The following is a 129,912-nucleotide window of genomic DNA, read 5'->3' as shown; positions in this document are numbered from 1 at the left end:
CGTCAGTGGAGTGAACATGTACTGTAATGCACCTTTTCACATAATAAAAAAAAAAGTTATTTTTGTCCATCCGTGTACAGCTTATCCTTGCACAGTGTCTTAGGAAGCTGGCTCCCATTCCATCTCAAGTCTACAAAAAACATTTTGTCTGGCACTTTCCAGAAAAATGCATCTAATCGGGAGAAACGTCATCATGCAACAAGACAATGGCGTTGACGAAACACGCTGCCATCACGAAGGACTTCATCGTTGGTGTCCGTTCACCGGTCCTGAACCCACTAGAGCAGGGGTGTCAAACTCATATCAGCTCAAGGGCCGCATGGAGGAAAATATATTGCCAAGTGGGCCGGATCGGTAAAATAATGGTATATAACTTTTGCCGTCAATTATATGCGGATTTTTGCTATTTGTGGGCTAGCCCTAAATTACGGAGCTCAACTGTAATCATACTGTTCCAAAAAAAAATATACAAATGTAACACTTTGCCTGTATGTATTCTGGACGTGTAAAATCTACCTGTTTTGCATATATATTGTTCCCAGAATGCATTGTGTGGCGCAGTTAATGCATTCACTCGCCACCATTTTCACTTAAGAAACCCCCTTTGCTCCCGGCTGTTTTCCAGGATGTTGACTTATTTTGCAAGGCCCACAGAATATTGTGTTCTACTGCTATAAAAACATGGAACCTACCAAAAGAAAGATTAGTCTCTTCTTTCAACAGAAAAAAAAGTATGTTTCTGTTTCCGTTTTACAGCAATTAGCATTATAATATAGCTAAGTTTTATCATGATTCACAATTCTGTTTAAAACTGTGGGGGGAAACAGCTTGTTGCAACAGGGCCCTGGTTGATCTCTTATGCTCCGCTGCCACCTGGTCGTTTTTTGCTTCAACAGTTCTCTTCAGTTTAGAGGCTGGATCAAAGCCTTCTGTATGCTCTATCATAAAAAAAAACGTATAAATACGTCTTTGGAACACTTAATATTTCAAATAGAACATATTTATACGTTTTTGGGAGCAAATGAGTTATGTTAATCCTTGTCATATCTATTGTGTTACCAGTAATTAATTTGTGTTGTATTTAACGTTTATGTCGGTCTATGATTTAAAAAATAAATAATTACACAAACCGTAACTTTAAGTTGTGTGTACAATAATGACATCCAAGACGATTCCCCATATAAGTTGCATTGCTCATCTGAGGACTGCTTTTGAAATTATAAATTTATATGTTTTGATTGTGGCCAGGCGGCACGGTAGTCGAGTGGTTAGCATGTCCGCTTCCCAGTTCTGAGGTCTCCGGTTCGAGTCCAGGCTCGGACCTTCCTGGGTGGAGTTTGCATGTTCTCCCCGTGCCCGCGTGGGTCTTCTCCGGGTACTCCGGTCTCCTCCCACATTCCAAAGACATGCATGGCAGGTTGATTGGTCGCTCCAGATTGTCCCTAGGTGTGCTTGTGAGTGTGGATGGTTGTTCGTCTCTGTGTGCCCTGCGATTTGTTGGCAACCAGTCCAGGGTGTCCCCCGCCTACTGCCCAGGGCCAGCTGAGATAGGCGCCAGCAGCCCCCGCGACCCTTGTGAGGAATAAGCGGTCAAGAAAATGGATGGATGGATGGATGATTGTGGCCAGCTGATTAATTGGTCCGACATTACAAATTATTTTTTACAAAATCATCTCGCGGGCCGGGTTAAACCCCTTTGCGGGCCTGATCCGGCCCACGGGCTGTATGTTTGATACCACTGCACTAGAGGATGCATTTTATCTCCTGAAGAGGAGACCGAATCCCCCTGAAACAAACGAGAAGTGAAAGAGGCTGCATTAAAGCGTTTCTATTTCCAAGTCATTGGGTAGCAGGCTTGAGGCAGTATATTGAAAGTAAGGGTTATGTCAGCATGGTAAATGTTATTAAATGCACAATTATCCAAACACCACATTAAATTTGCATAACTCTGACAGTCACAACATGCACACATTAACTCAATCACTCCCAGCCATTTTGACTGAAGCAACATCCTTCGCTCCCAGTGTTTTACCGGATTTCGACTGATTTTGCAAGGCTCAAAGAATATTGTGTTCTATTGCTATAAAAAAAAATTAATAAAAACTAAAAACCTGAAACCTACCAAAAGAAAGATGAGTCTCTTCTTTCATCAGGAAAAAAAAGTGTATTTATATGTTTCCATTTTGCAGCAATTAGCATCAGAATATAGCCAAGTTTCATCATTATTCACAAATCTTTTGAAAATACTGACAAAAAGAGCATGTAGCAACGTGTCCCTGGCTTATCTCTTATACTCTACTGCCACCTGCTGGGTGTTTTTTGTAATAATTATCATTGCTTTAAGTGACCTCTTCAGGTCAGAAACTGCATCAAAGCCTTTTGTATGCTTTAGCATAAAAACAGTTATATGTTTTTGGGAGTGCAGGACAAAGTATTAAAAACGTATTTATACGTTTTTGGGATTGAATGAGTTAGACATATATTTACAAAAATGCTGTTTTGTTGTCATCTCACAGTGTGTTCAGACACTATTGCAGTCACTAAACATATTTGTAAAAAAAAAAAAAAAAAAACTTTTAAGGAATGGCGTGTGCTAGACTTTTTTGACTGATATTTTTATGTAAGGAGTAATTTAGATGACAAAAGATGTTGACAAACCCACAAACTTTTTTTTTTTTGTTTTTCAGGAATGAATTTTGATTTTCTTGCAAGATTAAAAAAAATGACTTGTCACATCAACTTTTTTTTAAATTATATTTTTATCCATTTTAGATTACGGAGATTTGATCTAGATGAATACTTCAGATCAATGTCTGACAAAGATTGATTCTGTGTTACATGCTTCTGAGGTTTATTAATAAATAGGGCCTTGACCCATGATGGTGAATTGTACTCTTGAGTGGGATGGCCTCCACTGGCTACCAGGAGGTTGGCTCACTTTATCTGCAAGGCCATTATTTATGGAATCACAATCCTGCCAATACTTGAAACCTCGTAATAAGGGTTTGGATCTCTGAAAACATTTTTGTATGGTGGAAAATTAGTTTTGAATTTCCAAAAATTTCTTTTGAATCTCCAAAATTTTTTTTGGAATGACTGAAAAATCTCTGAAAAAGCTTTAAAATAAAAATAAGTGATAAGACACATTTTTAAAAGTATGATTTGACAGTGTTTCACCCACAAATTTTCAGAGGTTAAAAACGGTCATAAACCAAGTTTCAAAAATGGCATTTTGGCATTGTTCTCCCTGGGCATTGATTTGGTTCCCATTTTTGAAACCTGTAAATGGTGATCATTTTTAAAACTTGTAACTTTAACTAAAAACATGTCAATGTCATGGCAATCTGTGGAGAATTTATTTTTACATTTCAGGACAACATTTGTAACTTACTGCTCACCCGCTGCCGAGAGGAAAAGTGACAGTGGATTATGTGTGATGTTTGAGGTGCAATTATTAACTCCATGATTTGGAATTTCAGCAGCCAACTCAGGGCCAACATTTACAAAAAAAATATTAAAACTGTTGACTATACTGACCATATTGTGATTTTCACCATTTTTGTCAGTGAAGTATTCAGGATATATTAAGTTTGAAAAACCTCGTCTAATTAAGCTATTCAGTACATCCCAAGTTGCTTTGATATTAGTTTTATTTTCATATAAAGCTTTTCTATAATATAATTGCTTGCTAGTTCTTATAATGTCAGTTAATTTATTTCTATAAGTCTTATATCTTTGTTCCGCTTCATATGTTTTTAGCTTAATAAACTGTTTGTAGAGATTATTTTTCTTTTTACAAGCATTAATTATTCCTTTTGTGAGCCAAGGTTTTCTGTTATATTCATTCTTAGTACTAATTTTTTGTACTGGGCAGTGTTCATTATACAGGGAAATGAAAATATGTAAAAATTTGCTATAAGCACCGTTCGTATCAAGATCACTATAAACTATACGGCAATCTTGCTGACCAAGACTATAGTTAAAATTTTTGGTTAATTGATTATTTCTTATTCTTTTATAAATCGTTTTCTTGGAAACATTTGAGCGCCTCAAATAACAATCAAACACAGTAAATACAGGTAAATGGTCAGAAATATCACATAAGAGCAAGCCACTAGTGGTTGAGTTACCCAGAACATTGGTAAAGATATTATCAATAATTGTTGCACTGTGTGATGTTATTCAGCTAGGTTTTGTTATTGTGGGATATAAAGATTTACTGTACATTGTATTCACAAAATCATCAATATTTTTGTCTTTTGTTGGATTCAACAAGTCAATGTTGAAATCACCACAAAGGAACAATGGTTTTTGGCTTACTGTGGAAAACAATTGGCGGCACGGTAGTCGAGTGGTTAGCACGTCCGCTTCCCAGTTCTGAGGTCTCCGGTTCGAGTCCAGGCTCGGACCTTCCTGGGTGGAGTTTGCATATTCTCCCCGTGCCCGCGTGGGTCTTCTCCGGGTACTCTGGTCTCCTCCCACATTCCGAAGACATGCATGGCAGGTTAATTGGGCACTCCGAATTGTCCATAGGTGTGCGTGTGAGTGTGGATGGTTGTTCGTCTCTGTGTGCCCTGCGATTGGTTGGCAACCAGTCCAGGGTGTACCCCGCCTACTGCCCAGAGCCAGCTGAGATAGGCGCCAGCAGCCCCCGCGACCCTTGTGAGGAATAAGCGGTCAAGAAAATGGATGGATGGATGGATGGAAAACAATTGAACCATCCAATCATTAAATACTGAAATGCTTGAACCAGGTGTCCTATATATACAGCTTACAGTCACATTCTTCTTATTAGCATTTTGTATCTCTATAGTCACACATCCCATTATTCCATCAATTGTCAACGTCATATTTGTTAATACATTAAATTTCAGTGTTTCGTGTATATATAATGCCACCCCACCCCCAATCTTTTCTCTATTTGAGTATCTTAACTCATATCCATCTAGACAGAAATCAATACCTTTACTGATGTTAAACCAGGTTTCTGTGATAGCTATAATACTGAAGGGATGGGAGAAATAGGTTAAATACTCCTGCGATTGGTTGGCAACCAGTCCAGGGTGTCCCCCGCCTACTGCCCAGAGCCAGCTGAGATAGGCACCAGCAGCCCCCGCGACCCTTGTGAGGAATAAGCGGACAAGAAAATGGATGGATGGAGGGTTAAATACTCAGAGATACAATCAAAATTTTTATACATACTTAGGCTATTAAAGTGTATTATCGTTAGTTTACCATCAGATTTTATACTATTTGCAAATTGTTTTTGGGTTAAATAATGACATTCATTTACCATGTTCGAAAGAAAGTTGTCAGGGTCAGTCTCTGTGATTAAATCAAATGTGTTATGTTCGCAATATTCATATGTTTCAAGGTCCTTTTGTTTGTGATGAAGGTTGTTCTGTAGCATGTTCAAGTCATTCATTGGTGGAGTCAGAATTTCAGATGAAATGTGATATTGAGAGTCGATGGGTACCTGTACCAAAGGGTGCACTGGTATCAGCTGTACTTATTAAGTTCTTCCATACTCTTCACCACCAATACTTTAGCATCCTCCAGAGATCCATTAAGTTTGATGAAAATCTTACAGTTTGTAACCCAAGTGTGTTGGATTTTTCCTTGCTTTTTAAGTTGTCTTACCTTTCCTGCGATTTCAGCATTCCTCGTCAAGTGTTCGTTTAAATAAATGTCTGTGCCTTTGAGTTTACGGCCTTGTTTCAGAAGTGCAACCTTGTTCTTTCTGTTCACAAATCTCATAATGACAGCTGGTGGTTTCAGCCTCCTCACGGGCAGCGAGTGACATGCCTCAATGATCAGGATCCATCTCAATCCCCTTGCTTCGGAGGAAGGATGTTACCTGTTGCTCTACCGAGCGCGTCTCCAACTCAGTGGGCTCCCCGATGTCTGTGGTCACCGCGCGTGCATACGAGCGGGGCTTAATCTTTATGCCAGTAACGACCACATCATTCATCCGGGTATGTTGCTGTAAATCATCCACTTGCTGCTCCAATTCAGCGATGCGCCGATCTTTTTCAGTGTTTTGGAGGCGAAGTCAAGTAAGTCTCAAGTCCCAAGTCAAAACTAACAAGTCCTGAGTCAAGTAAGTCCTGAGTCAAAACTAACAAGTCTCAAGCGATTCACAAGTGATTGAAGTGATGCCTGATTGTACATCTGAGGTGAATCTGTCAAAATCTTCAAAATGAACATGTGCCCCATCAAATTACCGTAATTGCCGGTTACTGCAATCGAGCTGGCCGATAAAGAAGGAAACAGAGCACGTCAACTTGGCATAAATGAGTCAATGGTGAGACGCTGGAAACTGCAGCGGGAAGAATTGGAGCAATGTAAAAAGACGAGAAAAGCTTTCAGAGGTAATAAAAGAAGGTGGCCCGAACTGGAAAACATTCTTGAAGACTGGGTGAACACACAGAGAGCAGATGGCCGAGGTGTTTCTACTGTGCAGATCAGACTGAAAGCAAAAACAATCGCCACCGAAAAGACATTTGAGGATTTCAAAAGAGGAGTGTTGTGGTGTCTTAGATCTATGAAACAAAAAGGGCTGTCCATCAGGACACGGACAAGTCTGTGTCAGCAACTCCCTCCCGACTATGAGGAACAAGTCGCAAATTTTCACAAATTCATTCAAAGATAGCAGAGAATTCCATCTGACCCGACGACATCATAAATATGGATGAGGTGCCTCTGAAGTTTGATCTGCCTCTCACCAGGACCATCAAAAAGAAAGATGAAGCATCTGTCACACTGAAAACAACTGGCTGTGAGAGGATGCAGTTCACCTGTGTTTTGGGCTGCACTGCATCCGGACTGAAGCTTCCACCAATGGTCATTTTTAAGCGGATTACTATGCCAAAAGAAAACCTCCCGAAAGACATTGTCCTGAAAGTTAACATGAAAGAGTGGATGGTAGAGAGCCTAATGAAAGAATGGTTGACCGAGTGTTATGGCAAGCAACCAGGAGGATTTTTTTTTTTTTTTTTCATAGAAAAAAAGCATTCCTCGTTTTGGACAGCATGAGGGCCCACATTACAGATTCTGTGAAAGCAGCCATCAAGAGGACAAACTCCATTCCAGCTGTGATTCCTGGGGGCACAACAAAGTATTTGCAGCCACTTGACATTAGTATGAATCGTGCATTTGAAGAGGTCCTCCGAGTTGAATGGGAGGTTTGATTGACCAGCGGCGAGAAATCATTTACCAAAACTGGCCTGGCATGCGAAGAGCAACTTTTGCACAAGTCTGCCGGTGGAAACATTTCGAAAAGCCGGTCTACTGCGTGACGGAGAGGACAGCACAAGCTCAGGAGTGAATTTGCCTCAGGATGAGAGTGACACTGACAGCGACAACGAAAGAGAGACTGAGAAAGTGTGTGGCAAAAAATATCTGACGCTATTCCAATCCGACACTGAGGAGGAAGACTTCCAGGGTTTCAGTGCACAGGAGGAAGATGAAGACGGCTCTCATTGACGTTTACCGGTATGTTTGTTTAACCAGCCCTGTTCGTGCTGTATTACTACTTTTACTATTACTACTATTTGGAAAGAAATGCTAAGGTATATTATTAAACTTTTGAAAACTCTTTGTGTACCGTCTTTCTTTGTAAATATCTCATGTTTCAATGTGCGCAAATGCGGCTTATAGTCAGGTGGGGCTTAGGTATGTACAAAACACTTTTTTTTTTCTGTAGAAATGTACTGGGTGCGGCTTATAATCAGGTGCATCTTTTAGTCCGGAAATTACGGTAATAGTAGAATCATAATCCGGATGTTATAATAAACTAAATAGAGCAAGATATTTGAGTCCACAACGTTTGGTTGAGGTTTGAGAGCCATTAGGTTCCACCACCGGAACTTTTGGAGAACTTTTCAGGTTACCTAGGTAAAATTCAGTTTGCGCGTTTTTCCACCAACAAATAATAAATTCCTCAGGGGACATCCAAGTACTACCTCAGCAGCAGGGTGTTGCTGAGCCAGGCAGGAACTTTGAGGGGGCGTTGTTTTTACATTAGCTGGGCTCAATCAAACTCATTTGAATTAATTACCGAGAACTCTAAGACAGCTGGGAAGCACAACTCTAAATTCCCTGCTGAACTTTTACAACCAAGAACTCCCTTTACCCAGAACTCAAAGTTGCTGGGATTGTTGGTGGAAAAACACCTATTATTGTGAGCTTTTTATGCCTCCAAATGCGTTTTCAGCACCTGATTGTACATTTTAGGTGAATGCGTTACGATACACCGTCATACACCATCCCCATGTTGGACTGCATAAATCAAAACAAATTAAAGCGATACGATACTTATTTTTTTTCATGTTTTCATAATTCAGTAAAACAGTCTGGGCGTGACAGCAACAATACACAAAGCCTTTCCATATCTGGAACTGACAATTAAAATTTTGACTTTTGTGTAATTGTATAACCAAGGATAGCCACGTTTCAATTAAGACAAAAACAATCCAATGGGATTTAGACTGATCAAAATTACTTAAATAAACTGAAATAACTTAATGTATCTATAATTTACTAATGAACAACAATTCAATCTCTTCTCATTTTTTCATTTGAATTGAACTGTAGTAAAACAGGCTCCGCTGCGCTGTTTGTCAGTGATGAAAAACCTCCACCTCCCTGTCGTTGTGGTGCATGTTTCAAGTGTTGAGAGGCACAATGCCTTATGTAGCCCTCCGTTGCTGTAGCATCAAACTTCATGACGCCATCTGCACAAGTAGAAAAGACAATTCAAGTGAATGGCGGCAATCTGCAGTCATACACCATCCCCATGTTTGACTGCAAATATCAAAACAAATTCAAACTATATGTAGCACTTTTCATACATAAAATGCAACTCAAATATAGGTTGCCTAAATATTATAGTAAATGTTAAAGGTAGCTATGGTGCTTTCTTTTTTCAACATTAGTTGGCCTTACCTTGTATTGCTTTATAAACGTGAGTCTTCTCCAAAGGCTTCTTGCCCTTTTTCCCCTTCCCCTTCATATTAAATTTTGCCATCAGACCATTCGTGAAGAGCCTTAAAAAAATAAATGATACTTATAAATCAATGTCAGTGATATATTTAGAAACATTACACAGTTCATAAGCCGAGCTGGTCTATACAATTAGTCATAATAGATGAAAATTGTTGAAACAGTTCAGACATTATTTTATGCTACTACTAGAGAAGGATCAGAAACTCATAATGCAAATGTGTTTAATAAGTAGGGCTGCCACAAACGACTATTTTTTTTTCAGTTGACTAATCACCAGTAGTTGTGTATATATAGAAAAAACGTCAAATACATTTACATATAAATACATATAAACGACTCATCCCCTATACGTATTAATTTTCAACGGTTTTGATCGTCGACGTCGTCATGACTAATCGACTATTCTTGGCAGCCCCACTGAAAGGTAAAAACTACAAACGTACTTGTCAAGGATTTTGTTGACACAGTCCTTGGTATCTTTTCCCCCAATTCTTGCAAGTTGCAGCACCTGTTGGAAAACGTGCGTGACACTCTACAGAGTGGTGTAACGGTCTGAGAGCACTGCATTGTGTTATGACAAAGTCCATATATTTTTTTATTTCAAAAACCTACCAGGGCATCAAAGGCTTGCTTTTCACAGAGATGTTGCTCCTCTCTCTCAAAATCTTCCATGGTCTCCATGGTGTGAATGGCCGAAGGGGCAGGTTGTGTATGTTTAGACTCATTGCGAAGCTCACCCAGCAAATCTAAGACCTTCTTCTGATACACTGAAATAAATACACAAGTTGATGACAAAGGTTATCTTAGAATGGCAAGGTTATGGGCACCTTACAAAGGAGGAAACGTCACTCTCAATTCATTTCCTATGGAAGCAGGGCGACAAGGCGAGAATCGCCTCCCCCTGGCCGACGCGAGATTGTGCATGTGAAATTTAGCGCTCGTACACGTAGAGGTGGACGCCTGTGACGCGATTCTAGAAAGTTGAAAAATGTTCAACTTTTGTCGCTGTCGCCGGTGCCTGCAACCAATCAGCTAAAGTTTCGTTGATTAGCCAATTAACGAAGGGCACGCTACACAGTGGGCTATCCAGCAAAATGGAGGAGCTAATTTAATTTTAGCACTGTCCGACTATCAGTTTGTAAACATATTTTTGTAATCATTTTGAACCATACTTCACGTAATGGTTTCCGTCAACAAAAAGGCCGGTGCGTGGGAGTTTGTTGTTACAGGGTTAATTCACATGCGTCAAGATCCGGTCCTCGAGGGCCTGAGTCCTGCATTTTTTTCAGGGTTTCTTCTATTCCAACACACCTGATTCAATGATCACGATAATTATCAGCTTCCTGCAGAGCTTGCTGATGAGCTTAAATATGAATAAGCTGTGTTGAACATGGGAAACGTCTAAAACAGGGATGTCCAAACTTTTTCATTTGAGGGCCACATACAGAAAATCAGAAGGACGCAAGGGCCACATAATATTATGAAGAGAAGTTGTGTTTGGTCCTAAAAATTGTATAAAAAAAGTTATTTGTGCTTTTGCATATTTAGAAAAATGCTACAGTATATAAACCGATTTATTTTTAATATGGCAGTAGGGTTATTATAGTTTTGGAATTTTTCATTTTAGCTAGTTTTTATTAGTTTTCAGGGTGGTTCTGTTAGTTTTTATTTGTTTAGTTCTTTAAAAAAAAATGCTTAGTTTTAGTTTACCTTGTTAGTTTCAGTATTAGTATGTTTTGTTTTTGTTTTTTTGTTTTTAAAAAAATGTGTTTTACTTGTGCGCAATATTTAAAAAAGAAACACCATGGGAGCAACATCATCTGAAGGTGCTTTTCTATTGGCTGCTGCTCGAATACGTCACTTCTGTGTGACATACTTTTAAACATCATTATTCCGGTTAATACCAAAATAAATCTACTTAAAATCATATTTAAAATCATCCCCAAAGGCTAAGGCATTCAATTAATACCAAAGACTAAAACGATGGACATGTTTGCTATAATTATAGTTAGTTTTAGTTAGTTTTGTAAACCTAAAATGTAGTTTCAGATAGTTTTCGTTTTTTAAAAAGCCTTTTCGTTTTTATTTTATTTCAGTAACAATATTGTTTTTTGAATTTTATTTTTAGTTAACTAAAATAACCTTTAATGGCACCTGTTTTCGATACCCTCCATTCTTTCTTTGACCATCTCCAAACATATTTGTTTTGTTTATTTTATTTGAACCGAGTCAAATGCCGAGCCGCAAATGGCCCCCAGGCCGTTGTTTGGACACCACTGCTCTAAAACACGCATAACTCAGGCCCTCGAGGACCAGACTTTGACACCTCTGAGGTTAATTTGTCCGGGAAGTTTTCTTTACTGTTTTTGGAACAGTTAATGATAAGAATCCATCCATCCACCTTCTTAACCGCCAACTCCTCATAAGGGTCGCGGGGGTGCTGGAGCCTATCCCAGCCGACTTCAAGCAGTAGGAGGGGTACACTCTGAACTGGTTGCCTGGGAGGCGAACGTGCTAACCAGTCAGCCACCGTGCCGCCCAATAATAATAATAATAATAATAATAAAACTACATTCTGAAGTGACGCTTGTGAGGTTCAGGAAACGGACGGATGGATCTTCATACTGGAATTACATACTGTAGTGACAATAAATATGTTTAGATCTGTTGTAAACAAGAGAGCGACTTCTGTTGCTGCCGCTATCACGGCTGCTTATCACGTCCCGTGTGTTGTTTGACCTGAGAGGCGTTGAGTTACACGTACAGTATTTCGCTGTCATTTGTCGCCTCCCGTGTGTCGAGCCCATTAGATGGCTGGTTCACAATTATTGTAATCAGTGTCCGTGTTTGTCATCAATATGGTACATAGTGTTAAAGGTTAGTTATGACATAATAGAGCCCTTCACACCAGTAGCTACATTTAGATGAAACAAGAAAATCTGATCATAGTTTGATATCTAACCTAAGTTTATTATGATATCCATCCATGAGTCCATCCATCCATTTTCTTGACCGCTTATTCTTCACAAGGGTCGTGGGGGGTGCTGGAGCCTACCTCAGCTGGCTCTGGGTAGTAGGCGGGGTGCACCCTGGACCGGTTGCCAGCCAATTGCAGTATTATGATATCCAACATGTACAAATCAGAACAGCAATGCCAATAAATCAACACTTACCACCCCAAGGCAATGGGAATGTCCATTTTCCATCAGTTTCTGCATCTGTAACACGCAATGTTTGAGAAATTAAGAGAGGCCAAACTTTTCAAAAGAAAAGAAAAATAAAACAATCAGGAGTGCATCAGAAAAAAAAAAGTGAATTGCAAAGTGCTCTTAACCAAATAGCTTACCATGCTTTGGCCTGTGATACGGGGGGCTGGTCAGATCACTATGATGGGACCTGTCAGGCCTGGGTTGGCCAGTGTTCCTCAGAACATCACCATACTGTGACCTGGGCCTGCTGCTGCGCATTGAGCCCCCACTCTGCCTTGACCTGGACCTGGATCTGCCAGTGCGCCTTGAGCCCCCCCTCTGCTGTGACCTGGACCTGGATCTGCCAGTGCGCCTTGAGCCCTCACTCTGCCTTGACCTGGACCTGGATCTGCCAGTGCGCCTTGAGCCCCCACTCTGCCTTGACCTGGATCTGCCAGTGCGCCTTGAGCCCCCACTCTGCTGTGACCTGGACCTGGATCTGCCAGTGTGCCTTGAGCCCGCACTCTGCTGTGACCTGGACCTGGATCTGCCAGTGCACTTTGAGCCCCCCCTCTGCTGTGACCTGGACCTGGATCTGCCAGTGCGCCTAGAGTCCCCACTCTGCTGTGACCTGGACCTGGATCTGCCAGTGCGTCTTGAGGCCCCACTCTGCTTTGACCTGGATCTGCCAGTGTGCCTTGAGCCCCCCCTCTGGTGTGACCTGGACCTGGATCTGCCAGTGCGCCTTGAGCCCCCACTCTGCCGTGACCTGGATCTGTAAGTGGGCACATTGCTGTGTCTGAACCTGCTGGACCCAGGACTTAAAATACTGCGGCACAGTGCCGGATTTCTGGCATTTCATATTTCTGGATAAGACCCGTCCTATAGATCCTTCTAGTGTGACATCACGTTTTAGTAGGCGCCTTGCGGTGGAGGGCAGGGTGTCAATGGGAGTGAATTAGAAAACAATCAATGTGACCTAGAAAGTAGGTCAAACAGTTGATAAATCAGCGACCAATGCTATGGTGAACTTGTGCGTGGCCTACGATGCTCTAATGGCGCAAAGAGAGATGATATCATTATTTCGGCTGCCGGCAGTGATTCTAAACCAGGCGGAAGACTGAGGAGTGAAAGACGACCACAGTGGCTAGAGCGAAACTATGACACAACTAATTTGCACCCACAAAAAGTACGAGGATATGCTCGGATAATTTTATATCAGGTAGTTTTTCTCTTTTTCATATACAGTGGGTCATAACATTAATCTCTGTAAATTTCAGACAGACGTGATGAATGTGCCATGGTCTGTGTTTTGGTTTAGTTTATGGGTCATGTTTTTCTTGTGTGTCTCCTTTTGTCAATGTCTCGTCAAGTTTGTTCATGCCCTCCTTTACTTGTTGCCTAATCAGCTCCCCAAGCCACTTGTGTCTTGCCCAGGTGTCTCTTGTTGATTTGTTACCATGTGTATTTAGTTCCTTGCTTTCGTTTAGTCCTTGTCGAGTCTTTGTTGCTGTCACACCCATGCCATGCCCTGTTGTCCTCGTGTTGCTGTGTTTCTGGTTGCTTTAATTTGTTTTTGGACATTTGTTAATTTTGTTATTTTTGCCAAGTATCTTTTTTTTGCCTTTTTACTCACGTAAATCCACTTTTTGACTGCATCGCTGCCTTGCTGTTGCTGCTTCCTTCATTTGGGTCCTCCATCCTACACCCCAACCTGACAGAATGTGCCATATAGTATCTTTAGTTAAACAATCATTCATACTTGTTTTTGCATAAGTATTCAAGTAATTTTGAACAAAAAGTTAACGATTTAGCACGACTACCATAACACTTTAACTCAGGCTTGATCTCTGCTGAGGAATGTGTTTGAAACGTGCGGTCTGTTTGTTAGGAGCTAGCAAGCTAAGATAGCTTGGAGACTTCGATACACAGCAAGACTATTATATCCGGACACAAACGATTTCATGAATGATAATTTACACCATGAAAGTAGTGATCGACGTGCGGTCTGTTTGTTAGCAGCTAGCAAGCTAAGATAGCTTGGAGACTTCGATACACAGCAAGACTATTATATCCGGACACAAACGATTTAATGAATGATAATTTACACCATGAAAGTAGTGATCGACGTGCGGTCTGTTTGTTAGCAGCTAGCAAGCTAAGATAGCTTGGAGACTTCGATATACAGCAAGACTATTATATCCGGACACAAACGATTTAATGAATGACATTTACACCATGAAAGTAGTGATCGACTACTGTTTCAATCAAAAACATACCGTAGCTTCCACTTAGTTTGTCTTCCAACCAACTCCCCCTTTTTTCTTTTTTCTTTTTAAAAATATATAATATATATATTGAGTATAAAGCAGATGACAATGGTCACTGGCTGACTGCTGTGTTAAAAGTTGATAACGTATACATAATTCTAACGAATGTCTATGGCTATCATAATACCACCCAGAATAAGAGTTTCTTGCAGGAAATTGTTGCTTGTGTCTCAATACAGTTATACCACACAGATCTGATATTGTTTGGAGGAGATTTTAATATAGCACCTGACGATTACCTAGACAGATATCCAACAAAATTCACGGATACTCACTTTAATTCCACCTTGCTTGAATTTTGTAATTCGTTTTCATTGATTGACATCTGGAGGTCAAAAAGTCCTAATGTTAGACAGTACTCTTGGATAAAACCTAATGGAGCAATAAGATCAAGAATTTACTTATGGTTAGCTGCCCCAGAATTGGTCTCCCACACCTCAGAGGTAACTTTATCCACTGCACCCTTAACTGATCATTGTCTATTGTCTGTTAAACTAAAACCAAATATTACATCTAATAAGAGAAATGTTTATTGGAAATTAAATGCAGATTTGCTGAACAGCCAGGTCTATTGTGATGTGATTAAGGATTTAATTTTGGAAATTAAATATGATGTAACTATTGGTAGCTATTGTTGTAGATGGGAATTTTTTAAATTTAAGGTCAGGCAGGTCTCAATACAATTTGGAAAGGAGAGAAGTAGGGTCATAACCCAGATAGCAAAAGATGTTTATTCAACGTTGAATTAGGGTTAAAATGGATGATTTTTGGTTACGGTTGAAGATTGATTGGTCAATCAACATTGATTCAACAGCATTATGTTAACATTGAAGTTTGTGTTTAAAAGATAACATTGAATCAACGTTGTATTTTGGTTGAATTAAAACGTTTGAAAGGTCAATGTTTAATTAACGTTGAATCTATGTTTGCCCTTCTCGTTTTTTTTTTCCTTCAGCTGAGAAATTGACTAGGAGAGGGGGAGGGGAAGTATTCTGGGGACAGGTGTGTGGGTGGGGGGTGTTAGAGTCTTTAAACATTTATAATAAATATAAAACATAAAGCTAACTACTTTGCGGATTTCATTTATTGCGGGTATTTTTTGGTACCTAACCCCAGCGGAAAACGAGGGAACACTGTATTTGCAAAACTTGTAAATTATTTGAATGTACTCGAAACACCTGGCATTTCCACCAAATAAACTGTACACGTTAGAGTTTCTAGTTTGTGCATTTCAGCCCAGTCATCAAAAATATGTGCCCACATCCGGCATAAGTCCGGCACAGGTGGCATTCAGTCGACACTGGCATAAGGCATGTGGGCCGAACATGGCCCAGGAGCAGCAAAGGTGGCACTGGCTTGACTCTGGCAAACAGGATGTGGGCCAGTTGCTGTGTGACGCATCTGGCCCAGCTATCAATTTACAACTCTGGGCCACATATGTATAGCCAGTCTTGTCCCACTCTTAAATGCAGTTTCAGATTTATTTATTTTTTCTACACACATTTTTTTACACATACTTATTTGCATAACAGATGTTAAGAAGAATTTTAATACATCATCACACAGACATTTCAATATGTTTCTGGTCAAACAATCAAAGTTTGTGTGTGAATTCTGTGAACGAACTTTCATGAAGCTTCCAGAGAGAAGTTCTTCGAACGTGCGTTCACCATTTCTTTGTAGCGATTCAAGGGTAAGTATTTAATTTTCCTATGTTTTACATTTGATATTTTATGGCTTCATATTGACACAACTACTGAATTGACTTCACAGACATTGGTGTGTGCGTGCGTGCGTTTGTGGTTATCTAAATTTTCCCGTTAATAGTTTCAATGCCATAATATTTAGTTAGGTGCACTCACTGGCTGATCAGAGAAAATCTCATTTTATCTGACCAGTTTTGTTTCAACCTGCAACGCATAAACTTTAAGTCTAACAATTCTAAAATAAAAACAACTCTGAATATTCATATGAAAGAGATAATTATTTACATTTAGTGGAAATCTGATTCAGAGGTAAAGCTTTTAGGGGGCAATATTGTAATGAAGCTATTTTATTGAGACGCAACTCTGCGAGTATAATCATATAAAAAGGTACCAAATTATCACTAGCACCAAATATTACATTGTTCTGGGATAATATTCAGCTTGTATTGTAAAATATGCAGAGCTTGAATTATGTATTTTTTATAGTGCTGTGTGATATGTACATTGTGTGCATAATATTATATTAAAAAAATACAAAAGAGGAATGACTTATGCGTTACACACATTTCCCAGGTTATGTTTTAAAAATCTATTATATATCTCATACAATTTTAATTTCATCGAGTTGATTTAAATATCTACTGTACTTTCTAACGTTATTGGATCGCTGTTCCACAGTACGCCACTAGATGGCGGGACATGCTACTAACCAGACTGACACACACAGTCATACACAGCGTAGAAGAAGAAGAATTTCAAATTGCCGACAGTCGTGCTAAGAGCGGGAATCCAAACGTCGACGTTCTGTGTTTCAGGTCGGTAAAAGTTACATTAAATAAAACAAATATGTATCACCATGTCCATTGTCAGTTGGGTCGCTAAGCATATTTGGTCTTTAGAGGTGGTTTTAGTGAAGAAATTGTTTCGAATGATCCTAAACGTTGAAGCTAAGTTGCTAATTCCGACGGCCTCTTAACAATGAGTTACTACAAGCCTATCTGTGTGCTATGTTGCTGATATGCTAGTAAGCTAACGAACTGCACTGAAGCGCTACAGGAGCGTTTACATGAAGAATGTATCTTTTTTCAGTCGTTTTTAACAGGCTGGTTTAACAGTTGAAGATAGAACATTGAATAGCGTTTTCTTTTAGGTTTAGTTTTTAAAGTAAATTAAGTCCACTTGTATAGTAATGTAAGGTTTATCTGTAATTTGTTTAACTTCTGTATATAACTTAATTCATCACGAAATCTAGTCGAATCATGCTTCAGGATATTTATTTGTTGAGGGAAGTAAAAGTATTTTTTTAGTAATTACTAATTATTGAGCCTATAATGAACAAATTTTTTTCACACTGTAATAAAACAAAGGTGTAAATGTTGTACTTTGTTGCTTTTAATATCATTTGTTGTCTGTTGATGTACAGGTTACTTGTGCTGTTTTGACGAGTCACATGGCGTACAGGTGGTGCCAGCGTCTTCGAAACCAGATGGCTAATTAGTAATTTACTACTTATTCAAACTAAGAAGGCATGTTGTACCTTGGCCAGAGCTTGGTGAACCTCTTTGGTAAGTAAACAAGTGAACAAACACTCAAAATATTCATTTCTAAGAATCTGAAGAAAGCTTAGGTGAACTACCTTTCACCACATCCAAATGTTGAAATTAGTGACAGAGAATATAACTTGGCACAGGTTTAATGGGGAAGGAGAACATGCAGAGGTCTGTCTTACCTATAAGGAGGAAGAGGGCAAAGTGCAAATTTTTTTAAGGTAATGTTGGTATGTTTTCAGAATTCATAATATAAGATAACATAATAATTAATAGAATATCGGTTGTGCTCAGGTTTCAGGCTCTGAGTGTTTCTTCAAAATGTTCTGTCCACAAAATCCATTCTGAGGAGTAGCGCAAGACAGGTAAATGATTCTGCGCAGTGTACTACATGATTGTGATGATATTATTGCGGTAACACATTGCTGACTTGTACAGTAAGTTTGAAACTTACATGCTGTGTTGTTGATATTGTTTAGGTGCACAACTCACTTTTTCAAGACTACAAACACAATTACAGCTCTACAACAGGTACCTAGACCCATTGTTAATTTAACTTGTGAGTAATAATAACTACTATGATTATGAAAGAACACAATCACATTGTGAAAAAAAATGTTGAACAGGGTCTTCTGTTTGTTTCAGGCAACCCTTTTTGCGGTGCTTGGGGACCAACCGGAAGAAAGGGAAATACTGTATTCGTAGTTGGTAAGTTTTTCAAAGGTCACTGTTGTAGAACCAAATCATCATAAATCTTAGCACACTTTTTTTATTTTATTTTTATTTTTTTACCAATTTGTAAGGCATAATTATGGAGGACGAAAACTGCCAAAATTCAAAATAAATAAATGCCTAAATAAATAAATGACTAAATAAATAAGTAAATTACTAAAAGTGAAAGTAAAAACGGATGAAAAATATACAATTCAAAAATGAAATACAAATGTATTATTTTTATTTTCAGTTTTAGTCATTTAGTTATTTAGTTAGTCATCTGGGGGGTGGAGAGGGGGTGATGTATATGAATATTGCAAAATTTAGTAAAGGTTATGTAATTTACTTAAAATAATAAGTAAAATCTTCAGGCATCGGGAGAATTCTATCAACAAAAGTTGAGTGCAAAAATTAAATTAATAATAATAATAATGTCGTCTCTCATAGATTAATCACCTGGCCGTCGTTGAAGGCACCAATTCGGACAACCTAATCAGACGGATGATGGCAACTGTGATGACAAATGCCCTGGGCTGTTAAATGAATACAACTGGGCAGGGAAGCAAGACAAGTGTTGCATTGGCAAGAAGGCATTCAAGGAGACAGTGATGCAAGACTGTATGTTTGGTGAGTTATCGCCTATGTAAACTACTTATTACAACACAGAGTTGTTTTTGAGCAGAATGTTCTGAGCTGCTTTCTTTTGTTGTGTAAAATCACTCCACCTGGGGTATGGAGTCAGAATCCTTCCAATACCCGAAACCTCGTAATAAGGGTTTGACTCTCCGAAAACATTTTTGTATAACTGAAAAATTGTTTTGAATTGTCCAAAAATATTTTTGAATGACTGAAAATTCCCAGAAAAAGCTTTAAAAAAAACACTAAGAAAAGACACATTTTAAAAGTGCGGCTCCACATAGACATTATTTATCTATTAATTAGAGAATGGTCAATTCCGAAATCAATGAAAAAACAAACAAAAAAAAACATCATTGATACTTCACAAAAACAGCAATTAGTATATGTATCTTTGTCTTTTCATTAATATATTGCAGTCAAGATGGACTCCATCAGGCCAGGGCTCTACACTAACTTTTCCACTACTAGCACTGGTGCGAGTAACATTTTTGGTTGCTCGCACAGCACAGGATTTAGTCGCACCATTATTTGTGGAGGTGCAGCATGACCTGGCTTAGGCATACGCAACTCGATATATTTGCAAAATATTTTATTGGAACACGAGGTTTGCCTGCAACAGCAGTGGCTATCAAAACAAGTCAATCATTTCTAATAAATTATGTCAACATTATTTTCTTTAGCTCAGTAAAAATCAGTATTTTTTTTTTCTTCACCGCTACTCCCCTTACCTTTTCATCTTTATGCTGTCCTCGCTCCGAAGCTTCTAAATTTCACCAGCTAGACAGCGAGTTATCGACGTTCCAAATAACCAGACTTCATTTTCCTTTTGTGCTATTAATTTGAACAATGGCCTCTGACCATTACCCTCTTTAAGTCGTCGTAAAACTAGAAAATAAAATAAACAATGTACCTAACTATACACGACACACTTTCATGCTAGTAGCTAGTTACATTGCACATTCAACATTCTGTAATTGTCCTAATTAACTAAAATAAATCTACAGTGGTTTTTATATTGACATCGCATGTATTTACCAACATTGTCAAATTCAACAAAAAAGTGTTACTTAATACTTACTGATAGTTACTGTAACAACAGAACAGCTTTTTTTCTAAAACAATAAATTGTATTGGATACTAACTCTCTTCTCTTTTGTAATCTTGTCTTTCAGTTGCTGCTCGACAGCTTGACCGTACACTGACTCAGCAGGACTTTGGTGTTACTGTTAAGCATTGGCTGCGTTTTGCTCATGAGCGTAACGGTGGCATCCCAAGCAATGCTAGTGCCTTGGACGCAACTGCGAACGCAAGTCAAATTTAGTGTGTCTTTTTATGGACTGACGTACAGTCAAAGTGAAATGGTTACCGCTTTATACACTGATGTTCCTACAGTTCATTTCATGTTTATTTCATTCCTTTGTCAAGAAAAAGAATAATACAATAAAAACAAACATTATTTGAGGCAGAAACCAAACGGGTGTTATTTTCTTTGCCTCCATTCTCCCCAGAATTCAGTTACAAAGTACTGTGTTTTGATTTCTAATAAATGTTTGAATATTAAACATATTTTCTGTCCTAAGATTTTCATACATATGGGGAAGTATGGTTAGGGAAATCAACAAGCTAATAATACATCCAAGTAAGTTGTAAGACATCTGCAGAAACACTAGGTGAAAAACATACGGTAACTTTTTTTCTTCTAGTGGACTAGCCCAATATTTTTTGTTAGTTTAAAAAAGTAGTTCTATATTAATGTGCATGATAATAGTAATAATAATAATGTACATTTAGATGTAAATTCCAATGTAAATGATGATTAACTTAAAACATTTATTCCTCACATTAATTCACTATAAAAATGCATGTAGGTTCTGATTTAGATGATAGTTGAAACGACATTGATATTGTGTGATATATGGTTACAAAGCAAACGTTGACTCAACATTTTATCAACCTTGCACTTTCTGTATAATTTAAATGTTAGAATTCAATGTAAAATCAACCAAAGATACATGTAGATTCTGATTTAGATGATGGTTGAAACGACATTGATATTGTGTGATTTATGGTTGAAAAGCAAACGTTGACTCAACATTTTATCAACCCTGCGCTTTCTGTTTAATTTAAACGTTAGAATTCAATGTAAAATCAACCAAAGATGCATGTAGATTCTCATTTAGATTATGGTTGAAAGGACATTGATATTGAGTGATATATGGTTGGAAAGCAAACGTTGACTCAACATTTTATCAACCTTGCGCTTTCTGTATAATTTAAACGTTAGATCTCAACGTAGATTCAACACTTAAGCCGAACTATATTTCAACGTTGATTCAACCACATTTTGCTATCTGGGAAGGGAGCAAGAATGTAAATTAATTCAAGAATTGGATGACTATTGCAAGTAAACTATCATGTCGGATTCAGACAAGGCGTCCTTCATAAATCTGAAATCTAAATTGGATGAAGTAAGTTCTAGGAGAGCCAGGGGAGCCTTCATCAGATCACGAGCCAAATGGATTGAAGAAGGTGAACGTAACACGGCATACTTTTGTGATCTAGAAAAGAGGAGACAAGAAAGGAACCTTATCAACACTCTCGTGATCAACGATGTCGAATGCATGCACTCTAAAACTATTTCTGATGAGGTCTACTGGTTTTATAAGGAGCTTTATACACCAACATCTGGAGACAGAGACTTGTCTCTTTTGAACAGTATCAAGCATAATCTTCCAACCGTCAGCCTGGACTTTAAGAACATTTGTGACTCTGACATTGAATTGTTTGAGCTTGATACAGCTGTTAAACACCTCTCTTTAGGGAAATCTCCGGGACAGGATGGTCTATCGGCAGTTTTCTATAAACACTTTTGGATGATATAAAAGACCTTTTCTTTTTTGCCATACAAGAGTGTATTAGGAACAAATCTTTGATGACCACCATGAAACAAGGTCTTATTTCGTTGATCCCTAAAAGTGGCAAAGATAAAACATTCTTAAACAACTTAAGGCCAGTAACCTTACTCAATGTCGATTACAAATTGTTAGCTCATGTTGTGGCTAACAGGCTGAAAAACGGTCTCTCACAAATTATAAGTGAATCTCAATCGGGTTTTCTTGAGGGCGCTCTATACACAACAACATCAGATTAGTTTTAGACCTAATAGATTATCGAGAAAAAATTGAAGATAATGGTTTCATTTTCTTCTTGGATTTTTGTAAGGCATTTGATCGGGTTGAGCATTCTTTTATGCTGGACGTGTTACATTATTTTGGTTTTGGGTCTCCCTTCTGTCATTTAATTCAAATGATGTATAGTGACATTAATAGTTATGTCCTGCTTCCTTTTGGCACATGTAAACATTTCAATGTACAAAGAGGTATTCGTCAAGGGTGTCTGGTGTCACCCTTGCTGTTCATCATGGTGGCCGAAATTCTCAGCATTATGATTAAGAATTGTGAAGACATTAAATATGTTGGGCTACACACTAGCTATAAGTCAACTTGCAGATGATACCACCCTGTTCCTTAAAAACGAGACGCAAATTCCTATTGCTCTTCAGGTGATCAGCCGCTTCTCAAAAGCCTCTGGCATTCACTTAAATATTGATAAGTGGGAATTAATGCCTATTCATGACCACCCCCAAATTTCACTGTATGGTATACCTGTAAAAAAAAAAAAAAAAAAAAAGTCAAATATTTAGGAATTACTATTTCAAAAAATCCAGACGATCTAGTTAAATATAATTTTGATAATATGATAAAGAAGAGTACGTAAAGGTATTTTAAATATATGCAAAGGGACCTCTGCATATTTGGTAGGCTTTTGCTGTCTAAAATGGAGGGACTCTCAAGAATTATTTACCCTGCATACTCCCTTCAAGTTCCACAGAATGTTGTTAGAAAAGTCAGTCAAAATAATTTCTATTTCATTTGGAAAAATAGACATCATTACATAAGGAAAAATGATGTTGTCAGATCTTTGGAGTAAGGTGGTCTGAATGCTATTAATTTTGATCCAATGAACGGTGTTCTAAAATTAAAATGGTTACAAAATTTTATTGGTCATATGGATACAGTGTGGTTTAACCTCCCCTCCAAAATTTTCTCTGCAGTAGGTGGCATCCAATTCCTTTTAAAATGTGATATTGATTTATCCAAATTGCCCATAAAATTGTCCAAATTTCATGAACAAGTCCTACAATACTGGAAATTAATATACAATCAGAATTTTACACCCCATAATACTCCATTATGGAACAACAGATATATCCTCATAAAGATAAAATCATTCTATTTCAAAAAATGGGCCGATCATGGCATATGGTCAGTTCTACACTTAATGGATGACAGAGGGAATTTACTTAGCTTTGATGCTTTCCAGCATAAATACAATATAGCTTGCTCAGTCCAACTATTTTCTGATGTTATTAATGCAATTCCGCAAGCTCTAATATGTACTGTATTTTGAAAGGCTCGCTGATATACTCGCATACGGTTCCTTGTGTGCGCTCTTTACCTGTCCAAACTTGTCTCTTTGTGGACAAAAAATGTAATAACAAACTGCTTAGAGGAATATTAACTAATAAATGTTTCCCTTTATGGAAAAATTTACAAATTCTAATGTTAAATCAATTAGATGCCAATACATAAGTTTCCCCATTCCACCTAAAGCTAAAGAAGTACAATTTAAAAATATTAACAATATCTATCCCTGTAAGGAATTTTTGCATTCTAAATTTAACATTGAGGACAATAAATGTACCTTTTGTATCAGTAACACTGAAACAGACGAACATTTGTTTTTCACTTGTATCTTTACAAAGCTTTTTTGGGACAGCTTCTGTGTATGGGCTGTTACTAACAATTTGGGTATTGCGTCGTTAAATTACATCCATCCATCCATCTTCCTCCGCTTATCCGAGGTCGGGTCACGGGGGCAGCAGCTTTAGGAGGGAAACCCAGACTTCCCTCTCCCCAGCCACTTCAACCAGCTCCTCCGGCGGGATCCCAAGGCGTTCCCAGGCCAGCCGAGAGACATAGTCTCTCCAGCGTGTTCTGGGTCGTCCCCGGGGCCTCCCGCCGGTGGGACATGCCCGGAACACCTCCCCAGGGAGGCGTCCAGGAGGCATCCGAAGCAGATGCCCGAGCCACCTCAGCTGGCTCCTCTCAACGCGGAGGAGCAGCGGCTCTACTCTGAGTCCCTCCCGGATGACTGAGCTTCTCACCCTATCTCTAAGGGAGAGCCCGGACACCCTGCGGAGGAAACTCATTTCGGCCGCTTGTATCCGGGATCTCGTTCTTTCGGTCACGACCTACAGCTCGTGACCATAGGTGAGGGTTGGAACGTAGATCGACCGGTAAATCGAGAGCTTTGCCTTCTGGCTCAGCTCCTTCTTCACCACGACGGACCGAAACAGAGTCCGCATTACTGCAGACGCTGCACCGATCTGCCAGTGTCGATCTCTCGCTCGATCCTACCCTCACTCGTGAACAAGACCCCAAGATACTTGAACTCCTCTACTTGGGGCAGGACCTCATCCCGGAGAGGACACGCCACCCTTTTCCGACTGAGGACCATGGTCTCGGATTTGGAGTTGCTGATCTTCATCCCAACCGCTTCACACTCGGCTGCGAACCGCTCCAGTGAGAGTTGGAGATCCCGGCCTGATGCAGCCAATAGCACCGCATCATCTGCAAAAAGCAGAGATGCAATGCTGAGGTCACCAAACCGGAACCCCTCAACGCCTTGGCTGCGCCTAGAAATTCTGTCCATAAAAATTAGGAACAGAATCGGTGACAAAGGGCAGCCTTGGTGGAGTCCAACCCTCACTGGAAACGAATCCGACTTACTGCCGGCAATGCGGACCAGACTCTGGCAACGGTCGTACAGGGACCGAACAGCCCTTATCAGGGGGCCCGGTACCCCGTACTCCCAAAGCACCCCCCACAGGATTCCCCGAGGGACACGGTCGAACGCCTTCTCCAAATCCACAAAACACATGTGGACTGGTTGGGCGAACTCCCACGCACCCTCGAGGATCCTGCTGAGGGTGTAGAGCTGGTCCACTGTTCCACGGCCAGGACGAAAACCACACTGCTCCTCCTGAATCCGAGATTCGACTTCCCAACGGACCCTCCTCTCCAGCACCCCTGAATAGACCTTACCAGGGAGGCTGAGGAGTGTGATCCCTCTGTAGTTGGAACACACCCTCCGGTCCCCCTTCTTAAAAAGGGGGACCACCACCCCGGTCTGCCAATCCAGAGGCACTGTCCCCGATGTCCACGCGATGCTGTAGAGGCGTGTCAACCATGACAGCCCCACAACATCCAGAGCCTTTAGGAACTCCGGGCGGATCTCATCTACCCCCGGGGCCCTGCCACCGAGGAGCTTTCCAACCACCTCAGTGACTTCGACCCCAGAGATAGGAGAGCCCACCCCAGAGTCCCCAGACTCTACTTCCTCAAAGGAAGACGTGTCGGTGGAATTGAGGAGGTCTTCGAAGTATCCCCCCCACCGATTCACGACGTCCCGTGTTGAGGTCAGCAGCACCCCATCGCCACTATACACAGTGTTAATGGTGCACTGCTGCGCTGCGCTCTCCAGCACACCCTCCAAGGACTCCAAAAAGGGTGGGTACTCTGAACTGCTGTTTGGTGCATATGCACAAACAACAGTCAGGACCCGTCCCCCGTTAAATTACATGGATATTAAATTTGGAGTAATAATGGATAATAAGATGAAACAATTTACTTTGAATAACTTGACTGTTATGGCAAAGTTTTTCATTCATAAATGCAAATTTGGACATACTAAGCCAACTTTTGTTGTTTTTCTAAAGGAACTTCTTTCTTTTAAAGATTCGTTACAATGCTGTAATTCTAAAAAGGCTGTATCGCTTTATAATGACATGATGACTTTTTCTTTTGACCCCATTGTTCTATGATGTGTCTATGTTGTTGGTTTTTCACTTTTCTGTTTTTGAGATCGCTCAGATGTATATTTCAATATTTCTGAAAGCCTGTAAGCTTCATTTGTTTATAAATAAATGATTTAAGAAAAAAAAAAAAAATTACCGGATCAATTTGAATGGCGGAGATTAGTGGTGACAGTCTTTGCGTAACTGTACATTAAAGCTTGCAAGTCAACTTCCCCGATGTCAGTAAGCCACACGCTATGCATGTTAATAAAAAAAACAGCAACTTTCCAACGGTTGAAACGTTTCTATCAGAGCAGAGTCCATTGTATCCAATTAATTTCAATGACCGTTAGGTAGCCTACCCAAAATGCACCACGCCGCTACCCATAATGCACCTTGAATTAGAGACGCGCACTTCGTTTATTGCGCATGCGGGTCACCGATCACGCAGGGGTCACCGATCGCGTCTTGACAGCTTCAACCAGTGCATTCTTATGTATAACAACTCCAGCGCAGTAGGCGGCGGTAATGTACCTTGTTCGTCAGATGCCAATAAACAAAAGAAGACAACGAGGGAAACAGTTTCCACTGTGGCCGTCTCCAAACATCTACCTCAACAACGGTGACGTTGAATATTTTTGCAATGATAGGTTAGTGCTGTTTCTTAACAACACTCAATATCTTATTTATGCCGTTTATCAAGTTATTATGATCGCTATGGTAGATCGCTAAATCATATGTTTAAGATGTCTCTGAAAGACAGCTACGTACCCGCTCCCTGATATGGTAACGTCATGTTCTTCAATGTTGAAGTAATGCACCTCGTGAATAAATAGGACTAACGATGTATATGTGTGCTCTTGAATTTGTGAAAGTGCTGATTTATATCCCTTTGGCAGTTGGCCTCGCTACAGGGTTATAATGGTAGTAGTAATGAAAAATTGGATTTACATTTCAACATAAAATGTTGCTTTTGTCTTTAGCAGACATACTTAATTTACTTTTACAATGTAGGTATGTCCAAGTATCTGTACGGTATTTATTTAGCTCAGCAGACACTGCTGTAATTTGGACGATTTGTTAATTTGATGCTGCAACAGACAGATGTACACAATCAACTCTATGTACTGTGAACTATGGATTAATTTGTTGAATTCTGAATTCGTAGTCCGTACAATATCTCCATCCGTCCATTCATCCCTAGAAGCTGTGGCCATGAGCGCAACATGCCCGGGCCTGTACTGTGGCAGAATAATGTTCAATGGATCAGTGGAAAGAGACTGTGGTGTAAGTATACTATAATAAACCGACAAGAAAGCACACTTTTTAAGTGTAATTAATAGTGAAACGAGCTGTATTTAGGTAGCAATTTTAAACCTGTTAGGCATTCATACTGGGGCCTGACCTATATATGCATTTTTTGAGGCCGATGCCGATACAGATTTTTGGCAGAAAAAAAAATACAGATTACAGATGAATCTGCCGATTATTAAAAAATATATATATGTATATGTATGTATATATGTATATGTATGTATATATATATATATATATATATATATATATGTATATATATTAAGGGTGTCACGATTTCGATTTTTTATCGAAATCGATCGAAATTACGTCACGATTTCGAGCATCGAAATAGAAGAGAGGACACACGATTCGATGCCCCCCCCCCCCGCGCCCGCCGCCACCTCCCAGGAAAGCAAATGAGACGCAGCCATTCAGCTACTAGCTAACGGCACTTGTTAGCTGACTTCTCCTGCAGTCATGATGGCAAGCGCGGACAGACACAGCAATGGTGCTTCAAGCCGCTCCCGCTTCTCTCGTCACCAGTTTGGAAACATTTTGCGTTCCCGGTGAGTTATGTCGACAACGTTCACGTTGTCGATAAAAAGACCACAGTTGCAAGATATGCTATGTGCGCGTACTGTACTCGGCCACGGTGTTACGCCCGGCTCGTCAAGGGGAAGGGAAGTAACACAATAACAGAAAATATAGAGTAGATAAACACGGGTCGACTTTAACATCTGAGTAGTTTTAATTGAAATTTCAGGCAGGGGTTTGACAAGGGAGTGAAAGTGGAAGGTGAACAAATAATAACCGCATTTGACAGAACTGACAGAACGGAGGAGAAACAACAATAACCAATAGGGGTATAATACACGGATACACAATAGCGTCGCGCTGGCACAGTCGTCCAATCGGAGTGTCGCGCTGGCACAGTCGTCCAATCGGAGTGTCGCGCTGGCACAGTCCTCCAATCAGAGTGTCGCGCTGGCGCATTCAAACTGAAGTACCATTATACGGGCACCAGCCGACACAAACACACACATACATACTAGGGGAGCGGAGCCGGCGGCGGGCCCGAGCCGCCAGCCGTAACAACGGGAAACACGACAAACATGACGGGACATTTACGCAGGCATCACAAAGATTTAGATTTATCAAATTCAACTAGAAGTGGGAAAACAACGGTCCAACCAACTATTTCATCCTCATTTACAGTGAAACTTCCACACACTTCAGCTCGCGCGAAACGCCAGATCCATAGGTCTATTTATAGCAGCAGACCTGCAGCCTTGGAAAACGCTGGATTCAAACATTTAATTAGTGTACTTGAACCACGCTACAGTATGCCCAGCAACTGTAAATGTTGGGATATAGTTTGTTCAGGCTGTATTTGTTCCATGACTTTGGATACAATATATTTTTTGTTGTTGTTGCACATTGCACATTATTTTAAGAGGAACGCACAGCACACTGTTGTAACCAAAAACAGTCAATAGATGGCAGGCACCCACTGTGACTTTTTGTTTTTGTTTTTTTATTTTTTATTTTACACTTCAGTAAGAACAAGACGGTTAACTTTATATTGTAAATAAATTCTTTGAATTTGATCATTCCTGCCTAATGTCAATTATCATATATTACATAAATTTACACAAAAATAATATGGAAATTGCATCACCTATATGTAGCCGATCTTTTGAAATAAGATTTACTGTACAATGAATAGAACCAATGATCATAGACTAGCCTTAGCCTACAGAAGCATATGCCTCTGTGTTATAAAGTGGGGGAGCGGGAAAAAAAAAAAAAAAAAATCGAAAAAAAAATCGAATCGTGACCCCAAAATCGAAATTTAAATCGAATCGTGGAGTTGGCGAATCGTGACACCCCTAATATATATATATATTAGTGCTGTCAAATTTAAAGCGTTAACTAATTAATTAATCACAAAAAAAATCGCATTAATCATTGTATTACCACAGATTAATCACACTATTAATTTTGATCGCAGATGATCTTTTTTAGCCGACAGTGGATGGTTACATTAAAGGTAGCTGTTTGAGTTTGAGCAATAAACATAACTACATGCATTAAAGTAAAGCATTTAATAAATGTTTACATATGCCGTAGGTCATTTTTTTCCCATTTTAAATTATGCAAATAATTAATAGATTAAAAAAAGCAGGATGAGCGTGTGCAGTGGATATAAATTTTTGAAGACGTCCTCATAACATTAAATGTCGAAAAAAATTAACACATAACAGGTGCGCTTCAAATTTAGTGGGCAAAATATGTTGCGGAAAACAAGCTTTTTTTTTAGGTCAGTGATAATCGTTTGACAGCTCTAATATATATATATATATTAGGGGTGTGAATTGCCTAGTACCTGACGATTCGATTCGTATCACGATTCACAGGTCACGATTCGATTCGATACCGATTAATCCCGATACGAATGGTCACGATTCGATACCGATTAATCCCGATACGAATTTATAAGTCGATTGTTGCGATTTTTTTCCATTCAAATTTAGAAAATACTATCAGTAAATTTGTACATGTACACTGTAAGATTTGTATGAATATATTTATCTAAAACTTGAGGCTTATAACCGTGAGCCACTGTACACAAACAGTTTGCAATCTGTTTCACATTTGAACAGCATTAAAATAAAAATATTAAGGCTTAATGTGCCGTTCATATAACATTCTTCCATGCTCAAGGTGTGAATCCTAAAAAAAAAAAAAAAAAAAAAAAAATAGATTCTGCCGATTATTGAATCGATTCGAGAATCGCGCGATGTAGTATCGCGATATATCGCCGAATCGATTTTTTTTAACACCCCTAATATATATATATATAAATGCATAAAATAAACCCCTTCCCCAATTCCTTTTCAATGGGTGTCATTTACGCACAAACTTTCACAATTAAGATTTCTGCTTTGAATGACAAGTCAATATCAAAATATTTCATGAAGTATACAATGTTATTGTATATATTTATGTGTCAATAATAAAACCGTTAGTACTTGTTTACAACTGTTGTAAAGCGTTAACCTTTTCCTTTATATATTTTTATCTTGTGTTATTCTCACAAGTCTTACTGGGCTAATCTGGGACCTCGGGGATTGCATTTCGTGCCATATCATGTGGAAATGTGTGTTGAGACAAAAAAAAAAAAAAACTTGAATTTTGAGAGAAGAAAGTCTCTGAATCCTTCAAATATCAACTTTAGAATATAACTTGAAAGGACAATGACAAAAATAACAATAATAAAGTGAAATAATAATGGTATAAACTAAAATAATAGCAACTGAAAAAACCCCCCAGAACAAATACTGACTGTTCCTGTGCATTTTGGCCTCTTGGGGGCAGTGTGGTGCTGTGCATCTATGGTGTACACACTTAAAGTGAGTATAGAAGAAAGTTGCTATTTAATTCTATTAAAATAACTAGTCCTTCACACATTGGGAAGAATTTGTGCCTTTGTGTAGTGTTATCTCATCTGTGGGTATGTGTTCCCACAAGATTTGTGTGTGGATATTCGTTATTTGAAGCAAAAACACTTCCGAAGTCTATGCTAACTTCGTGTTAGCGATGTTTTAAAAACGAAGCATGTTTTGTATATAAATATACAGCGGATGTAATTCTTGACGTTGTGTATTTAGTTTTACAGTTAACTCCAACTACGGTGTCATTAAACACTTTAAAGCAGTGGTCCCCAACCACCGGGCCGTGGACGGGTACCTGGCCGTGGGCCACTTTTGACCGGGCCGCGGCAGGCAGCACATCCGGAAAAAATAGAACTCTTGCGGAAACCTTCCGCATCGCTGCATCCGTTCCTCACCGCACTGCAGCTGTTGTGAATTGACACGCAGATTTGAATGCGTTCTATTCTTGCGGAGTCCATACGGCCGCCGTACGGAAAAAGCACCGCATCCGTTCAGCAGTTAGTGTGAATTTGGCGTTATGTTGCCGCATAAGGAGGGCACTCCTGACGTAGTTACATAAAATGGTTGTAGTTCACATTATTGTTATATCTACAAAATACCCGAGTTTTTGTGTTTCTCGTATCATTCATAAGCATTACCATAGTAACATCACCATATTAAAGCATTGTTGTTACCCTTGTTACTAGGGGTGTGAATTACCTAGTACCTGACGATTCGATTCGTATCACGATTCATAGGTCACGATTCGATTCGACACCGATTAATCCCGATACGAATTTATAAGTCCATTGTTGTGATTTTTTTTTTTTTAATTTAAACTTGTACACTTGATACTTGTAAGTAAACTTGTACAGTGTAAGATTTGTATGAAAATGTATTATTTATTTATCTGAAACTTCAGTCTTATACAGGTTGTAATCTATTTCATGTTTGAACAGCATTAAAATAAAATATTAAGGCTTAGTGTTCCGTTAATATAACATTTTTCCATGCTTAAGGTGTGAACCCTAAAGGCCTCAGTATGCTTCTGCGAGAGGCTCGCGTCGAGGCGTCACGTTGGAGCTCCGCTCGTGCGTTTGCCTTCCGACTTGTGCGCAATACACATCGGTGTCTGCTGGAGTTTCACACCAAGTCCCGCTGTCGCTATGGCTGGGCCGCCACAGAGTGGCGATTCCTCTGCATTTTATGACGGATTCAGGAAGTTCAATTTAATTCGGAAACACGAAACAAAGCCGGGGGGAGAGTAAGTTCATCACCGTGGCAATTAATTATTGCCAATTTGCACCGGTGTCGGCCGTAAACTCGCCAAAACACAACAGCCGTGCGCTTAGCGAACACAGTTTTTTATTATTATTTTTATTTTTATTTTTTAATTGTTGTTTTCCGCCTCTCGTCCCAGGCACATATCCACATGCACAGCCGTGGTCTCCGAGCAGGGAAGTCGATTTGCGCCGCCAGTTGCCTTCACGGAAACTATCTGGGCGGGGGGCGGGGAGAGAGAGAGAGAAAAAAAAGAAAAAACGCCATCGAACGGACCAATCAGAAGCGAGCGACGCCCCGCCATCGACGTGCGTCCAAGGATTGGCGACGTGTGCACGTCGGCAGGCCACGAGCGACGCAGCACTTAAAATTCATGGCTCGCGTCGATCATGTGATCGACGGCGCTCATCGACGCGAGAGCAAACGTGGAGGCATAAATTAGGCTTAAGACGTTTTGGTAAATATTTTTCCATCAAAAATGGCTATTTCAAAATCGATTCGGCCACCTATTGAATCGATTCGAGAATTGCGCGTTGTAATATTGCGATATATTGCCGAATCGATTTTTTTTTAACACCCCTACTTGTTACGGTGTTTGTGCTACTAGTACAGGTAGCTACATAAAATACATTGTGGGTTTGTTTTTGTTGTTGTTGTTGAAGCCATTTATTAATCAGCCGCTGAACCGTCCACTCTGGATTGCCGGTCCGCGATTGTTGTGGAGTTGTATGAACCAGTCCGTGGTGGAAAAAAGGTTGGGGACCACTGCCTTAAAGGACGCTTTGGGACAACAGAATAACCAGAGTAACATATGCTACTTTTGCTACTATACGCTTGCTATTGCTACACAAGCAAAATGGTGCATTCAGGGTACTTTCAAAGCGTTGGAAATTTCAGTTTTCTTCAATAACGTTTTATGGGTAAAATAATCGGCAGTTTGGCTCAATTGGCAGATTGTTTTGGCTGATCTTTGAAGGCCAATAATCGGCTGATTATAATCGGGGTGGGTCCACACCTTATGACGTCAAAGAGTGCCAACAGCTCGTTTTCTCAGGTTGGGAGGGGCTGGTGTTTGTCGAGCAGAATGATCTAGAATTTCCCATAGGGGGCGAATGGAGGAAAACACTACTTCCATCATGTTTTTGGCGAGGAATTAGCATTTTAACACGGCTAAAAGCTTAAAAAAATGTTCATGTTGATGTCCCTTTTTGTCTTTTTTTTATTTTATTTTTTATGTTTTTATAATGTCTGCATTCAGTTTCATCCCAATATTTTTGTGGTGTTTATTTTATTAACATATGTATTATTTTTGATTAACTGCAGGTTTGCCCTCGTGGAGAGCGGGCTAACGTCCAGAAAGTGTGTGAACGGTGCACTGAGTCCCCTCAACTTTATGATTGGCTCTATCTCGGCTTTATGGCCATGCTACCTCTCGTGCTTCACTGGTTCTTCATTGAGTGGTATTCTGGTAAGAAGAGGTGAGAATTAATTTAAAAATACATAATTGCAGAAATGTAAAAGTTGCGACAAACTACGAGCGAACTAGCAACAGGAATGCTGTATGTGTATGTAGATTCTCAGTCATCCAGGTCACGGTAATCAGCTAAACTTAAATCATGGGTAACTGACATTTCACCATTCATCGCAAAGGTCAAAATAAGAGGGTTGACATTGCAGTTTGTGTGTCAAAATTTATAATTTGCAAATCTTTAATACACATTGACTTGCAAAACAGAGAATCAAACACTGAGACAAAAAAGTAGTGATGTGTCTGTCAGTCCCGAATGAAACTTAAAAAATTCCCGTACATGATTGTCAATTATTAATTGTGAAGTAGACTGTGACTGCACAGCGGTATTGCTGCTTGGCAGTTGCCACACAGAGGAAGAAAAGGGACAAAAACAGAGAAATGAGAGGCACAAATTATTCCTTTAGTTGCTGTATGTATACAACCAAATTTAAAGTACCAAAAACCTTAACTATTTACACAATGTGAATTTAAGAAACAAAAATTGTTGATTCGGACAGCCAGCTCACTACTTGTCCCTCGTCACATATTACGTGACCATCGTATCTGTCATGACGCAGCGGCGCATAAATCTTTGACTATTTATTGTGAATAAAAACGTTTTCAAACTGTATTTCCTTTGCTGTACATATTATCAAGTATATCAAATTAAATATTTCCATAGTAAATAGTTATTGTATGGCTTTGATTCTCCCACCATTTTTTTTTTTTTTTTTTTTAACAAATGTTGTTCACTACTTTTCAAAGTGCATTGTGGGTAATTTTGAGGGCACTCCATTTTTTCTTTTGGACATTTGGACACACCTAGAAAATGGCGAGACCCCATACTATTGCATATGTAGGGAGTAGTGGCAACGTTCGGACATAGTCTTGGTCTTTGTGGTACAGGGACTACTTGTACGTGTTTTTTTTGTTTTTTTTCCCCACATTTGAGGTTCAAGGTTATGGTTGGGGAACAAAGAACCTTTTTGAAAAATGGCCACTTTCATGTGGCAAAAGTTATGATTCTGCGACAATTTGCTCCCGGCCAAAATGGGCAAAAGGAAACGCGAGCAAAATGAACAAGCATCTCCAGCATCATTGCCCTGATGTACATTGATTTTTTGTATATTACGATGATTATCATTATTTTGTATACATATTTTATACTACGGCATAGTGTTAAAACTGTCATTGCACAATGCAATTTTTGCTGACAAGCAAAATAAAGAGAATTTGGGGGAAAATTCGGTAGGGATGTAATGATATCCAAACATCATAAAACGATAACACGATATGAAGGTCACGATACGATAATTATCACAATAATATGGGGAGGTTGACGATACAAAAAATGTCACAATATTGCAAAAAAAATAATAATAATAATAAAAAATAAACCTCATACAAAACACAATCTTGTGCTTTTGTACATTACAGCAACACATATAAACTACCACCAATCTCTAATAACATTTAATATTTACTATTGAGGCACTTACTTGCAAATGCACGCACATATTGAGTTCCTCCACATATTGACTCACTTCCCTTCATCTGACAGTGTGGATTTGAAACATGCCTTGTGAAAATTAAACTGCACTAAAAACTAGCCACCAGAGGGTACTAGAACTGCACAAATGGAAATCAACTTGACTTTTTTTTTTTTTTTTTTTTTTTTTTTTTAAAAGAAGTGCTGCTGTTAATATTGTGACGTGACGACGGCGATATATTGTGGCAATTTTAATATCGCGATATAATGATATTGTCGTTATCGTTACATCCCTAATATTCGGTCAATGCTTTATAACACGAAGTTTTGCAAAAAATACACGGATGAGGGGGACCATCTGTAGTACTCACCCCGATTGACGGACGTAAACTTGCTTCAGTTGGTGCTCGGTCCGTGTTTTTATTCATACTTTACACAAGTAATTATGTCAAGTCAGATTGGATAATATCACGTCACAATTGATCATCTTTCACTAATGTGCTGTGACAGTGTTTGGGAATCACTTATATAACATGTTGCAATTGATGTAAAACAATTCTGATTAGTCTTGAGTCTTTGCGACTATGTGAATGCATCACAAATACTTGAATAGCCCTGCCATACTGGGTTCTGTGTCAAAAGCGGAGGCAAATATTGCCAGAGTTCCACTGTATTGTTGTAATTGGGGATGCCAAACTATTAATAACTTCTTCCATTTCTGACTTCAGTTCCAGTGCATTGCTGCAGCACATCACAGCCTTGTTGGAGTGCAGTGTGTCTGCTGTGGTCACACTGTTGGTGACAGAGCCGATAGGGATGCTTAGCATCAAGTCCTGTCGAGTCCAGATGCTGTCAGACTGGTACACCATGCTGTATAATCCCAGTCCAGACTACATCAACACTTTACACTGCACCCAGGAGGCCGTGTATCCACTGTAAGTCTTGACCGCAAATCTTCCTTCTCAAATCCCCACATTTTCCCTGAAAACACGTACAGTCAAACCTCGGTTTTCGAACGCTTCTGTTCGCGACAAAATCGGTTTTCGACCAGAAAATTCGAGAATTTTATGTCTCAGAATTCGTCCAAAAAATCGGCTTCTAGACTAAACGGAAAAAAGCCGAGCGTACCACGCGACTCACTCGAGAAAAAGCCGAGCGTACCATGCGACTCACTCGGGAGCCGAGCTAACTCAAATGCCCAGGATGCTTCCTCCGTAGCACATTCGTGTTCAAAGTTCGTTCGGTTTTGCATCGTGTATTAGCCCCTAATCATGGGTCCAAAGAAAGCAAGTGCATTTAGTTTTTTTTCTTTTTTCTTTTCTTTTCTATTTTCTACCCTTTTCTCTTTATGGTAAAAAGTATACAGTGCAGTTTATGGTGTAAAATAGTAAAAAAAAAAAAAAAAAAAAAAAAAACTTGGAAAAAGTTTTTTTTAGACTTTACATTAATTATAATGGGAAAAATTGTTTCGGATTTCGAACAATTCACTTTTGGAACAGCCTTCTGGAACGGATTATGTTCAAAAACCGAGGTTTGACTGTATTTTTAAAACCAGAAAAAGCTGAATTTTAATACTATTCATACTACTAGTAATTAGTGGTACCTCTACTTACGAAATTAATTGGTTCTGGAAGAATATTATATATATATATATATATATATATATACATATATATACACATATATATATATACACATATATATATATACATATATATATATACATATAGCATATATATATATATATATATCTATATCCTCCTTTTTGACCTCATGAAAGTGGCCACCCTAGTTGGAAACCTGCTTGGGCAACTATTAGAAATGCAATATTGAATACTAATTTGGCTTCCTCTCAATTCTTCTCTCCCTCAGCTATACCATTGTGTTAATCTATTATGCCTTCTGCTTGGTGCTGATGATGCTGCTTCGCCCTTTGTTGGTTAAAAAGATAGCGTGCGGCCTCGGCAAATCTGATCGATTTAAGAGCATCTACGCTGCTCTGTACTTCTTCCCCATCCTGACTGTGCTTCAGGCTGTTGGGGGAGGTCTGCTCTGTGAGTATGATCCTCTGATTCTGCTCTTCCTTCAGTGATTTTTCACCATCACAAAAATCACAAAGTTATATTACATGAACGTTTGTTTGTTTCAGATTATGCGTTTCCCTATATAATACTCGTCCTGTCTCTCGTCACTCTGGCTGTGTACATGTCTGCCTCCGAGATACAGGTAAAGACTGTTTTGTTTATTTAAGAGAGAGATGTATAATGATTGTTTTCACAATTTCAAACACTTCCAAGTGTTTTATCTAGGGATGTAACGATAAGGGCAATATCGTGATATTCAAACTGCCACAATATCGTTGTTGTCATGTTCACAATATTTAAAAGGAACACATGTAAAAAAAAAAAAAAAAAAAAGTCAGGTTGATTTCCATTTATGCAGTTCTAGCCCCCTCTAGTGGCTAGGTTATTAGTGCAATTAAATTTTCATTAGGGATGTTTTGGCCCTCTGTTTAAAATCTATGCTAATCGTCAGATACAGGGGAACCTAATTTTCTTGTGAAGCGATCAATGTGTGCTTGCATTCGCAAGTAAGTGCCTCAATATTGTTATTAAAGTTTGTAGGTGGTTTATATGCATTCCTGTTATGTACAAAAGCACAATATTGTGCTTTTTTTTTTTTTTTTTTTTTTAGTATGAGCTCCCTTTTTTTTCTTTTTTTACACTATATTGTGACCTTTTAAATATCGCCAACCCCCACAATATCGTGATAGTTATTGTATCGTGACCTTCATATCGTGATAATTGGATATCGTTACATCCCTAGTTTTAACACAATAAAGCCTGAAGCATGAAATAATTGCCAGAAAAATTCTGATTATTTGAAAATTGCGTGTTTATTGGTCCTTTTGAACAAACCAAAAAAATAATTTTAAATCAACTTCCACATATGACTTTTGATTTGTATCTTATTTGATACATCCGTTTACAGTGCTTAAAATTTTTAATTTCATATCAAACTAAAACATAATACATAGACATATACAGTGGGGTAAAAAACGTATTTGGCCAAAATACAAAGTAAGTCTATGGGAAAGTGGACAAATACATTTTGTTCCACTGTAAAAGAAGTATTTACAAACATTAGAAGTGACTTTCCACAGTCACAACATAATGTTATGTTGATGTTGGTCGCAACTATGTAATGTCAATAAAAAGTACGATAATGAAATCCTAAATGTCTAAAAGGGAAGTCAAGCTAGCCATCACGCGGGCCAACGTGGGGCCAATTTCAGAGTAAAAGTCTACTAAGGCTTTTTGCATTGCCGTCAATGTATTATTTGCTCAACTTTATTTTACTATTTGTTCAGTTAGGTTCAACAGTACAAAAGTTTTACTTGTAGTTTACACAAAGTCAGCCAGAACCTTTCTGGGATTTTATGACAGCCAATTGTCATTGCACTTTGGCATTGCAAATATGAAGGATAAATGATTGCTTTGAATTCATTTGGAAACAGTGTTTACTGATAAAGGCTACTTTTGTCACTATCCCATGGAGCTCTCAGAGAAAGTGGGCGGGCATTTAGTCCGCAGAGGCGGTGCAGGGGTGTGTCCGCACCTTATGACATCAAAGAGTGCGAACAGCTCGTTTTCTCAGGTTGGGAGAGGCTGGTGCTTGGAGAGCAGAATCACCTACATTTTCTCAGAGAGGGTTGAATGGAGGAAAACACCACTTCGATCATGTGTTTAATGAGGAATTAGCATTTTAACATTGGTAAAAGCTCCAAAAAGTGTATTTTTTATGTTGCTGTCCCATTAAACTAAACCCACAACAAGGCTATAATTATCAGTGATGAACTGTGAGCTAGTTCATTTTTGGAACAATGAACTTAGTTTGAAAAATGTCACTTATGAACTATGAACCGAACTAGTTCATTTTAAAATTTGTGAGCTGAACTTTGAACCGACTTGCGTAGAAAATGAACTTTCCCAACACTGAAGGTTGCAAATATGTTTGCGAACAATTTACATCTGTGACCCGCTCCGGCAACAGGGTCCGCAACTCCGCATGTCGGCAGGTTCGATCTAGAGATATGGCCGATATTACACAGTTGGACTTTATTTGTCCATTTTGAGATTTCTCCACAAATAGCCTCCTTGAGGTCTCTAGTTTCATTTCCAAGCGGCACAAATGTCCAAATTGTAATAGAAGTGTATGAAAATAAGCAATTATTAGACAGTATGCCTCGTAACTAGGGGGCGTGTTTTTAGCCTAGCCGCTAGCTAGCGCTGCTTCTTGCTGAACTATTTAAAACCAACCCGAATTTCCGAGCCTCAACCATAATTCACAAATGATTCATATAAATATTGTGAGGATACGCGAACCTGCTAATGGATGGACGGATGGACATAACAACCAAAAAAAAAGTCGAAACACACCATTCAGCACGTAAGTGAACAGCTAGTCAACCTACCCTATGGAGCAGTGGCTATGTTGTCATCGGTCCGGTTACCGGCGAATTGTCATCCAAACAGACAAAGATATTCTCCAGGATCGTTTTCTTAAATGGGATGACATGAACATAAAAATTAGCTATGAAATATGAAACTTGAAGATGAAACATGATCACGATGGTCTTCCACACACAAGCCAGTCATCCCGACACCCCGCCCCAAAATACTGCACACAGACTATATTGACTTGTAAATACAATAGTGTGGTGTCCCTTGTGTATTACTTGTAGGGATGTAACGATATCCAAACATCACAATACGATATTATCATGATATGGTCATACGATAATTATTATGATATTGTGGGGGCGTTGGTGATATTTAAAAAAGATCACAATATTGTAAAAAAAAGAGCTCATACTAAAAAAACAACAACAATATTGTGCTTTTGTACAAAAAAAAGGGCTCGTACAAAAAAAAAAGCACAATATTGTGCTTTTGTACATAACAGCAATGCATATAAACCACCAACAATCGCTAATAACAATATTGAGGCACTTGCTTGCTAATGCAAGCACACATTGATCGCTTCACAAGCAAATTAGGTTCCCTTTGATCTGACAATTAGCATAGATTTTAAACATAGAAGGCCAAAACATCCCTAATGAAAATTAAATAGCACTAATAAACTAGCCACTAGAGGGTGCTTGAACTCCACAAATGGAAATCAACCTGACCTTTTTAACAAATGTATTCCATTTAAATATTGTGAACATGATGACGACGATATTGTGGCAGTTTTAATATCACGATATTGCCCTTATCGTGACATCCCTAATTACTTGGGGTGGGGCGGTGGGACAAAACAAACAAAAAAATGTTAAACCATCACATTTTCATGTTTTCATGAGACCAAAAGCATTTGAGACATCACGTCTCAATCATAAGTTATCAATAAAGCACTTATCACAGGCCACGTCAGATGGCAAATAATCTTTTCATGAAGACAAAATTATTGAATCAAATTTCCCACAGTGGTACTCTGACCTAATTTAAGCAAGAAAATACCACAAGAAGCAATAATAAAATAAGCAAACTTTGGCTGATGCCTCAGAAGATAAATTTTCAGCTGAATGTTATCTTCAAAGTTGGGGCTGATTTCATCTCTTGAGAGGTCAAACTTCCAAAACTTTTAAAGGGTTCAAATGTTGGACGATGACCTTTCCTGCTATTGGAATTGACTTTCCACTGATATTTGAACAGTTCCTGAAAATTTCAGATTCATATGTTTTTCCTAAGATAGTGTTTCCCAACCCTGGTCCTCGGAGCACACTATCCAGCCTGTTTTCCATGTCTCCCGATTCCAACGCAGGTGAGGATCATTATCAGGCTCCTCCAGAGCTTGCTAATGAGCTGTCATTGGAATCACCTGCGTTGCAAATAGAGAGACATGGAAAACAGGCTGGATAGTGTATCCTGAGAACCAGGGTTGAAAAACACTGTCCTAAGGTACTGGTTGCTATGGACATTTGAATGATGCAAGTACCAAAACTTTAAAGCCCCTTTTCACAAAACTGGGAATTTCAACCTTCCAACATTAAAACTGCTGTAACTCTGTCAATTTTTCAGCTACATCCATGTATGATATATCATTTTAAAGGGAATTAAGTGCAGAATTCATTTGGATTTTTTGGCACGAGGACCCTTTTGCCAGAGCCAGTCACATTTATTTAACTCCATAAAAGTTTGACTGTTTGTGCATTTCATGAGAGTCTAATTTCTTACTATTTCATATACAGCATAATGTGGCCATGTATTTTATTATACATTATTATTTATTATATTTATTAATTATTTATTATATATTATTATAAGGTCTTCTACAGTTAAATCCCCCAGCCCCAAGAATCCTGCTTTTTTTTGCCATTGTGACATGTAGCGTAACTGTTTGGCTTCATTGCATTCCCTAGCTATGCCAAATGGCTATTCAAGTGTTTTCAACTTTTTGACTTTCAATCGTTCTTGCGACGCTTAAAAAAAGAAGAGCAGCAAATCTATAGACCAGGGTTCACCAATTCCGGTCCTTGAAGTCTGGAGTCCTGCATGTTTGACATGTTTCCCCCTACCAACACACCTGATACTAAAGTTCAAGATCGTTATCAGGCATGCTGATGAGCTGATTAGGTGTGCTAGTGTGGTGGAAACATCTCAAACCTGCAGGACTCCGGACCTTGGGGACTGGAATTTGTGAACCCTGGTATAGGCTTTTAGTCGTTTTACTGGCAAATCTGATACACCCCTCAGAACAGGAGATAATAATGGAGATGGAGAATAAAAACTAAACTGAAGCTTTTTCGAGCAAATACAAAGAAAAAAATAACAAACCTGCTTGAAAAACTAATTCAAACTGAATATAATAAGTCAAAACGAAATAAAAACTATCCTAAACTATTTTAAACTTGACATACATATGTTTACTATTACATGATAATACTTGTTGATAGGGCTGGGACTAAAATATCGATATCGAATCGATATTCCTTTTCATAGCCCAATATCGAGTCATAAAACCATGAATCAATACTTTTAATAGTTTTTCACCCTGTAAATTAATGTGCCAAATAGGGCCTGACCGATTAATCAGCCAATTATTGGCCTTCAAACATCGGCCAAAACAATCTGACAATTGAGCTTAAGGCTGATTATTTTCCCCTTAAAACATTATCAAAGAAAGCCGAAGTTTCCCACACTATGAAAGTATCCTGAATTCACCATTTTGCTTGCATAGCATTAGCAACTAGCAAGTGTGTAGCGTATGTTAGTCTGTTGTCACGAGGCGTCCTTTAAGCTGTTTAATGACACCGCACTTGGAGTTAACTCTAAAACTAAATACACAATGTTAAGAATTACATCCACTCTATATTTAAATACAAAATATGTTTCGTTTTTAAACCATCGCTAGCCTAGCGCAAACAGGAAGTTAGCAAATGCTAACGGAAGTTAGCAACGACTTCGGGAGTTTTTTCCCTTCAAGAATCAAATCGGGCCCTTCTGAATCGAATCGAATCGAATTTGGAAATCTGAATCGATACCCAGCCCTACTTGTTGACTATCTTGGAATTACTTGCCACATTCTTATAATGTAAAACAACAATAGTGGTTCTCTGTTCTAACAGCTTCACTAATGTATTGTATAGTAAAACACAATTTATAAAATGTCATTAAACAGCAACTCATTGCTTGATTGGGAACATGCATGCTAGTAATTTAGCCTTTCTAAGCCAAAAGTCTGAAACAACAGCAGGGGGTCGCTAACGCCAGCCGGTTTCTTTTCTCCCTTTGTGTTGTGTCACTCTCCAAACAGTCCTTTAAGAACCTGGCTGCTAAGAAGAAGCGTTTGGTGGTCCTGGTCAGTCACTGGTTGCTCCATGCATACGGCATCATCTCCATCTCACGCCTGGACAAGCTGGAGCAGGACCTGCCGCTTTTGGCCCTGGTGCCCGGTCCCGCTTTGTTCTACATAGCTACAGCCAAGTTCACGGAGCCAAGCCGCATTCTGTCGGAGGGTGGGAATGGACACTGAAAGTCCAAGTTATATTTAGAGCAACCATATCAATGCCTAGACAGTGGTATTCTCATGTCAGTTGTTCAGCATGAGTATTTTTCTTTTTCTTTTTTTAAACGCATAATTTCGGTGACCAAAGCAGATGCTCATTGTCACGCATGTCTCGGCCAACGTCATTTACAGAACAGTCACTGTGTACAGGCAGTAACACTTTTAAAACCAGGGTTGGGAATCCAGGTCCAGAGAGAACAAACCCTCAAAAAGTTTGACTTTAGCCACAGGTGCTGCTATTGGCTTGTTTCCCTTCCAGTTAAGTAGAAGCATCTGTGGCTAAAGCCAACCTGTGGGAGGGTTTTTACTAACGGCGTTAGTCGATTAAAAATTTTAATCGTAATTAATCGCATGACTTCAATAATTAACTGACGATTAATTGCACATTAATCGCATGTTTTATACTTCAATTTATATCAAAATTTTCCAAAAAAATTACATGTTTTTCCTAATTTAAATATGGTTTATTTTTCACTCATTGATACAGTAATTTCATAACAATTGAAAAAAAATAAATACAATGTAAAATATCTACTGTATGGTAAAAAAAACAAAACAGAAAACAAGTGAGACTGATTTGTGTTGATCATTTTTCTTTCACTACAACATGGCATAATTGCATTTGTGAGACAATGTTGACATCTCAGTGCATTTTTCTTTTCATATTATTCTATTCATATTCTTCTGACTAATTTTTAACATGAAGTAACTTGTGAAATTTTGCACATTTTTTATACTGTAAAATACAACCTAGTCCCCAGAAATATATGCATTGTTATTTAAGTAGAAGCATCTGTGGCTAAAGCCAACCTGTGGGAGGGTTTTTACTAACGGCGTTAGTCGATTAAAATTTTTAATCGTAATTAATCGCATGACTTCAATAATTAACTGACGATTAATTGCACATTAATCGCATGTTTTATACTTCAATTTATATCAAAATTTTCAATAAAATGTACATGTTTTTTCCTAATTTAAATATGGTTTATTTTTCACTCATTGATACAGTGATTTCATAACAATTGAAAAAAAAATACAATGTAAAATAGCTACTGTATGGTAAAAAAACAAAACAGAAAACAAGTGAGACTGATTTGTGTTGATCATTTTTCTTTCACTACAACATGGCATAATTGCATTTGTAAGACAATGTTGACATCTCAGTGCATTTTTCTTTTCATATTATTCTATTCATATTCTTCTGACTAATTTTTAACATGAAGTAACTTGTGAAATTTTGCACATTTTTTATACTGTAAAATACAACCTAGTCCCCAGAAATATATGCATTGTTATTTAATTTATTTATGCGAAATTGTATTAGTGTATTCCTTTACGGAACGCTGAATGCTTTTATTTTGTTAAGTTTAATAGGATTTGCATTATAAAATAGCGTGTCTTTACTGCATACGAAACAGAAACGATCGATGTGTACTTTTCATATTAAGGGCTACTTAATTTTAAACAAGAAGTAGCTTGCGATCGTCTGGACATTTTGAAATTGTAAAATACAACTTGACACCGGTTTCTACAAATATATGCAGTATAATTTAATTTATTACTGCTAAATTGTGTTATAGTGACTCCTTTTCAAGACATTGGGCGCTTTTATTTTAAGTTCCCGGATGCGCCGTGATGCCCCTCTCAAGTGAACATGTCGCTAGTACTTTCACTTTCACAACCTGACGGTGCTTTACTGCAACGAAACAGAAGATGATGTTGGACTTTCTGGAGCTGCCGAATAAAATACACATCAAAAGATCAAGTGGCTTGGAGTCACTCCAAGTGACAAGATTCGGCGCTTGGCTCTCACATGGGGTTGAGAGAGCTGTAGCAACTATGCTGCTGTGCTAATCGCTAATACTGATGCTACCGAGTGCGGTCTGTCAAAACAGGGAACTGGTGGAAGTGCTACACCGTCCAAATGGCTCCTCCACTCGAGCATTGTGCCCCTTAAACATTGCGTATTGTAGCTCCAGTGCAGTACAGTGCATTTCTATTGGGTAATTTGACATGGACGTTTCTGCTGCTTTGTGACTGGAATTCTCTTTGAGGCTTTCCAAATAAGGAAGTGGTCGTTAATCGAGCGTTAAAAAATTTATTGTCGTTAAAGGCACTTGTAAGTTAATGAGATAATGACGCGATAATTTTGACATCCATAGTTACTTTCTGGACCTAGATTCCCCAACCCTGTTTAAAACCTGAATAATGGAAATATTAGGGTTTTGAAAGACCATTTAAACACGCAAAAACTTGAATGTGCTCTTTTGCGGGTTTTTAACTGTTTGACCGCAAAAAACGTTCAATAATAACGATTAGTCAAATCACAATGTATGCCGCCATGAATGTTAAATAACGTCAACTACGTTTTTTTTTTTTTTTAACTCAATGGGAAGTGCAACGTCTAACCCTGGGTTTACACCGGTTGCGTGTGCGGTGCGGCTGTGGTGCGGTGCGTCTTGACTGCGTGCTCCGGACGCGTCAATTTTTGGGCCAATCCACACCGGCTCCGCACAGCTGCGGTCCGGCAGCTCCGTCGCCGACCACTTCCCGCCGTGTCTCGCGTGACCGCGCGCAATCATGTGGCATTAAAAACAACGACAAACACACAGAAAGTCTGTGCTCAACAGAGAAGCAGAAAGAGAGGTGGACTTTTATTATTTTGTGGCTTTCTACCTCCAATATAAACCTCTCCTCGTCCATGTTCGCTGGTGTCTAAACCGTGAATGAGCACCTCGCACGTTAACTCCAGGCCCGTCTACGCCCACATCACGTTTTGCTAACATGCTTGCGAAATAGGAGCTGGCGAGCGTTTTATCTTGAAAGGTAACTGGAAATTTATTTTGAAACTGCGTCGGTCTTCCCGTCCCGCTCGATATGTTTTGTGCTAGCTTGCCATTTGCCGGAGGACAACCGCGGCGTCCGGCAAAAATAGAAAATAGGTCTATCCTTGCGGAAGGGCTGCGGCACGCCGCAGCTGAGACGCAGTCGACACGCAACGCACCCACAAGCGGTGTAAACTGCACCATTCGAATGAATGGAATCTAATTGCTTGCGTCGCCGGAACGCACCACAACCGCAACCGGTGTAAACCCGGGTAAGCGCAGCACTGCCTGGTCAGTGGGTTTTGGAATCAAAACCACCCACTAACTATGGCCAACAGATGGCAGCATTGTATCTCTTTTCAATGGGCTGCCGGTGTATAGAATTACAATGAAACATGACAGAATGTTATGAAATCTGATGAAATAGAACGTTTTCAAGGATGATGTGAATGATCCGTCCCAACATGGTGACGTGCATTAAAATTAATCAGGGGTATTATTTTGACGAACACCAGACTAGTCAAAAAAATGGGAACGCCATATATTTATCAAATGTTATAATATTGCTCCGTTTCCCCATCAATACCAAGAAATTGGGCGCCGAAGGTGCAGTTCAAGTGTATATAATGTAAATAGTCTTTACTTGGTCTTGACTATATGGGCACTGGCACGGATATCAGAAAACTTTGTCCTAAATATACCAAGGTTTTTAAACTTCAAGTGGCTTGAAGCCAACTAATCATGAAACGTCAATTCTCCATTATTGGACTGTAAATAAACGTTTCTTTGTTTGCTAAAGACAAAGTTTGGGATAGTTTCATTTAACATCTTGGCTAAGTTATTTCATCTAAATAGCTTCAAACAACGTGCAACTAGATGAAATAAAACTGCACCGCATGTACGCAGAGTGCAAATGTAAAGGAAGCTATTGTGTATTTTAAATGGAGATTTTGTTTTTGTACATACGTTTTATTTTGTTTTCTGTACAGCTGAAAACGCTACATACCTGTACTGTTGACTAAGATCCAAGTTTTTTTTCTTCATGTTTATTTTAAACTGTCTTGTGTGATAAAAATATATATTTAAATATATGTTCCAACACATACTGTCCTCCTTTTATTAATATGAACCACTTGCGTTGTTGTTTTGTTTTACTCCTCTAGATGGGGCTCTTAGTTTAAAGATGCAGTGTAAATTAATTCACTTGCATTAGCCTTTATCTAAAAAATATATATCGAAAGTGGTTCATAAAGCTTGTTTTTCCCAAATTAGAAGTAACATTCTTGTTTTAATAGCACTTGAATTTGTCTTGTCTTTTTTTTTTTTTTTCATTATACTAATCGAAATTTATTGGGAAAGGTAAAATATATGCTCCACAAAAGAAGCAAACCACACATGCAGGCATGGAAGTGAAGTAATTTGCAATAAATGGATAATTTTCAAAAAATATATACTGTACTTAGAGGCGGTTGGGCCGAGGCCACGTATCTGCTTTAGTTTTTGAGATCAATGATCCCTGGTGAAGGAATACCTGGATTGTTTTGATGTTTTTATTTCTGAATCAGATTTTGCTTGTTGGCACTCGTAATTATTGCACATTTTACCCAAATCAAGTTGTAAATGTCATTAAATGTGCAGGAAAACACTGTAAACTACTATGTCCGTTGAACCAATAGCGCGCAAAGCTACAAATCACGTGATGTTATTCAGCCAATCGCAGACGGCGATATGCATCAGCAGCTATTGGTTACAAAAAGTCAGCTGTTGGGGGCGACTCTACAATAGTGATGGGATTTTCGGCTCTTTTCAATGATCCGGTTCATTTGGATCGGCTCAGTGAAAAGAGCTGGCTCTTTTTGGCTCCAAATGGCTCTTTTAACTTTAGTTTTTCTCTTAAATATTTACGACAAATTTACCATACATTTTGATAAATGACTTGGTAAACTAAATATTACACTCTACTGACTGCAAATAGAAACAATTTGCAAGCAAAGAAAATGATTTTTTCCCCCCTCATTTTATTGAACATTAAAAAGGCGCCAAACAATAAACAAGCAACAATTAAAATTTCAACCAACAACAATCAAAATAACAAATAACAAAAATAGTGAGTAGTAATTTAACTACAACAGTAGCAGCGAACAAAACAAACATTAGCTACTCACCTGTTCCAGGATATAAAAAAAAACAACAACCTTGGCTTTATTTTAAATTTGCATTTAAAAAACCCCCAAAAAGGACGACATATCAACTTGGACGGGCTGATCCAGTTCCTTCTCTCATCTGACTTTAACCAATTAAAATGTCTCCAAATGTTATTGCATTTTTGGCTCATCTTGTACAAACCGTGTTTGTGTGTCGTCCTTTCCTCTCCTGTTTTCTCCTCCACCTGTCTTTCTCTGTCTGCAGCTGCGCAGATGCAGTTCGTGCAGCTCGTAAAAAAATGAAGCGGTCTATTGTTGATTATTTTCTAAAACAAAATGAGAATGAGGAGGAGAATGATAGTGGTAAAGGAGGACCAGCGGACGGCGCCAAATCAAACGATACAGATTATTCTGCCCATCAGAAGTTTTAGTTTGAATTTGTGCAGTCTTTAAGCGCCCTCCTGTGGTTGCTAGATTTAATGTTTTTGTTGAGTAAAAAAACAAATAGACAAAAAAAAAAAGACGCCACACCACTCCTATGTGGCAGCACGGAACACTGACACGTTCATTGTTACGCAGACTGTTGAATCTTATTTTTGTTGTTGCTTTGGACATGAATTGTCCGTAAGTACATGCGATGTCAGTTTAAAAACACGGTATATTTATTTTAGTGAATTAGGACAATTAGAGAATGTTGAATGTGCAATGTAACTAACTACTAGCATGAAAGTGTGTTGTGTATAGTTAGCTAATATTACATTGTTTATTATTTTATTTTCTAGTTTTACGACAACCTAAAGAGGGTAATGGTCAGAGGCCATTGTTCAAATTAACTGCACAAAAGGAAAACAAAGTCTGGTTATTTGGAACGTCGTTAACTTGCTGTCTAGCTGGTGAAATCGAGAAGCTTCGGACCGAGGACAGCCGAGGAGCAGGTGAAGGAAAAGAAAGTACTGACTTTTAATTAGTGTTGTTCCGATACCGTTTTTTTGGTCCCCGATACCGATACCCAGCTTTTCAGTTCGATACCATACCGAGACGTGAGGTTTTTTTCCTCAACATGAAAAAGCTCTCCTGCCATTGTTTCAGAGCATTCAAGGGCCAATAGGATATCTTAGATCGGCATGCAGTGAACATGTCACATATAAGTGAATGTCGTGCACGAGCAAGACACAAGATACTGCACCCAAAATGATACATTAGCGTTGAAATGAATGGTATCGGCATGTTACTTGTGAGTACTCACCGATACCGATACCACTGTTTTAGTGCAATATCGGCGCCTCTGCCGATACCAGTATCGGTATCGGAACAGCACTACTTTTAATGAGCTAAACAAAATAATGTTGACATGAGTTAAGTTATACGAAATTATTGACTTGTTTTGATAGCCACTGCTGTTGCAAGCAAACCTCGTGTTCCAATGAAATATTTTGCAAATATATCTAGTTGCGTATGCCTAAGGTCATGCTGCACCTCCACAAAAAATGGGGCGACCAAATCCTGTGCTGTGCGAGCAAATAAAAATGTTACTCACACCAGTGCTAGTAGTGGAAAAGTTAGTGTAGAGCCCTGTGATGCTATGTATATGTTGTACAAAGTTTGGCGATGTAAATGAGTAAATGCGTCAACTGTTAGCATGTATGTTAGCATATGTGTTTACAAGTCTTGCTCAAGCACTTGTGAAGCTCAAGACTTGAAGCTATAATTCTTTGTCACTGAATATTCATCTCAAATTACTATTACGTTATTCATCACATATGGTGTGGGAGGGAAAACCCAAATTGGTGGAAGTTATGTGGGTTTAAGTAGCAGCTGGCCATGCAGCTTCAGTCAGTGAAGGGCTTGATAAGCCACGCACTCACGGTGACAAGTTGATGTAACGGTTTAGTTTATTAAGGGTATTTTATTGATGTTTCAGAAATGTAAATGGACATAGAGGGAGAGATCAGGGAGGGAACGTAAATGAGGTATACAGGTTTGTACATGGACTTCTTCCAAGAACAGTGCACCAGCCCGAGTATTGCCTCTGGAGCTGGGGGGGGAGTGATCATCTTGTCCATTCATTCCACATCACAGCAGACCTGTCCTGGACTACAAACACTGCGGTGGTGGTGGAAAAAGGCCCAGCAGTGGCTCCACTTTAAGGCTTCTCAGGAGTGAGAACCTCAACACTCCTTCTACCGCTCCTGCATAGAGCATCTGCTGACCTTTACCATCAACAGTGTGGTGTACCCCAGCTGTACTGAGGAAGAGGCTGCAGAGTATAAAGGACTGCAGAGAAGCTCATCGGCTGCTCTCCTGCTCATCAACCACTCCCGCTGCCTATTGTTTTGCATCTTTTATTTATTAGTTTTGCACAGACAAGGTTTAATATATTTATACTGTTTATTTTTTCTATTTGTGAATTTAAGTTTTGCTACTTTTGATATTAGACAATCAGACAATTATTGACAAAAAGACAGTCAACGTGACGTGAATACTCTGCATTTGGCTCATTACGTGTGGGCTCATGCCCGCCGATTCGCGACCGGAATTGTCGGACGGCCCACCGGGAATTGTCCCGCCCCTCCAGATGGTCCAGTCCAGGTATGGATGGGACCAACCAATCATCACAAGCCAACAGGAACTTTCTGTGCTTTTCCATGAGCGACTTTATTGTTTCTCTTAGGAGAATGTAATCAGCAGTAGAGAACTTTACTGCCCAATGTACAAAAGCAAGGTCCAAAAGACAGTATCGCTTGAATACATTTGATGTGGAAGGGTGTGTCCTGACTGCAACCCTATCAAACCAAATAACCAACCAGAAAATATAACCTAGCCTTCCTTTCTTGACATGAAGAAATTATAACCTCACACTTGTTTTTTGTATTAATTTACAAAAATATATCCCACAGACTAAACATTTTAGACCTGGAACATTTTGCTCAATCATCTATCTGAAGTACATGTATCTTATAATGGGTTGTTTGCCATATTAGCCATGTTGATGTGTATTAAGAAAAAAAAAACATTATTTTGTAATGAGTGCTGAAGAACGTTTCAATCAGCTTTGTTTCTCCTCCAATTCAATCACCCCCACCAAATACAAAATCCAATACCAAATACAAAGCCCTCATTAGTCAGCATATAAAAGAACTGACATCCATCTATCAGTTGTGCAGTGTTGTCCAAACACAAAATGTCCAGAAGCATCCATAGTTACCAGGAGAGCGCTGACTTTCATTAGTCCTGAATGTAAATGATGATGATGCACAGAGTCCCCACGAGCCCCAGTGCCTGAATGCCGAGGAACCACAGCAGTAGCCAGAAGAAGACAATCACCACTGGCTCTACTATCTTGTCCCCGAAGTACATCTGGCTGAAACCCATCCCTCGCAGAGACTTATTGAACATCCCAAACAGTGTCCCCATCCGCACACAGTCATCCAGCGGAGGCTCCCTGGTGGGATTGTCCTCAGGTAGCCACCTCATGCTGGCATTAATTGGAGGTAGTGGTTGGGGCCTGCTCCCCTCATCCTGGAAATAAGCAAAGACATTAGTTAGCGCCGGATGTCGTGTCATTTAAGTATTCATTTGTTTACCCTAAATCATTTAACCAGCCGTATACAACAACTAAACAAAAAAATAAATTTTACTAAGATGAAATGACAACAACAAGCTAGTTGGTGGGGAAATAAATGTTGAGCAAGTCCAGATTATGGACAAAAAAACAAAACAAAAAGCAGTAATGGCCCCATAACACATAACTGTCTGTATCTGTACAGTATTTACATTTAAACTAGACAATGAAATTTATGGGTTCTGACATTCATCAGCCTGGTATGCCCACGTCAAGTTTCATAAAATTCAAAATGTACTTAAAAAAAAAAAATCGTTTTTAATTGTATACAGGACAAATATCATTGAAACACATATTAAAGTAATTATTATTGCTTATTACGACATCAATGCTTGTAAGACGAAAATGAAATTAAAATAAATTTGCGGTGAACGTCGTCGAGCACAGACTTCAAAATTTCACACACCAAGCAGGTCACAGCAGTTCACATTTTACCGACTAGGAGTTAGAAAAGTGATTTTGACTTTGTAGAGCGTATTGTTATTACATTTAGAGCGCAGTAGCACATTGAAATATTGGAAAATGAACTGTTAAGCTTTCTGTTTATATAAGGTAAACAAAACAGGACTGCCCACCGAAACGGGTAAGTTCAACTAACATAAACCGGCATTTAATTAAAAGCGCTTAGACCAACTTTCTGCCGGGACAGAGGGTTAAAAACAAAAAAACAAAATCGAACGGTTGTAAGATAGCATGTCGCCTCGTAACAAGGAAAGCTAGCTTCTTAGCAGGAGGCTTTACCCGGGTCGGCTGCTCCTGTGCTGCCGTCTGCCTTGTGCCATTGACAGGTTGAGGAAGAGAATGCCACCCTCTTTGGTTTTCCAACGACGTCTCTGTCAAGTCACGCCGATGAACAAAATAACGCTCATTTCGATTTGGTGGTGTCGCGGACATGTTCCCAGGCAGTATCTTCAGGAAACATTCGTCTGACGTGACGACAACTCTGTTCCGACCGTGGACCGCTTTGCGTGGTTTACCATGGCTGAGAAATTCCCAAGGCAGACTCGGTCGTTCTCAGCCTTATCATATCAAGCCTGTGCTACTTACAGGTCAAAATAGTAATCGCAGCTGCAGTGCGCGTGCGTGCGTGTGTTTGTTTCATTGGGGTCAAATTCTGCAATGGTAAATTTGATTTAACATTTTTGTGTCCAAAAAAAATGTCAAAAAAATGTCCTATTATTTGCCATGCTGTGACAAAATTTACTATATTTTATCATCATGGGTATTACATCTGAAATACATCCATCATTCAATTTTTTAACCACAAAATAAAATTATGACATTTTGATGGTTCGACACAGTTTGTTCCCCCCCTCAATGTAATACATAAGGAAGCGAGGAACACATCAGCACTGTATACAGTGCTTATGTGTACATTTGCGCAGGCGTGAAAATCAAGTTAAAATGTGTGGCTATTTGAATGGTTGACATTAGTGCTGAACGTGTATGCGTAACTGTACACCTTAAAGGTACACTCAGTATTATACAGTGGCATCTAGTGGTGAAATAAAAAGTCATTCATTAAAAAAAAACAAATGTTTGTGTTAGTAGTAAGTAAAAAGATATGTTGTATCGCATAAACATACTTTTTTAAAATATAACGGTAAGTATATAAATCACTAATTATTTTACATGACCGCGCCTCGCCTGCTAGTGTCCGCCATGTTTCGTCGCCATCTTTCTGCTACGGGTGCCGTCAACGACAAATTTCAGCGCTCCATTTCTTAACGCGTTTTTGGAACGCCTTTGCAGACGCACTTCCGGTTTGTATGGCGACCGCATGTACACGAAGAAGAAGAGTTTCCGGTCCCCGAAGAGAGCATTATCAAGCATCACAATTGCTTTGGGAATTTATTTTATTTCAGCGCGACAAAACAAGAGTTTATATTGTAGCCGCATTTGCCAGATGGAGAGAAATGAGGAACAGACTAGGTTTGGGACGTGCCGGTGCCTTCGACTGCTTTCTACTTGACCGGTAAGTAAGAGTACATTTGTGTTTACGTTTTGAGAGCGAGAGAAAAAGTATGCACCGTACTAATTAATACGATGTTCGTACCTTTGTTTTACGATCACTGTAGCTGTTGATTAGCAACTCCGCACCACTCGAACGATTTCGTTATGTAACTACTTGCTACTACTTGCTTGCTACTAGATTCCCGCTGGCACGTTATATTTAGAGTAAATGCGCAAGTTATTGTGTAATGTAATGTAACTGTGATTTCGGAGGTATATTTGCCCATAACTTCAATGGAGAATCTAAAGCATACTGTATTAGTGGAGGAGTTGAAAATTATTTTCGTTGTGGTTGGTGAAAATAGTGTTCTCGAAATTAATTTTCGGCAGGGAATAACTTTCTGGACTTAAATGCTGGCTGTACCGTAAGCACTGCTAGAGTCTGAACTCTCTCACTCAAGTGTGTACTGGTCCATCGTGTAATTGGGTGCACAACAATGTAAAGGCTGCTACGTTTTCCACGGAAACTCGACAAGCAAGCAGCCTTTGCATATTCTATGCAGTATGCAGTCAAGTTACTTTTATCTAGCTAATACAATGTTTTGGGCCCAAAAACTAAAGATCTTACCTCTATTTTGGGGGCTTTGTTGGAAAGTTGGTGACATATAGTAGTATCATCAATTATTTTATTTTATAATTTTGTTTTTGTTTGTGTCACACTAGATCAACAGCCAAACTTGAGGGGTTCCAGAACCATATTCTGATGTATACAAGCATTCATGCACCGTTTAAATACATCGCCGACCTGCAAGAAAAAAAAATATCAAGTGGAGAGTCAGCAGCCAAATTGGAATGCCCCGAATGAGGACACTTGAATGGAGGACCCCAGAAGGCTTCGGTGTTGTACCACCAGTATCTCCACCTACCATATCTGAGCTGCAACAAACTGAAGTCAGCCAACGTCTTGGTATGTCATTTACATATGGACGGCATTGCACACTACATTAACTTTTTGTGTGAAGCAATAGGGAATGGTCACATGTACAAGCACCACTTGTTTTACACAGGACCTGCTGACCAGGTGTCTGAAGCCATGGAGTGACTCCTCCCTCACTTTCCTCAGCAAGCCTTTGAAGAATATGATATCATCGTTGGTGGGAACATGCCCTCACTCCATAACATGTACTTGTGCAGTCAAGGAGCATGTAAAACTTAATAAAACCAGCAAACATTGAAGTGACTTCATTTTTACTGCAGTCTGTTCACACAATCAATGGACAAGCCTTCCTTAATTTTGCCCCAATAACATCATAGAGTAGGCGAAAAGTAGTGTTACAGATCATACTGTGTTCGGGAGAGTTTGAGGAATGTTGCAATGTTAATGGAGGACAATGTCAGCACACACACACACACACAAAAACATCATGGTATTGAGTTAATCAGATATTTTAGCTGTGTACAACACATACCTGCTCTGTAACACTACTTTTGGCCCAAACCTGTATGTCTATTTTCCATATTTTGAAATGCACAGCCTATTGGTAAATTTCTGGAACAACTGCAATTCATGTAGCTCATTATATTCTAACAGCATTTTTATTTATTTTTTTTAGTTAATATGTTCATTTCATGTAGACTTTTATTTTACTTTATTTTATTTATTCATTTTCATGTACTGTACCTTACATTCATTGGCCAATGAAGAATTCCTTGTCATTGCAAGCATTTATAATAATTCTCCCGGCTTTTGATGTTTTACATTTCTAGTCATGTAAAATAGTGTTAGGTTAGGTGTCGAATGAACACTGCATGTTGACGCCAAAGGAAATAGTATTTTTTAGTTATTCAAAATGTACAAATTAACACACAACAACAATATACAAGTTATACAAACTACAACAACAAGTGTCAGACATGGAGTAATTATATGCCAGGTAAAAAACCTTTGTATTGTCCTCGAGGATCTGGGAAAGTGTCACTTATTTGCCACAAGTCCACCAAGGTACTGCAGTCTGGGATCCAGGTACAGGAAAATCATGGTGGTGCTGATGTGCCAGCAATGTGTCAAAAAGTATTTCTTGGTGTCAGTCTATCAGCTGGACTTTGATATCTTCATGTTCCTCCAGGGTCATTTCCTGTACGAGTCTCTGCAAAAAGGTAACAATTGTATGTCAGATGAGGTACCAAACAATGAACTGAAAGTCACTGAGCCAATGAAGTACATTATTACATGAGCAAGACTATTCGCGAAAGCCATGTAAATTCCTGCACATCGAAGTACAAGGAAGCTGTTGTATCTTCAATCAAAACTAATTAAGTTGCTTAGTGATATTTATTAGGTAAAATTGTTCAACATGGTGACAAATCGATATCTGAGTAAAGGGTTTCAAATGTTTTTGTAAGCAGCACTTTTCTGAGTGGTTAGTAGCAACAAGACACGGGGGGAATTACGAGTCTGAGTTGCAGATGTGTAGTTCAGTTAACACTAGGGGTGTGAATTGCCTAGTACCTGACGATTCGATTCGTATCACGATTCACAGGTCACGATTCGATTCGATACCGATTAATCCCGATACGAATTTATAAGTCGATTGTTGCGATTTTTTTCATTCAAATTTAGAAAATACTAATCAGTAAGCTTGTAGAGTGTAAGATTTATATGAAAATGTATTATTTATTTATCTGAAATTTCAGTCTTATAGAGGTTGTAATCTGTTTCATGTTTGAACAGCATTAAAATAAAATATTAAGGCTTAATGTTCCGTTCATATAACATTCTTCCATGCTCAAGGTGTGAATCCTAAAAAAAAAAAAAAAAAAAAAAAAATCGATTCTGCCGATTATTAAATCGATTCGAGAATCGCGCGATGTAGTATCGCGATATATCGCCGAATCGTTTTTTTTTTAACACCCCTAGTTAACACCATTATTTTTGTACGATATACTAAACATATCAGCAAACGATGTAATCTAAATACCACATATTACAAGCAAAGGTATGTTTTGAGCCATTCACATGCATGCTCGAATGGAATTATTTTTCCATGATGACATAATTGTACGTTACGAGACACCGCGTTCTCTTCCTCGTCGTCTCCCTCGCCCCCTCCTCGCCCTCTTTGAGATGGTCCACATGTCTATAAAACATATAACATAACTGTGTGTTCTCTGTTGCATGGTTTAGTTGCACTAACAAATATGAACATAGAGAGCCATTATCATTAGCTGACGTACAGTATTTCCTAACAATGCCGACAAAAATATTAATTCTGAAATTAAATGACTAAATCACAAATATTAGGGATCTGTACAGTATGTCTAACAAATGCAATTCACTTACGTCATCACTCGAGGGAATACCAGAAGTTGTTTGCGTTCTGTTCCGGTGAAATTGGTGGTAGGCTGTTGAAGTAGGGTCTCTCTGGGACGCCGTAGTTCGTGTGCTTAAAATCATTGCATTATCTTGTTTGACCGATAGATGGCGGTCGTGAGCTACACACTGCGGCTTTAAAGCTTGCAGGCATTGTTTAAACAGTTTAAAGTCACAAAACAACAGGTGCACTTTGTGCCATTTTTTTTAAACTCCTGCATCCCTCTCCCTGTGCTGAATGATCCCCAAGATCCAAAAATCAGGGAGCAATTTGTCTCAAATCCTTACTCATTAGTCATGATCAAACTGAATTAAGTTTTTTGTGAATATAGAATTTTAATAATAAAAAAAATGAGAACACACATTGATTTTGCTTTTTATTAACAAACAACAAAGGTAACGGAGTAAAAAATGTAAACAGTCAAAATCTAAAACGGACACTTTTTTCCTGCTTTAGAAACAGTAAAAACAAAGTGCTGAACATATCAAATAAAAATAATAAAACAAATGTGCAACAAATGTCACCACCATATACCACAAATGTATCAAAACTAAATGAGAAATATTTTCAATTTAGCTTATATTAAACTTTTTTTTTGGAACAAAGAACATTCACTTGTGCAAAATACCGTAGCAAAGTGTTTTTCAAATGGAGTGCATTCCACCTTAAGTAGAATTTCAATCAGGAAAAAATATGTATTACTGTGACTTTTTTCTTCTTTTTTCCCCCCTTTTTAATTTTTTTAATTTTTTTTAATTTTTGCCTTTGGCACATCTCCCAAGAGAGTTTAGGTCTTCAAAAGATAAAAATACAGATTTAAAAATGTAACCATACATCACCAAATGGAACATAATTAATAAATAAAATGTATTGCTAATAATAATTTTACCTAGAAAAGACTCCAACAGGTCTTGGGTTCGACTTTGCTTGCACTTGGTGCGTCACAGGTTGTGCATGTTGCACTTCTTCCTTTTGTCAGCCATGACTTCACATAGGTGTGTGCATTAAAAACTGTTCCAGAGGGGGTCCATTGCATTTTTATGAACATCAAATTTGAAAGTCTTTTGATGTCCAGCAAGTTTCTTTTATAGGTCAGAGTGTCATGGAACTGAATGCTCGCTCACATTCACTGGTTGGGACTGCGATGGTATGGACAGCTTGCAGGATATGGAAGCCCAAAAGTGTAAAAATTCAATAAATAAAAAAGGCCATTTGAAATATATCCTTCTGATAAATAACAGACAATTTTGTAATATGGCCATTAAATTTTAAAATGAGGTGTTAGTATTATTATGAAGTGTTACACTATCCTTTAATATGTAACAAATATTTTATTTTGAATAAATATTTCATAATGATTATTTTAACATACTTTTTAAAAATAATGACATTTAAATTATTTTTCAAGGTTTTTTAAGATAACTTTTTTTTTTTTTTTAACAAAGTCATTTTTTATTTCATAACGTCCTTTTCCACAATGGTCTTCTTTTAATAATGGCGTTTTACAGCCGAATGACTTATCAAGTTGGTCTGCACCCAGGCTGTTGCCAGAGAATTTCAACCAATGCGTTAGTAACACGCAGTAGTTCTCCTAGCGTTAGTAGTTTTTGCATTTTGCCTTTCGTGACCATGAAGCCTTTTTAACCTGTTTTTCCCTGGATCTTTTTTGTTGTTGTTGTTGTTATAGTCTTCTTCATCAAGATTCTTCAGCCAGCCCACCCTCTCCCTACCTGATTGTCTGCCTCCTGAGTTTTTTGTTTAGGATTTTGCTTGACCTCAGCAAAATAAACTGTTACTCGTTTTCGACTACTCTGCATTCCGGGGTCCAACCTCAGATGATCCATAACATAAAACGTCATTATGTAATAGAAGACCATTGTGGAAAAGGACATTATGAAATAAAAACGGACTTTGTTTAAAAATAATAATAATAAATAAATAAATAAATATTTTATAAAACCTTGAAAAATAAATTAAATGTCATTTAAAAAAAAAAAAGTATGTTAAAATAATCATTATGAAATATTTAATCAAAATAAAATATTTATTACATGTTAAAGAATAGTATAACACTTTTCATAATAATACTAACACCTCATTTTACAATTTAATGGCCATATTACATAATTGTTATTTATCAAAAGGATAGTAATTTCAAAATGGCCTTTTTATTTATTGAATTTTGACACTTTTGGGCTTCCTTAGCAGGAGAGCCTCGAAGGATGCTGGTGTCTTGGCAGCTTTTAGGTCTAATTACTCCTTAAATCCTGTGACACTTTGTCTTTCTTCCACTCTAAGTCTGTGACATCATCGTCTGACCTCTGCATTCCCAAACTGAATATCAACATTTGGAGGCCAGGAGTCAGACTTGCAAGACCTTGATGTCTGTGAGGAGACTCAGTTTTTTCAGAAGAGGTTCTACTGACGTGTGATGAGGTAGTTGGCGTCATCCTGCTCTTTTTCATTTTCAGCCAGGCTTTGAAAAAAATTGGCCAGGATTGATTTTTGATACCTTCTGATTTTCATGCAGAGTAACATTTTTGAAGATGTCCTTACATGCTTCAACGGCAGTTTGTGTGAGTGGTCCTGGTGTGTTTATCACTGACTCAAACACCCGGATTTGACGAGCCAGCAGTTTATCTGCTTGATCGAGAGTCATGTCTCGTGTCTGGAGGGTTCTTGACAAATCACTTAGTTTTGTGAGAACATCATATGTGACGGCAAGGTTGACCACAAAAGAAAGAGAAGTGAGAATGTCATCCAGACCTTTGTATTTTGCTCTTTCTCTTTTGTCCCTGCTGGTGCTGCAGAGCCTGGTAGTTCTCCCACACTGCTTTTACTGTTCTTTCACTAGAAGATAACCCAACTCACTGATAATACACGTCCAATCACAAGGAGACGCTGTCCAAGATTGTGAGCACACTCACTTAACTCTGGTAGAGAGCGTAAAGCTGATCTAAAAATATTTTTGTAGCTGGACATCATCTATTGTCTTATAAAGGGACGACCATGTTTGCCAATCTTGTAAACTGAAACCTGAAACCATTACAGGTTGATATGTCGTCAGCCTTCTGCATATCTTAAATGTGTTTTTGCATTGCATTTTGTGTGGCCTTGCTCTTAATTTCAAATGCTTTCTTGTGGGAAACAGAGTCCTTGTTCTCTTTTCTTTCGCAGTGAGGGCTGTTGTGCAGTTTTACCCTTTCCACATGGTGAGATTAAGCACTGCCCTGCGATTGGCTGGCAACCAGTCCAGGGTGTCCCCCGCCTACTGCCCAGAGCCAGCTGAGATAGGCACCAGCACCCCCCGCGACCCTTGTGAGGAATAAGCGGTCAAGAAGATGGATGGATGGATGAGATTAAGCACTCACACCACTCCTGTGAAGCTCTCTGTCCTTACTGCATGTCCACACGGACTCGCACTTGGCTGCACGTACTACAGCCCAACTTTTTGTTTTTTCTTATCAGCCATGTGTAGTTTTTTGAAAAAAATAAAATAAAAAATACATTACTTGAGCTTGCAACCAACATTCTGGCCACTCTTTCTCAGTAACTTGGCCTTCGTCTTTGGATGGGTCAACACTCAGTGTGGCTTTCCTCATTACTCATCAAAATGTCCACAGCAAAAACAAAAACACTATACCACATAGTCTATTAACCATTTGCATGTGTCGTCACTTCCGCCATGGGAACGCCCCCTCCTGAAGTATGGAAGGCAAAAGAACCACTTGCCTGGATTGTAATAATTGAATAGTGTACAGCGTGAAGTCTTTTGTCTAGTCGATTCTGCAAATTGATCCAAAAAATTGTCAAGAGTGTTTGAGTTAATCCAAAACGCTTTATTTGCGGCTCAGCAAAAAGGACAGTCCAATGTGAGCGTTAACGGAAAAGAACAGCACACAGCACACGTGCGGGCGTTGCTATAGTAACCCCATAGCAGTGCTTTACGGCATGCCGGACTACTGTCGTAAAGTCCTGTTGCACATAGTCCTCATATGACATCTCCCCTTTTTTTCTTTTGGGTTTTGTTTCTTTACTAACCTTTCAGAACAAAACAAAATTACGTTTCTCAGTGCAAAAAAAAAGAGCTTTCAATTAACAAAATCTCAAAAAACAAGAAGAGCTATATAACCAATGCAAATGATCACATTCAATTCTTTCAATTCTCTCCCTTTTTCTCTCTCTCTCTCTTTTTTTTTTTCCCAAGGGTAACTTTGATCTGCATTGGGCAGTGTTCTTCGTACACCCTTACAGATTCAGTCTGTCCACTGGTCTGCTCAGCCTGCCAGAGCGCGTGAATCTCTGACCTTCTTGCTCTTGAGGCAAAGTCTTGTTTGGGTGGACGCCAACAGGGTGTCCGGTGGGGGTTCAGCCAGTTGGACAACAGCACCTGGCTGAAGATGTTGAATCGGAGGGGGGAATGTGACACCCGAAGAAGCAGGCACGCTCAGCAGGTAACGACGGTTGCGTCTCAGAGTCGCCCCCTTGTGCGTCTCGATGACATTTGTATGATCTTGGAGTAGTGCTGTCACCAGTAACAACAGCAGGAGTTCCCCAAGTACTCTGATGGTCCAGCTTCGTGAGAACAGAATCACCAGGTTTCAAGAGAGGTAAAGGTTTTATGCCATGATGCTGATTGAAGTAAAAGGCTTGTTTTTGTTTCTCCCTTGCATCTTTACTCCTTACATCATGTAGATCTGGCCATTGGGGTTGGAGCTTCGACTCAAGTGTCGGAAGCGTTGTCTTGATCCTCCTCCCCAGAAGCAATTCAGCTGGGCTCACGCCTGTTGTGGCGCATGGTGTGGCACGGTAACACATGAGAGTCAGTAAAGGGTCTTTCTGTTTCAGAATCCTCTTCGCAATTTGTACTCCTCTTTCAACATGCCCATTGGCTTGTGGACAATGCGGGGTCGAGGTAATGTGTTGAAAATCAAAGTCACGTGCAAACTGCTGAAACTCCTCACATGCAAATTGAGGTCCGTTGTCCTAAACAACCTGGTCCGCGCAGCCATAGCGAGCAAATAGTGATTTCAACTTCAGCACAACCCGTGAGGCATTAGTTGTCGTCATGTGGAGTACTTCAATGAACCTGGAAAAGTAATCTGATACTACCAGGTATGTGTGCTTGTTATGATCACACAGGTCAATTGCAAGCCTTTACCAAGGTCTGTCAGGCAGAAGAGTAGAGATGAGGGGCTCCTTACGCTGGGTGTGTTTCATTTCACGGCAGGTTTGACAGGATTCCACTTTCACTTTAATGTCAGTGGAGATTCCGGGCCACCACATGGATGCATTGGCCCGCATGGATGCATTGGCCCGCTCTCTGCATTTGGTTAGGCCCTGATGTCCGTCATGGATCCGATCCAAGATGTCACCTCTCAAAGTGGCTGGAATTAACATGCGACATCCTCTTGTGACAATCCCTTCGTACTCTAACAGTTCACTTTTAACTGGGTAATAGTCTCTGATGGCAATAGGAACATTTCCTACATAGTCTGGCCAACCTGACTTGATATACTGCAGTAGCATCTGCAAGTTACTGTCAGCTGCAGTGGCTAACTTTATGGCCTCCAATTTTTGTGGTGTGGCTGGCATGCTGGTGATGACTGCTGCAACGTAACATTCAACATCTGAATGAGTGTCACTCACCTCTGTTGTGCACTGCAATGGGCTGTGGGACAGTGCGTCAACCACAGTGAGCGTCTTGCCTGGTGCATATTCAGCTGTAGGCTTAAACCGCATAAGCCTCATCAAGAGTCTTTGGCAACGTAAAGGAACGTTATCCAGATCCTTTTTGTTCATCAGCGGCACCAGTGGTTTATGGTCGGTGACCAACTTGAAGTTCTCCAGCCCAACCAGGTACATCTCAAACCTTTCGCATGCCCAGACACTTTCCAGATATTCTTTTTCTATTTGGGCATATCTGGTTTCAGCGTCTGACAAACAGCGAGAACAGTCAGCAACTGGTTTCCAGTCCCCGTCGTGTTGTTGAAGCAGCACGCCTCCAATGCCATAGCTGCTGGCATCAGCCGATACAGCCGTAGTTCGGTTCACATCATAAAACTTGAGTACGGGAGACGTTGACAGAATATCTTTGATACGCTCAAATGCCTCCTTCTGTGGGTGGTCCCACGTCCATGTAGTCTTGGATCTCAACAGTTCATATAAGGGCTGGGCCCAGTGTTGAGAGATGAGGGATATACTTCCCCAAGTATGTGAACATGCCTAGGACACGCTTCAGTTCCTGGACGTTCTGTGGCTCTGGCAGCTCTTTGATGGCTTTCACTTGTCAGGGTCAGGTTTTACTCCTGACATGTTGATGACCTGACCCAGGAAGTGGAGTTGGTTCTTCCAGAACCCGCACTTGTCTCTGTTCAACTTCAAGCCTGTTGACTCAATTCTCTCCAGTACTTTGTTTAGGCGCTCATCATGCTGTTCTGCTGCGTCGCCATACACAAGTATGTCGTCCATGTAGATGGCCACTCCATCAAGATCACTCAGGGTCTCAGTCATTTTTCTCTGAAAGATTTCAGGAGCGCTGGTGATGCCAAAGGGCAGACGCTTGAATGCATATCTCCCAAAAGGCCTAATGAATGTGGTCAACTTTATGCTTTCTGGATGGAGAGGTATCTGGCAGAAGCCTGATGCTGCATCCAATGACGTAAACATGGTGGCTCCACTCAGCTTTGCGGTGATCTCCTCGGCTGTTGGGAGTAAATACCTCTCTCTTTTCACAGCATCGTTCAACCTTTTTAGGTCCACACAGATACGCACTGCCGGTCCATCTTGGGACAGGCACCATGGGTGCGCACCAGTCTGTTGGTTCAGTCACTTTTTCAATGACCCCATTTTTCTCCATGCTCTGCAATTCCTCTTTTACTTTCTCCAAAAGAGGCAGGGGTACACGTCGAGTGGTGTACACCACATATGGTTCAGCATTCTCTTTAAGTTGGATTCTGACTGGCTCGGTCATGAGAGTCCCATGCTTGCCAAATGCATTGTGCACTTCCTCAACACGTTTCACGAGTCCCATTGCACATGCTGTCTTTTTACCTAGAAGGTTGTTGCATGTCTGACTGTGAATCACATACACTGTGAATGAGTAGCACTTTTCCTTGTACTTTGCATTGCCAGGAATTTCCCAATGCAGTTTAGCTGACCACCAGGGCTGCTCATTGGCGGAATATCAGACTGCACAAGTTTGTACTTCGGGACTAACTTGTTGAATGTCTCTTTCTCCATGACATTTAAATCTGCCCCAGTATCAATTTTAAATTGAACCGGTGTTGCACCAATCACAATTTCTACAATCCATTCATCACTCTCTTCGCTATTGTCTGTGACAGCCCCAAGGAAATATGGTGTCTGTGAAACAGTCTAAGCAGTCACTTCACTAATGGATTTACTGTGGCATACTCTTTCCCAGTGACCCACCTTTTTGCACTTGTTGCATGATGATTTCTTAGCTGGACATTTGTCTTGGTCTCTGTGCTTTATTTTTCCACATCTTCCGCACTTCAGCTCTGTGCGCTCTCCATTTGCTTGCTTTTTATTTTTCCACTGCTGTTTTCCTCTGTCTGTGGTCTTAACGTGTGAGACCTCCTGCACCGCTGCGCAAGCTTCTCCTTGCTCGTGCACTTGTCTCGTGACCTCCTCGGACTGGCGGACAGCCTGGATAGTTTGAGCTAATGTCAGCTGTGTCTCAAGCTGCAGTTTACGAGCCATCTCTTTGTCGCTGATTCCCACCACTATGCGATCTCTTGTGTGTTCTTCTCTGTGTGCCCCAAAGTCACAATGTTCTGATAGTTCATATAGAGCTCTGATAAACATTTCAACTTTCTCACCGGGTCGCTGTACTCTCTGGTGGAAACACGCTCGCTCGTGGATGATGTTCCTTTTCGGGTAGAAGTATTCGTCGTATTTTCCCAACACGACGTCGAATCTCTCCTTATCCGCCTCATCCGTAAAAGTGAACGACTTAAAAATGTTCTCCGCTTCCGGGCCCATCGCGTATATCAAGGAGCAGACTTGTACCTCGCCGTCCTCTTTATTCAGTTTCGTAGCCACTCGAAAAAGCTGGAACCGCTGCTTCCAATCAGCCCAATCCGTCGGGCGGTCGAACGGAAAGTTTTCCGGGGGGGTTAAACTTCGCCATTTTTCTGAAGCTGCACGTCCGTCGCCATCTTCTGACACCATGTAAATTGATCCAAAAAATTGTCAAGTGTTTGAGTTAATCCAAAACCGCTTTATTTGCGGCTCAGCAAACAGGACAGTCCAATGTGACAGATTCAATTATAAAATTGTCATATCTTGCTGTGCGGTCGGTTGTACAAACAGACAAGGGAGTAAACCAATTGTTGCTTTTTACCTAATACCTTCTAATGAAGACAAAAGACGTCGATGGATAGCGGCAATCAACAGAAAGGACTGACAGCCCACAAACTATTCACGGATTTGCAGCGAGCATTTTTTACAAGGTTAGTAGATCAATGTTCATCCATCCATCCATCCATCCATCCATCCATCCATCCATTTTCTTGACTGCTTATTTCTCACAAAGGGGGTGCTGCCGCCTATCTCAGCTGGCTCTGGGCAGTAGGCGGGGGACACCCTGGACTGGTTGCCAGCCAATTGCAGATGTTCATACATTTAACTAGTAAATGTACACTTACTACATACATTCTAACAAAGACTGTAACAGGGGTGTCGAATTACGTGTTTCAAATCACATTAACGATCGTTAACGTGAACGTGGCTTGAGCCACACAGTTAGCGTCCACTCCAACTGCACACACACTCACCAACTGCCCAAGGGACACGCACACATGCTAGACACATACACAAAAAAAGCAAAAAAATGTACCCCAACAACTATGAAAGACGTAAGACAACCAGATATGACAGACAGGGCATATGGTGGTAAAGGAAGGATAGCTTGTTGAAACTGGAGAATGTCAGTGTCAGTCGCGTAGGACAATGTTTTGAGGGGGAGAAAAAAAAAAACTTTACCTGTAGGCCGGCTCTTTTCCTCATCTTTTTCAGCCCTCTACACGCAAGTCATCTCTTCAATTGAACATTAGTATGTTCTTCAACGTCTATACCAGTGAACTTGGCACCAGGGATATCATTCTCAGACAGAATTAGCAGATTTAGCGCCGTAGACATCTCACTAGTAGACTGTTTACATCTGTTTAGCATGACTGGACCGCCGATTTTGACCCTCCCTAGACTCGTGAATATTAATTAAGTGTGGTGACATGTATCGTGTGCTGTTCCCCATTCCGGAAAAGTCGGCGATTTGATTAGGTTCGTGAAAACAGCAGGGGGCAGAAGGTAGGGTCAGTTTTCAAACCAGCCATCTCCAGTTTCTATAAATATCACACTCTATGAGCGGCTACTAAATGTTGATGACAGAAAGCGTGTAATAGAGCGTCATAAAGATGCATATCTATTTGTTGCCCTCGCTTTGATTTCATGTCAAAATGATGTCTAAATGTGGATATAGTCTCTCTAATATGGCTAGAATAAAATAATGACAAATTCAAATGAATTTTTATCAGACTTGACGTGAGCTTTCAAGGGTGACCCAAATGGCACACTTTATGTTCTGATAAACCCACGTTTTGGAAAATCCTGTGTAAAATGCTCATTTTCTGTCCTATTATTGTCAAACTTGAACTGGAATTAGGGAAGACCTCAAGCTTTGATCCTGTAGTGTTTTCAAGTCCTAGTCACCATTCTAAATTCATTTTCAAGGCAGATTTTGTGAAAAATTGACAACCATAAAATTTGTCTTTTTTATTTATTTTTTATTTTTTTATTCAAATTTCCATTACTCGGTTCCAGTAGCACTTGAACAGATTCTGTTTGGGAGGAAAATTCAAAGTGTTATCTTCAAAAAGAGACCAAAACTATGCAGATAGTCAAAAGCAGCTTCAAATTGACTTTTGACGCACCTTTTTTTAGGCGTTTTTGGCAAAAATGGCAGGAATGAAAATAAGTATTAATATTTTTTTTTATTTTTGTTTATGACTAGCTATGCCAGTTTTGTAATTGTGGAGTGTAATAATTGAAATTGTAATTGGATTTGATTTATTGCACAGCCCTATTTTGAACTATTCTAATCTTTTATTCATAGCCTTAATTTATAAGGCTATATGAATAAATGGTAGGCTACTATTTACAGTATATAGAGCTTTTCCACCGGATTGTGATCTTGAATTGACTTAGAATTTATAGTGTAGGCTTTTCTGCTTGTGAATGTAAAGTACCCAATGTTGTAAACCCACTCAACTTTTCATGCCAGACGCCACTGCTCACGACCAGTTCAGGGAGTCTCTCGTCCAAAGGCAGTTGTGAGATAGGCCACGGTACACATGCGATCCTATAGTGCAGTGGTTCTCAAACTTTTTTTCAGTGATTTAGCCTACCACCTGTGAAATATTTTCAGCCAAGTACCCCCTCATAATGAAAAACATTTTTAGTTGAGAGAGAGAGAAAAAAAAAAGTGGTGTCATCATTGTCTGAGTTATTAAATTTCGGAACTTCATTTGTGCTTGGTCTTTAACTATTTGGAAATCAAAAGACTAAAATAAAAATTAAAAAGGCAAATAATTAGCTAAGTTACAAATAAAGATCAATAAAGATTACAAATTTTAATCATGCGTACCCCCATTTGAGAACCCTATGTACCCCTTCATGGCCTACGGAACGATGACTTCACGGTGTTTACTGGAGGCAAAAACAACCGCTGGAGGCAACGAAGTGCAGCTAGAAGTAAACAACGCTGGTTTGTCTGTTTATTCTATTTTTATCAGTTTACTCACATATGAACTCAAATGGCCGTTTTCCGCGTCCTTTCCGACGTGATTTTTCGGTGAAAATATGCTGACCGGTGTTAGAACCACACGCCATTGAAGTGTTTTTGCCTCCAGGTAAGCCCCGCCCTTTAAATTGCGTCACATTGTTTACAAACTGAAGAGGTCTCTAGTGCAAGAAGCGGCACATAGAATTGCGGTGACATCATACAAAGGATGACACTGACATCTGGTGGTGATGAAATTAGCATTTATTTTTTATTTTTATTTTTGTGGTGGGGGTGTCTGCGTTCCATGCGTCTCTCACGTTTGTGATTCACAAAGTGCCGGGATGACGAGTGACAATGGGGCGACGAGCTCAACTTGCTGGGTGAGGGGTTAAGGAAGCAGTCGGGCGGAACGATTTAACAAGCTAAACGAAGAGCACGCGCCATTTTAAGAGGTGAATTCAACTTTTGAACTATTCATTCACAATCATTCATGGACCATTCATATTCTATATTGTCTGACCTCATTAGCTCGCTGGTAAAATATCATTATGAGTATATTTAATAATAATAATAATAATCACAATTATAACTGTGTATTTCAATACTTTAAAAATCCATCTTGCTGTACGCTCCTTGCCGTAAGTCACGTGATCCTTATATGACGAACGTGCCAAAGACGAAAAAAAAAAAAAGGTTACAATGCCAACCACACTGTGCGCACTTCATTATTGACATTAACCCCAAAAATTAACACTTTAAGCTTTTAAGGAAGTATATGTTTTTAAAAACATCACAACAATTAAAATGGATGACATGTATACCGTGAGTGAAGCAGACTGGGATTCCTTTGAAGAGCTCATAGATAAGGAATTGAGTTCTCGACCCACAAGTTCTCCTCTTTGCAACTATACACATGGACAGATAAGAAGAGAACAATACTAATAATAATATAATAATCAAAGTCAAATCAAATACAAATGAACGTGTACACCAAATAATCTTATGCACACAAAAATTTACACAATTGATATGTCACGCCGCCACCAGAGTGGCGGTTCATGCTTTTGTTTTTACAGTCATGTTCCTGTTTTATTTTGATAGTCCTGACTCCACTCTCACCCCAGGTCACTTACCCTTCCTGCAGCTCAATGATTACCGGTCCACGCCCATGATCAGCACCACCTGTTCCCAATCAACCCGGACATAAAAGCCACCTGATTCCTCCCCTCTGTGCCGAAGTGTCACATATCTCAGTGCATGGAAGCGTCCTCTCAGTCCTCGTACCACAGTCCTTGTTTGATGTCTAGCCTTGCCTTGTCTTGCGCCTTTAGTTTGCCCTGGTTTTCCTCCCTTGTGGAGCGCCTTTTGTTGTCCCTGTTTTTGAGTGCCCTTTTTTGTATCTCCCGTGTGGAGCTCTTTTTGTTCAGCCTTTTTTCCCTCTTTAAGAGGCGTTTTGGTTTTCGTGTTATTAAAGCTGCAGCCTTGTTGGCCAACTTTACATCTGCGTCTGAGTCCTACCTCCTCACGTCGTGTCATGATAGAACTTACACAAAACAATAATAATAATAATAATAATAATAATATAAATAATGCTTCTTCAGGTATATTGGAATGTATTTTTTGTTCTTTTTTATTGTGAAGTTGGTCTGTTTGTGTTTGGATTTTGTGTAATAAAGCTTCATCATCAGCATAATCAATAATATTAAACTACAGTCAGGTTGTCTTTTTTTTTTTTTTACCAGCTTTGAACTGGATATATTGGGTACGCTATACGCTGAAAGCACGCACTACTTCATTCAGGCCATTCGGAAGCACAAAGAGTAATTGTTCAAATAATACTGTTTGGTTATTCAGTGTGCTCCCAAAAAAAAGAACTGCCTGTGGACGCTCTTCTAGACACTTCAACTTGAGACGTTGTGCCTAGATTGTCAGGCAGATAAAAACAGCACAACCATTGTAATAATGGTGCCTTGCACTATTTGGCTGCAAGTTGCGGCTGCAAAGCTAGAACGGCTACTCACTGTCCTTCCACAGTGCAGACTATATTTGAGCTGCACTAAGCACTGAGAGTAGCAACATGACAAAGGGGCTGTCATCTTGGATTTCTGTTAAAAACATGAAATGCCACTTCAAAAGCCTCAAATCCTCCATAAGATACATTCACGAGAAAATAATTGCTACAGTGCATGTCCCATTTTACTCTACACTGCTCTTGTCATGAATAATGTTGAATTTGTGCTATTTAAGTTCAAGGTTTTCAGGGCAAACGACGCAGTTTGAAACATCACGATAATTATTTTTGTTATTAATGTGATGCATGTGCCAGACATACTGTACATGCACGATACATTCAGAAAACAAGGGAAACAACATAATAGCATAACACGTGGATATAAAACGATGTTGATGAACAAACCTAACTTATGCAAACAAACCATCCAGCCATCCATCCATCTTCTACCGCTTATCCGAGGTCGGGTCGCGGGGGCAGCAACTTTAGGAGGGATACCCAGACCTCCCTCTCCCCAGCCACTTCAATCAGCTCCGCCGGCGGGATCCCAAGGCGTTCCCAGGCCAGCCGAGAGACATAGTCTCTCCAGCGTGTCCTGGGTCGACCCTGGGGCCTCCCGCCAGTGGGACATGCCCGGAACACCTCCCCAGTGAGGCGTCCAGGAGGCATCCGAACCAGATGCCCGAGCCACCTCAGCTGGCTCCTCTCAACGCGGAGGAGCAGCGGCTTGACTCTGAGTCCCTCCCAGATGACCGAGCTTCTCACTCTATCTCTAAGGGAGAGCCCGGACACCCTGCGGAGGAAACTCATTTCGGCCGCTTGTATCCGGGATCTTGTCCTTTCGGTCACGACCCACAGCTCTGACCATAGGTGAGGGTTGGAACGTAGAGAGACCGGTAAATCAAGTGCTTTGCCTTTTGGCTCAGCTCTTTCTTCACCACGACGGACCGATACAGAGTCCGCATCACTGCAGACGCTGCACCGATCTGCCTGTCGATCTCCCGCTCCATCCTGCCCTCACTCGTGAACAAGACACCAAGATACTTGAACTCCTCCACTTGGGGCAGGATCTCATCCCCGACCCGGAGAGGACAGGCCACCCTTTTCCGACTGAGGACCATGGTCTCGGATTTGGAATTGCTGATCTTCATCCCAACCGCTTCATCCCACACTCGGCTGCGAACCGCTCCAGTGAGAGTTGGAGATCCCGGCTTGATGAAGCCAACTGCACCACATCATCTGCAAAAAGCAGAGATGCAATGCTGAGGCCAAACAAACCTAAAAGAAAACAAAAAACAAACAAACAAAACTGTTTATATCCACCAAGTGATTAACATAGACAAGACCCTGATCAGCTCATTTCTGAAAGCCCACATTGAAATTATTTGGAGTGATGGATTTCAATTGTGTAATGCTAGACAGAACACAGATGTGAGTTGGCAGCTTGAAGGCAGGCCTGACTCTCTTCCATAGTGTGTTTTAAGTCTTTGAAGTGTTCCACATTTTATAGGGTGCTTCCCCTGCCATATGAATTTTGAAAAAAATTTGCCCATTTCTTCAAATGTAGACCTAGGTAATTTCTAAAGACAGTATTTGGAATAGGTATAAAAACCTTGGTAAAACATTCATACGGATAGATTCTATGCCTCCAAGGAGTAGGGATGTAACAATATCAAAACATCACGATATGATATTATCATGATGTAAAGGCCACGATACAATAATTATCATGATATTGTGGGGAGGTTGGCGATACTAATAAAGGTCACAATATTGTAAAAAAAATAAAAATAAAAATAAAAATGAGTTCACACAAAAAAGCCCACAAGATTGTGCTTTTGTAAATTACAGCAATGCATATAAACAATCTCTCATAAGACTTAATATTGAGGTACTTACTTGCTAATGCACGCATATATTGAGTTCCTCCACATATTGACTTGGTTCACAAGCATGTTACCTTCTGCTTCATCTGACCATTAGCATAGATTTTAAACATAGAAGGCCAAAACATCCCTAATGAAAATTAAATTGCACTAATAAACTAGCCACCAGAGGGTACTAGAACTGCACAAATAGAAATCAACTTGACTTTTTAAACTGATGTGTTCCTTTTAAATATTGTGAACATGACGCCGACGATATTGTGGCAGTTTTAATATCACGATATCACGATACTGCCCGTATCGTTACATCCCTACCAAGGAGTGAGCGAGGCAGTGCTGACCAACGATCTAAGTCACTTTTTATAGTAGTAATTATTCTGCCATAATTTGAATTATACAAGTTGTCTAATGAGAGAGGAATATAATTCCCAAATACTATATTCCCTCTTTTGGCCAGCAAAACCCATTTTGTTGTTTTAGCTCCAGTGGGATATCAGACAAAACATCAATGGCCTCTGTCTTATCAACATTACAGAGTAATACCTATATAATGATAACTTCTTCATTACATATAATTGTAGTGGATGGTTCAGTCAAATAAATAAGGCAAGGCAAATTTATTTGTAGCGCACATTTCATACGCAAGGCAACTCGTCCTTTGCACACGGAGAGAAGCATCAGCAAACACAGTAACGACATTCAGAGCAAAGAAGAGAAAACAAAAGTAGTTTACAAAATTTACGAAAAGAACAGATTGACAATCGTTAAAACATTTCACTTTGCTTCCTGACTCTGATAGAGTAGGACGCAACTTATTGCTCTGTGAGTACACGCCCTGTGGCGCAGCTCTAACAACAACTCCATTGTTTTTTGTTTTACAGCATGCCTAGTGGGAAAAGAACGGACGACATTGAAGAACTAAAGACTTTTATCCAAAAAATGGATAAAACCATAACGGATCTAAGTCAGCAGATGAAGGAATCCAATCAGAAGCTGCATCAAGAATCTAATAAGAAGCTGTTGGAAGAGATGCAACAGCTGCGGAATGTGGTTCAAGCCCAGAAGGAGGAGATGAAAAAGAAAGACCTGCAAATTGCCATCTTGCAGGAACAGGTAGATGAGCTTGACCAAAAATCTCGTATCAATGATGTTATCATCACCGGCATCAAAGTCAGGCCGCGCACGCATGTGCAAGCCACGGCCAGAAGAAGTGAGGAGGACTCTGATCGAAATCCTGATAATGAATCAGTGGAGCAACAGGTGATAACCAAACTTCGGGAATTTGGAATAATAGTGAAATCGAAGCACATCCAAGAGTGCTACACACTTCCATCTGGAGGGAGAAAACCACCAATGGTCTTCATGACACTTACAAACAGAAAGAACAAGATTGCACTCCTCAAGCAAGACCCAAAACTGAAAGGCAAGAATGTCTTTCTAAATGAAAACCTGACCAAAAAGAATGCTGAAATCGCGAGAAAGGCACGTCAACTGAGGAAAGATGGGAAAATTATGGCGACCTGGACCGCCAATTGCAAAGTCTTTATCAAGACACAAGGGAGCTCACCAGAGGAGATCAAAACCAAGGTGATCAGAAGATTACAGGAGCTGCAAGTACACGAAAATTAAATATGTCCCAAATAACTGACCCCCACATCTCCAAACTACCTGGATTTAGATGATCAATTTGTGGACTATGTCTTGAACGATCCGAATGGAATATTTGATCCTGATTCAAACTTCTACAACAATAAAGCGGACAAGTGCCACTAATACACTGATGAACAATTCAACAAATAAGTTAATCTCAATGGTAAACTCTCAATAATCCACCTCAACAGTAGGAGCCCATACACTAACTTTGGACATATTAAAGAATATCTACAGAAGCTCAAAAAAAAAATAAAAAAATATTGCAATCTCAGAAACATGAATCACAATCTAAACCATGGATGAATAAGTCACTAATAAATGCTTGTAGAAAAAGAACAATCTATACAAGATATTTATTAAACAAAGAGCCAAACAGGCAGAGGACAGATACAAAAAATACAGAAATAAACTAAATTCTAATTTAAGGGACTGAAAAAAACAGTATTATACTAAATTACTAGATGAAAACAAAAACTTCACTTGCAAATTATGGGATATTATGAATGAAGTTATAAAGAAGAAAAAAATGATAAACTATATCTTATCCTGACTATTTTAATGTTAACAATAAAAAAGTAGTGAATACAGAAGTAATTGCAAACAATTTTAACTCTTTGACTGCCAAACATTATCCAAAAACCGTGCCAGCCGATTTGGAGCATTTTCACTCATCTTTCAAAGCAAACAGAATATTGTGCGGTATAATGACATAAATATGGTGGATACCATATGAAAGATTGGATTCCATTCTTTTCATCAAAAAAAAAAAAAAATCACCATTTGAATTTAGGTCATTTGAGTGACATAAGCGAAAATACAAAATATTAAGAGAAAAACTGGCTTTTTGTGAAAAGAGATTTTTTTTTGTACAACAGGGACTTTGACACTGTTTTTTGTTTAGTGACAAGGCAGCGCTGCACAAGACGTTGCGCTGCCCATTGAGAGAGAGAGAGAGAGAGAGAGAGAGAGAGAGAGAGAGAGAGAGAGAGAGAGAGAGAGAGATTGAGAGAGAGAGAGAAAGTAATAAACGTAAATTAACATTTTTGGCAGTATTCATTAGGATTTTAGAGTACGTCATTAAACGTTTTTGGCGGTCAAAGAGTCAATGAGTTCTTTGTAACTGTAGGAGCTGATCTGGCCAAGAAAATTCCAGAGTCCTCCACTCACTATGATAATAATTATACAGGAAACTTAACACTCCATGTTTTTGGAGCCAGTCAGGGACACTGAGATAAGAGACCTGGTTGCAAAATGTACAACAAAAAACTGCAGTGACACAAACGGTTTTGATATGAAGTTAATTAAGAATATAATAAATGAAATCCTACAGCCACTAACTTATATATGTAATTTATCTTTTCAGACTGGGTCGTTCCCAGATGAGATGAAATTTGCAAAAGTTATTCCTATATCTAAAACTGGTGATGCTCATGTCGTAACTATGTCCATCACCACACAGCGCAGATGCATCTTGGAATTTTGACGAATAACAATGGCAAACAGCAGGAAGCAATGCAGTACAATGGCTGATAGTCCTCGGCCCTTTTCGATGTGACGTCATTCTCGAAAAGTTTTTTGGTTTCTAAGGGCGTTGCTATGGGTCCAACTGGGTAAAAAATAAATAAATAATGTGCTTAAAATAGAGTTTTTGAGTATCCTTAAAGCTTGAAAAAGTACTTTTCATGCTTTTTGTCCGTACAATCTTGAATCTAAGTAGTTTTGACTTTATGATTCCGCTAAAGGTGTGTTTGGGGTGAAAACTGGATTTGTGGATCAGTGCATGGGTATCTGTTGGTATGAAGTAGTAGACCCTAGGTTCTAGAGAGGGGCTTAGGTCTTCAATCTTTTATACCGTCGTGTCTAGAAATTGAATTTCCTTTGGGTGTATTGTGTAGTCCACTTTTTATAAATGTTTGCGCAGGCTGGTGCAAATTTTTTGCCCATGGCCGTTTCTTTAACTTGTAGATAGCACTTTCCATCGAATTCAAAATCATTTCTTGTCAAACTGACGTACAACAGTTCCAAAATTTCATTATCAGGTCTTCCCTCTTCCGGATTTTTTTTTCAAATATGTCATGTACTGTTTTCAGTCCCAGAGTGGTGTCAATATTTGTATATAAGCTATTCACGTCTAGTGTGAATAGAAAGGAGTGATTTTGTAGTTGCATTGTTTATATGTGTTGAAAAAAAAAAAGTGTCTTTGAGGTAACTTGGATGCTTCCTTGACCGGGGTGTCAAGTAAAAGTATGACGCAATTTCGTAGCTTTCACTACCACATTCCGAGATGATTGGTCATCCCGGTGGTATGACCTGTAGAATTGTCTTGACCCTTCAAATATTTTACTTTTTTTGACAGCACGTTCCCTCTACCTAAATCATTCAAGATAGTCGTCATCAGTTGGGTTGTTTCCTGATATACAGGGTTGTTCAATGGAGTGTAGTATTCTTGGTTCTGTAATTGCCGTACACGGGTAGTGCCCAAGTTCGGTCCGCGAGAGCCCCTATCGAGCCTGTTTTCCATATTTATCTCCACCAACACACCTGATTAATGAGCAGGATCATTAGTAGGCTTCTGCAAAGCTTGCTGATTAGCTGATCATTAGATTCAGCTGCGTTGAAGGAGGGAGAGATGGAAAACAGGTTGGATAGGTAGGGGCTCTCGAGGACCGAACTTGTGCACCACTGCCATAGACCTTCTTCTAAGGATTATGCTGGCATTTGAACAAAGTTGTTCTTCAAGTGTTTGGGATTCTTCCGCATTTATGTCCGGATCATAGCGTAGATTTGTCACCATTTTTTGGATAATTTTCTATCAAATTTCCAATTTGATACAGGAGTGTTTGCATGTCCGGTACCCAATCATATTTGGGCTAGAATGTCTTTAATAGTATTGATATCGAGGAATCAAAATGGACTATTCTTCTTAATTGTCGCTGATAATTCAGGAGGTCATTCTTCCAGTCATTTCTAGTGTGGTGTGGTAAGGTAGTTTTAAGGTAGTCAGACCGAGGAGGGACAACGGGACGTGAAGGAAGACAGGTAGGACTTTTTTCACTGAGGGGTCGATTGGGGCTAGAAACAGATTCCTAAATGATCGTCACTCCATTAGTTTTGTTACACGTACGTCCGCTAGCAAGCTTCGTGATGCTTCCGTCTGTTCCCTCGGTTTCAGGATATTGACAAAATAAATGTGTGAAAGAAATTTTCCATTTTAGCCTCTTTTACGTCTGTTTGGATCATTCATTTCTGTCTGGCAATTGGGAAGGGACAATTCTGTCTTCTCGAGCTTTGCAGCTTTGTTTTCTTTTTGCCAATATACTCCATTAGAACAGTTAAAAATGGCACGAAGTGCACCTGTCGTTTTGACACTTAAAGCTGAAAGCCGTTTAAAAAATGCCTGCAAGTTGATTGCTATGTTCGGTGTTCTTCCATCTGCGCTCCGTCTTTCTTCAAATAAGAAGGACATGATAGCATTCTCAACTTTGCTGTCAGGAAGCTAATTCTGCTGAGATGGAAGTCCTCGGCTCCGCCTACACCTGCTGATTGGATTAAAGAGGTACTCCATTTTCTCGAACTGGAGAAGATCAGATTGACTTTATCAGGATCTGAGTACTCATTTGAAGGGACCTGGAACCCATTTTTGTTGTATATTAAAGGCGCAAGCAGTCCTAATTTGGATGCCTAATTTGGACTGTATCAGCTGCCTTTACGAGATGTCTGTTACTTCAATTTTGGATTATTTTATTTATTTTTTGTTATATTTTGTTTTCTTCTATGTCCTTTTGCCATGATTAATGTGGTATATTTTTCCATTGACAATGAGATATTTGCCCGGGGAGAGGGATAGGGTATGGATCTTTTTGTTCTAAGGGTGTTCTCTTTTTTGTTTAACAAGAAAATATAAAATAATATATATATATATATATATATATATATATATATATATATATATATATATATATATATATATATATATATATATATATATATATATATATATATATATATATACATTGTGTAACATCCCCACCAATAGCACACACCAAATTTAGAATAAACTATTTGCAATTATACTTTGCAATAAGTCCATGTGTGATACAAGATATTTACACTGAATAATTTGTGATTACAGTTAGGCATGTAACGACACCGCCATAGATCGCCAGTCCTTATACCAACGAAGCATCATGGTCAATTCACGGGTCATGCGGCATCTGGTGCACTTAACTTGGGTCAATTGCGCCCTTGAAATTAAACCGGCCTTCAAGGAGAAGCGCCTCAAAGACCTCCAAATTGGCTTTACTAAACAACTTTGGAATGTTCCATGAAAATTTACAGTGTGTGTTTGTGTTTTTGGTTAAGACGTTGGATTCACTTTGAAGGTAAGTCATATCATGTAGTATTCAAATGACATATGTTTCACTTCTTTAGTAAGATAATGTTCATGTTCAAAAAAAAAGAAGGAAAAATGCTTTGTCCAATTTGAAATAATGCTTCAAAGTTTTATTTTCTAGGATTTCAGGTGCATTGGAAAGCTTCAGTTATACCATCACTGACCCTCCAAATAGAACTTCAATTGAAGCTTACTTTGCTTATAAATTTAAGGGATTGGTATGCATAACAAATTGGTTTGAGGCAAATCAACAACCACAATCTCAAACCCCTCCCCTAGCTTGCACCAACAGCATCACCCATTAGCTACACTAATGCTGCTTTTCCATCGGTACTGCTCGGCCCGGTACCACACCACACCACACCGCACCCGTCAGTTTTCCATTACAACTGGTGCCCAGCAAAACGTAGGCGGGGTCAGGGCGGGATCATCTCTTCGCCGCATTTCGAGCCTCACAGTATTGCTTCGATGATGGGCTACAAGGATATTTTGCTGGTAATCGTTTGGATTACTTTTTACTACAATCGATGGAGAAAAAGGGAAAGAAAATTGCAAGCAGCAAGACAGAGAACACGTAAATTGTTGCGGAGATTATTGGGAGTTTTGGCCTTGAGCTGTCTTGAAGACAACGCATTGAGGAGACGAAGGCTCACGGTAAGCTAGCGTCTGTTGTGACGCTATAAAGAGAAACATTTTGGGCAATATACTTTAAGTTACGAATCGTGTTTTGTGGTATGTGGGAGTTAATATTTCATTCAAAGTGGATATTTTTGCCATGGCAGGCAACTTGCCACCTAACGCTATTTTGCCATGACTCGCACAAGCTACACATTCACGGGCGCAGAATTTGTATTTTGGTAGTTCCCGCGCGAGTCAAGTCAAGTTTATTCATATCGGCGTTACTCACAAAAGGGATTCACGCACCCACAGTTGATAAATATTAACGAGTTTTTGCTCTGAACACCACAGGAGGGCAAGGGGAAATAACAACGGGCAAAATAAGTCAGGGCAAATGCTTTTTGGATTGCAGGCAGAAGACGCAAAGTTGAATGTGACTTCCATTTTGGATGATAACACGCAATGGCTTATGGCACCATCATTGGAGGACATGTTGCGATACAACTTAACAACAAATTCCAGTTCAAGACCAGCCACTAAAATATTTAAACCCTATCTTGTCTTTAAATTCCAAAATATTGTCACACCATTAAAAATAAAATGGAAAATGTTCTTCATTTCATGACTATCAATACTACGGATGTTGGATACCAATTTTTTCATACTGATTAGAGTTCTCAAATCTTTAGTTACTCACCGATACTAAGTGCCAATACTGTTAATACATAGAATTTCAAATAAAACAATAATGGATTTTTTTTTTTTTTACACAGATCAATATATTACACTATAGTAATTTTCCTTAAAATTGCATGAAATTAATAAGTTTTTCCATGTGTTCATAAAATGCATATTTTACGTATAAAGCACAATAAAATGAATTAAAAAATAAACAAATAATCAAGTAGTCAGAAAAATTCCCAATCAAAACTTTTTTTTTTTTTTTTTTTTAAGGAATACAGTGAAGTACAATTAAATTGAATAGAACAGTACTTCATATCACATTTAGGTATAGCTACCATTTAACCTGGCAATACAAGTTTGTCAATTTTTCATTCAACAGTTTAACCACTGTGTAGCACCCACGAGCCTCAAATCACTTTCATAACAGAACCCCAGAGTGGATAGATCTCAAAAGGCCACCCCTGTTCTGTAATGGTGAGTGCCAGCTGTCGCAGAAAAAAAGAAAAACATTTGTTGCAGTTTGATGTCCCGCTGTGGCACTTCACACGTCATCCCACTTCTTGTGTTACCATGGGCAAACTACCATACAACAATGGCGGAACCTTTAAGCTTGTGTCCACCATCCTAAATCACACTGCTTCAAAAGTGCTTCGGACTGGAGCTCATGTTATTATGCTAATGTAATTTAATGTTTGGTTTTATTGAACATATAAATGTTCACTGCCAGCCCAGCAAAAATGCATTGCATCATTTGACGTCTTTTTCCGTCAAAGGCAGTGAATGAGTTAAAATGTAGGATGATCCATGTGATGTGACCCATTGCTGTTGGTGTACATACATGCCGTTTGCCAAGAAAAATTAAACTTATTTGGTTGGTGTAAACATGGGAGAAAACTCATGAAATTTTAAATACACATCAGACCTGGCAAAAAACAAAAACATCCATATGTAAAGGTTTATTGTGCTATTTTCATAAAATTCAAATTCCAAATTCCATGATTACAAAATCAAAGTCTTACGCCAACCCCGGAAGCCTCTAAATTCCAGCAAATTTAGCGAGATCTCAAGAGACCAGAGGAAAAACTAAAGAGAGGAAGGAGGGAAGGATCGATGAGGCAGAGTGAGATCCATAGAAGCCAGTACATCCAATCCATCAAAGTGAAATCCAGCACCAACAAAACCCCTCCTGCGTGGTTACAAAACCAGAGTCTTATGCCAACCCCAGAAACCTCAAACTTCCAATAAATTGAGATCTCAAGTGACCAGAGGAAAAACTAAAGAGAGGAAGGAGGGAAGGATAGATAAAGCAAAGTGAGATCCACAGACCCAGCACCCACTGATTCAAGGGGCTGTGCGAGGGAGAGGCTACTTCTGTTGAGTTTCAGTAGATGCTGGTGCGACGGATCTGGCATGCATAAGGACCACCACCAAAGAAAGAAGGCGTCAACCGCGGTCCAGCAAAGCGAGGGCAATGTTTGGTCACACACCGGGAGTTTTTAGCACTGAGCGTGCACCAATGACAAACTACTTTTTTTTTTGAATAACTTGTTCGAACAAGTAAACTTGTCACATTTTGTTTATTAATTTTCAGCATGTTTTCTTGTTGCTGTTTTAGATTGCTCAATTTAGAAGTGCTTTTTGGTTATTGCAAAAAAACAACTTTGTTTTAGTCTGGTGTTTATTAGGTGTTGTCCGTAAGGACTTGGACCCACCCATGGTGTTGTGATTGTTATTCTGACTGAACAGCGTGGGATTACATGCTACTTGTAAGAAGTGTAATCCCAGCTAATCTGGGATTCAGTTTCACTCAGAACTGCAGATCGCAAACTGAAAGAGGACAGGAAAGAGAATATGGAGATACAAAGGGCCTGTGTAAGGACAATACTTCCTGAATGAAGGATGTTTTTGCTGGTTTTCCTTCACATCCAGCTATATCATTTCTTGGTAGTACGCTCCTGCCCATCTTTATGTACCTGCGCCTATGGAACCACTGGAACAGCAGACCTCAGGTTGAGTGAGACTTAACCTTTTTTCACTTTTATGCTCTTGTTGCAATCTCTCTTCTACTTCTCTGTTTCAATTAAGAACATGTATATCACTATATACCTGTGTGTGTGTGTGTGTGTGTGTGTGTGTGTGTGTGTGTGTGTGTGTGTGGGTGTGTGTGTGTGTGTGTGTGCGTGTGTGTGTGGGGGTGTGTGTGTGTGTGTGTGTGTGTGTGTGTGTGTGGCATGGTGGATGACTGGTTAGCATGTCCGCCTCCCAGTGCAGAAGACATGAGATTGAGTTTGGACTTCGGCCTTCATGGGTGGAGTTTGCATGTTCTCCCTGTGCCTGCATGGGTTTTATCCAGCTTGCGTACTCCGGTTTCCTCCTTCATTCCAAAGACATGCTTGGCAGGTTGATGGAACACTCTAAATCAGGGGTCTCCAAGTTGGGTCCTCGAGAGCCCCTATCCAGCCTGTTTTCCATGTCTCCGTCCTTCAGCACAGCTGAATCTAATGATCAGCTAATCAGCAAGCTTTGCAGAAGCCTGATAACGATCCTGATCATGAATCAGGTGTGTTAGTGGAGAGAAACATGGAAACGAGGCTGGATAGGGGCTCTCGAGGAACTTGGAGACCCTGCTCTAAATTGTCCCGAGATATGAGTGTGTGTGGTTGCTCGTCTGTGTGTGCCCTGGATTGGCTGGCGACCAGTTCAGGGTGTACCCTGCCTACTACCCGGAGCCAGCGAGGCTCTGGTACCCCCCCGCGACCCTTGTGAGGAAAAGCGGCTAGGGAAATGGATGGATATATAAATTGTATTGTTCCCATTTGATTGTGTGTGTCTGTTGTATGTTTGTTTATATTGGACTCAAGAGTCTGGAATAAAGTTGAAATGAATTGAATATTGTTTATTTGTCAATGCAAATGACACTTCTAACAGGTTTGTGTTTTCACATCAGGTTGGTGCAATGCAGTGACCCGAGAATATCAACTGTTCCGATCAATGTCCCTGCTGACACAGTTAAACTTCGTCTTGAAAAGACCCTGATAACAAGGGTGCCCAGAGCGGCCTTCTTCAACCTGTCAGAGTTACTCTTCTTGTGGCTTACCTACAACTCCATCACAAGCATCCACCCCAGCAGCTTTGTTAACCTGAGAGCCCTGAGAGAGCTGCGTCTGGATGGAAATCTACTCACTGCCTTCCCTTGGGAAGGGCTGAGAGACATGCCTCGCCTTCAGACTCTGGGTCTTCACAACAACCGACTATCCAGCCTTCCATCACATGCTGTACTATTTCTCTCCAATATCACCTACCTTGATCTATCTAGTAACAGGTATGACCAGTTGGAAAATGACTTCACTAAGTGGCTCTATTTGATAGATTTGCTTAACTGGTCTCATCTTCTCAGGTTGACTATGTTATCAGCCAATCTGTTGGACCTTTGGTTCCCTCTTCAAGGTCAACAGGGGAACTCAGTACAAAGAAGAATTTTAGGTATGACTTTACGTACTAAATTTATTTACATCTAAAACTCTTGTTTCTTAGCTGCTGAAAGTTATCTTTACAGTTGACCTAGAAGAGTTTTTTTCCTCTGTACAGGAATGATTATTTCACTTTGTCCATATGTTGTTGTTGTTTTTTTTTTTTTTTTTTAGCCCCGATATCCATTCATCCATCCTCTTAACCGCTTATTCCTCACAAGGCTCGTGGGGTGGTCAAAGCTGTGTTTGTGTAAAATCTACAAATAATTGCAGACCTAATAATGATCATCCTAAAAGATGCACTGTACTCATGTTTCTATTAACTCATTCAACTCCCAGCCATTTTCACTGAAGAAACCCCCTTCGCTCCCGGCTGTTTTACTGGATTTTGAATGATTTTGCAAGGCCCAAAGAATATTGTGTTTTATTGCTATAAAAGCATGGAATATACCAAAAGAAACATTAGAATTCTCTCTTCTTTCATCAGGAAAAAAAAGTACATTTGTATCTATTTCTGTTCTGTAGCAATTAGCATGAGAATATAGCTATGATATGTCTCATCATTATTCACAAATCTGTTGAAAACACTGGGAAAAAGAAGTTGTTGCAACATGGCCCTGGCTGATCTCTTATACTCTGCTGCCACCTACTGGCCATTTTCTTTTTCTTTTTTCTTTTTTTTAACAACCATTGCTGTAAGTGACCTCTTCAGGACAGAAGCTGCATCAAAGCCTTCTCTAAAAAAAAAAAACACGTATAAATACGTTTTTGGGTTAGGGTTAGGAAAAAGGAAAAAGTATTAAAAACATTATTTATACGTTTTTGGGTTTGAACGAGTTGTGTGTTGGTGTCTGGACTTGTACACTTAATGTGCATACACACATTCGTTTACCATTTAAGCGACTGCACCGTGCGATGACGTCGTGTGAGTTTGCTTTTGTAATACTTGATAAACGTTGCGTTTCTTTGCTTTTTTCCATCTAAAATTGCTTTAATATTCGCGTCTTTAATTAATTCCAAAAGGATTACCGTTTCGTCGTCACCCCCAAACATACCTTAATTCATCGTCCACCATTGCTTTGTGACTACAAACATGCATGTAATGTAATATCCGGTCAAAACGTGCAACGCATATCCTGTCTTGTCAGCGTTTATTTGCAAAACCTGTTTCCATAGCCAAAATTAGCATTTTACTTTTTTTGATCAACTTGAAAATCCACCCCCTCCAAGTATAAAAACTTTTTTTGCGAATTTTGGGCCCTTTTTTCGAATTTCAAGCGTTTCCATTCAGTTTTATTTTCGCATTTCTTGAAAATTCAAATAAAAATGGGTGGATGGAAACCTCACTTCTGAGACTAATCCTGTACAGCGAGTTGACTTACCATGAGATAGGAAACTGTCTTTTCGGGTCCAGGACAGCTAATTTGAGTTAGTTTGATCAACGTAGAGTAGTTTCTCCTGAAGCTACCACGACACTAAAAATACCACATCAATGGAGCTCATTAATTTATTTCATTTAGGTGCAGTCCTGCGGGTGAGAAGCGCACTTGACGTAAGATGAAATATACAAAATATTATTCAAACGGTATAAGAAAAACAGCGCAACACACAATATATGCTGGGATGTTAGTGCATAGTAGTTAGACTACGGCTGGTAATGTTGCAAACATAAGGACGGATTAAGTTATGTATGTAGATGATGAACTGTAATGTGAAACATAATTGTCTGGAAATGCCAGAACATCTATGCGTGGCCTGATAGCAATCTCACAACGAATATTTAATTCCCCGCGCAGTAATGCTGCTTGCACACACATGCTGCTCTTTTTGCACACACAAAGAGAATTGTTGAACCAATTTAAGATTACAAATTGAATTGATGACCAAATTTAGAAAATTGCTTCAAATGTAACACGCGATAATATTCACTTTAATTAACATTTGACTAATTTAATTCAAGTGAATACATTAAATTGAATGAACTCATAATCAATTAAACTTAATATATTCACTTTGGATGAAATTAATGCAATCGTATGTTACCAATTGAAGCAGTTTTATTAAATTGGTCAACAAATCTCTTTTTAGAGTGCAGCTTCATCAACGGGAAATGAAAAAAGTGGACTTGAATTTTTTTTTAAATTATTAGTATTATTTAAAAAATAATAATAAAAAACAGACGGCAGAACTATGTTACACCAAAACTCGCCATCTAACTGAATAAATGAGGAAATCAAATGTGGATGTGGCTGAAAAGAGGCGGAGACAGAGAGAAGTTTACTTGTGATAAACCTGCTACCGACCAAGTTGGGTTCATAAACTCTGTTACTGACCGAGAGTTTAAGTTACATCTTTTTATGAAACGGGCCTCTTTTCTCTGGTTTCAGTTACCTCCCTTTATGAAAAAAGAAACTCAGAGTTTCCCGCATTTTAGGTTTAACAGACTCAGGCTTCTCACTAAACCTTTAAAATGGCATGTATATTTTGGCTCCACAGATTCAGTTCCATTACAAAAATCACACACTTTCTTTCTTATATCAATCATTAGTAATATCTCATTTGCTCAAAAACGTACAAATACGTTCTATTTTAAATATTACCATGCTCCCAAAGACGTAATTATACTTTTTTTTTTTTTTTTTTTTTTTTTTGCGTGTGTGTGTCTTTTTTTTTTTTACATATATTTTTATAGCAATAGAACAATATTCTGTGGGCCTTGCAAAATCAGTCAAAATCCAGTAAAACAGTCGGGAGCGAAGGGAGTTGCTTCAGCGAAAATGGCTGGGAGTGACTGAGTTAAAAATGAAATCCTATAGTAAACGTATAATATAATCTATAATATAATAAATTGTACTTGATACCCAGGTCTCCATGACAACCCATGGTTGTGTGACTGCCAGATCTCCTTGGTGGTATCACTGTCAATGTCTCTGGGGAGCCCTGTGAGTCTCATGGACCAGCTGCTTACATGCAGCAGGTTTCTAGGTCAGTCTGGGATGGCGCTGACCAAAGCTGAGCTGCCCCATTGTATGAGACCTTCGGTCCAGCCTGCAGCCACCAGAGTCATATCTCTGCTGGGCAGCAATGTTATTCTCCGCTGTGATGCCACTGGCTACCCCACACCAACTTTGACATGGGTCAAAACTTCAAACTATGCCGGTAAGGCCTGAAGAATTGACAGCAATCTCAAGACAACATTTCTAGTTTTTGAGGTGCCGGAACACAGTAATGTATTTTTCCTTTCTCTGATCTCTCTCAGATTGCTGTCGACAGGACATCAGTGGTGACAAAGAACAACTGCCCAGGACTTTGGAAAGTTGTAAGATGATTGTTCTTCCATATACAGTCAAACCTCTGTTTTCGAACGCTTCTGTTCTCAACCAAATTGGTTTTCAACCAGAAAATTCGAGAATTTTATGTCTCAGAACTCGGCCAAAAATTAGTCTCTCAACCAAACTGAAAAAAGCCGAGCGTACCTGAACGCAACTCACTCGGGAGAAAAAGCCGAGCGTACCGGAACGCGACTCACTCGGGAGCCGAGCTAACTCGAATGCCCAGGATGCTCCCTCCATAGCACATTCGTGTTCGAAGTTCGTTTGGAGCAGACCTGTTCATTGTTATTTACGCAAATCTTTTTTTTTTATTTTTGCATCGTGTATTAGCCCCTAATCATGGGTCCAAAGAAAGCAAGTGCAAGTGGTAAAGCTGGTGAAGAAAAGAGGAAAGTAGTGCGCAGAACTATTGAATTTAAAAAAGAAATGTTTGCATTTTGTTTTTTGTTTTTTTCATCATTTTAGATAGGATACCTAAATAAAACAGTGTCTATTTGTACCCTTTTAAATTTATTCTAAACAGTGTACAGTGCAGTTTATGGTGTAAAGAATCGAGGCAAAATTGCTTGAAAGCAATGGGCAGAATGCAAGCTGATCTACTCTTCTGGAAGCCGCAACATGTGTGAAAGCTGATCTGAGGTCAACGAAGACGCTACTGGTGAAAGAGAAGAATTGCGCTTGGCTTCGCTGCTCGCCTGGTGGGGCGGTGCCAGCTGGTGACGTCTAGGAACAGCTCATCAGTCCCAAATGAGTGGGACTAGATGAACTGAGCGAGCAGTGTCTGGGATAGTATGGGATGGATAACGATAAAAATTGACTATTCTATAGTCTATATGACTGATGCGTTATAGTAATTGGTCGATGGGGACGGGTCTCGAATAAGCCTCGGCTTCTACCCGTCAGCCCTTCTTTCGGATGTCAATGATGCAAATGATGTGATGTGATTGATGTAAGCTGTAATGTATCCGAAAGGCAAAAATGAATAAACCAAACTAAAGTAGTTAAAAAAAAGAAAAACTTGGAAAAAGTTTTTTTAGACTTGGAACAGATTAAAATTATTAATTATAATGGGAAAAATTGTTTGGGATTTCGGACAAATCGCTTTTAGAACAGCCTTCTGGAACGGATTATGTTCGAAAACCGAGGTTTGACTGTACTGTATTATAAACTTTCTTTGATTGTAACTGAGAGGAAGGAACAAAACAAAATTGGTGGCTCTACCATTAGTATTGACATAATGTCCACCTCTGGTTATTTATACATTTAATCTGGGCTTCATTTTAGCAGGTTGTAGTAAGTGTTTTTTACTGATTACGTTTACTGTTATGGAGCTGGAAGAACGTGCAGGCTTTATCATAGATTGCTGACAATGAATTATTGATCTAGCCATGCAGGGATCTCCTCGAGTTGGTGTTCGCTGGTCAATAATCAGCCTGGATGACTTAGCATTCAAGGATGCTGGTGAGTATCGCTGCCAAGCTCGGAACATGGCAGGAATATCTGAAGCTCCCGTCAAGCTAAAGGTGGTGGGAGTTACACGGCTCTCCCGACCCCTAAGGAAGAAGTCCCAAAAGATTCCACCAAAGTCATCATCCAACAGCAACAAGCCCAACCAGAATCGAATTGCGTCTCTCACCCCCTCACTGAAAGACAACCATATACCCCAAAGACCACCTACTCAAAAGAACAACACAGAGACATTTCCTGCCATTGTGTCCAAAGTGTTCCCCATTTACAAACGTGGCAATACAAACTTAAAAGGTCCAAAGAAAATTACAAACAAAACCCTCATCAAGTCTATAGTAGGAGAATCTGACAATTCAACCATTCCCACATCAAACATAAAAGTATGACATCAGACAATTAGATAACACTGAAACGATATTTTCAGTAAAGCTGTTCTGGTTTAACAAGCCCCCAACCCCCCTGCAGAAATATGAAAACTCGAACTTGTTAGTTTCTTTACAAATAATTTGAGATTGGGAGTGTTCACCTTTCAAGTGTAAAATTAAACAACCACATGAATTTGAATGAAATCAGACTTTTTCTAAAAATGTCTGTTAGCCACCCGTTCTTCACTTCTGACGCAAAATGACAAATAACCTGCACCTCAGCCAGGGAATGGCAGCTTAGGTGGTCAAAGTTCCACCAGTCAGCATCAGTGTTGTGACATTTGCATTAATGTATGTTTTCATAAATGTAAGTTTGTAAATAAAGAAATTGTTTTTCTTATTTTTGTCATGGACTGCATCATTTTCTGCTTCAAAAGGTGACTGTATGCTGCAATGCTAATTTACTTTTTTTTCGTCAATGAAAACTAAACAAAATAATTTTGTCACGTCAACACACATTTTTCACCAGACTAAAACCCTCATTAATAAACAATAAGTTGGACTAAATCAGTATGCATTTTCGTCGCGTAATGAAGACGAGATGAAAATGTACTTGGACTAAAATCTATGGACATTTTAGTTAATGAACAAAAACGAGACGAAAATTAGATTTATTTTTATTTTTTTTGTAAAATCTCATCTAATCTGTCACTGTGACACTGTCATGTGACACACAGTAACAAACCCCTTTTCAAATTTACTGCCAGCGAGTGTAACATGCACAAACACATGGGACAGAAAAAAAAGGTGGATTCATGGCGAAAGGCTAAAATATATGTATATATATATATATATATATATATATATATATATATATATATATATATATATATATATATATATATATATATATACATCCATTTTCTTGACCGCTTATTCCTCACAAGGGTCGCGGGGGGTGCTGGCGCCTATCTCAGCTGGCTCTGGGCAGTAGGCGGGGGATACCCTGGACTGGTTGCCAGCCAATCGCAGTATATATATGTATATATATATATATATATATATATATATATATATATATATATATATATATATATATATATATATATATATATATATATAGTTATAGTTATAGGTTATAAATAACGTAACATTAATGCCACTGCCATAAAGTTCCAACAATAATGATAATGAATCCGACCGCTAACTAACGCTGGCTAATTTACTAGGTCATAGCTGGTACGTTCTGAGGTTGGATACCAAAAGTGCAGACACAAATAAGATTTAACTCTTTATTCGCATAACATCGCGAGGCATAGAACAAACTCAACTAGACGAGAAACAATGAGAATGCATCGAAAATCACGAGACGCCAAGCCCACTTTTACTGTGTAGATGCACCGTGGAGCAGAGGTAATAATCTCGGTTTGGCTTAAATAGACAGTGAAATGATCAGATTGGCTGTGGCTAGACATGTGAGTAACAGGACTGACAGGTAATTATCTGATTGGCTGTTGAACCAGAAAAAGAGATTAAGGGTGTATTCAGACCTGCACTGTTTAGTCCGCTTTAAACGGACCAGAATTCGTTTCCCACGCTGGTGCGGACCTTTTGTGCAGGTCTGAACACACACAAACGAATCCTAGTGCGGACTAAACAAGCGGACCGAGACCGACCTTTCGATGTGGTCTCGGTCCGCTTCCAAACGCACTCGGCGCGGTGCGCTTTGCAGTCTGAATACAAAGCACGGATGATCCGCTCCAACTGCTGGACATATGCGCCTTTTTGGGCTTAACAAGCCATCGTAGTCAAGTATCGCGGGAGGGAAATTTTGCCCGGTAGTGAATGTTGTGCTAAATTCATTCATAATCATCTGTATTCTGTTTAGCCACGCTGCTGTCAGCATGTTGTGGTGGGGGCGGGGTAAGCGGAGTGCAACTGCTCCTCCGTTTACTACACGCAATCGACGCCGTGTTCCAAAATTAGCAACAGCGTGGCGGAACCGCCGTTGAATGAGCTGCCCTTGACGCTCGCATATATCTTGCATCTAATAACGCAACAAATATGCAGCGCAGTAATGCAGCGCGTCAGAATTTCACGTTTTCCGCTATTTCCGGGTTTCGAACGCGCACAGCCCTTGTCATTTTTGTCCAATGGAAGCACGGATCGTCACGTGGGTCGACGTGATTACGTAATATAGTCCACTTGTAAAAAGCACAGTGTGAATATGAACCGCACCAACTAAAAAACATAAAGTCCGCGTTTGGTCCGGACCAAACAAGCGGACTAAAGGACTTTTCTGGTCTGAATACACCCTAAAGATTCTTGACATCACATAGCTCATGACATCACATAGCTTAAAACCAGTTTAAACTAGTGCTGTATATTATTATTGTACGAGTTGTTAGGTTATGTCACGCTGTCTAGGGGAACATTTCTGTTACTCTACCACCACAATATGTTTTCTAATTTACAGATATCCCCTCTGTTGATGATTATGTGAAGCATATCAGAACTGTAATAAAACAGTAATAGTTGAGTTTATGTTTTATGAGTTCAACATTCTTTCTGCTAAGCTACACACATCAAGCTCTTGACCGAGATTGTTGATTTACAAAAGGAGGCGTTTCTTATTGCTGCGGGGAAAGTGTCTTGCCACTGTGAGATTCCCCCCCCCCCCCAGTTCCCTTTTCTTCACCGCTCAGCACTACACAGGCCAGGCCAAGATCAATTAACACTAAGGTACCAACTCTGTATCTACTTTCAACTACAACTTCAGTTTGGTATCTGAACAAATTCCATCCTATTTTGGCATTTGAGCATTGGTCGGCAGTGATGGTCAACAGCATGGACATGGAAGAGGAGAAGCGGCATTACTGCGTCCGTAGCAAGCATGTACTCATCATTTGTGCTACAGTGGTACTCTGCTCTTTGGCAGTGGGTCTTGGGGTGGGCCTCTCTAGGTCTGACACATCCACAACGACTACACAGTCTACACCAGCCCCCACAGCAGAACCTACACAGACCCCTCAACCTGGTAGGGGTCCCTGCAAGTCTACCGATGACAGCAGTGGCGATTGGAAGAATTTTCGTCTGCCCGACTACGTAAAACCGGTCCATTATGACTTGTTACTGGAACCAGACCTTGACGATGATACCTACTCGGGCACTGTGGATATCCAAGTTGAAGTCAGCAAGCCCACCCGCCATCTGTGGCTCCATATCAGAGAGACGTTTGTCAGCGACATGCCCAGGCTGAAGTGGCTGGACAAGCACGGAGAGCAGAAGCACGTGTCAGTAAAGAGTTGCTTTGAATATAAGCCACAGGAGTATGTGGTGGTGGAGGCTACGGAGGAGCTACCTGTCACTGGCCCTGGGGAAGTGTATGTACTCAGTTTGGATTTCCAAGGGTGGCTGAATGGCTCCCTGGTGGGATTTTACAGAGTCACTTACACAGAAGCAGGAATTACCAAGTAAGTCCAAAGACTTCCTTCCAGACCAGTGTAATCAGTTTGCTATCATAGAGAACAATGTGAATCAAATATGTTTATTGTGGAGGATTTGGAGAATTTTCCATTTAAAAAGTTATCAAAACGATTATTGAAGTCATATAAAAAAAAATAGTCATTTAACACCTAATTCTTGAGTTACAAAAAAGATATTTTATAAATGGTAACATGCCATATATTCATTGAAGGTTGGACATTTACGGAGCATTTCTCGTGTTGACGGCTTACAAACAAGGTCAAAATCAAAATTCGCAAAACCGCAGCCATCCGCCTTGTCCAGCTCTCATTCCATACTAAAGACTTGTGGGCTGTTAGTCGATTTTCTGGTCGACTGATGGTCGGATGATGTAAACAGAACCTCCATTCATTCATTTTGCGAATTTTTATTTTGACCACTGCTTATTTTTTGGGGGGGTAAGTCTTCAATGCGAGAAATGCAAGACGTACATCTTTGTTACATGCACATTCAGCACCACAAATGTCTGCGATTTAATGATTTTTATATATATATATATATATATATATATATATATATATATATATATATATATATATATATATATATATATATATATATATATGTATATATATATATATATATACATACATACACTAGGGGTGTGAATTGCCTAGTTCCTGACGATTCGATTCGTATCACGATTCATAGGTCACGATTTGATTCGATACTGATTAATCTCGATACGAATTTATAAGTCGATTGTTGCGATTTTTTTTAAATTCAAATTTACACAATACGAATCAGTAAACTTGTACAGTGTAAGATTTGTATCAAAATGTATTATTCATTTATCTGAAACTTGAGTCTTATATAGGTTGTAATGTGTTTCATGTTTGAACAGCATTGAAATAAAATATTAAGGCTTAATACTCCATTAATATAACATTCTTTCATGCTTAAGGTATGAACCCTAAAACGCATTTTTCCATAAAAAATGAATGTTTAAAAATCGATTCGGCCGCCTATTGAATCGATTCGAGAATAATGCGATATAATATCGCGATATATTGCCGAATCGAGTTTTTTAACACCCCTAATATATACACATACACGTAAATTTTTTTAACTGCTCACTGGTCACAACGGTCGCGGGTGAAATATTTTCTATTGATGACTGTTTTCTGTTTTCACTGGGTTTCATGAATGAAAGGATAATCAAAGGTGGAAGTTAAAGCATTCATATGAAACTCACAATGCATTAAGTTATTGAGGATTGCAAGACAGAAATTAGAACCAAAATAAAAAATACAGTCGTTAAAAGTTCATATATCAACTGAAATAAAGAATGCAAAAAATAAGTTAGGCTCAGCTACACACACTGTAACATGGTTACATGGAGGAAATTGCTGTATCTGAACTACTTTTGTCTTCATTCTGTCAGAAAGATTGCTGCGACTGATCACGAGCCAACAGATGCCCGGAAATCGTTTCCTTGCTTTGATGAACCTAACAAAAAGGCCACCTATAAAATCTCCATCATTCATCACATAAACTATCATGTTTTGTCCAACATGCCACATGAGGTATGTATTATAGTTGCAACATCTGAAAAGAATATTATTTTTTTTTATGCTAGAGCATACAGAAGTCTTTGCTACAGCCTCTGACCTAAAGAGGTCACTTAAAGCAATGGTAGTTATTACAAAAAACGGCCAGCAGGTGGGAGCAGAGTATAAAAGCTCAACCAGGGCAACTATTTTTTTTTTTGCTATATTCTGTTTTATTTTTTTTTTATTTTTTTTTATTTTTTTTTTCTTAAGAGCTCAGAATTGTTCATTCGGTAGTCTTACCGATTCAACGTCTTGTCATCATTGCTCTTTTTTTTTTTTTTTTTTTTTTTTGTGTGTGTATGTGTGCGTGCGTTTGCGTGCGTGCGTGCGTGCGTTTGCGTGCGTGCGCGTGCGTGCGCGTGCGTGCGCGTGCGTGTGTGCAAATACGTAGACATTTATACTCATTCATTCACCTAAAACCTTATAAATATCCCATTACCCTTCGCCTTAACCAGGTACTTCAGAATCTTGCCAGAGTCGTGAGGTTTAAATGGTCAGGAGACCAGAGAAAAGGTCAGAAAAAAGAGAAATAAAGAGAAAAGAAAGGTAAATCAAAGTGAAATCCAGCACCGACCAAACACTTCCTGCCTTCCCCATGATTACAAAATCAAAGTCTTACGCCAACCCCGGAAGCCTCCAAATTCCAGCAAATTTGGCGAGATCTCAAGAGACCAGAGGAAAAACTAGAGAGAGGAAGGAGGGAAGGATCGATAAGGCAGAGTGAGATCCATAGAAGCCAGTACATCCAATCCATCAAAGTGAAGTCCAGCACCAACAAGACCCCTCCTACGTGGTTACAAAACCAGAGTCTTATGCCAACCCCAGAAACCTCATACTTCTAATAAATTAAGATCTCAAGTGACCAGAGGAAAAACTAAAGAGAGGAAGGAGGGAAGGATAGATAAAGCAAAGTGAGAACCACAGACACCAGCACCAACTGATTCAAGGGGCTGTGGGAGGGAGAGGCGACTTCTGTTGGGTTTCAGTAGATGCTGGTGCGACGGATCTGGCATGCATAAGGACCACCACCAAAGAAAGAAGCCGTCAACCGCGGTCCAGCAAAGCGAGCACCCCCCCCCCCCCGAAATCCCCAGGCCGCGGCAGCACCAAGGCCACCCCCAAGCCACCCGAGCGGACACCGGTCGGCGAGCCGACCCAGACGCCCGGAACACCCCCGCCCCAGCCCCGGCCCACACCCCCGAGCCCAAGGCCGCAGAACGAGGCCCAGCGGGCCCCCACAGCGCCCCACCGGTCCCCAGCCCCCATCCCCCCACGACCCCCCCGCACCCCACCCAAACCCGCCACCCAACACGACCCAGGCCCCACCACCCCCGACCCCCAAACCCCCGAACACACCCCGACCCCCAACACCCAACCCCCCACCCACCCATACCTCCACCCCCCCAAACAAGCCGCCCATGGTGGCCGCAAACCCCCCCCGCGAACCCGGCCCCCCGCGAGCCCCCCCGGAAACCGGCACCGGGCAGCAGCGCAGAGAGGGAAGATGTGCTCACCCCACCTCCAGCCGCGCGAGAGTAGCACAGCGGCGGGAGGGGGGAAGCAGAGGAGGAAGCGCCAGGGGAGAAGGCGGAACACCAGAACACCGAGCCCGGTGGGGAGAGGCCCTGGTCGTCACGCCAGAGTACTAGTGACACCTAACCCTGTTACTGAGTCCGCCAGCTCGCCGACTGGCGAGCTCTACCCTTACACCGTGAATGTGGCCCCACCCAGTGTATATACAAGTGTGTGCGTGTGGTGCATTAAAATTGGGAGCAGGTGAGTCGGAGCAGAGGGACACACCCGTATCCCCCCCAAAGAAATGAATATGTATATGTGTGGTGCATTAAAAAAGGGAATGGAGGGACAAAGTGGTGGGGCAGGGACACAATGGGGGGGACCACAGCGCTGCCAGGCACTGCAGTCCATCCCCTCTGATGGCTCCCCGCCCCAACTCAACCCTCCCCTTGGACGTGAAGTGCATTAAAATTGGAGGGGAGTTGAAGGGTGAAGACGGTGTTTCCACCCTTCCCCACCCCACCAAGAAATGTGTTGTGTGCCCTATGTGTATATTTACAAAGTGTATAGTGCAAAGCTAGTGAAGTGAGTAAGGGGAGCGACCAGCGGGGCCTCACCCAACCCGGCGGGTGTAGGTGGCACGCCCGCCCCCCAGCACCCCCCCCCCCCCCCCCACCACCACCCGCCCCCCACCTCATCCACCCGGCACCACAATGGGCGGACAGCCAGCGCAGCAGGGCTACCGGACAGCCCACCGGCCACCGGAGCCCGCCCGGGGCGCCAGGAGTTCTACCGGAGTGGGGCAGGCCTCAAACCCCCGCCCGGCCCCCGGAACCCGACGCCCGGGCCGGGGAGGGAGCCCCAGGCCCAGGGAGAGGGAGGGGGAGGGGCCGCAGGGCAGACAGGGAAGGGGGGGGGGGGGGAGCGGGGAGAAGACGACAAGAAGGCGAAAGGGCGGCTGCAGGGCAGGGGGGGGGGGGGGGAGGAGGAGGGAGGGCGACAAGGGAAAAGGGACCGGGAGGCAGAGGAGGATGGGCGGGAGGAGGTTTTTGCTATATTCTAATGCGGCGGCACGGTAGCCGAGTGGTTAGCACGTCCGCTTCCCAGTTCTGAGGTCTCTGGTTCGAGTCCAGGCTCGGACCTTCCTGGGTGGAGTTTGCATGTTCTCCCCGTGCCCGCGTGGGTCTTCTCCGGGTACTCCGGTCTCCTCCCACATTCCAAAGACATGCATGGCAGGTTAATTGGGCGCTCCGAATTGTCCCTAGGTGTGCGTGTGAGTGTGGATGGTTGTTTGTCTCTGTGTGCCCTGCGATTGGTTGGCAACCAGTCTAGGGTGTCCCCCGCCTACTGCCCAGAGCCAGCTGAGATAGGCGCCAGCAGCCCCCGCAACCCTTGTGAGGAATAAGCGGTCAAGAAAATGGATGGATGGATATTCTAATGCAAATTTAAAAAATACTTTGATGAGAAGAGACTCTAATCTTTCTTTTGGTAGGTTCCATTTTAGAGTAATAGAACACAATATTCTGTGGGCCTTGCAAAATCAGTGAAATTCCAGTAAAACAGCAGAAAGCTGTTTGGAAAATGGCTGGGAGTGGATGAGTTAAATAGTATTATATAGCAATAGCAATCTTTCTTCTCCACATACTTGACTCAATTCTCTCTCTCTCTCTCTCTCTCTCTCTCTCTCTCTCTCTCTCTCTCTCTCTCTCTCTCTCTCTCTCTCTCTCTCTCACTCTGTCAAGGTGATAGGGGTACACAGCAGGGTCTTACAAAGAGCATTTGGGGTTTCAGTCCCTTTGGACAGTGCTTGGGAAACCATCTGGCATCTCTCCAGTCACATATCCCAATTCCATATTGCTTGCATGTACTTCTATTACTCGAGCATGCAATCGATAATAGTAACAAGAGGAAATGTTAAACTATGTCACAGTCCGCTGGGGAAAAAAAAGACAAGAATGACAACTGTGAATACTAGCGGAAAGGAATGAATCTTTTGCCTCTCTTTTGTGGGGCAGGGGGATGTACTTAACTTTGCAGAATGAATGACATGCACATTAGCCTCATTAGTCGTTTCCACTGTCTGTTCAGAGTGTCACTGAAGTTCTGCCTGGCGTGAAAAATAGGACCTCATTCCAAAAGTCTGTTCCAATGAGTACCTATTTGGTATGTTTTGCTGTGCACCAGTTCGATCATGTGGAAAGAATATCTGCCCGAGGAATTCCAGTGAGTTTAGCACCACAACTTCCTATTATTGTTACTGCTTTGCTGTTGCATCAAAATACATTTTCTCTTTCTTTCTAGTTGAGAATCTACACCCAGCCAAGCCAGATATCAACTGCAGAATATGCAGCAAACACAACCAAGGTCATATTTGATTACTTTGAGGAATACTTCAACATGAACTACTCCATCCCCAAACTGGGTAATATTTACTCCTCTTTTATTCATCAGTCCCTGTTTTTAAACAGTTAATAAAACATACTGTGCAATTATTACATGTGGTATGTGTATGTGATTCATAGACAAGATAGCCATCCCCGACTTTGGCACCGGTGCAATGGAAAACTGGGGACTCATCACCTACAGGGAGACCAACTTGCTGTATGATGAGAACCAATCATCCTCTTATAATAAGCAGAGAGTTGCCAGTGTTATTGCTCATGAGCTGGTGCATCAGGTAATGGTTCTTATTCTTTTTTTCTTTTCTTTTTTTTTACAGCAAGACATTTAAATGATAGAAAAGTACACAGTAAATTCTGTATAATGAATTTGACTATTTCGAGTGGGACCAAATAGACAGGCTAATATTTACACTTGGAAGAGAGTAAAATAAAGAATTGAAAAATAAAAATAAAATCACTCAAGGGTTGAGGAACGAACTCATGACCTTCAGCTTCGGAGATTGCCACACTACTACCTGAGTTATGCCCCCTCCTCCATCCATCCATCCATCCATTTACTACCGCTTATCTGAGGTCGGGTCGCAGGGCCAGCAGCTTTAGGAAGGAAACCCAGACCTCCCTCTCCCCAGCAACTTCAAACAGCTCCTCCGGCGGGATCCCAGGCAGGCTGAGAGACATAGTCTCTCCAGCGTGTCCTGGGTCGACCCCGGGGCCTCCCGCCGGTGGGTCATGCCCGGAACACCTCCCCAGGGAGGCGTCCAGGAGGCATCCGAACCAGATGCTTGAGCCACCTCAGCTGGCTCCTCTCAATGCGGAGAAGCAGCGGCTCGACTCTGAGTCTCTCCCGGATGACCGAGCTTCTCATCCTATCTCTAAGGGAGAGCCCGGACATCCTGCGGAGGAAACTCATTTCGGCCTCTTGTATACGGGATCTTGTTCTTTCGGTCACGACCCACAGCTCGTGACCATAGGTGAGGGTTGGAACGTAGATCGACCGGTAAATTGAGAGCTTTGCCTTTTGGCTCAGCTCTTTCTTCACCACGACGGACCGATACAGAGTCCGCATCACTGCAGACGCTGCACCGATCTGCCTGTCGATCTCCCGCTCCATCCTGCCCTCACTCGTGAACAAGACACCAAGATACTTGAACTCCTCCACTTGGGGCAGGATCTCATCCCCGACCCGGAGAGGACACGCCACCCTTTTCCGACTGAGGACCATGGTCTCGGATTTGGAGGTACTGATCTTCATCCCAACCGCTTCATACCCGGCTGTGAACCGCTCCTGTGAGAGTTGGAGATCCCGGTTTGATGATAATTTTTGGTCTCTTGGAGTTAGGAAGATTCCAGCTGACATGGCTTAGGGAGTAGCTTGGCTGTCTCTCAAGCAGAAGGTCGTGAGTTTGTTCCTCAACCCTTGAGTGATTTTTATTTATTTTTTAATTCTTTATTTTAGTCTCTTCCAACTGCAAATATTACTCTAATACAGAGTATTTGGTCCCACTTGAAATAGAATCAAATTTACTCTACAGAATTTACTGTGTAAGAAGGACTGATCAACTAAAAAAAAAAAAAAAATCAACATATTTCATTACATAGGCAAGAAAATGTATTTTATTTAGGTGGGTTATGTTAGTATAAATACATGCAAGCATGTATTTTATGTTTGAACCTCTTCTTTCTTTAAGATGCTTCTCCACAAATGAATGGAAAATTTTGATCTGGCTAGTTAAGTATCATTTGGTAATGTGACTCTTCTTATCGTTGTAGTTACACAAGATTGAACAGATTTGTGACAGACAATTGCAGTACAAACTCTTTATTGTCATTGAATATTTACTGAGCAAGATAGTGAATGCTCCTGTCATCATTATGGTAAAATGAGGAAACGGTGTTAAAGCGCTTTGAGTACCTAAGGTAGAAAAGCGCTATACAAGTGAAAGCTCATACTCTAATTCCCAGATAACAACTACTACTGTATAAGGTTGAACGTAGGAAGCATTGAAGCAGTGATTATAATTTTTTGAACTGCTCAAAAGTTAAGTGAAGAAGGTATCTTGGTGGGTCGTTTCATTTGTAATAAAACATACGAATGATTGTCTTTTATGACACAACACAGCCCTTTTAAAGACAAACAATAAACCTTCACCCTGTGCAGTGCTATGTTGTAAAATCAAGCTTGAATGCTGATGACAGTCATATGTTCATGCACAAGCTTTTATCACCTGAGTTTTGGTAATGCCATTGATTACATATCATCGACTACAATGGATTTAAGGTAGTGGTGAAACGGATCATTGATCCGGTTCGGATCCGCAGATTGGTTGGTGGGAGGGGGGGAAAGTGCGCACTCACTCGAAAGCAACTTGATCACTCCACATTCACAATAATAGCGGCAGAGGAAGTTGAAAACCCTTGTGGACCATCTAAGTCGCATGTATGGGAGCATTTTGGCAGTTCGGGGTGAAATTAGTCCTCAAAATTGTCATGACTCGGGTCATGCAGGAGTAATGTTGGAGTCTTGTCTCATGTCATGACTGTGTTTTGTTTGCGGCAAATGTCTGATAGTTGACTTTATTTAAACTACTGATTTGTTTGAGGAAAATGTCTAATGTTTGGTTTTCTTTGAACTAATGCAATCGGGATGTCAAGACTCTTTAACCTCTCTATATGGTTAGGACCAGTCAGCAGCGAATCAGATCAATCCATGTCAGTCCTGTTTCAACGACCTATCAGGGTTACCCACATGTCTAGCTTCAACCAATGAGATCGAGTCACTGTCTATTTAAGATGTTTGATAAATGTGTGTTTTGCCGGATTATAAACTCTGTTTCTGTGCTTCTCTGCAGCCCAAAGGGGCTTGGCATCTCAATAATTCTCTTCTCTTTTCGTTTAGTCAAGTTATGTGAATAAACAGTTAAAACCTTATTTGTGTCTGCACTTTGGGACCCAACCCTTCAGCGCATAATAAAAATAATGACACAGGATTTTTTTTTCTTCCTCTTCTCCCGACACCGGCATTTTAGATGTCAAGGAAGCTGGAAACTTATTCAACACGCCACCCACGCTAAGGCTAAATTCAAAATAAAGCGTTCCAAATAATACATTGACGTGAATTCAAAATTGCAAATACCCATATGTGGGCTTCTAACTTTAAAGTCGGCCTTCTGGCGATGTGACTGCTAGCTTGACTTCCCTTTTTACATTTCATCTTACATTACCGAAGTTTTGATTGAAATTACATATTATCTACCAGTATCATATTGCCATCACGAATCTATATTTAATTGGTGACTTAGGACAATAAAAAACCGCTAGTTAGTTACGCCGTTATTGTTTGGTAGGACTAGGGTTGTCAACCGTCCTTTGAAATACGGAATTGTCCCGTTAAATATGGGAAATACTATAAGTACGCATTCCATATTGAATTGTCAAGGGCTGCACTCTGTCCCGTAATAACATGAGAGTACACACATGCTTGCAACACATTGCTTAGCAGCCAGTGGTTATCAACCTCAGGGAGCCCTATCTAGCCCGTTTTCCATGTCTCCCTCAACCAGCACAGGTGATTCAAGTGATCAGCTAATCAGCAAGAATCTGGAAAAGCTGATAACGATCCTCACCTGTTTTGGCTGAGGGAGACATGGAAAACAAGCTGGATAGGGGTCTCCGAGAACCGAGGTTGAGAACCAGTGGCTTAGCAGACATCAAGTCCGAGTATAAAGTGTTGTGATTATTCTGTGAAAATTGTCAATGGGAATGTTCTATTCCTACAGAATTAACATGATGTTGATGTCAACTAAAACTTGCATTGGTATGCAAACAGGTCAGCATCACAGTCACGTTTGCCTTCAAATTTACAATCAAAGGCTAATCTTATGACCCACCGCACATGACAAAGAAAAAAGTACCTGCTATAAAGTGATCAAAGCATGTCCTTGGATGTTTTGATGGTGTAAAGAGTTCATCGCTAAGAATGATTACTTATCTGCCGTAGAGTGATTAGAGCAACCGTAAACCATTGTTTTCACCATTGTTGTGAACACAAAACGGATTTAGCGACTATTTTGCCTCTCTTATCAAACTCACACAATTGTGCGACTTAACATGGAAGCCTTCGCACATGGCATGCAAACGTTACACGGGAAGGGTCTATTCAACATTCTGGTTAACTCAAAGAGGTTTCAAACAATATACAGTTAGCTCACGCCATATTTCATTCAGGAATTATCACCACTTGCAGAATACAAACTGCATTTTGTTTTATCCATCCATCTATCCATCTATTTACTACCGCTTATCATGGGTCGGGTGGCGGGGGCAGCAGCTTTAGGTGGGAAGCCATGACTTCCCTCTTCTTAGCCAGACTCCTTTAACCAGCTCGTCCAGAGGGATCCCAAGGCATTTCCAGGCCACCCAAGAGACATAGTCTCTCCAGCGTGTCCTGGGTCGTCCCCGAGACCTCCCACCGGTGGCACATGTCCGGAACACCTCTCCAGGGTGGCGTCCAGGAGGCATCTGAACCAGATGCCCGTGCTACTTAAACTGGCTTCTCTCCACGCGAAGGGGTAGCAGCTCGACTCTGAGTCCCTCCCAGATGCCCGAGCTTCTCACCCTCTCTCTAGGGGTGAGCCCGGACACACTGCGGAGGAAACTCATTTCGGCCGCTTATATCCGGGATCTTGTTCTTTCGGTCACGACCCACAGCTTTTAAGCGCTAATAGTAAGGGTAGGAACGTAGATCGACTGGTAAATCGACAGCTTCACCTTTTGGCTCAGCTCCTTCTTCACCACAACGGACCCATACAGAGTCTGCATCACTCCAGACACTGCACCGATCCTACTGTCGATCCCCTGCTCCCTCGTGCCCTCACTTGAGAACAAGACCCCCAATGATCCTAGGAGCTACGTTGTCTGGGGTTTCATGCCCCAGGTAGGGTCACCCATGGCAAACAGGTCCTAGGTGAGGGGCCAGACAAAGCACGGCTCAAAGACCCCTTATGACGAGTACAATAAATGGACAAACGTTTCCCTTGCCCGGATGCGGGTCACCAGGGCGCCCCTCTGGAGCCAGGGCTTGTTGGCGAGCGCCTGGTGGCCGGGCCTAAACCCATGGGGCCCGGCTGGGCACAGCCTGAAGAGGCAACGTGGGTCCCCCTTCCTATGGGCTCACCGCCTATAGGAGGGGCCAAAGGGGTCGGGTGCACAGCAAGCTGGGTGGCAGCCAAAGGCGGGTACCTTGGCGGTCCCGATCCCCAGCTTCAGAAGCTAGCATTTTGTTTTATGTTGTCCTTTTTCTTTTACATATGGATGAAATAATAATGAATGAAATTTTAAAGGACTTAATAATATTTATACCTGAGATTGAGCTTTCGCCAAGGAAAAGTAAAAAAGGACAGATTTATCCAAAATTCTGAAAAAAAAAAAAAAAAAAAAAAAAAAAATCAGAAATATTTTTTTTCTCCATTTTTTTGACCACAGCCCAATTTATACTCTTTTTCATTGTATTTGAGAAAATAAGTCCTGGTTGGCAGAGCATTTCCTCCTACTTGTTTTTCAACTAAATTTTTAATTATTCTTTCTGGAGTTCGAAAAGAGAAACTTATGGCAAAATTACAACAACACTCTTTTACTGCATCATATAAAGTTGAAATAATGATTAGGCTTTTCTGGTTTTCATCCAAAAATTATATAAATCAGTTACTTACAATTCATTTGATGAGGACCAGAAAATTAAGCATATGCCGCACATTTTAGAAACACTTGATTGGTTCCCTGTGTGTTTCAACAATTCATTATAAGATTATTTTTTAATTATAAAGCCCTTCATGGTCTTGGAACCTTTTAATTTATCTTATTTTACCATGTCATGCATCTCAGCCGCTCTCCTTTTAGTAATACCCAGGGTAAGAATTAAGTTCCACAACGAGGCATCGTACTAAGTCTATGGCCGTCCTCTTCTGTTTGTTGGGTTACAGACCTTGGAGGTTTGAATGGTTATTGGTATATTTGGTCCAAATACTTTTGATTCCCTGCAAATCAAGGTGCTCTGCGTAAAATGACTGTAATTCATTATTTTATATGCTGTATGTTTGTGAAACCACTTAAATGCAGTCACATGTTGAATGTTTCATCTCAAATTCATTGTTGAACCACTGTCCAAGTACTTGTATTTCAGTCAAATTTGTGCCTTCTTGATAATACAACACAAATTTGGAAAAATGTCTTATTGCAGTGGTTTGGGAATATTGTGACTATGGATTGGTGGGACGATCTCTGGCTCAATGAAGGCTTTGCCAGCTTCTTTGAGTACATCGGTGTGACGAAAGCAGAGCCCAGCTGGGGCATGGTAATGAATTTTGCACAGAAAAATAGGCCACTTTTAAAGACCTCAATGCACTAATTTCTGTCTACTTCATTGGGTGTACAGCGGGACATAATGATCATCAGTGATGTGCTTCCTGTCATGGTGGATGACGCCCTGCTGTCGTCCCACCCAATTATTGTGACCGTTTCGTCCCCTGCAGAAATCACCTCTGTGTTCGATTCCATTTCATACAGCAAGGTTTGACCATGACTAAAATGTTCCCTTACATCATTGCCAATTGATTTAAGATTTTGAATCCAGTTGAGGAACTACATTCTCTTTTTTTTTTTTTTTTTCCAGGGAGCATCAATTCTCAGGATGCTTGAAGACTGGATGGGTAAAGACATATTCAGAGATGGCTGTCAGGTACGTAAACTTTTGTCAGCAACCATAATTTTAATACAAAACTTTTCTCAATTGTATTTGAGTAAAACGCATGGTTCTCCAATGTTTAATCTGACTGATTAAAGCCTTCCTCTTTATTTTTGCAGAAATATTTAAAAGACTACTACTTCAAGAACGCTAAAACCAGCAACTTTTGGGCTTCTTTGGCAAATGTGCGTTTAGTCTATATCTGTTGCTTGATTAAGGTTATATGGACTCTGTGTTCTGATCATTAAACAATAGACATTTTCCTCTGGGTAGGTTAGTGGGTTGCCGGTTGGAGAGGTAATGGACACATGGACCAAACAGATGGGTTATCCAGTGGTGGACTTGACTGTCACAGAGTCAAATGCCAAATTGAACCAACATCGGTTTCTCCTGGATCCTAATGCTGATGCCAGCAAACCTCCTTCACCCCTTGGGTAAGAAATACAAGACTGACACTCAACTTTGATTGACCAATTTCTATACAACATATAGATTCATACATAGAAAGAAAGCCAGATTTAACTTTGCCACAAAATCTACCAAAACCGGATGAAAACTAAGGTCGACTTGAATCAGACTAACAGGGAGCGGAAGAAAGAAAAAAGAAAAGCACAGATTAATAGTACAGATGAATAAAATGATGCACAAGATTCTATCAAAGCCCTGGCAAAGAATATCCATGGAAACTCTGAATTTAGTGATATCTATAACCTCCTGACATCAAGTGGTTATAGACCGCAAATGCTTTTCATCCAATTATTAAAAGGTATGGTTTAATTCACATTCAAGTCACATATCCAAACAACCAAGTCCCTGAAAATTGGCTTATTCTACGTAAAATTTGTCTGATTTTGAATGATAAATTCCATTTGAAGATTGATAATCAGCCAGTATTACCATTACATTACTTTATCTTTTACATTTTTGCCCATTTCCCCCCCCAGTTACAAGTGGACTATACCAATCAAGTGGCACTCTGTGAAGAGCAATAAGAACATGTCAGCCATGTTTGACAAGAGTATCACAGGTAGGATACTCTGCTTGAGTTATCATCATTGCTGTGTGTGGGGACAGGGCTTGCACAGTATATCATGGACTGAGCATACATTAATAGAAGGGTTGACAGAGACAGATGCCAGAAAGATCGAGTACAGAGCTGTGGAGCCTTATCTGCTGAATGCGGAAGTAGCCCTATTCCTATATGCCTGCCCTATTCAAAATGGTTGCTACTCTTATCCTGCCTTGGCCGTATATAGCCTATGTGAAAATGTGTGACCTGATGGTCTTAACTGGTTTCTTCTGGATAAGTGTGCCAGAGTGCAGATAGATGGATAGAAAGGTGCCAAGCGACACAACGACCTAGCTCAAGTCACCTATCTAGTCATTAAGAGGCCTAATCTGATTTATATCTCCACCTGTTGAACTAGCCTAATGGTCAGTCCATCCCACCCCGATCATCTACACAAAAATCCTACATGTGTTGTGTGCTGAAGGTTAGATCCCAAGGCGCAGACACAAATAAGGTTTGAACTATTTATTCACATCGAGAGGCAGAAACTCAGAGACGCAGTACACAGGACAGGTGGACAATAATCCGGCAAAACACCCACAATTCTCAAACTCTTAAGTAGACAGTCAATCAATCTAATTGGTTGTGGCTAGACATGTGAGTACTAGTACTGACATGGAATTCTCTGATTGGCTGTTAATTACAGATTGTTCCCGACAACAACAAACATCATATAGCATAAAAGATCCTTGACAAACATCATAGAGCCGAAAACCAGTTGAAACTAGGTGGTTATATCACGGTTACATCAGTCACAGACACTTGACCTCCCAACTTAACAGGTCATGAACTCAAACTGAAGCCAGACATGACTGTGCGTGCTGTCCGCTACAAAAGGCAATATTGCTTGTTTATGCTTTTACAGCAAAATATTTTGCGTGATGTTGTACTTGAATCACCCAGCATTGTCACCTCTCCTGTATTTGTCTCACTGATCTGGATATATTACTGGATAGCCGATAGCCCATACACACCCATGCAAGCCGTTGACGCAACAGGGCAGCCATCTCACTCCTCCCGTCTCGCGAGCAGATTGTTTAAACTACTTTCAAGACCCCTTTTATTTTGTTGCTCAGTTGCTAGACCCCTGTTGTTTCTACTAAGTACTGTCTCGAATGTTCTCTAATTTTGATACTGTAAAGGATCGTATGCCGAGAAACGTTTCTTGGGAGGAGTAATATGGTGACCTCCTGACTTCAAAACCAGCTATTCAGATCAGTGGTTCGTCGTCGTCGCTGATTCTTCTTCTACGCTTTCCATAAACTGCCTGCGGCTGCGCTACGGCCCCACTCCAGACTTGGCATATATATTACAGTCATTAAACATCCTCAGCATCTTCTTTTGGATACTCACATGTCTTGAAACGTTTCTGTCTGTACAAGATTTGTTTGAGGAACGAAGCCGGCATTGCTTCTGCATGAAGAGGGCCTTAATTTCATACTTAGCATGCAACGTTCGAGCATTGAAATGAATCAAAGAAAAGCCATTCAAAGGGACTAAGTTCATAGTCAAAAGGTTCACTATGCATTGATATGCTGTTGTAGAAACTAAAAGTATTTGTGGAACTAGGGGGAAAAAAAAACAACAATTCTTCAATTCCACTAAACAATTCCTTCTAGGAATTTTTGAGCTCTCATTTGATGTGAAATCTTATTTCTTATTTGTTATGCATCAAGCCTGTCCCCCTTAATGAGTGCACCCCCCAACCCCAATTCTGTAATTTGGTAACTAAATCAAATTATAAATATTAATGTAATGAAATTAATCCACAGATTTGACTCCAATTGGAAGGCAAAAATCCATACAGCATTTTCCAGGTTTATCAAACCTTTCTTGTTGGTGAATTTACAAACGTATATCTCGAGGTTTCACAGTGGATGACGTGGGGTGATCTTTGGTCACATGGTTCACCTTCACAGGCGTGATGAGGTCAATTACTTCCATTTCAAAATACAGATTTTGGTGCACATTTCAGGCCATAACATCTTTTTCTTATATCATAATGGATGAATTTGGTTAGTCAATTTATTTTCCAAATCGCAAAATTGAAAATCAGTACCCGGGAGTACAATGTGGACTCAGGTTGATCAGGCCTGTTAGCCCATTGAATCCTAAATGCTGAAAGGGCTTTCAGTTTTTCTTCATACAAACCTTATTTAGCTATTTTTTTTAAACTAAATGAACTATATCTTACTTGATAAAGGTTCAAAGATAGCGGTCATACCATCATGTCATCATTGTTTTTATATTTTACTCTTATAATGCGCTCCCCAGGGTGTTCTGGCGCACCGAACTACCAAGTCCCTGGTGCATCACCAATTTGGTCACAAAAAGTAGATGAGATTTTTACTGAGACTCAGTAAAACCGAGTGCATATATTGTTTTTGTCCTGCCCCAAACAACGCCTGAATGGTCCGACCTAAAAAAAAAAGATTGGCTGCAAACGTATCAGCGGGAGCGGTACAAGATGTATTCTCCGGCGTTTGTGAACTCACAAATACCGCGAGAATTCAGCTTGCTCGCAAGAGATAAGTAGATTATACCACACAATGTTAATAGTCCAAGGAGCAGTTCTAATTCACTGTAGCGTTTGCTATTTCACAAAAAGGAACTCTTTTATTAGAAGGTGTCATTCATCCCTGCTGATTAATGGTCTCTCTAGTGTCAAGGGTTGAGTGAAAGCAAAACAAATTTTTCCACACAGTTGTCCCATGGTTCACTTATCACAGATTCACTATATCACAGATTTGTATTTGGGTCCAAAATTCCTATGTTACGGGATTTATTTTGGGATGTACCGCGCTATCACGGATTTTTCAGAGGTTATTACCCCCACCCTCTAAGCCCAACCCTCCCAGATTTACTGTATTCTTTATTTATGCTGATATTTTTCTTATTTACAAAAGTTAACAAGTGCTTAGTCAAGTCAAGTCATCGTTATTTATATGCTTAGAAGGGTGGGAACTGTGTGGTGTCTTCATTATGGCTCAGTAGAAGTGTAACTCGCCCCCACCCCCCCAAAAAAAACTTTTTTTTGTTGTTGTTTTTGTTTTTCACGTCCTCTACTTCGCGGGTGGTCATGGAACGTAACACCCGCGAAAAGTGGGAACACTACTTATTGATTTTAGTATAAAACAGCTTTTTTGGTCAGCCATTTGTCAGGGTCACAAAGTAAGGTAAGGCCATTGTCATGGAGACCACGTCGTACCTGGTCAGGGGTCAAAGGCTGATTAAAGGAGAGTCCCAGTTTTTGCGATCTTCACTAGACAAAATTGAGTGGCTGGAGATCAGTGTTTAATGCAGTGTTAATAGTATCAGTGTAGACAACAATAAATTTTGGGCAGCACAGTTTAAACTTAACCCCACTTGGTCGATCTAAAGTCAATTTTTTGTTTTCACTCATCACGTATTTCAGAGCACATTCTAAGGGACTACTCACCTTCAGAGGACGGCCTGCTGAAGATCAACAATGATCATATAGGATTCTACCGAGTCAACCATGATGATCAGATGTGGAATGAGATTAGCCAACAGCTTGAAAACAACCACTTGGTAAACTTCATACATATTTCCACAACCATATATGTACTATATATATTGCTGGCATTGGGCCAAAACCATGTACTAAAGTTTCTGTGTTTCTTTGGCTGTTCCTGAGATTTATACGTCAGATGATCCATAATACACCGGGGAATATAATTTCACAGCTACAAGGCGTTTTTCCACCAACAAGCCCAGGAACTTTGAGTTTTGGGTAAAGGGAGCTCTTGATTGTAAAAGTTAAGCAGGGAATTTAGAATTGTGTTTCCACAGTGTCTTCTGGTTCTCTGTAATTTATTCAAATGAGTTTGATTGAGTCCAGCCGATGTAAAAACAACGCCCCCAATTTGACCAATCAGCCATGGTCATTGCAGCCCGCCCCCTCAAAGTTCCTGCCTGGCTCAGCAAGACCCCGCTGCCGAGATAGTACTTGGAGGCCACTTGGGGAATTTAATTTCCCTGGTAATTGTTGTTGGTGGAAAAAACGCCCTAACTGAATTTTACCAAGGTAAACTGAAAACTTCTCCAAAAGTTCCGGCGGTGGAAAAAAAACTCTATTGTTCCATGGTAGTTTTCTTCTTTTTTTTCATTTTGCAACCACAAAGGATCATATTTTAAGATCATTTAACTTCCGTCCCTGATCTCTCCTTCTATGGTCATTTACATTTTTTTAACATCAATAAAATACCCTTAATAAACTAAACTGTAACATCAACTTTTCACTGTAAGTGCTTATCAAGCCCTTCACCGATCGAAGCTTCATGGCCAGCTGACATTAAACCCACATAACTTCCACCAATTTGGGTTTTCCCTCCCACACCATGTGATGAATAACATAATAGTAATTTGAGGTGAATATTTAGCAACGAAGAAATATACCTTCAGGTCTCGAGCTTCACAAGTGCTTAAGCAAGACTTGTAAACAACATACAGTATATGCTAACATATATGCTAACAGTTGACGCATTTAGTCATCATTTACATCGCTAAACTTTATACAACATGAATAGCATCACTAGTGTTTTCCAAAAACATGTATACCTACTTGCAAACGTAGACGCTGCGCCTTTCTCACATGATATTTTGTGTTTTTTGTCATAGAATGACCATGGATATGAACAGCTGACTGTTGTTACCAACACTGCATTTCGACGTCTGCGAGTGGCTGAATAACATCACGTGATTTTTAGCGTTGCGTGCTATTGGTTCAACTGCCATAGTAATCTGCAGCATTTGCCTGCACGTTTAATGACATTTACAACTTGATTTTGGGAAAATGTACAATTACTAGTGCCAACAAACAAATCTATTTCAGAAAAAAATAAACTTCAAAACATGAACGATCTAGGTCTTCCCTCACCAGGGATCATTGATCTCAAAAACTAAAGCAAATACATGGCAGACACCGCCTAGAACGCAGCCTTAGTGTTCCCACCACCCTCAAAGTTGTTTAGTGTAAATAAAAACGATACAGACCCCCTCAGGCCATGACAAAGATTCCATTCATCTAGCTCTAAGTCAATGTTTCATCGGCGGAGTTATGAAAATATTATTGAAGGTTTAAGTGTCAATATAATGTTTCAGACTGTGTGCCAGACAGTAGACCTGGATCTTCTAGGAGCCGAGCTGCCAAATCATGAGCGGACAAACTCAGTGTCAGGATGGTTATCGTTTAAATGAGCCCCACTGTTACAAAATGTGTTTTGTGTGGCGGAAATCCCGAACAGCTCGCACACAGACACATTTTCTTCAACAGGAAGATAACGAAAGATTTACTTTAAGCTCAAAATCCAATGATTTGCATACAGGTACTGAGCTGATTGGTTAACACGAGGGAAACGGCTGATGAGAACAGGTGGAAGCAGAAACCTAACAAGCACGACAAGACCACGGAACACAATAAAACAAGAAATACATGAACTAAAACTCAGCAAAAACAAAGATCGTAACACATTTCCTCTCTTATAACAGGAGTTTGATGCAGCTGATCGCACAAGCTACATTGACGATGTGTTTGCCCTAGCAAGGTAAAGTATTGACAAATTTACATTGCAAACACCATATTAATGATATGTGTATAGTAAAATCTTAATTTGAACCCATTGTTCAGGGCCGACATAATAGATTATGGCCATGCCTTCAACCTTACCATGTATCTAAAAAATGAGGACCAGTACATTGTATGGGAGCGTGTTGCCGCCTCTATTGCCTATGTTCGGGACATGCTGTCAGGCAATGCTGTTCTCTATCCAAGGTTTCAGGTGGGTAAAGAATGTTTTTTGCATAATAGGCCATTTTCTTATAACTATAATTATGTGAGTCAAAGTTTCTTGATTTGTAACATAATTTCTTAAGATTACATTTTTGTTTGTAGACAAGTGTTCCGTCGTTTTCCGCTGAGGTTAGGTTCCAAAAGAATACCCGCAATTAATGAAAGCCGCAAAGTAGTTAGCATTATGTTTTATCAAACACACACTCACACACACAATACGGAACTAAACAGAACGGAGCCAATGCTCCCGAATGTCGGGCCATTCTCCAGACTGCCCAAATGCATTGTCAATGAATACTGGATTGGTGAATGAATAGACAAACTTATGGTGAATCCATCATATGTATGAATTGTGGCAAAAAATGATCGGACGAACTTCTGGCTAAATTGCACAAGAAAGGATAGCAGAACAAACATACAACACAAGAGGTATAGGGGCTGGCTACAAAACAAACAAATGAACAAACAAACAGCCAAACCAACTAGTCGGTCTGACCACCAGCATAACTGTGGCCACTAATGACCACAGCTGGTCATGCACCTGAAGCCAATTCAGCAATCAGCTCCTCCCTTGCCCTGATTGGACCGAGTCGGGGAAAAGGTCCACCAATCAGGGAGGAGCACTCAAACAACATAAATCCCATAAATCTGTCCCCTCCCCTGTTACTTCAGGTGTGAGATAGTTGATGAAGAGGTCCTCTTCATCAATTATCTCCTCCCTCTCAGCAATATTTTCCATAAATTCAACATTCAATTTCATTGCTATGCTGATGATACCCAAATTTATCTCTCCACCAAACCCTCTTCCACTCTACCACCAAACCCTCTTCCACTCTACCACCCACATCCCTTACAGCACAGGTCTCAAACTTCAGTCCTCGAGGGCCCGCAGTCCTGCATGTTTTGGAGGTTTCCCTCCTCAAACACACCTGATTCATCAGCAAGCTCTGCAGGAACCGGATAATGATCCTCATTTATATGATTCAGCTGTGTTTGAGGAGAGAAACCTCAAAAACATGCAGGACTGCGGCCCTTAAGGACTGGAGTTTGAGACCTGTGCCTTACAGACTGTATCTCTGAAATAAAAACTTGGTTCAGTCAAAATTTCCTGCAGTAAAACAGTAACAACACTGAATTCTTACTCATCTGCACTAAAACCACCCTCTCTAAAACAGCTTTTCCACTATGACAACACCTGTTCTTTTTTAATTTCTTTTTTTAAACATGACGGTTTTGTTTTGGCAAACTCAAAATGAGTTACCGGTTGTCTTTGAAGCAGAGCTATCAATAAAATTCAGCTTCATGGTGCTCTACACAATGTTTCAATGTATGTTAGACTTATTGTAGGACTTAAAAGTATATTTGTATTCAAGTTAATTTGGCAAACAATTATCGGCTTACATATCGGTTATCGACATCAGCACTTTCTAAATTATTGGTTTATCAGTATCGGTTGAAAATAGCATTATCGTGCATCCCTAAAAATGACCCAGCAATGTTTACTGATATGGACAGCATCTACTATACGTATAACAGCATCGACAAATCAAATACTGATACTGTAAAGCAGGTGTAAATAGTTATACCCATTACCGTCCTTAATTGCTCATCTGTTTTTATCTTTTCCTTCCCCCAGAAACTGTTCCGTGATCATGTAAAAGCAATTTCATCTGAACTCGGATGGAATGATAGCGGAACACAAATACAGAGGTTTGTCAAGCTCAATACATGAATATGTTGTAAAAAGTCAATAAATCATAAGTAACATGACTACTAACTACAGTTTATGATGGTGTCAAGTTATTGTCGGACATTTCTGTCAGGTTATTGCGGGAGACTGTGCTCGGCATTGCTTGCCAAATGGGAGATCAAGCTACATTGGATGAAGCGTCACATCTTTTTGACCAGTGGATTGATGGAAGTCTGAGGTTTGTAACATTGTAGAAACCTTCTTTAAACTAATAAAGTTGTAGCGATATGTCTTTTAAGAGCAACCCTCTGCCAGTGAGTCGATAAACAAATAAAATAATTTTATTTTCCAGCGATGTAGCAGTGAACCTGAGGTTGCTCGTCTATCGTTATGGCATGAAGAACTCAGGCACTGAAGCAAAGTGGAACATCATGTTTGAGAGGTACCAAAAAACCTTCTTGGCTCAGGAGAAGGACAAGTTGCTGTATGGGCTGGCATCCATGCAGGATGTAACACTTCTTTGGAGGTATTTGAAATATCATGTTTGGCTCATCAAAAAAAACAAAAAAAAACAACAACAACAACAACAAAAAAACAAACAAACAAAAAAAAACGACTCAACAAAATCTTGTGGTTTGTGGCAGTATATTTGAATAACTGTAAATTCCGATACAAATTTACTTTATGATTGGCTTCAAGGCAATCTATCACGTTACGTTGAATGAAATGAACATACACATGATCTTTGTTTTTATTTTCCAAATATGGGAGGAAGTACAATACTGGAGATAGAGTAAACTAAGATTAGACTAATAATCGCTTATGATTAGTGTGTACATAAAAACAGATGTTTAAAAAAAACTAAAAACCTCTTTTGATAAACAGGCTCCTCGAAGCCTCCAAAGATACGAATGTGGTGAGGAGCCAGGATCTGTTCACTCTGGTGAGATATGTCTCTTACAACCCACTGGGTCAGAGCATGGCCTGGGACTGGACCACACTCAACTGGGAATACCTGGTTGACAGGTCAGTGCTACACTACTGGCATGTATCAAAATCTGTCCGTCCGTCCATCCATCTTAGACTGCTTATTCTCATCAGGATCATGAGTGATTTGAGGTGAATTTAATTCAACTTCCTTGATTGACTACGGGGAAAAAAAATGAACAAGAAACAAAAAGCAAATTGTCATTTTATGGTGGTATTATCCTTGTATATATTGCTTGCTGATAGCGTGAATGTACCATAAAATATTTTATTAATTTTAGATGCTGATAATACTTGGAGCCAGTTATGCGATTTGATGAATATATTACAAATGTTTGTACAATAGTTTTAAGACTTAAATTTATTTTAATCAACAAAATAAATATCACCAGCGATCTGCTTTTGGAGCGTGAATGAAGGCTTGAGACAGTCAGTCCAAGACCCGCTTATAAATTGGGATGCGGCTGTGTTCAGGATTAAACAATCACATTGAAACTAATGTTGAATGGCAATACGCACAGACCTCTCAAAAGTATTTCATATGCTTCAAATTTTAACATGCAAAAATTAATCATTGTGGGAATGCTGAAGCATTCGTTAATGTTAAATATCAACTTTTCCCCATTCATTTTCAATGGGATAGACATTGAAGTATTTATTATGCCAATGTCAGACTACACGATTTTTTTGTCTTACACGACAGTTGCGCTGTCACATTACCCGACAAATTCTCTCTGTGTCGTTGACGGGGCGTGTAGTCACACTACACGTCTGAACGCGACAAGACACCAGCCGATCATCGCGTGTTGTCTTGCTAAGAGAGACGCGTCGGCCACTGTTTGTCGGGGAGGTGGGACCAATGAATGTAGCACGCATGAATGGAGCATGCATGGAACAAGTGATGTGAGCGCATTGCTTGCGCTCCCTGCGCCGCAATAATGTTTAAAATATGATTTAGTAGCCAACACTGTATTTTAATTTATTTAGGCCTATATGCGCCGGGTAATATAGCTGATTTTGTTTATTAATTTGCGGGATGACATCTTGTTTTATTATTTTATCAAACACTGAAATATTATATTGAGTATTTTTTTACTGCTTCATTTATTCATATTTGACTTGTTTTAGTACGGTGCATTGGATAGTACGCTACTCACTCCGAGGGGGTGAAAAAAAACTTTCAAGTGAGAGCGGGTGACAGTTAAGGTGGCGAGGCCTGGCCCGACTATATGAAATGTTGTGTTCATAATACTGTATGCTTGCAGCCTCCATCCGCTAGGGGTGGTAGAGTGGAATGTAAGGGGGGAGAAGGAGTGTGTTGGTGAACGAGAGGAGAGAGGAGAAGTAAAGAGAGGCACGAGAGAAAGCGGTTGTCCTTGTGTTTTCATTACGCACCAATATAACAAGTGGCGACGAGGATAAAGGAATTGAAAAGACATGTCACTACTTGGATTACAACCACCTCCTGCGTTCCTGGAGTGCCCGGGCGAACCGACCGTTACGTTTGATGCATGGAAGAAATTGTTTGATAACTACCTGCTGGCGATCGGGGGTTCGGACTTTTCAGCGGACAGAAAACGTGCACTCCTGATCCATTGTTTGGGAAGAGAAGGGCAGAGGATCTACAATACCTTGCCGCTTTCTACTGACACTTACGATGGATCCGTGCTGGCTTTACGGATCTTCTTCACGCCGAGAGTCAATGTTGTTGCTGAGAGGTACCGTTTTCGGCAGCGTGCTCAGGCGGTGGGTGAGTCAATTGACCACTATTTGGCAGCGCTACGGGAGCTCGCCAGGACATGTGATTTTGGCGCTTTTGAGAATGAAATGCTACGTGATCAAATAGTTGAGAAGACTTGCATGCCCCGTATCCGTGAAAGACTTCTATCTGAACTTGACCTGACACTGGATAAGGCTGTAACTTTGGTCAGAACAATGGAGACAGCCGTTGCTGATGCAAAGACATTTATGGACACTGAAGCGAGCCATGTAAATGCAATATATGAGCACCAAGGGGCAACGTGTAACAGGGCGTTTGGGTCTGAGGCCAGCAGGAAGAAAAAAGAGAACAAGCAAAGTGGAGCCAGTCGGTGTTATAGATGTGGGTCGTTAACTCATTTGGCTAATGACCAGTCTTGCCCTGCAAAGATTTCCAAATGTAACACATGCGGTAAAGTAGGTCATTTTGCTCGGGTTTGCCGATCTACTGCATCAGTGAATGAAGTGGACCTTCCAGAAGTGCAGGTGCTGTGTGTTGCCAAGAAAAAAACTATTAAGGGGAGACTTGTGGGAAATTTCACCCTTGCCACGGGAAAACATCAGATCTGTAACAGTGATATGCTAGTCGACACTGGCTCTGGTGCTTCAATAATTCCAAAACAGATGTACATGGAGCACTTCAAGAAGAGCAAGCTTGGCCCACCTACAGTACGGTTGCTGACATACTCAAAACATAAACTACCAGTGCTTGGCCGCCTCGAGGCTACAGTTACTTACCGGAATAGGAGTGCCACAGGATTTTTCAATGTTGTTGAATCCGGCACGCCCTTGATTGGGCTGGACTTGTGTGAAGCTCTTGACATTGAAATTAAAGGGGGGCGGTTGGTGGAACTGTCGCCTGACCCTGATGTGGCTTGTGCATTGATCTCTCAATCTGACCCTGTACACTCATCCATGAGTTGTAAGGTGGGAAAAGGACTTGGACTTGCTAAGAATTTTGTACATAAAGTGCAAATCCGCCCAGAGGTGAAACCTGTCCAACAAAAGCTTCGTCGATTACCTCTTGCAGTTCGTGAGGCTGTCACCAAGGAACTGGCTGAGCTCGAGGAGCAAGGGGTCATTGAGAAGATTGACTCATCTGAATGGGTGTCCCCCATTGTTGTTACTCGGAGGAGAAATGGAAAGATCCGCATGTGTGTGGATATGAGGGAACCAAATAAGGCAATTGTGCCTGACAGCCACCCTTTACCATTGATTGAGGACTTGTTGTCAGAATTACGTGGTTCTAAGATGTTTTCCACCCTAGACCTGAAGAGTGCTTACCATCAGCTTGAGCTGCACAAAGACAGTAGGGGGCTGGCTGCTTTCATCACACACGAGGGCCTGTACCAGTATTGCCGTGTACCATATGGACTGAGTTCTGCTCCTGCTACATTCCAGAAAATGATGAAGGAAATTCTTCGTGGACTACAGGGTGTGCAGTGCTACTTGGACGATGTCATTGTCTATGGATCGTCGCAGGCTGCTCATGACACCAACCTCCAAGCTGTTCTACACCGCATTCAGGAGGCGGGTTTGAAACTGAATATGGAAAAATGCCTGTTCCGGCAGACTACTCTTGACTTCTTAGGATTCAGACTATCGCCTGTCGGCTTGGAGCCGAATGACTCCCATGTCACGGCAATACTGAATGCTCCTGCGCCTGCCGATGCAGCTTCTTTGCGTTCATTTCTAGGCTTAAGTGCGTGGTATAGCAAGTTTATGCCCAACTATGCAAGTGTGGTGGAACCAATGAGGACCTTACTGCGAAAGAACTCTGAATTTAAATGGACGGATGCAGCTCAAGTGAGTTTTGACCAAGTGAAAAGCATGATTGCTGCCGGCCCAGCGTTGGCGCTGTTTGATCCGAATAAAAGCACAGTGGTCTCGACCGATGCTTCAGATTATGGACTTGGCGCTGTCCTGACACAAATAAATGATGCTGGTATGGAAGAAACTGTTGCTTTTGCCTCTCGCAGCCTAAGTGATGCTGAAAAGAAATACTCAATTGTGGAGAAGGAAGCTCTGGCATGCGTTTGGGCTGCTGAAAAGTGGAGGGTCTGGCTCTGGGGGAGGAGGTTCCTGTTGCGCACAGACCACCAGGCGCTGACTACACTCCTGACGTCTAAAGGAAATAACCGGGCTGGCCTTCGCATAGCCAGGTGGTCTGCTCGTCTCATGGAGTTTGACTATGACGTCCAGTACAGACCCGGCTCACAAAATGACGTTGCTGATTGCTTATCCAGGCTGCCTCTCCCTGATACTGGACTGGACCGCGCAGAGGCTGTGGAGACAGTTGCAGCACTGATGTCTGCTGCTGAAGCAGTCTCTAGGGATGACTTCAGGGTTGCATGTCACTCCTGCCCTGTACTTTCTAAGCTTGGGGCGCAACTCCTAAAGCCATGGCCTGGAAAGATGACTGCTGTGGACCCTGACTTGCGTCCATATTACATGATACGTGATGAATTGTCATTACTGGATGACTGTATTGTCAGGGGTTCTTACCGCCTTGTGGTTCCTGATTCCTTGCGAAGGCGACTAATTGACATAGCCCACGAGACTCACCAGGGCATTGTCCGCACGAAACAAAGGCTAAGAGAACTATACTGGTGGCCTGGGATGGACGGACAGGTGGAAGCATTCATTAAGGGGTGTGACACTTGTCTTCAGAATGATAAGTCAGCTGTGACCCACAATACACCCCTGACGCCTGTTCCACTGCCTTCAGCTGCTTGGGAGAAGGTCGCCATTGACATCGTTGGCCCCTTCGAGAGGGGGCCGAGAGACTGCAGGTTTGCAATTACACTGGTGGACTACCACAGTAAATGGCCAGAAGTTGCTTTTGCTGCGCGTGTCGATACTGCTACAATTATCCAGTTCCTGTCTACAGTTTTTTCACGGGAGGGGAATGTGAAAGAGATTGTGAGCGACAATGGTCCACAATTCACCTCTGCTGAGTTCAACAACTTCCTCAAACAGAGAGACATTGAACATCTGAGGACATCAGTCTACTACCCTCGTGCTAATGGGGAAGTTGAACGATTCAACAGGGTGTTGAAAGATTGCCTGCAGACTGCTTCGATACAAGGTATACCTTGGAAATCTTTCTTACGATCATTCCTTATGGATTACAGAGCAACTCCTCATGCAACTACTGGAGTCAGCCCCTCATATCTACTTCATGGGAGACACATGAGAACAAAACTCCAGATAATGGATGTCCATCCCTTCACAATGCAGGAAAATGTCATGAGGAAAAGGGTGAAACACCAGCAAGACAAGATGAAAAAGTACACAGACATGAGGAGAGGTGCAAAACAACAACACTTCCACCCTGGAGATCAGGTGAGAGTCAGAAAGCCATGGAAAGTTAAAAAAGGAGAACAAAAGTTCACTGAACCTCGGGTGGTGATGAGGAAAAAAGGTCCTCACACATATCTGCTGGATGATGGAAGGACCTGGAATGCATCACACCTATCTGCACTACCAACGTGGGACGTTGAACTAGACATGGACAGGGAAGCGCAGAATTCATATTCGGAAACTGATGCTCGTATAGAAGCTGATGAACAATGCAGGTCTTCAAGGGATAGGCGTCCGCCTGCCTGGACCAAGGACTATGTTATGACCTGAAGAAGTTATGTCCATGTTGGGAAAAATAAATAAATAAATGTACACACTGTTACTGTTGCTATGATGCGTGCTGTTGGTTTTCTATGTTATGTTGACACTAGATGTTACTCTGATATACAGTATTGAAAATGTTTGAGGAAGTAGTTAGCTTTATTGGAAGAGAGGAAGATGTTGTGTTCATAATACTGTATGCTTGCAGCCTCCATCCGCTAGGGGTGGTAGAGTGGAATGTAAGGGGGGAGAAGGAGTGTGTTGGTGAACGAGAGGAGAGAGGAGAAGTAAAGAGAGGCACGAGAGAAAGCGGTTGTCCTTGTGTTTTCATTACGCACCAATATAACAGAAAATGTGATCGATCCTCACTAAATATGTGCCCATCTCATATGCCCAAATTTCTGAAATTATTAGAACAACAGTCACAATATATTTAGGTCCTCTATTCACCGCTGTTGCCTGACGGGTTGCACGGATGCGTGCGCGCTCCATGCAGCTGCAGCGCCCCCCCTCGAGATGCACCTGCCTGGCCCCATCCCATGAAATATCCAGGGGATAAATAAATACATAAACGAATAAATAAACAAATGCTAATAAAATAAAATAAAAATTCTAATCAAAAGAGCTATAAAGTGCTGTTCAGTGTATGATTGACGTTTCGCTCCCTCTCGCTATTGGTCAATGCTGTGGAACCAAACGGACGGCGACGTAGGTATGTCACATTATGCGTCAAGACGAGCAAAAATTCTAACATGCTAGACTTTCGTCGTGATGGTCGTGAACCGTCTCGGAAAACAGGCGACCAGTCGTTGAACGTGTCACATTACACGGCCGACGCTACGTCAAGACAACCCAAAATCCTTTACGACATGCCCCGTTTGTCCGCGACACGTCGGTCGGGCTGAAATCGGGCTGTTTTTGTGTAGTCTGACATCGGCATAAGTGTCACTTTCCACGCCCACTCCCATACATTTAACTTATCATCGTTACCAGGTGTTTGATACTGCTCGTTGGCACAGTTGGTAAAGTGCATTGTCCAGTAATCAGGAGGTTAGAATTTCATAATTTATCTCTCAATTTACTTCATAATCATTCCACATGCATTCATATCTTCAGCTTTCCCACACAATTTCTCCAGAAATTGTACTTAGTCTAGTTAATTTGGCTATTTGACAAACATGTGTTACGACATATTTGCAAACTCTTTCTCAAAGCCATGAGCAATACAATAAATACAGCAATGTGGAGTAAGCTCTGGAAAACCATTATAAAACTCAACCCGTACTGCGTGCATCAAATGGACCACTACGTGACAATAATAATAATAATAATAATGATAATAATAATAATAATAACAACAACAATAACAATAAAACAACTTTTAAATGTACAACAGATGAACCATTTTGTACATTTTAAATGATAACAATTACATTATTTTAAATTGTATTTTACTTTTCAACTGAGTATAAATTATAGACAGTGTTAAAAACATTGGCTAGGACTGCTAATGTGATATAACAAATATGAGCGGGATGCAGTAAACCTTTAACGGATAACAATCAAACAATATGACATTGTCTTAGCTCATAAAGATTAAAGCTGTTAACAAGATTAAATTAAATGTCTATCCGGCACAGCTAAGGAAGTCAGTGTTATCACAGTGACAAAAAAAATAAAAATAAAAAGACCACAGAGTTTTTTGTTGTTCCATAAAAACAGTTAAGGCCATAACGCTCATTTGCAGCGTCATTCTTTTCCATTGAAAGGTGCTGTTCCAAACAAGAAGCCAAGTATCATGTGAATGACCTCTTACATTTCATTGCACAGCACACAATACAAATAACTTCAAGCAACAACCATGTTATCAGAGCAGTGCACACATGGCCAATGCTGTTATCTTCCTGTATTCTGTTGATAATTGATGAATGAATTTTCTTTTACAGATATACTATCAATGATAGGAGCCTGGGCCGTCTTTTGAATCGACTTTCAATCAGCTTCAACACAGAGCTACAACTGTGGAAAGTAAGTAATAGTCTGTGTGCAACCTAATGCACAGTGTTTCTAATTGTTGAGAACTGTAAGCGAAGTAAACAAATGCAGCTACGTTGCATTTGACTAGATAGCGTTGATGCACCCCCCAGCTCCTTGATGACTATGTCAGAATATCTTTGAGCAAGACACTAAGCCCCCAATTGCTATTGGTGGTGGGTTAGTTTCCACTCATGACTAATATTATACTGAATATATTGCAGTAATCCTTGTGTAACTCTAAAGCCCAATTCAAACTGGCTGCAGAACAGACGCGGTGCGTTTTCCGTACGGCTGCCGTACGGAGGCCGCAAGGAGAGCGCATTCAAGTCTATGTGTCAATTCACACCAGCTGCGGTGCGGTGCGGTGCGGTGTGGAAGGGATGCGGCGAAGCGGAAGGTTTCCGCAAGCGTTCTAATTTTTCCGGACGCCGCATGAGGATTTTTTTTGTGAAGCTGAAGAAATTACACGAGCCGGACAGGAAGTCGGGCGTCTCGCATCAAGGTAAATCCGGTATATTTCAAAATAAAACTGTTTGCGAACTTGTTTTTTGGGAGGGAAGCTCGCTAACTATATAGCATGACTTGACATGAGTCGGACATTTAAGACAAAAAAAAAGCTCAGAATAAATTAAACATGACAAAATAACACTATTTAAAGGTGTATTCAAGGATCTTCTCAAAAAGTAGAAGCCAAACGTCCATTTGTCACTTTTTAAAAAATGCGCATGGCAGACATCCTATGAGCTCTCCTGTTTGTCCGCGGGGGTGGGCCTGGGGGTGGGTAATGCTTGCTTAGCTATGAACGAGTACGCACGAGGTCGTTACGGCAGATTGATTAACAGGATCGAGAACCAATTGTGAAGATGATCCACCAGGAAGATGGAGAGACAAAAGATCCTTGAATACACCTTTAAACATAAATCTTACTTACCCATGGTAGCAGAGCCATGATAGAAGTCCCAGAAACAATGTCCAAAAAGCATATCGATGTTACAACAGGCAAGCGTGGCTATTGGTTACAAAATAGGACTCTATATACACGGTTGTTATCGCGTGGAATCAACTCTCCAGCGTGAACTCCACGTGGTCTTGTGATCTGGCGGGTGCAGATCTCTGGACACGCAACGCACGCGATGTGAATTGCAGTCCTTGCGGAAGCCGTGCGGAAAACGCACCGCGTCCTTTGCGCAGTCAATGTGAATTGGGCTTAAGAATGTAAAAGTGCTTTCAGAACTTTATTGTCACTGTTACAGGAACAATGTAAATCAGTTTCAGCATTTCCTCAGAATGAGTGACGTTGAAGATAAAAATAAAAGGTCAAAATCCTAATTATTCACAGGTCACACAATTACTGTATTCAAAGCTTGCAAGTATGTACATTCCATCATATGATCATATGATGTAGTCATGATCTACATGTCCAGAGGCCAGCTGTCCAAATGTTCTTGTTACTTTTTCACATTAACAGTTAGAACCTATAAAGAGGTCTGATTTTAATATGTAGCATGTACGCAGGGTTCAAGGTCACACTAGAACATGCAATTGTTCATAATTTGTCATGGGTAGCATGAGAGGCTGAGGGACGGTGGACCCAAATGCAGGGAAGCACGGCAGTGAGTGAAAAATCAAACACAGATGAAGAGGTGAGCAGACAACTATGACTTAACATGGCTGGATTTGACGAGCGTGGACAGGACTTAACTGGACTGGACGTAACAGGACTGGACTGGACCTGACATGACGTGACTGGGTTTGAGCGAACCTGACGGGGCTTGACTGGACTGTTCGCTGTGACTGGACTGGTTTCTGTGACTGGACAGAACGTGACTGGACTGATCGTTGTGACTTTCAGTGACTGGACCTGACGTGCCTTGACCTGGCTGGCTGTGGCTTGACTGGTTGTTGTGACTGGACAGGACATGACTGGACTGGCTGTCGTGACAGAACTGGATGTGACATGGCTTGGCAAGACACAACATACACCCAACAATCAACAACAACAATGCACCAACAGGGACTGAACAAACACAAGAGACTAAGGCCCCGTCCACACAAAAGCCCATTTCAATGTATCCGCACAAGTCCAAATGATCAGCTCATCAGCAAGCTCTGGAGAATCCTGATAATGATCCTTACCTGTCTTGGAGGAGAGAAACATTTAAAAAAACAAAAAAAAACAAAAAAAAACAAATGCAGCTCTAGGGCTCTCGAGGACCATGGTTGCCTAACCCTGGTGTAGTGGTTGAACAAGGGATAAATCCAGCCATAAATTGCTGTTCATTTTCACATGCAGTTTGCTCCCTCTTAACACCAAGGATATTGCTCTAATCATATATCGGCTCAAACACACGCAGAAAGTTTTACAGTTGAGTCAAGTGCATTTTTTTTAAACCTGATTTACCATCCATCCATCCATTTTCTTGACCCCTTATTCCTCACAAAGGTCGTGGGGGGTGCTGGAGCCTATCTCAGCTTGGCTTTGGGCAGTAGACGGGGTACACCCTGGACTGGTTGCCAGCCATTGCAGCCAATCGCAGGGCACATAGAGACGAACAACCATCCACACCCACAAGCACACCTAGGGACAATTCAATGAACCTGCCATTTCTTTGGAATGTGGGAGGAGACCGGAGTGCCCGGAGAAGACCCATGCAGGCACGGGGAGAACATGCAAACTCCACCCAGGAAGGCCGGAGCCTGGACTCGAACCCGAGTCCTCAGAACTGGGAGGCCAACATGCTAACCACTCATCCGCCGTGCCGCCCACCTGATTTACCACACATGGCAATGCTGGATTTGCGCCAAGAATACCACGACATAATAATAGAAGTTGAGACAAATGTGAAATTATCAGAAAGCCAGCTTAGACCGAGGAGGTGCAAATGCAGGACTGTCAAAAAAACAGTGTATGGACATAAGCGCTGTCCTCATTAAGAGCCACTGTAGCGAGTGGGGAGGAATACATCATTCATTTGTTTAATGTTCATAAAATTCAAATAGGCAAATGAATGCGCCAAATACTGTATATGCATACTACCTCATTTAAATACTGTATGTACAAAAACCAACGGCACACAGGGGTGCAATCTGGTTGCCATCGCAGTTAGTAATCAATTTCCCTATCTGCGCTTGTTTTGTGTATTAGACGCTCCCGGATTGCTCTATTTATAATACCAGCCGCGCAAAGGTCACACAAACTTTTGGTGGATTCGGTCCAGAGTGTTTAATCTGATGTGTGTTGATCTTGCAGATGGAACATTTCTTCAGCCTGACTCCCAATGCTGGTGCTGGGGAGATGCCAAGGCAGCAAGCACTGGAGACTGTCAGAAATAACATCCAATGGGTCCGGAGGAATGAGGATGAGATCAGGTTATGGCTAGAGAGCAATGTCTCCTAACTCAGTAACACACTTCAGGGAAGTCTACATTTTTTCAGAGTATGAAAATTAACATCCTCAAGAAAAATCCAGATGACTTCAGCCCACTTAGAATATACAAGGATGATGTTGAATTCACATGTATCTGTCCCTTGTTAAAACAATTTGAACAGGTGGCACTAAAACACGTTCTCTCTTATAGTGTCCAGTAATGCTTTTGTGCTTGAGATTGCTAATATATTGACCCTGCTTTTCAATCTATATACAATCCATATTTATATTTAAAGGCTGTGAAAAGGCAAATCAGACTTCTTTTTTTTTCGAAATACTACATACACTTTTGAAGATAATTGCTAAAAACGTGTAGACCAGGGGTCTCCAAGTTCGGTCCTCAAGAGCCCCTATCCAGCCTGCTTTCCATGTTTCTCTTCACTAACACACCTGATTCATTATCGGGATCGTTATCAGGCTTCTGCAAAGCTTGCTGATTAGCTGATCATTAGATTCAGCTGTGCTGAATGACATGGAAAACAGGCTGGATAGGGAGCGGTCAGCTCTCAGTGGCTGGCACCACGTCCCCTTTCGTTGTGCCAGCTATTTAGCTAGTTCCCTCAACTAGCCAGCTACCTCTCTTCAGCTTCTGCCCTAATGGTTCCAGTGGATGACTCTCGGCCATTTCACCTCCTTTCCCGTGAATCTGTCATGGCCGACTTCCACCTCAAGTGTGTGCGACTTTCCGGACAAAGTATTCGATCCTGGTGCTGCATGTTCATCAGAGTGGCTCCTCGGGCTCGGCTACCGGACACTTTCTCCCACATACAGTTTCACCTCGCCGGGTGATTCCAGCCTTTGCCGTTGCCATTAAGTCTCTTGATGACGACCAAGGCACCCTCTGGGCATTTGTTTGCAGTTCATCCGTCTGTGTTCTGATCACAGTTTGGCCACCTGCTCCTACTTATCGTTATCGTTGCTGTTTTGTATAGACTTTACTGTAAAGCAGAGGTGCCCAATCCAGTCCTCGAGAGCCCATATCCAGTCTGTTTTCCATGTCTCGCTCCTCCAACGTAGCTGAATCCAATGATCAGCTCATCAGCATGCTTTGCAGAAGCCTGGTAATGATCCGGCTCATGAATCAGGTGTGTTGGTAGAGAAACATTGAAAAAACGCCTGCTGCAAATTATCATATTGTGTGTTCAGAAAGCACTATTTAAATGTGATTGATTATTGTCCCCTCTAATGACAGCATCCTTCTGCCAATATACTCACTATCTCTCCTCTGGACATGTCCAAACCATCTCAGTATGACCTCTCTGACTTTATCTCCAAAGCATCTAACATGTACTGTCCCTCATTCCTGATCCTATCCATCCTGGTCACTCCCAAAGAGAACATCAGCATCTTCATCTCTGCCACCTCCAGCTCTGCCGCCTGTCTTTTCCTCAGTGGCACTGTCTCCAGACAAAACAACATCACTGGTCTCACCACAGTTTTATAAACCTTTCCTTTCATTTTAACTGAAACTCTTCTATCACACATCACACCTGACACTTTTCTCCACCCGTTCCAGCCTGCAAATGTTCACCTCTGCCCTTAGTCTAGCTTCCACTACTCTTTCCCATAGTTTCATTGTGTGGCTCATCAGCTTTATTCCTCTGTAGTTTCCACAATTCTGCACATCTAGTTTGTTCTTAAAAATTGGTACCAGCACACTTCTCCGCCATCCCTCAGGCATTTTCTCACTATCTAAGATCCTGTTGAACAACCCAGTCAGAAATTCTACTGCTACTTCTCCTAGACACTTCCATACCTCCACAGGTATATCATCAGGACCAAGTGCCTTTCCACTCTTCATCTTCTTCAATGCCTTTCTCACTTCATCCTTACTAATCTTTGCTACTTCCTGGTCCACAACAGTCACCCCTTCTACTCTTCGTTCTCTCTCATTTTCCTCATTCATCAACTCTTCTAAGTACTCTTTCCATCTTCCCATCATGCTACTGGCATCTGTCAACACTCTTCCATCCCTATCCTTTATTACCAGAACCTGCTCCATCGTAAGCCTCGTTTGGTCTTTGCCACTTCTACTTTCACCTTATGCCGTATTTCCCTGTACTCCCTGTCTACTTTCTTCAGTCCTCTCAGTGTCCCACTTCTTCTTAGCTAACCTCTTTCTCTGGATCCACTTCTGCACCTCCTCATTCCACCACCAAGTCTGCTTATCTCCTTTCCTTCCAGATGACACACCAAGGACTGTCCTACCTGTCTGCCTGATCACATTTGCTGTAGTTGTCCAGTCATCTGGGAGCACATCCTGACCAGCCAGAGCCTTTCTCAACTCCTTCCCGAAAGTCATACAACACTCTTCCTTTTTCAGCTTCCACCATTTCGTCCTCTCCTCTGCCTTTGTTCTCTGTGTTCCTCACCACCTGAGTCATCCGACACACAACCATCCTATGCTGTCTGGCTACTCTCACCTACCACTATTTTGCAGTCGCTGATCTCCTTCAGATTACACAGTCTACACAAGAAGTAGTCTACCTGAGTACTTCTACCTCCACTCTTGTAGGTCACCCTATGTTCCTGCCTCTTCTGGAAGAAAATATTCACAACAGCCATTTCCATCCTTTTTGCAAAGTCAACCACCATCTGTCTTTCTGCGTTCCTCTCCTGGATATCAAACCTCCCCATCACCTCCTCATCTCCTCTGTTTCCTGCATCATGTCCATTGAAGTCTGTACCAATGACAACTCTCTCATTTCTTGGGATGCTCTGCACCATTTCATCAAGTTCCACCCAAAAGTTCTCCTTCTCCTCCAACTCACATTCTACCCGTGGTACATACCCACTAACAACATTGATCATCACACCTTCAATTCCTAGCTTCAGGCTCATCACCCCCTTTTTAACTCCAGGACATTCTTAACAAACTCCTCCTTCATGATAACTCCTACTCCATTTCTCTCCCTGTTTAAACCATGATAGAAAAGTTTGAAACCAGCTCCTAAACTTCTAGCTTTGCTCCCTTTCCACCTGGGGCCTCATTTATAAAACTGTGTGTGAAAACCTGCGCAGACAAGTATGTACGAACGAAACTCAAAACGCACGTACGCAGAAAAAAATTGAGATTTATGAAACCATGCGTAAACACACATACACATATCCGCACGCAAGTTCCCTTTATAAATGCCACACAATCCCAACCGGTGTGCGCAGCAGATTCCACGCCGTTCCCTGCCCCAAGTCCGCCTATTTCACCCCATATTTGGCAATGGAAATCAACTCATCTGCGTATTAATAAGCAGCACGTGCTGGCGAACACCAAACCAAAACAATTTGGACGGTCAATGAAAGGCAAGAATGAAGGCCAAATTGACCATGATGTACATAGAATTGTTGCGTGAACAGTAGATCCTATTAAAAAAAATAAATAAATAAAATAAAAAATGTAAAAAAATAATTAAAAAAAAAAGAGGATGTACATTGAAACCCTCATTGAAGGTGTCGAGTCACGGTAGGCCAATAAAAGTAAGCAGGACGAATTGCGATAATACCGCTGCAGGGCGCACAGTAGCAGACTTTTTATTTTATTTTTTTTATTTTAAGAAGGGGGAAAATAATAATAATAATAATAATAATAGTTATAAAAAATAATCCATCCATCCATCCATTGTCTTAACCGCTTACACTTTTATCGTCTTTACTCAGACTTACTAAATTGTCTCAAAATTAGGCGGTCAATAGGCCGCCCTGTTGTTAATATTCCCAATGTGTTGCTTTTGGATCTACATCCAGAATCACGGCTGCGTGGATCGCATTGTGAACGTTTATGATGCGCGCATTTCTTTCTTGTACTTGCATGACAAAACCCTATACCTACGCAGCAAAGATGCACCAAGACTGTATGTTTCTATTTTTTTTATTTTTTTTTTATCCTTATTGTCTTGTGTCAATATAGTTTTATTTAGCCCTTAATGGCAATTGCGCGGTGGGCGGGTGAAGTTACGATAGACGCATATATATATAACATATTGTTGCGCGTCGCGATGATGTAATGCGTGCAGTGTGTGTCCACATTAGTTGTCACTAATGTGATTTGTTGCATGAGGCTTTTTCAAGATAGGTGATCAATGGGAGAAGACGGCCGTTTAAGATCTTTATTTGCGTGCAGCTTACCACCCCGCTGCGTGCTGTGACGTAGGAGCAAGTCTGCAAAACATTATAATGTGACCCAACATCCAGCATGCATGGCGTTTGAGGAATAGAAATGCACCACAAAGCTTATTGTGTGGCTGTTTTTCCCATGTCTCCAGAATGTGCGGATTGCGTGCGGTAGGTCCAGACTTGACGTGGCGGTGCGTAAAGTTTCACGTTCAGTGTGTTTTCTATAAATACCACCTTTGGCGCAGAAATGTTCGTACGTAGAGTTTTGGCCTTATTTTGATCGTACGCAAGCTTTATAAATGAGGCCCCTGGTCTCCTCAACACAATATGTTCACCTTCCTCCTCTGCATCATGTCAACCAACTCTCTACCTTTTCCTGTCATACTTCCAACATTCAAAGTCCCTACTCGAAGTCCTAGACTTGTGGTGTTGCTCTTCTCTTTCTTCCTATGAACACACCTTCCTGCTCTCCTTCTTCGACCAACGGTAGTCCAATTTTCACCGGTACCCTTTAGGTCAACAGCACTGATGGCGGGCGTTGTTAACCCGGGCCTCGACCGATCCGGTATATCATATATTTGATTGGCATGTTTGGTTTGGCCAAAGTTTTACGTCGGATGGCCTTCCTGACACAACCCTCTGTTTTTATCCGGGCTTGGGACCGGCACAAGAAGACACTGGCTTGTGCCCCCTCGTGGCTACATTAGTTTCATTCTGCAGGTATACACTACAAATGTATCGACAGTAGTGGTATTTGATTGACAACACTTGAGAGGGTGTGGATTCAGCACTTGCCGTGGACACACCTACAGTGTTTGGGAGTGAAGACAATTGCTTGATTTAGAAGATTTTTTTTAAGCTTTGTATACACTTTTTTAAAAATTTTGATTTGATAGGTTTGTGAACACTATTGTGTGTCAAATTTACATTTATTTTTGGTTTACAAGGTCTTTAACTTTTACTATTTTTTGTAACTTATGCATTTCTCAGAACTCAATAAAATCTAATAATCATGACACAATCAGGACTGAATAAAATTGTTGCATATTGAGTTTTAGCAAGTTTTTTTTAAGAAGTAAAACTGGGTGTGGTATCTTTATTTAAAGGGATGTGTTGGAATTTCCCAGTCATTAACTCATTGAAAAAAAAATCCACTGCATGGCTTATGTAACTCAAGACAGCTACATTGTATGATCTATAAATGATATATATCCCCAATCCTGCAAAAATCTCGCACATCCCCCCCCAAAATTGTGATTGTGATATGTGCGATTATTTTTTTCAAGGTTCTTTTCAATGAATATTTTTACCCAACGAAAGGTTCCTTACAAAAAAGTGCATTATAATAAAACTATCAGATCTATTATATATTACAGGATCTTAAGATAAAGGCAAATGAAGCCTTAATATATTTTTTTCTACTAGTTACAACTTACCACTTCAACATATCCAACATATTCATGTTTCATGAAACATGACATGTAAACACTGCACTTTCAGAACACTGTATTTATAAATAAATAAATTAAATAAGATTCACCTACGTCTCCCAAGTAATGCCCCAACCCGCGCGGACGCCGCTGAGCGCATATTGGACTTTTGATGATGTAGAGGTCGGATATATGCGACCTGGCCATTCAGACTACGGTCGCATTGCAAAAATTCGGATACGTAAGTGACCCACTGTCTTTGATTTCTGTACAATGTTTTGTTTGTGTATGAAATGCGCTACACAATTTACTGTGATGCCGTTACGTCTGCTTGATGTCCTTTAGTGTCATGTGACCCCACGCGTCCAGCCGCGTGACACGTCGTAGGTCGCGCACTTGGTATGCCTAATCCATCTTGTGGACGTCGTTGATGCGCATGTGGAAAGCGGCGATGTCACACTCGACGACAACCTGAGCAACAACAGGACAGCGTGCGCGCGTGTG

At 40.6% G+C, this 129,912-nt stretch overlaps 7 protein-coding genes and 2 long non-coding RNA genes across 26 annotated transcripts in view; 7 read left to right on the top strand and 2 right to left on the bottom strand.

The window, feature by feature from the left end:
* The window catches only part of commd8 (COMM domain containing 8), a 12,957-nt gene extending 11,822 nt beyond the window's left edge, over window positions 1-1,135 (top strand). Inside the window, exons 5-6 of one of the 2 annotated variants that reach the window (XR_013287707.1) lie at window positions 1-18; window positions 163-1,135. The exon at window positions 1-18 is cut by the window's left edge and continues 75 nt beyond it. The gene's annotated coding sequence lies outside the window, so the exon portion shown is untranslated. The other variant, XM_077539881.1, reaches the window with a different exon arrangement.
* Window positions 1,136-8,364: 7,229 nt separating this feature from the next.
* LOC144031129 (uncharacterized) lies at window positions 8,365-26,423 on the bottom strand. Of its 6 annotated transcripts, none has more exons than XM_077537916.1 (9): window positions 14,800-18,142; window positions 13,831-13,908; window positions 12,922-12,969; window positions 12,353-12,501; window positions 12,180-12,224; window positions 9,619-9,773; window positions 9,450-9,514; window positions 8,947-9,047; window positions 8,365-8,735 (listed from the first exon to the last, which is right to left on the bottom strand). In XM_077537916.1, exons 1-9 carry the CDS (start codon window positions 14,847-14,849, stop codon window positions 8,557-8,559), a joined length of 870 nt encoding a protein of 289 aa, XP_077394042.1. In that variant the 5' UTR covers window positions 14,850-18,142; the 3' UTR covers window positions 8,365-8,556. The 6 variants fall into 6 exon arrangements, with proteins under 6 accessions (XP_077394042.1, XP_077394038.1, XP_077394041.1 ...); XM_077537912.1 differs by having other exon boundaries at window positions 12,353-12,969; window positions 14,800-14,849; window positions 14,926-18,142; XM_077537915.1 differs by lacking the exon at window positions 14,800-18,142 and adding an exon at window positions 26,207-26,423 and having other exon boundaries at window positions 12,353-12,969.
* Window positions 16,984-20,604, top strand: LOC144031134 (uncharacterized). Of its 4 annotated transcripts, none has more exons than XR_013287449.1 (8): window positions 16,984-17,045; window positions 17,654-17,795; window positions 17,921-17,998; window positions 18,072-18,142; window positions 18,257-18,308; window positions 18,423-18,485; window positions 18,964-19,118; window positions 20,303-20,604. It is a non-coding gene; the product is annotated as an uncharacterized LOC144031134 (long non-coding RNA). The 4 variants fall into 4 exon arrangements; XR_013287448.1 differs by having other exon boundaries at window positions 18,939-19,118; XR_013287451.1 differs by having other exon boundaries at window positions 18,257-18,336.
* A 126-nt stretch (window positions 26,424-26,549) lies between the features above and the next one.
* Window positions 26,550-47,055, top strand: jkamp (jnk1/mapk8 associated membrane protein). Of its 4 annotated transcripts, none has more exons than XM_077537920.1 (7): window positions 26,550-26,699; window positions 27,254-27,336; window positions 33,384-33,538; window positions 35,788-35,994; window positions 36,932-37,113; window positions 37,209-37,285; window positions 42,878-47,055. In XM_077537920.1, exons 1-7 carry the CDS (start codon window positions 26,693-26,695, stop codon window positions 43,094-43,096), a joined length of 930 nt encoding a protein of 309 aa, XP_077394046.1. In that variant the 5' UTR covers window positions 26,550-26,692; the 3' UTR covers window positions 43,097-47,055. The 4 variants fall into 4 exon arrangements, with proteins under 4 accessions (XP_077394046.1, XP_077394044.1, XP_077394047.1 ...); XM_077537918.1 differs by having other exon boundaries at window positions 26,553-26,671; window positions 27,257-27,336; XM_077537921.1 differs by having other exon boundaries at window positions 26,599-26,699; window positions 27,257-27,336.
* A 4,104-nt stretch (window positions 47,056-51,159) lies between these two features.
* Window positions 51,160-52,930, bottom strand: fam241a (family with sequence similarity 241 member A). Its single transcript, XM_077537923.1, has 2 exons — window positions 52,462-52,930; window positions 51,160-51,617 (listed from the first exon to the last, which is right to left on the bottom strand). Exons 1-2 carry the CDS (start codon window positions 52,612-52,614, stop codon window positions 51,324-51,326), a joined length of 447 nt encoding a protein of 148 aa, XP_077394049.1. The 5' UTR covers window positions 52,615-52,930; the 3' UTR covers window positions 51,160-51,323.
* A 206-nt stretch (window positions 52,931-53,136) lies between these two features.
* On the top strand, window positions 53,137-54,909 carry LOC144031135 (uncharacterized). Its single transcript, XR_013287452.1, has 3 exons — window positions 53,137-53,695; window positions 54,397-54,640; window positions 54,741-54,909. It is a non-coding gene; the product is annotated as an uncharacterized LOC144031135 (long non-coding RNA).
* Window positions 54,910-61,039: 6,130 nt separating this feature from the next.
* Window positions 61,040-77,169, top strand: LOC144031131 (uncharacterized). 4 transcript variants are annotated; one of them, XM_077537922.1, is made up of 4 exons: window positions 61,040-61,498; window positions 61,568-61,654; window positions 65,432-65,521; window positions 72,630-77,169. In XM_077537922.1, the coding sequence occupies exons 2-4, from the start codon at window positions 61,611-61,613 to the stop codon at window positions 73,375-73,377; spliced, it is 882 nt and encodes a 293-aa protein (XP_077394048.1). In that variant the 5' UTR covers window positions 61,040-61,498; window positions 61,568-61,610; the 3' UTR covers window positions 73,378-77,169. The 4 variants fall into 4 exon arrangements, 1 of the variants encoding a protein (XP_077394048.1); XR_013287445.1 differs by lacking the exons at window positions 61,040-61,498; window positions 61,568-61,654; window positions 65,432-65,521 and adding an exon at window positions 68,148-68,303; XR_013287447.1 differs by lacking the exons at window positions 61,040-61,498; window positions 61,568-61,654; window positions 65,432-65,521; window positions 72,630-77,169 and adding exons at window positions 68,148-68,303; window positions 68,996-69,349.
* A 3,009-nt stretch (window positions 77,170-80,178) lies between these two features.
* Window positions 80,179-88,060, top strand: lrit3b (leucine-rich repeat, immunoglobulin-like and transmembrane domains 3b). Of its 3 annotated transcripts, none has more exons than XM_077538874.1 (6): window positions 80,179-81,105; window positions 82,044-82,418; window positions 82,494-82,579; window positions 85,432-85,725; window positions 85,826-85,885; window positions 87,285-88,060. In XM_077538874.1, exons 1-6 carry the CDS (start codon window positions 80,996-80,998, stop codon window positions 87,749-87,751), a joined length of 1,392 nt encoding a protein of 463 aa, XP_077395000.1. In that variant the 5' UTR covers window positions 80,179-80,995; the 3' UTR covers window positions 87,752-88,060. The 3 variants fall into 3 exon arrangements, with proteins under 3 accessions (XP_077395000.1, XP_077394999.1, XP_077395001.1); XM_077538873.1 differs by lacking the exon at window positions 80,179-81,105 and adding an exon at window positions 81,678-81,858; XM_077538875.1 differs by lacking the exon at window positions 80,179-81,105 and adding an exon at window positions 81,678-81,858 and having other exon boundaries at window positions 87,293-87,500.
* Window positions 88,061-90,565: 2,505 nt separating this feature from the next.
* Window positions 90,566-123,970, top strand: enpep (glutamyl aminopeptidase). The gene is made up of 20 exons (XM_077539075.1): window positions 90,566-91,203; window positions 92,640-92,781; window positions 96,412-96,546; window positions 96,625-96,745; window positions 96,846-97,000; window positions 102,961-103,074; window positions 103,156-103,290; window positions 103,393-103,458; window positions 103,584-103,649; window positions 103,738-103,898; window positions 104,409-104,491; window positions 107,949-108,085; window positions 110,045-110,100; window positions 110,184-110,334; window positions 111,982-112,055; window positions 112,169-112,273; window positions 112,388-112,561; window positions 112,921-113,061; window positions 120,351-120,432; window positions 123,692-123,970. Exons 1-20 carry the CDS (start codon window positions 90,566-90,568, stop codon window positions 123,836-123,838), a joined length of 2,883 nt encoding a protein of 960 aa, XP_077395201.1. The 3' UTR covers window positions 123,839-123,970.
* The last annotated feature ends 5,942 nt before the right edge of the window (window positions 123,971-129,912 follow it).

This window comes from Festucalex cinctus, chromosome 12, assembly GCF_051991245.1.
Source record: "Festucalex cinctus isolate MCC-2025b chromosome 12, RoL_Fcin_1.0, whole genome shotgun sequence".
Classification (NCBI taxonomy): Eukaryota; Metazoa; Chordata; class Actinopteri; order Syngnathiformes; family Syngnathidae; genus Festucalex; species Festucalex cinctus.
The sequence above is the reverse complement of the archived record's forward strand: the minus strand, read 5'-3'. Positions and strand labels throughout refer to the sequence as shown.

Excerpts from the sequence above, each read along its gene's own strand:
- LOC144031129 (XM_077537911.1), bottom strand. The coding sequence starts at position 14,849 with ATGTCAATCAATGAAAACGAATTACAAAATTCAAGCAAGGTGGAATTA. Across the intron at positions 12,970-13,830 it reads CAGTCAAAAAGTGGATTTAC|ATCCAGGTCACGGCAGAGTG; the intron begins GTGAGTAAAAAG and ends GCCCACTTACAG. Across the intron at positions 9,048-9,449 it reads GTCAACAAAATCCTTGACAA|GCTCTTCACGAATGGTCTGA; the intron begins GTACGTTTGTAG and ends TATTTTTTTAAG.
- jkamp (XM_077537918.1), top strand. The coding sequence starts at position 26,578 with ATGTACCTTGTTCGTCAGATGCCAATAAACAAAAGAAGACAACGAGGG. Across the intron at positions 33,539-35,787 it reads TGGTATTCTGGTAAGAAGAG|TTCCAGTGCATTGCTGCAGC; the intron begins GTGAGAATTAAT and ends TTCTGACTTCAG. Across the intron at positions 37,286-42,877 it reads TGTCTGCCTCCGAGATACAG|TCCTTTAAGAACCTGGCTGC; the intron begins GTAAAGACTGTT and ends CTCTCCAAACAG.
- fam241a (XM_077537923.1), bottom strand. The coding sequence starts at position 52,614 with ATGTCCGCGACACCACCAAATCGAAATGAGCGTTATTTTGTTCATCGG. Across the intron at positions 51,618-52,461 it reads CACAGGAGCAGCCGACCCGG|GATGAGGGGAGCAGGCCCCA; the intron begins GTAAAGCCTCCT and ends GCTTATTTCCAG.
- LOC144031131 (XM_077537922.1), top strand. The coding sequence starts at position 61,611 with ATGGTCCAGCTTCGTGAGAACAGAATCACCAGGTTTCAAGAGAG. Across the intron at positions 61,655-65,431 it reads ATCACCAGGTTTCAAGAGAG|ACAAAAGACGTCGATGGATA; the intron begins GTAAAGGTTTTA and ends CTTCTAATGAAG. Across the intron at positions 65,522-72,629 it reads CAGCGAGCATTTTTTACAAG|CATGCCTAGTGGGAAAAGAA; the intron begins GTTAGTAGATCA and ends TTTGTTTTACAG.
- lrit3b (XM_077538873.1), top strand. The coding sequence starts at position 81,743 with ATGAGTGTGTGTGGTTGCTCGTCTGTGTGTGCCCTGGATTGGCTGGCG. Across the intron at positions 82,419-82,493 it reads CTTGATCTATCTAGTAACAG|GTTGACTATGTTATCAGCCA; the intron begins GTATGACCAGTT and ends TCATCTTCTCAG. Across the intron at positions 85,726-85,825 it reads CAAAACTTCAAACTATGCCG|ATTGCTGTCGACAGGACATC; the intron begins GTAAGGCCTGAA and ends GATCTCTCTCAG.
- enpep (XM_077539075.1), top strand. The coding sequence starts at position 90,566 with ATGGTCAACAGCATGGACATGGAAGAGGAGAAGCGGCATTACTGCGTC. Across the intron at positions 96,746-96,845 it reads CTACTCCATCCCCAAACTGG|ACAAGATAGCCATCCCCGAC; the intron begins GTAATATTTACT and ends TGTGATTCATAG. Across the intron at positions 103,650-103,737 it reads TTTGGGCTTCTTTGGCAAAT|GTTAGTGGGTTGCCGGTTGG; the intron begins GTGCGTTTAGTC and ends TCCTCTGGGTAG.